The 126725-nt window shown below is 41.7% G+C and overlaps 3 protein-coding genes across 3 annotated transcripts in view; all 3 read left to right on the top strand.

Moving 5' to 3' along the window:
- The first annotated feature begins 5721 nt into the window (after positions 1–5721).
- Positions 5722–14063, top strand: ghrhr2 (growth hormone releasing hormone receptor 2). Its single transcript, XM_046368061.1, has 12 exons — positions 5722–5942; positions 6135–6242; positions 6332–6444; positions 6896–6993; positions 7560–7692; positions 12290–12443; positions 12533–12593; positions 12820–12886; positions 12986–13080; positions 13417–13546; positions 13820–13861; positions 13971–14063. The coding sequence occupies exons 1-12, from the start codon at positions 5723–5725 to the stop codon at positions 14061–14063; spliced, it is 1314 nt and encodes a 437-aa protein (XP_046224017.1). The 5' UTR covers position 5722.
- Positions 14064–25841: 11778 nt separating this feature from the next.
- scn4aa (sodium channel, voltage-gated, type IV, alpha, a) lies at positions 25842–110069 on the top strand. Its single transcript, XM_046369241.1, has 26 exons — positions 25842–26460; positions 67783–68091; positions 70307–70425; positions 70617–70706; positions 70907–71035; positions 71637–71728; positions 72502–72774; positions 72885–72948; positions 73256–73397; positions 73639–73836; positions 81703–81888; positions 82668–82776; positions 86274–86512; positions 86777–86950; positions 87136–87492; positions 99977–100408; positions 100691–100820; positions 101271–101425; positions 101618–101791; positions 102083–102205; positions 102815–103096; positions 103431–103484; positions 103826–103963; positions 106121–106222; positions 106685–106955; positions 107194–110069. The coding sequence occupies exons 2-26, from the start codon at positions 67837–67839 to the stop codon at positions 108627–108629; spliced, it is 5724 nt and encodes a 1907-aa protein (XP_046225197.1). The 5' UTR covers positions 25842–26460; positions 67783–67836; the 3' UTR covers positions 108630–110069.
- Positions 110070–125415: 15346 nt separating this feature from the next.
- Positions 125416–126725, top strand: part of cd79b (CD79b molecule, immunoglobulin-associated beta) — a 4654-nt gene continuing 3344 nt past the window's right edge. The window contains exons 1-2 of the mRNA XM_046369235.1: positions 125416–125580; positions 126341–126649. Of these exons, the coding sequence (XP_046225191.1) occupies positions 125517–125580; positions 126341–126649 (373 nt within the window). The 5' untranslated portion in view covers positions 125416–125516. The remainder of the gene's footprint in view (positions 125581–126340; positions 126650–126725) is intronic.

Raw genomic sequence — 126725 nt, 5'->3', positions numbered from 1 at the left:
TTCAGGACGCCCAAGAAAGTCCAGCAAGCGCCAGGACCGACTCCTAAAGTTGATTCAGCTGTGGGATCGGGGCACCATCAGTACAGAGCTTGCAGGCAGGTGTGAGTGCAACTGTACGCACAGTGAGGCGAAGACTTTTGGAGGATGGCCTGGTGTCAAGAAGGGCAGCAAAGCCACTTCTCTCCAGGAAAAACATCAGGGACAGACTGATATTCTGCAAAAGGTACATGGATTGGACTGCTGAGGACTGGGGTAAATTCATTTTCTCTGATCCCCTTTCCGATTGTTTGGGGCATCCGGAAAAAAGCTAGTACAAGGTGAGCGCTACCATCAGTCCTGTGTCATGCCAACAGTAAAGCATCCTGAGACCATTCATGTGTGGGGTTGCTTCTCAGCCAAGGGAGTGGGCTCACACACAATTTTGCCTAAGAACACAGCCATGAACAAAGAATGGTACCAACACATCCTCCGAGAGCAACTTCTCCCAACCATCCAGGAACAGTTTGGTAACGAACATGGCCTTTTCCAGCATAATGGCGCACATAAGGCAAAAGTGATAACTAAGTGGCTCGGGGAACAAAACATCGTTATTTTGAGTCAATTGCCAGGAAACTCCCCAGACCATAATCCCATTGACAACTTGTGGTCAAGCCTCAAGAGGCGGGTGGACAAACAAAAACCCACAAATTCTGACAAACTCCAAGCATTGATTATGCAAGAATGGGCTGCCATCAGTCAGGATGTGGCCCAGAAGTTAATTGACAGCATGCCAGGGCGGATCGCAGAGGTCTTGAAAAATAAGGGTCAACAATGCAAATATTGACTCTTTGCATCAACTTCATGTAATTGTCAATAAAAGCATTTGACACTTATGAAATGCTTCTAATCATACTTCAGTATTCCATAGTAACATCAGAAGCCTAACACTGTAAGATCGTATTTGATCATTTAGCTAGTCATGCTGACAACAGAACAAGCTTTCAAATCATGCCCGTCTGTCACGATCGTTTGAAGAATATTCGGGCTAACGTGCAGTGTGATCTGGGATCCACATCTTTATTTAGAAATAAATTAAGCACATAACAAAATAATAAAAACGAATGAAACGTGACGACAATGGAGTGCTAACATACAACTAACCATAAACAATATCCCACCAAACACAGGTGGAAAAAATGCTACTTAAATATAATCCCCAATTAGAGACAACGATAGTCAGCTGCCTCTAATTGGGAATCATACCAAACACCAACATAGAAAACAAAACTAGAACCCCACATAGAAAATATAAACTAGATTAACCCCCCCAGTCACGCCCTGACCTACTCCACCACCGAAAATAAAGGCTCTCTATGGTCAGGACGTGACACCGTCTGACCCAAATTGTGATTTATAATGGAGCTTTTTGGGATTGCATAAACAACAACTGTAATTGTGTGATGGCGGGGAGGCAGTGTTGTGTTCCAAACGAAACAACATCAAATGTGCTTGCTCTAGCTCCTCAACTGCACAGCTAGAAGAGCTCCAAATAGTACCCCGGTTGGAGGTCCTGAGTGCTCTGTGTCACAAAAATTATGTTCTCAATGTTCATAAACTGAACTTCAATTAAAGTACTCTGTCTGTTACCAAGAGTTTGTTCTTATTGAAATGAAACAGACCAGAGAGGCCAGTCTACAATAGTCAGAATGTTTATTTACGAGAGCTCTTTTATAATATTCTCTTAACCTACACACATACATACACACTAACATTAGGATTTTTTCCTGAAGTCTCACCACAGTTTATTACCATTCAACTGACAGTTCCAGTCCCCCCCAGATATGGGAAACCTGCAGGGTCTCTCTCTGTCCTATTTTATCTCCCCAGAGTTACAGCCGGGTCGGTTCAAACATAGGTTAATGCGTCCCTTTGTTTGCTTTCGACACACACATACATTCCTTTCTTCCAGGTCCATGTTACATAACCTCTTTCTTATGAACAAACATTATTTATCATTATAGAAATACAGGGTAGAATTCTGTTAGGTATAGTTCTATGTTAAATGTATACATCATTTAGTCATTATTCATAAAATTCATAACACTCTGGAGCAGGTTTTCATCAATAATCTCTCTGTACCTTTCTCCATTCATCTTTCCCTCATTCTGGACTAGTCTCCTGGTCCATGCCACTGACAAACATCCCTCCAGCATGATGCTGCCACCACCACGCTTCATCATGGGGATGGTGCCATGTTTCCTCCAAATGTGACGCTTGCCATTCAGGCCAAAGAGTTCAATCTTGGTTTCATCAGGCCAGAGAATCTGTTTTTTTAGGTGCCTTTTGGCAAACTCCAAGCGGGCTGTCATGTGCCTTTTACTGAGGAGTGGTTTCCGTCTGGCCACTCTACCATAAAGGCCTGATTGGTGGGGTGCTGCAGAGATGGTTGTCCTTCTAGAAGGTTCTCCCATCTCCACAGAGGAACCATCAAGTTCTTGGTCACCTCCCTAACCAAGGCCCTTCTCCCCCGATTGCCGGGCGGCCAGCTCTAGGAAGAGTCTTGGTGGTTCCAAACTTCTTCCATTTAAGAATGACGGAGGCCACTGTGTTCTTGGGGACCTTCAATGCTGCAGAAATGTTTTCGTACCCTTCCTCAGATATATGCCTCGACACAATCCTCCCTCAGAGCTCTACGCACAATTCTTTCGACCTCACGGCTTGATTTTTGCTCTGACATGCACTGTCATTAGCATTAGCAAGACATGTTATTTTTGTTTTTTTTATACTGACTTATGTATTTGTGTTCTGTATTGTTTGTCATGTCTACTACAAGGTAGTCCAGTGCAATACATCTGTCAAGCTTTGTTAGAAAGCCTGCCATTGTGGCCAGAAGTTGGCTCAACCATTTGTTACCGACTTTCTAGCTCGACAATTAAACTGTGCCTTGTTGAGAGGCCAACACAAATATTTAGCCTCTTTTTAACATATTGACTTCCTGTCTTTAACCAGTCTTCCGTTGAGGTTCACCGTTAGCTAGCTAGCTATCTTTTCGTACTGAATTTGATATTTGATTGGGCCCTGTTGTAATGATTCTCCCAATTTATGGAAAAGGCTGTAGACTGTAGTCAACACTGGTTAATGCTGGTCGTCTATGGGGATGGAGAGGGGGTGATTGGATGGATCGCTCTTTCATTTCCAACAACATGGATAGTATGGCTTCATTGTCTGCCCCTTTGGACTGTGAGGTGTGCCAGTTGCATTCCATAGGGTTATGTGGCACTGTTACAGTTAAGAAACACACAGTGCAGCATGTCTGGACATGGAAATTAGGGCAAACCAAACATCTATTGTTAATGTATTTTTAGTCCTGGAAATTCTTGAAAAAAGGATTAGGTGCACTCATTCTGACATGTTGTATGTGCTTAATTGATATTATGTCAAATCGTGTTCACGTTTTAGTCCATTTCACAGTATTGTGCATAATTTACAGTAATTTACAGTAATTTACAATGCCGCTCTATTCAGAACATTCCTCTTTAATCCCAATTCCTCGAAATAATTGATGAAGCCTTGATGAGCAGTGTCCTGATTCCCTCATGATGTTGTGACATTCAAAAGTGCTTGAGGTGGCACAGGAATGTAGTAATACACTAGTCTGGATGGAGTCTTCTTCAAGCATGGCACTTTAAATTATATCTACATCAGTAGGTGTCAAAATGTATCTACATTAGTAGGTGTCTAAATAGCCTATTTGTATTTGGTGGTTAGATACGAGGCCCGTATTCACAAAGCCTCTCAGAGTGGGAGTGCTGATCTAGGATCAGGTCCCCTTGTCCATGTGCAATCTTATTCATTATGATCTAAAAGGTCAAACTGATCTTGGATAAGCAATCCTACTGTCTGACGCTTTTTAAATAGAGCTGGGTCTGCAACTAGAGCTGGGTCTGCAGCTGAAGCAGAAATTGAGTCAGGGGATGTCGCAGGAGCTAGAGCAGCATCCTCTTGTTTGGGGTTTGGCTCGTTGGGTGGCATGACCAAAGACCACAAAATCAAGAATAAAAAAAATAGAGAGGGTGTGGTAGTGTAGGAGTGAGGTGGTTTCTTTGATAGACACACATGTTGGGACAAACGCCACACTCTCAATAAGCACATAACCCCCAACACACACACCCGGGGGATGTCTTTGGAAGAAACCATATACAGTATGAGCCCCTGCATGCCGTCACTATATGTTCCATCTGTGTTCCATTGACACACATGGCTAATTTTGGGCTGGGCAACCACCTTAGTGGGGGAATTATTGTTTAGAAAGGATTCCCCGTAATGTCTTACTTTCATTCAAATAGAGGGCAAAAATGCATACCCTAAACCTAAATTGGTGAAGTACAATCTTTTTAGAGGGTTGGATTATTCGAATGGTTAGTCATGACAAAAAGTCCTATAATTGTTAGACACAAGAGCAACGGTGAACCTCAGCCGTGATGTCTATCTTTCACCCCTTTTTCCCCCTTCTCTCATTTTCACTTTACCATCCTCTTGGTGCTCATTTCTTGAATATTGCATGGTTATTTGTTAAATAAGGAGGCCGCTGGACTTTTTTTTACTCACTGTCCTTTGCTTGTCATGGTGGAAGGTCCACTGGGAAAGAGACCTATTTGAATAATGGATGAGCTAAGAACCGTTGTCCATCTATGCTGCAAAATACTTCCAAGTCATTACTGTACACATATGTCAATTACAAAGGTACTTTGGGGTTGTTGTTTTTGTACTTCCAGCATGCATTATGTTTTTGCATGAAAGACACTTCCTTGCCTTTTTACCTGTGTTCGCCAAAGGTAATCTGCATACCTCCCAGGTGATGATGTCATCCTCTTATCTCGGACATGTAAGTTCAGTCATCCCTTAAATCACTTGACTTTACTGCTGCAGAAAGCCCCAATCACGCTCACACTCGGGTGGGGAAAAGGGGGACAAACAGGTAAACGAGAAAGGTAGCCAGCTCTGCAGGGAAATAAGGACACAGGACTGAAAGAGGCTGCGTTTGCATACACTACCTCCTTCACCACGACTGTTTGGTGTCTGTTTGGAGATCACCACAGACATGTCTGGAGCATTTTGAGAACTGTTAAAGCCACTGTGAGGATTTTGATTGGCTTTTAAGTAATCATTTGGTTTGACATGGCGGGTTGACGATGGACTAGGTAACCCTGAAAACTAGGCTATACCATTTGGGAGGTGGCCGTGAACTCTTAACCATCTGCCAAATAAGGAGGAAACACCACTTTGCATGGGAAGCTGAGACTGCAAGAGGGACCACGAAGACCAAATGAAACGTGACCTGCTTTGAGTATGTTTACAAGGCATATAAACACAAGGAACATGGACATCAAGTTGGTCGCCATATTTTTCATCCTTGTTTGTAGTGTAAAGGTGGTAAGTGCATTTGGGTTCAAAATGTTTGTATTTACAGCACTCGAGTTAATGACTGTAGTATTTATTATATACTTTGACGGTTATGCTTGCATGTCTTTTATCTAGAGCAGGGTCTCCTGGGCAATCATTATGAAACCCTGATCTAGAGGATACACAAACGATGCTGCATTAACAATTAACTTGAAAGAGTTCAAGCTGTTAGCTAAAAGAGTTTGAATGTGTGTGTTTATTATCCGATGTATGGTAAAAAAAAAATGAAAATAGTAATAAATACTGTATATATTAGATGGACGGGCAGACAGCTGGTGAAATGGATCAATGTATTTCTGTCTGTCGGTGTCCGTCCATCCGTCCTTCTGTCTGTCTGCCTTCTTGTATCTGTACGTCCGTCCGTCTTCCTGCCACTCAGATCAGGACCACTCATCCTGAATGCTCCATTGTCCTCCACCTCTTGGAGAAAGAGGGCGAGTGCAAACTCCAGATGAGGAACACCAAGGCACTGTCCTTGTCAACTCCTAATAACACTACAGGTAGCTCTCTCTCCAATGAGAATGGCATTCATTTGTAGAAAAAACAGAGGGGGACATATTTACATGTTTAACATCCCTTTGCTTTATTTTTAAGATACATTTATAAAAAATAACTTGTGCATTCAACCTGTTTTTTTCTTTCTTTCCGCCATCGTCTACTGCTTGTTTATAACTTTGTGTGGGAAATGACAGGTTGTCTGGTGGAGTGGGATGGTGTGAGCTGCTGGCCCGCAGCTCTAAATGGGGAGAGCCTCTCCGTATCGTGTCCTCTGATCCTCTTGAAGCCAGACTCTCCCCCAGGTACAATAAATCACCCAATTCATAATATCATCCACCATCTCATCCATTGAAACAATATATATTTGAAATCTGTGACGTTTTCTTTACAGCTCTAATCACACGCAACTGCACCCCCGAAGGATGGAGTAAGCCAAGCTTGCCATATTACAAAGCATGTTACTTTGAGGACAGCAGTGAAGAAGAGGAGGAGACTGGGGATAAGGTAGAGTAGATTTAGTAGCATGTTAAGGTGACACTTTAGTAAAAGGATCATTTCACACACAAAATCATGATTTACTATCAAGTGTACGTGTCAGCTGACATATTTTGTTTTGTCAAAGTTTGAATAATAATGATATATGATCATCACACCGGGTGCAAATGTAGATAAAGACACAACAAATTGGATACAGCTACGGTACAAAATCTGCCGTTGTCTACTCACTGAAGGTTGGTTGCATTTGGGCATAAGGTGTACAATACAGTGACATGCAAGTCTGTGATTGTTGGCATTGATGAGCACTTGTGACAAATGTTAGACTTTACTCACGAGTAGTCATTATAGCGAACGAATACAAAAATATGCAGGCATGTTTAATTTACATTTTGTCCACTTGGGACCTTTGACTGTTTTTCCGTGAGTATGACAATACATTTTTGATGATTTCTTCAAGCAAAATTACTTTGCTACGGTGAAGATCATTTATACTGTGGGCTATGGGTTGTCGCTGGCATCGCTCTTCATTGCCATTCTGGTCTTCTGTATCTTCAGGTGAGCTTTGACATTTCAGCAAATATAAATCATTCAGAACTAGAACTCAGAATAGCACATTGTGGTAACACTTAAAAAAAAATGTGTCATAACACTACAGTTCAAATAAAGTGACACTATAATACAGTAATTGCTTCTGATTCAGCTTCCTTTCCTCATCTCCTTTCCTGGTACCACTTCATTTGAAGGTCTGCTGACTATAAATAATATGGGCCGGTTTCTTGGACACAAGTTAATTAAGGCTTTGTAGACTACAAAGCAGGTTGAATGGAGATTTAGCGTTATAGGTGCCTAAAGGCTGTTCACAAATCAAAAGGTGCATGGACTGTGCTTATCCTCCTCTATATCACGGGTTGTTACTTTTGTATGACTAATTCAATAACTATCTATAAATGAATAATTAACCATCTATAAACTACTTATATACCCTTTATAAAGCCTTTATACGTCGTTTAACGCGTTATTTGAATGGTAGACTTTAAGGGTTATAAATGTGTTATGTAGTCCTTATAGGTAGGTACCTTTCAAGTAAAGTTTAACCCATTTGAGTCTGGTGTCTTCCATAGGAAGCTGCTGTGCATCAGGACCTCCATCCACCTCAACCTGTTTTCCACCTTCATCCTTCGTGGCCTGGCCGTGTTTGTGAAGGACGCCGTACTGTTTGCAGACGAGAGCATGGACCACTGCACTGTCTCAACGGTAGGACAATAATCAACTGTGGCCTCTAGATTGTGGAAGGAAGGACATCAACAACAGAAAGTAGGCTTCACAGTATCATTATTATCACTGTATCATATGGAACCAAGTTCATGTTGGAAATTCTCCTTTATCTAAAAATCCTGCAATGACCAGTGTCAGATCTCAAATTAAGGGGGTATGTAAGAATATGCATTTTTAGTCATTTAGCAAATGCTCTTATCCAGAGTGACTTACAGAGTGAGTATATATTTTTTTATACGGGTCCCCTGTGGGAATCGAACCCACAACCCTGGAGTTGCAAGCGCCATGCTCTACAAATTGAGCCACACCAGACACGCTGAGCTGTACGGAACACACAATACCCCATGTTGGCTTAAGATTTTGAATATAAATAAAACAGACACTAATAATATCAAGCCATCTAGAACAATGCTTAACTCGGCGATGCTTTAGGCCAGGGCTGCCAAACCCTCTTCCTGGTGATCTACTGTCCTGTCGGTTTTCAGTCCAACCCTAATTTAGCGTATTCAGCTAGTTAAGGGCAAGGTCTTGTTGAGCAGCTAATTAGTAGAATCAGGTGTGTTAAATTAGGGTTGGACTGAAAACGCACAGGACAGTAGATCTCCAGGAAGAGGGTTGGGCAGCCCTGCTTTAGGCAAAAAACAACATTTAAAAATGCATGAGAAAGACATGACTCTGATCAAATAAAATCAAATTTTATTGGTCACATACACATATTTAATCAATGTTATTGCGGATGTAGCGAAATGCTTGTGTTCCAAGCTCCAACAGTCCAGTAGTATCTAATAATTCACAACAATACACACAAATCTAAAAGTAATAGAATTGAATTAAGAAATGTATAAATATTAGGACAAGCAATGTCGGAGTGGCATTGACATAAATACAGTAGAATAGAATACAGTATATACATATGAAAGGAGTAAAGTGAATAGTGTTCCATTATTAAAGTGACCAGTGATTCCATGTCTATGTATGTGGGGCAGCAGCCTCTAAAGTGCAGGGTTGAGTAACCGGGTTGTAGCCATATAGTGATGGCTATCTAACAGTCTGATGGCCTTGAGAGGGAAGTTGTTTTTCAGTCTCTCGGTCCCAGCTTTGATGCACCTGAACTGACCTTGCCTTCTGGATGGGAGCGGAGTGAACAGGCCGTGGTTTGGGTGGTTGATGTCCTTGATGATCTTCACCTTCCTGTGACTTCGGATGCTGGAGGTGTTCTGGAGGGCAGGCAGTGTGCCCCAGGTGATGCGTTGGGCAGATCGCACCACACTCTGGAGCCCTGCGGTTGCAGTCTCTCAATTGTGCATCTGTAAAAGTTTGAGAGGACTTGAGGCCAAGCCAAATTTCTTTAGTATCCTGAGGTTGAAGAGGTGCTGTCTTCACCACACTGTTTGTGTGTGGGTGGACCATTTGAGATTGTCAGTGATTTGTACGCTGAGGAACTTGAAGCTTTCCATTTTCTCCACTGCGGTCCCTTTGATGTGGAAAGAGGCGTGCACCCTCTGCTGTTTCCTGAAGTCCACGATCAGCTCCTTCGTTTTGTTGCCGTTGAGGGAGAGGTTATTTTCTTGGCACCACTCCACCAGGGCTCTCACCTCCTCCCTGTAGGCTGTCTCATCATTGTTGGTAATCAGGCCTACAACTGTTGTGTTGTCTGCAAACTTGATGATTGAGTTGGAGGGGTTCGTGGCCACACAGTCATGTGTGAACAGGGAGTACAGGAGGGGGCTGAGCACACACCCTTGTGGGGCCCCTGTGTTGAGGATCAGTGAAGTGGAGGGGTTGTTTCCTACCTTCGGGGTGGCCCATCAGGAAGTCTAGAACTCAGTTGCACAGGACGACGTTCAGACCCAGGGCCCCAAGCTTAATGATGAGCTTGGAAAGCTGAGCTATAGTCAATGAGGTATTCCTCTTGTCCAGGTGGGATAGTGCAGTGTGCAGGTGTGATGGCGATTGCATTGTCAGTGGATCTATTCGGGCAGTATGTACATTGAAGTGGGTCTAGGGTGTCCGGTAAGGTAGAGGTGATATGATCCTTAACTAGCCTCCCAAAGCACTTCATGATGACAGTGAGAGCTACGGGGCGATAGTTATTTAGTTAAGTTTTTTGCTTTGCTTTCTTGGGCACAGGAACAATGGTGGACATCTTGAAGCAAGTGGGGACAGCAGACTGGGATAGGGAGAGTTGAAATATGTTCATAAACACTCCAGCCAGCTGGTCTGCGCATGCTATGAGGACGCGTCCAGGGATGCCGTCTGGGCCGGCATCCTTGCGAGGGTTAACACACATAAATGTCTTACGTCGGCCACGGAGAACGAGAGCCCACCCTTGGGAGCGGGCTGCGTCGGTGGCACTGTGTTATCCTCAAAGCAGGCGAGAAGGTGTTCAGTTTGTCTGGGAGCAAAATGTCAGTGTCTGCAACATGGCTGGTTTTCCCTTTGTCATCCATGATTGTCTGTAGACCCTGCCACATACGCCTCGTGTCTGAGCCGTTGAATTGCGACTCCACTTTGTCTCTCTACTGACATTTTGTCTGTTTGACTGCCTTATGGAGGGAATAACTACACTGTTTATATTCACCTTGCCATGGTTTAGTGCTGTGGTTCGCACTTTCAGTTTTGCGCCAATGCTGCCTTCTAACCACAGTTTCTGGTTTGGATTGTTTTAGTAGTCACAGTTGGAACTTCACCTCCTGATGACCTCAGTCACCGTGACCGTGTATACGTCAATATTATTCTCAGAGGCTACCCGGAACATATCCCAGTCCAAGTGATCAAAACAATATTGAAGCATGAATTCCGATTGGTCAGACCATCATTCAATATACCTTAGCATGGGTACTTCCTGCTTAAGTTTCTGCCTATAGGAAAGCAGGAGCAAAACGGAGTCGTAATCTGATTTACCTAAGGGAGGGTGGGGAAAGGCCTTGTAGGCATGCCAGAAGTGGGAGTAGCAGTCGTCAAGCTTTTTTCCAGCACAAGTACTACAGTCAATGTGTTGATAGAACTTCGGTAGCGTTTTCCTCAAAATTTGCTTTGTTAAGCTACAGTAAATGCGGCCTCAGGATATGTGGTTTCCAGTTTGCACAGAGCCATGATCCGTGAAACAGAGTATGTTACAGTCCCTGATGTCTTTCTGGAAGGAGATCCTCACCCTGAGCTTGTCTACTTTATTGTCCAGAGACTAAACATTAGCAAGTAATATACTCAGAAGCGGTGGATGGTTTGCACACCTCCTGAGTCGGACTAGAAGGACTCCGAATATCTCTCGTCCGCCGGTGGTGTCTTGGAGCAGCCTCTGGGATAAATGAAATTGCCCTGGGAGGTACGACCAAAGGATCCAATTTGGGAAAGTCGTATTCCTGGTCGTAATGCTGGTGAGTTGCTGCCGCTCTGATATCCAAAAGTTATTTCTGGCTGTTTGTAATAACACCAAAAACGTCCTTGTCTTATACTGTAAGAAATAACACAAAAAAAACGAAATACTGCAAAGTTGCTTAGGAGCTAGATGCAGAGCTGCCATGTCCTGACCGTGCCATCTTTATTGTTGAGCATAAGGCTGTCATTGGTTCTTCGTTATTACATTATCAGATGTAACACAACTGACAGTAAATGGAAAGTACAGTGCTCTTTTATTTATAAACAGATACAAACACACACACTTAATCCTGCATCATCACTGGCCCCTAAATTCAACTATAGCAACCAGACCCTGAACGACAAATAAACAAAAAAGCTATTTGAGGAGTATGATTGATCACTGGAACAAATATAGCTGGACAGATCTGTGGTGGATAAGGTGAATTCCCCTCATACCAATGTAAAGCAATTTGATCGTCCTGGGAAATAATTTCCAATAATCCAATCTACTATTAGTAATAGCACTATTCAAGCCAATTGATACATCATCATCAATGCCCATTACACTTTCAGTTACTCGTGTTTCCTTTTGGTCTACAACGCACCCTGATACATAAACATCTGAGAACAGCAAAAGTAGTCACCAGAATCAGCAGAACAGCAGCTTGAAGGAATGCCATGGCATCCACAGTGGTAGACGTACCAAAGCAATCTGTAGGACCCAGGTGCGCAGGTGAATAGCATCTTTTTGTCTCATGACAAACTCAATCCAGAACATGGCGAAGTCCATGGGAATCGTTGCCTGATCCCTGTGCAGCTAGGAGAGCCTCCTTATGTTCTCCCTGTAGGAGGGCTCATGCAGACCTTCCTGTACTCGGAATGCATGTTAAGGGGTAATAATGCACTCAGATTTTGAGCAAACACGCTGATTGGTTATCATACACATTTGTTTTTCCGGGGGGGGGGGGGGGCACTCGCTGTTTAGATTTGAAATGTCATTCTCCAAATTCTGTGGCTTTTGCTTGTACTACTGTGTGTTTTCAACAATGCATTACACATGATTAGATACTGTATAAAGATAAAAAGTATAAAGAACATTTGTTATTGACTTGTTGAACCGGTGGCCACAGACTGTCAAAATTACTAGATCTAAATGTCTAAGTACTGTATATGTGAGAAAAGTAGTTGCATTTGAAATTTGTTTCCCATCCATTAGGTAACGTGTAAAGCAGCAGTGACTTTCTTCCAGTACTGTGTCTTGGCCAACTTCTTCTGGCTTCTTGTAGAGGGCTTGTACCTGCAAACTCTGCTGGTATTCACCTTTGCGCAGAAGAGAAAACTCTTCTGGTTGTACACTGGCATAGGCTGGGGTAAGGTGTGTGTGTGTGTGTGTGTATTTGTGTTTGTGAGCATCTGTGCGTGTGTGTGTTTATATGACTGTACATTCCATTTCTTCCAGGCACTCCCTCAGTGACCATCATAATTTGGACCCTGCTGAAGAGTCAGTTTGACAATGAAGGGTGAGGATAGCGAATAAATAGAATAGTTATTTTGTTGTCTACAGTAGATATAATTACATGTACTACTTCTGAAAGTATTGGTATCAATATTCCTTTGTGGAAGTACGTGAAAAGGGCAAATAAAGGGGCCCAAACAAGGGCGAAAAAAGAGAAGACTGACATTGAATGTGATCGTGTAGTACTGTAATCAACAGTATTCCAGCATTATAACTTCTCTGCCCAACAGATGCTGGGACAACCTTGACAGTGCCTTGTGGTGGATCATCAAAACTCCCATCCTCTTATCTGTCTTTGTAAGACCAAGAAAACACTGTCCATTAATGAATCTTGATCCATTAATGAATCAAGAGGGTTGAGACTTGGTATCAAACCACTGTTTTTCTCAACCACAGATCAACTTCGTGGTGTTTGTGAACATCAGTAGGATCATCATTCAGAAGACCAAGTCCACAGACCAGAATGGAAGTGAGGGACTTCAGGTCTACAGGTGAGACTGACTGACCATTCATGAGCGCTGAACTGTTAGCATGCACAAAATAAAAGTGCTGGCTCATTTTACCCACTGGCTTGACTCACCCTGTTCCCCCTATATGTTGATAGAGTGACTGATTTGGGTAGGATTTCAAAACACATTTCAATACACTTCCCCAGTGTATTGTAGCATAATTCATGTGGATCCAGGAAGTTCCTCTTTATCTCTCCCTCCCTACTTTCTTCTCCCCCTTCCTGTCTCTTTCTCCTGTTTCCCTGTCTCGCTCTCACTTCTCATGTTTATCTCTCTTTCCCATCCCATTCTCTTTCTCTCCTCTGGTGCCCCCTGCAGGAGGCTGGTGAGATCCACCCTTCTTCTCATCCCTCTGTTTGGAGTGCACTATGTGGTCTTCGCCCTCTTACCTGAGCATGTGGGTGTAGGGGCCCGACTCTCCCTGGAGCTGGTCCTGGGCTCCTTCCAGGTACGAGAGCATTTTAGACTGGCGGTACTCCAACCCAGCTCTGGAACGGCTATATTTGCAGGTTTTCAATATTCAATTGATCTGATATCAATATTATTAATAATTTAACAGATTCATAACTCATACTTACCTCAATAGGGAAGGCTTAAAAGAAAACTGGCATAAAATGTCTCTGTTACTTATTTCCTTCTGATAAAACTTTTATTTTCCTCATAAAGGGCTGAAAATATTAAAATAGTGAACAACTATTCATTCGGCTTCATTTAATTACAGGGGTTTATAGTTGCATTGTTGTACTGCTTCTTGAATGGGGAGGTAAGATGTGCCATTTTGTTAACCCTGTGATGTATTTAATTAATCATAATTACATTTACCACAAATAATAGGCTACAAAATCAATACCTTTATTGTTTTGTTTTTTCAGGTACAAAATGAAATTCGAAAGGCGATGAAGGAGTGTCGTTCTCAGACAGGAAACAATGTCTTCAATCTGGCAACCCAGGACTATGTAGCCTAGACTCAGGGTGGTGATGACTATCTTAGATGGTTTATTATCATTGAATAACTTAAGTCTAAGGACAAATACAGTGCATTCGGAAAGTATTCAGACCCCCTTGACTTTTTCCACATTTTGTTACGTTACAGCCTTGTGAAAAATGTATTAAAAACATTTCTTCATTAATCAATCTACACACAATACCCCATAACGACAAAGTGAATACAGATTTGGGGGAATTTTAGAACATTTATTAAAAAACAGAAATACCTTATATAAGTATTCAGACCCTTTGCTATCAGACTTGAAATTGAGCTTAGGTGTATCCTGTTACCATTGATCATCCTTGAGATGTTTCTACAACTTGATTGGACTCCACCTCTAGTCAATTTAATTGATTGGACATGCATTGGTAAGGCACACACCTGTCTATATAAGGTTCCACAGTTGACAGTGCATTTCAGAGCAAAAACCAATCCATGAGGTCGAAGGAATTGTCCATCGAGCTCCGAGACAGGATTGTGTCAAGACACAGATCTGGGGAAGGGTACCAACCTTTTTTTGCATAATTGGCCTCCATCATTCTTAAATGGAAGAAGATTGGAACCACCAAGACTCTTCCTAGAGCTGGCCGCCTGGCAAAACTGAGCAATTGAGGAAGAATGGCATTGGTCAGGGAGGTGACCAAGAACCAGATGGTTACTCTGACAGAGCTCCAGAGTTTCTCTGTGGAGATGGGAAAACATTCCAGAAGGACAACCATCTCTGCAGCACTCCACCAATCAGGCCTTTATGGTAGAGTGGCCAGACGGAAGCCACTCCTCAGTAAAAAGGCACATGACAGCCCGCTTGGAGTTTGCCAAAAGACACTATAAGACTCTCAGACCATGAGAAACAATATTCTCTGGTCTAATGAAACCAAGATTGAACTCTTTGGCCTGAATGACTTAGCGCCACGTCTAGAGGAAACATGGTACCATACTTACGGTGGAGCATGGTGATGGCAGCATTATGCTGTGGGGATGTTTTTCAGCGGCAGGGACTGGGAGACTAGTCAGGATCGAGGGAAAGATGAACGGAGCAAAGTACTGAGAGATCCTTGATGAGAATCTGCTCCAGAGCACTCAGGTCCTAAGACTGGGATGAAGGTTCACCTTCCAACAGGACAACGAATCCAAGAACACAGCCAAGACAATGCAGGAGTGGCTTTGGGACAAGTCTCTGAATGTCCTTGAGTAGCCCAGCCAGAGCCCGGACTTGAACCCGATCGAACATCTCTGGAGACCTGAAAATAGCTGTGCTGCGACGTTCCCTATTCAACCTGACAGAGCTTGAGAGGATCTGCAGAGAATAATGGGAGAAACTCCCCAAATAGTGTCATAACCAAGACTCGAGGCTGCAATCACTGCCAAAAGTGCTTCAACAAAGTACTGAGTGAAGGGTCTGAATACTTATGTAAATATGATATTTCAATTTTTTGAATACATTTTCTAATATGAATGAAAACCTGTTTTTGGTTTGTCATTATGTGGTATTGTGTGTAGATTGATGAGGGGAAAAAACGATGTAATCCATTTTAGAATAAGGCTGTAACGTAAGAAAATGTGGAAAATGTCAAGGGGTCTGAATACTTTCCGAATGCAATGTACCTCTGTCTGTCTTGGTGATTATTGTATGAGGCTACACACATGGTAAAATGGGTAAAACAACAAAAATAATTCACCCACATTTGTGTTGATGACTGATAATTGTGGTGATGACAATTTAGCTAGCGTATCACTTTTGTTGTTATATCCTACACTTGTCCTTCAGATCATTGAGCCATGAAGTAAAAAACTGGAGATTTGCAGTTCTAGAATAACTTTCCTGTTTTTAAATGTTTAATACATTGACACAAATATTTTCTTTAACACTTATACCAATGGCATTTCACATATTTATGACCATTTATATAATACTGTGGCTTAAGCATAGACTGTATATTGTGTAGTGCTTGAAGTAGTCGACAGTTTTATCATAACTCGTCATTTTCTGTCCTTACTAGAGGATGTGAGGATGGCACAATCTGAGGGCAGATCCTTACCAATCAGTGACATTAATTCCTCAATCAAGTATAAGGGAGGAGCAAAAACCTGCAGAAAATCAGCCCTCCGTGGAATGAGTTTGACAAGTGATGTAAAGGAACAACCTCCAAATGTATTTGTATTTTGTTTTCATAAAATGCAACTAACTGGATTCATGTCAACTGTGTAAGACACTATAAAAGCCATTTTCTTTTTACAATTATTGTCCAACAAGTGTTTAAAGGCCTTAATTGACATTAGATTATTCAAATATGTAATACAAACCTCCAAAAGTATTTTTGTTTTGTTTTATAGCACTATTAAATGCTCCAGGGCTAATTTCTTTAGCATTTTGGTATGTTTTCCTAAATGTAGAACATAAAGCAACATCTTTAAAGCAAACATTATCCCTCAGGTCTAGCACAGCAAATACTTCAATTGTTTAAGCATATATTGCAGAACAGTGGTAAAAATATATTTTTCAGAATATTGACCCCCCCAAAAAAAAATCGATCATAAGGGGGTTAGCCATCAGTTGACAACAGATACTTAAAACAGACACATTGTTGCCTCTAAAAAATAAGTTCAGTACAAACACTTGTAAAATATGAAAATGATTCATTTGAAAATGCCCAATAAAAACAAACATTCTATCAGATCTTTCAGCACTCGGACAGAGTTTCTTTTTATTTAACAGGGAAGACACATTGAGACCTAGGTCTCTTTTTTTCAAATGTGCCCAGTATATGCACCATAAATATACACATTACACCCAAACTAATATATATAGAGTACCAGTGAAAATTTTGGACACACCAACTCATTCAAGGGGTTTTCTTTATTTGACTATTTTCTATATTGTAGAATAATAGTGAAGACATCAATTCATTGGTCACATACACATGATTAGCAAATGTTAATGCGAGTGTCGTGAAATGCTTGTGCTTCTAGTTCCGACTGTGCAGTAATATCTAACAAGAAATCTAACAATTTCACAACAACTACCATATACACACAAGTGTAAAGGAATGAATAAGAATATGTACATATAAATATATGGATGAGCGATGGCTGAACGGCATAGGCAAGATGCAGTAGATGGTATAGAGTACATTATATACAAATAAGATGAGTAATGCAGGGTATGTAAACATTATATAAAGTGGCATTGTTTAAAGTGACTAATGATACATTTACTAAATTCCATTTTTTATTATTAAAGTGGCTAGAGATTTGAGTCAGTATGTTGGCAGCAGCCACTCAATGTTAGTGATGGCTGTTCAACAGTCTGATGGCCTTGAGATAGAAGCTGTTTTTGTACTGACCTCGCCTTCTGGATGATAGCGGAGTGAACAGGCAGTGGCTTGAGTAGTTGTTGTCCTTGATGATCTTTTTGGCCTTCCTGTGACATCGGGTAGTGTAGGTGTCCCACCACCCGCCAACCCCTCTTTTTACGCTACTGCTACTCTCTGTTCATCATATATGCATAGTCACTTTAACCATACCTAAATGTACATATTACCTCAATAAGCCTGACTAACCGGTGTCTGCATATAGCCTTGCTACTTTTATTTTCAAATGTCTTTTTACTGTTGTTTTATTTCTTTACTTACCTACACACACACCTTTTTTTGCAATATTGGTTAGAGCCTGTAAGTAAGCATTTCACTGTAAGGTCTACCTACACCTGTTGTATTCGGCACACGTGACAAATAAACTTTGATTTGATGTAGCCTAGCCCATATGTTTTAATAAGGTTTGTATCACAACTAAAGTGGCCAAATAACTTAAAATTAAGCACATTAATCAGCTTTACAAGGGGTGTAGAGCCTAATTGGCATATATAAACAGCGCGTGAGTTTTAAGTTTGGGGAAGATCATTTTCACCATAAACAAGCACCTTTATAATAAAAGCATTACACGCATATGTCACGTGTGCTCCCTCTCCGGCCTCTAGGTCACCAGGCTGCTCATTATGGCGCACACTTGTCACCATCATGACATGCACCTGTGCGTCATCACTCACCTGGACTCCATCACTTCCTTGATTACCTGCACTATACAGTAGAAGTCGGACGTTTATATACACCCGAGCCAAATATTTTTAAAACAGTTTTTCACAATTCCTGACATATAATCCTAGTAAAAATCCCCCGTCCTTAGGTCAGTTAGGATCACCATTTTATTTTAAGAACGTGAAATGTCAGAATAATAGTAGAGAATGATTTATTTCAGCATTTATTTCTTTCATCACATTCCCAGTGGGTCAGAAGTTTACATACACTCAATTAGTATTTGGTAGCATTGCTTTTGAATTGTTTAACTTGGGTCAAACGTATTGGGTAGCCTTCCACAAGCATCCCACAAAAAGTTGTGAATTTTGGCCCATTCCTCCTGACAGAGCTGGTGTAACTGAGTCAGGTTTGTAGGCCTCCTTGCTCGCACTTGCTTTTTCAGTTCTGCCCACAATTTTCTATAGGATTGAGGTCAGGGCTTTGTGTTGGCCACTCCAATACCTTGACTTTGTTGTCCTTAAGCCATTTTGCCACAACTTTGAAAGTATGCTTGCGGTCATTGTCCATTTGGAAGACCCATTTGCAACCAAGCTTTAACTTCCTGACTGATGTCTTGAGATGTTGCTTCAATACATCCACATAGTTTTCCTTACCTCATGATGCCATCTATTTTGTGAAGTGCACCAGTCCCTCCTGCAGCAAAGTACCCCCACAACATGATCCCCGTGCTTCATGGTTGGGATGGTGTTCTTCGGCTTGCAAGCCTCCCCCCTTTTTCTCCAAACATAACGATGGTCATTATGGCCAAACAGTTCTATTTTTTTCATCATTCATCAGACCAGAGGACATCTCTCCAAAAAGTACAATCCCAATGTGCAGTTGCAAACCATAGTCTTTTTTTAATGGCGGTTTTGGAGCAGTGGCTTCTTCCTTGCTGAGCGGCCTTTCAGGTTATGTCGATATAGGACTCGTTATACTGTGGATATATAATTTTGTACCCGTTTCCTCCAACATCTTCACAAGGTCCTTTGCTATTGTTCTGGGATTGAGTTGCACTTTTTGCACCAAAGTACGTTAATCCCTAGGAGACAGAACGTGTCTCCTTCCTGAGCGGTATGACGGCTGTGTGGTCCCATGGTATTTATACTTGCGTACTATTGTTTGTACAGATGAGCGTGGTACCTTCAGGCGTTTGGAAATTGCTCCCAAGGATGAACCAGACTTGTGGAGGTCTAAAGGTCTTGGCTGATTTATTTTGATATTCCCATGAGAGTCAATGAGTTTGAAGGTAGGCCTTGAAATACATCCACAGGTACTTTATTTGTTTTGAATTTGTTTATCTTTTTTTATTTCACCTTTATTTAACCAAGTAAGCTAGTTGAGAACAAGTTCTCATTTACAACTGCGACCTGACCAAGATAAAGCAAAGCAGTGTGACACAAACAACAACAGAGTTACACATGGAATAAACAAGCGTACAGTCAATAACACAATAGAAAAAAAGAACATCTATACATCGTGTGCAAATGGCGTGAGGAGGTAAGGCAATAAATAGGCCATAGTAGCAAAGTAATTACAATTTAGCAGATTAACACTGGAGTGATAGATGAGCAGATGATGATGTACAAGTAGTGAAACTGGTGTTCAAAAGAGCAGAAAAGTAAATAAAAACAATATGGGGATGAGGTAGGTAGATTGGGTGGGCTATTTACAGGTGATGGACTATGTACAGTTGCATCGATCGGTTATGTCATGGCTGTCGTAAGAACGGGACCAAGACGCAGCGGATGTTGAGTTCCACAAATTTAATTCAAAGAGAAACTTAAACAAAACATATTAATAAACAAACAGCTAAACGTGACTACGTGGTGCACATGCACAAACACAAAACAATATCCCACAAACACAGGTGGGAAAAATAGCTACTTAAATATGATCCCCAATTAGAGACAACGATTACCAGCTGCCTCTAATTGGGAATCATACAAAACACCAACATAGAAAATATAAACTAGAACACAACATAGAAATTATAAACTAGAATACCCCCTAGACACAAGGGCTCTCTATGGTCAGGGCGTGACAGGTTAGCTGTTTAAAGTTAGTGAGGGAAATGTAAGTCTCCAGGTTCAGCAATTTTTGCAATTCGTTCCAGTCACTGGCAGCAGAGAACTGGAAGGAAAGGTGGCCAAAGGAGGTGTTGGCTTTGGTACACCTCCAATTGACTCAAATGATGTCAATTAGCCTATCAGAAGCTTCTAAAGTCATGACATAATTTTCTGGAATTTTCCAAGCTGTTTAAAGGCACAGTCAACTTAGTGTATGTAAATTTCTGATCCACTGGAATTGTGATACAGTGAATTAGTGAAATAATCTGTCTGTAAACAATTGTTGGAAAAATTACTTGTGTCATGCACAAAGTAGATGTCCTAACCAACTTTCCAAAACTATAGTTTGTTAACAAGAAATTTGTGGAGTGGTTGAAAAACGAGTTGAAGTGGAGTGACTCCAACCTAAGTGTATGTAAACTTCTGACTGCAACTGTATATGTCACTCCCTTTGGTTCCTTCCCCAGGCATCATTGTTTCTGTTTCCTGTCTGTGCGTTGTTCAGGTTTCTTGTTTTGTATTATGTTTAATTAATTAATTAAAACACTCACTCTCTCAACTTGCTTCCTGACTCTCAGAGCACAGTTACAGCATAATTGCATTTGTGGTTTTACGCTAAAGGAACATTCGCGCTTATAGCCTACTACTCTGTGCGCATTGCTACGCTTATAATGTGAGGAAATAGCCTAATAGTTTATCATCATTTAAAGCTAAACATTCTGATCTGTTGCATTGCATACAAAAGTTGTTGTTGATGCTAGTGGTTGTATTAATTTGGGATCTATTGCATCCCACAACTGGAATATTTATTTCTCGCACAGAATAGGTTGACTTTTGTGCTATGGGGGAAAGTAGATTGACATAAACTAGTGCTTTTGCTGTTTGCTGGGCCTACTCATCTTATTGGCTGAAGAAAAGTAAATGTGGACAGTTCATTCAATATCTTCAATATACACCACAGAATTGGATAAGGACGCGCGCAGTTGCGTCCCTTATGTGTCTGCCTTAACATGCTGACCAAACAGCTCGCCTGCGCATATTCATTTTGTACCCCCACACCAGACATGATTAGGACATACAGCTGAAATATCAAAACAAACTCTGAACCAATTATATTAATTTGGGGACAGGTCGAAAAGCAGTAAACATTCATGGGCAATTTAAGAGATGCTAAATGTGTGTATGGTAATTCACGGTCAATTACCCTAAAGCCATTATTTTCTTGACAATCACCAGGCTGACGAAAGTTTGTGACCACAGCCGTAGTGGAGACCCTAGGAACCTCAAGAGTTAATCCATCCTGTGAACAGGTTAGGCAACTCAGGTGTCTATACTTCAACAGCAAAGTTAGGAAAAACAGAAGTTTATGAAATAGGGCCTAATCTATGAGAGAGTAATCTACGAGTCTTTAGCGAAATCCAGCCAACCTTTTGACACAGGATGCAGTGATTATAAAAACTGTCACCTGAAACAAAGCGAAGGGCACTATGGTAGATGGCATCCAAAGGTTTAAGAGCTAGAGTAGCTGCACTTTGATAAATAGTATCACAATGATCAAGAACAGATAAAGGTTGACTGAATAATCTGCTTCCTACAGCTAAGAGATAGGCGCGATCTGTTTCTGTAGAAAAAGCTAACTTTAAATCCTAGGTCCTTATTAACCAGCTCATCTATTTGTTTTTTAAATGTCACATTCATATCAATCCAAATGCCCAAGTATTTATATGTGGGAACATGTTCGATTGGAGAACCATCAAATGAGTGAACGTGTAGTTCATCTGAAACATTCTTAAAAGAGCTTGAAAACAACATTTGTTTCATTTTGCCCATATTAAGCACAAGTAAAATTAGCAAGAGATTCCTGCATAAGTATAAAATCTGACTCTAGTTGACACAGCTTGATCAACAATCAGGCCAATAGCATACATAATAGTATCATCAGCATATAGATGAAGTTGAACATTTTTAACAGATACACCTTTATGTACTTCCAGAAATTCAGACTTAACCCCATCATTAAAGATGGCCCGATTTCTGTCACTAAGATAATCATGAAAGAAAAATCAAGTTCACCAGGCCAAACGAGGACAACTTGTTCAATAAAATAGCATTATCAACAGTATCAAAAGCAGAGCTTTTCCACCAACAAAGCAGTACATTTCATTTTAGTGTCTAAAGCATTGACAAGATCATTAGCAACTAAAGTGGTTGCTGTGATAGTGCTATGCCCAGGCCTAAACCCTGATTGGTTTACAAGCAAAATACATTTCTCAGATAAAAAAGTGCAAAGTTGTACATTTACCAAGGATTCAAGATTCTTTACCTAGACAAGGAAGCCTTGAAATGGGGCGATAATTATTAAGATCACTAATATCCCCGCCCTTATGGAGTGGCAGCACAAGAGCTGATTTCTATACTTTTGGAAAATTTCCTGATAGATGTTGAATAAAAAAATGTGGGTTATTGGTGGGCACTGCACACTTAAGCAGACCGGAATCAAATTGGTCGGCCCCTGTGGATTTCTTGTTGTCTGTTGCTAACAAAGCATAATCTCTTTCATGAATGTCTTCTGTTAATTCCAGATCGTACCAGGCATTCGATCTACCTTTGATCCTGAATTTTCTGAAGGGAGCCTGATTATCCACTATAGTATTAAAGACATGTGCAAATAGGCTCAAAGCTAAATCATGTTCAGGGATAGCTGAAATACAATCAAGTTCAATAAATGCGCTCCCGAGTGGCGCAGCGGTCGAGAGGCCTCACTACAGACCTTGCTTCGATCATGGGCTGTCTCACAACTGGCCATGATTGGGAGTCCCATAGGGCGGTGCACAATTGGCCCAGTGTCGTCCTGGTTAGGGTTTGGCCGGTGTAGGCCGTCATTGTAAATAAGAATTTGTTCTTAACTGACTTACCTAGTTAAATAAAGGTTCAATAAAAATAAAATAAACATATTTATCTGGTGAATTCATTAAAATAAGATCAATCAGAGTTTACTTTGAAGGATCTTTAGGGTTGGGCAGTGTAGGCTTAGTCACCAGCTGGTTAGGTTTAGATATCATTACACGTCTTTTAGATTGTCTGAAGATTGCATTTCTCATTCACCAGGATAATAACTTCTGATTTAATAGAATACAACATACTAGATAACTCCTGACAAATCTGACAGAGTTGATATTTTACAGAGTTGACAAACATGACATTTTTCTTCATCATTCAAGTGGTATACATACAATAATAGCACTTTTTCCGCCTCAGTTGCTTTATGACTCTAGAACATAATTAAATGTAAAATATTTTCTGGCAGATGGAGTTGACAGTTTATGGTTGCGACCATGGTAATTCCAATATTGTTTGTTTCAATCTATCAAAAGTAGAGAACTTTACAGACCATGGTTGCACTACATGTAGTGAGGACATGAATAAGGGGTCCTTATGGTTTAGATGGCCTTGCTCATTACTGATTCATTTAGGATTTTAGACAAATCTCACGAAGCTGACCAAATCTCTGGACACATCTTTTAGGAATCACAGTTTTGAGCAAAGTATTATTTAAAGTCACAGAGGGCTATTGCAATAAACAACATAATATCCCTTTTCAGTTTACTTCCATTATTGCCTGTTTTTAGAATTTTAAACACTTTTTTGGAGAGTTTGAAATTGGGATCCTTTGCTCCAGACAAGGGCATTTCCAGGCATAGAGACGACATAATGAATAATATTGAAAGTATTATTTCGAAAATTCCCCAAACAAATATTTTTGTTATAAAATTGCACTAAATGCAAATTTTAAGCTCAAATAATGCAACAAAATAAACCATTTGAACTATAAAAATAATGTGTCCCTGCCGGACAAGGATTATCCTGACTTTCAAGAATCCCTAAACTAATTTCCTGCTATTCTACATATTTTGCCAGGGGCGCAACTTTCACTGGGGACGGTGGGGACATGTCGTCGTCCCCCCACATTCTGACATTTTTATTTTTGACCCTCCCCCCACCCCAGTTTTATCATTGGAATGTGATACAAAAAGAGGCAACGGTGTGCTTTAGGACCATGCGGACGCCTCCAAGCGGTCGGGTAGGTGTTTTGGAGTGCATGTCCCCCCCACTTCTAAACCCACAGTTGAGGCCCTGCATTTTGCCACAAGGCTGAGAAGATTTTTACATTTTAAAGCTAACTTCATATAATTCGAAAAAATAAATAAATGCATGGCTCATGACATGTTCATATGCTGTCTGGGGGGGCCGACCTCCCCAGTATGTATCAGAATTCAGGGGTAGCCACATTTGCATGTGTATGCTAGTTTACTTATTCTCTGATAATTAAATCATTTCTGCATTAACAGTAATTTGTGTCTTATGTCTTAGTAGTTTTTTCTTTAGGTAACACGTTTGTTTTGGCATAGAGTAGTAGCCTTCACTGCGAAAAGTATTAAGGAAAAAGGAAACGGAAAGATGAACTTCCCAGTGGGTTAGGATGGGTAACTTGGCTACTTATTTCAATACTTTTCACAGTAATACAAAATTCAAAAGGCATTCGCACCTGCAAAAAAGATTGCTCAGATGTGCATGGCAACAGTTGAACAAGATGAAGGAAAAAGGAAACCTCACACTGCTCTTGATAGTATCACTGATACCTCACGGCCTTCGTCAGATACGTAAGCTTATTAAATATCAGTGATACTATCAAGAGCAGTGTGCGGTTTCCTTTTTCCTTCATCTTGTTCAACTGTTGCCATGCACCTGCAAAAAAGATTGCTCAGATGTGCGAGTGCCTTTTAAATTTTGTATTACTGTGAAAAGTATTGAAATCAGTAGCCAAGTTACCCATCCTAACCCGCTGGGAAGTTCATCCTTCCAAGAAGCGCCTGGTCATTCTGCGGCAGTATGGCAACATCATCAGAGTGAACGATCAAGCTCAAGATTAGGTTTCTGTTCAGCTGTTTTGTCTAGATCAACATAGGTTGGAATGAGCAAGTGTGAAGAGAAGAGAGGAAAGGGGTGGGTGGAAAGGGTGCAAAAAACGTTTTATTCAGAACTTCTGGGTCTGCAAGGTGAAATAAGAACCATATCATTGATGACATATCAAAACCGATTTGCTTCTTTTTATATTCATTTGGAAATTAAACTTGTTTTTTTCAAGAGTAGGCTATGTAGCCTACTATATATAATCGTGTGTTGAAAACAGTTGGCAGGCTTAAAACGGTTTTTACCTCTGACGTCTTATCATTAAATTGAATGGCAGTAATGTTTCTAATAATCCAATATATTGTTTACCTATAAAGTATATTATAGGTAAATATATTGTTTACCTATAAAGTAATGTTTCTAATAATCCAATGCATTGTTTACCTATAAAGACTGTGCTTTAGGCTTGAGTTTTACATCAAACATGTCCTGAAGATAGCCTCCATGGACAGGGACGTGGGAAAATCACGTTGGAGGCACTACAAGTTCCAAGAAGCAGACGACGACACTAAATTAAACGTTTGTAATCACATATCATTTTCCATGTATAACCATATTACGCACCTTAGAGCCAAATTTAGCTTTTACAAGGATAGGATTCCTCTCACTCAATCGAATTGTGGACTCACGGATGGGATATCGGAAGGCACAAGACTAATTCACTCACTGCATTTCCACCTGTCGGCACATGCGCGTAACTAACGAATCTTTAATCTACTCTGGTTTTGTGCATTTACATACACTTTTTTGTTTCTTCCAGGCCACTAATCCGGGTCGTTTATTCGACGAGGAAAATATAGCCTACCTTGTAAAAAAATATGCACTAGTCATTCATGAGAAGAAGGCAATGTAAGGAATAACAAATCCGAAAATGTAAGGTAAAACATGAGTGTAGCCTAGCCTACACATTGACATTCAATGACATATTTCAAGGAGTACCTGTCACACAGAAAACTGCATGGCATTGCTAAATAAACCTATGTCTTCCATAAATGCTGACGGGTTAAGCCGACTGAGTTCCACCGATGACCGACTGGACCGAGTGTGGGAACTTCGAAGTGTCAAAAAGTTTTGACGTGATGATCCTACCTGAAGCAACTCTCCGGTTTCATTCAAGACACTACCGCGTCAGCAACAGCTGTCTTGGAGCCTGCACTAGCCTCCAAAAGGAGAGAATTAAGTCTTCAGTAAAAGGCTTGAAGGAAGGCGAATTTCTGTGGAGTTTGAGTTCTGTGGAAATCTATTTATTTTCCTGGGCAAGGTAAAAAAAAAAATCTCCACCGCTCTCTGCTCTGTTTTGTGGCGTGCTGGTCCATGCAATTCGGGATCCTTGGGACGTCCCTACCCATTGAAGTTGAAATGTAAAATGGTTAAGGTAAGGGATAGGTAAGGGTTATGGTTAAGGTTAGGGTAGGGGTTAAGGTTCGGGTTTAGAATAAGAACGTCCCAAGGTTACCGGATAGCACTGACAATTCAGAACTATGTAAAGACCCAGGTCACACTGTTCTAGAATATCATGTAGTTAGTTTTGCCTCATTGTTTACCCTTGGTGCTATTTTTACATGTCTTACCTGTTAGATGGTCAGCAGCTTTTCTCTTTCACCTGTTCCACCAGTTGATAATTGCATATATTAATTGATTTGGTTTCAATTGGATCTGAAAAAATTATAATTTCCCAATATGCTACTCATCAAATCAAATGTATTGCCATGTGTTTTACACAAACCAAAAGAACAGCACTGCTCCTCATTGTAACATTTTCAATGTAGCTACTGTAATAGGCCATGGTTAAATTGTAATAAAGTAGTAGGATAGGCTAGCCCTATATTATGTTCTACATGAAGATACACATGTTCATTGAATGGACAATCTAAAACTCCTGCAAAGTTGTTTTGCTCATACTGTAAAGCTGCTCTTGATGCATTGGAGACATTCTATGTCAGATAATGATTCCAGGTGAGACACCTGACAAATGCAGTTAGATTATTTTTTTTGATTGCTATGAGCATATTTGGGAGTGATGTTTTGCGTGGATTTCATTGTTTTATTTGACTTAACCAGCTTTACAATGTTTCCATTTGTCTGTCTTGTCTGTGTGTGTGTGTGTGTGTGTGTGTGTGTGTGTGTGTGTGTGTGTGTGTGTGTGTGTGTGTGTGTGTGTGTGTGTGTGTGTGTGTGTGTGTGTGTGTGTGTGTGTGTGTGTGTGTGTAATTACATATGTTTAATGCGCTACTACACTGTTGAAATATAGTAGCACATTTCAGGGGATTGTTTGTAGTGTAGGTACTATATCCCATTTCTTTGTAACCTGGCAGGTGAGGGCAGCCTGACTCATCACAAGCACACTTCAGGCCAGGCACCTGGTCCTTTAGTCCAGTTTGGGCAATTTCCCTTCCTCCATCCTTCCCAGGGGGCAGATTATATTTAGCCTGTGTCTTAATGGAACACAGGCAGGGTACTGTGATGCTGTGGATGCTCAGTTGTACCCCACCATTCCTCTGCCGCTAATCCATGTTGCCCAAATCAGAGGTGTGGGGAGATGGAGATGGCCCCCAGCCCCTCCATTGCCCCCAGGCATTGCTGTTCCCTGGACAGTCGGGCAGACTTGGAGATCAGGTGGTAGCGGCCCGTTCGTATTATTACCTGTCAGCAGTACGCCACCTCTTACGCAACCTGGCTGGCTCCCCAGCCACAATGGACCCCTTTAGTGACGGTGACAAGGCTACAAGTGCAGTTTGGAGGGTTATAGGTGCAGAGTTTTGTGGTTATTAAAACGGTTATTACATTTAAAACATTTGTCCAATCATAAAGGCTGCCTCTAAACCAGACACATGGATATGTAGGCCAATATTCAATGTGGATTTGTGCCTCGTAATGAGACACTTTGCGTAAATCATCCGTTGATGTCAATTAGAGATTTTCTTGGAAAGTAGGCCATCAGTCAGGCGTCCAGCCACTTTACTGGCACGTGATTGTCTAAGAATTTTTGCAGCATCATTCTGAAGGGGTCTATTGGGACAGAATCAAAGGTGTAGCTGTTTAGATAAAAGTTATTGCTGTTTTGCAGTGTGTGTGTGTAATGGTGTTCTCAGCCGTTTGTATACCGATCTGCTCTCTCTCTCTGTGTGTGTGTGTGTGTGTGTGTGTGTGTGTGTGTGTGTGTGTGTGTGTGTGTGTGTGTGTGTGTGTGTGTGTGTGTGTGTGTGTGTGTGTGTGTGTGTGTGTGTGTGTGTGTGTGTGTGTGTGTGTGTGTGTGTTGCAGCACCGAGTATCACATGCTCTTGGACACAGAAGGTGTTGGTTTTGGGTTTCTTTCACCAAGGGAGGGCATGTGATTGCTTGGAAAGACCTCCCCTATTTTTCCGTAGTAGGCAAAGGGTGAAATGAGGTCAAAGTGAAAGAAAAAATCAAAATGTGGTATTTTCCAAACCAACTTTGTCATTGGTCATCTTCTCCTTCCACAAGTTTTCCCCAATCATCACTCAGCCCCCCCCTCCCTTCCAGCCATGATGTTGTTTGACCCAATGAGTAGATCATATCTTACATGAGTCACATCTTCATGTTGTAGTGTAATGTGAAACTGTCTCTGATAACTTAGTCTCATTTCAACATGTGTGTGTAGAGCTATCATAACTGGCTATCAGGTTCTCTATTTAGGTTAATTGAAGGTTTTTTTATCGGCCTCTTTACCGTTGCTCAGAGTCTTTCTGTTGTGGGACTACTCTATTCTCAGTAAATGTTTTAAAGACAAACCAAGGGGGTAATTGGTAAGGATCATGTCCAGTTCCATTTAGTAAAAAACAATACATTTGAGGAAGGACTTAGCATTGTTTTAGTATTATTTCTCTTGTTGCTGTGTTATGTACAAAACTACTACTATGATTGTAAAGTAAATGTACCCTGTACCTGTATTTAAGACACTTGAACTAAGGTTGTTCACCATTGTTTGTAAGAAATGTAATTCACTTTAGACAAGTTATCCCAATTGGTTAGGGTTAGTTACTGGTTTGGTTAGGTTTAGGAAAGAAATTATAAGATAAGTGTCAAGGGTTGGAGTAGGATTTTAACCAGCAAGTTTGTGTATGACAGCACAAATTCCCTCATGGCCATCACAGTTGCTGGAATTGTTTTATAGACAATACCTAGTTTATTACAGCCCTTCACAGCTCCTAGGAATGTAGTGACAGAAGCATACCACACGTCTAACGCCATCTCCACACCATGCATGGTTGCTGTTTCTAGATCATTAGAGCCTACTATACATTAGCTCCACTTACTTTTAGCAATTATCCAGTGGCAATCTGTCATTCAGAGCAGCCCCACCTGTTTTGAGCCCCACATTTTTAGCTAAAACTATAAAATGTTATTGCATGTTATTGCATTTCACATATCAGTTTGCAAGCAATGTATAAAAAAAAAGAATCATTGAGTTAATAGAGCCGCATACAAACATGGTCTCTTTTTTGCTTTCTTGAGTAAGGGAGCTCCAAAATGCAGGTTTTCCGCCAAGCGCAGTGCTTTCTGTGGTGGTGGGGCAGCCAGCTGAAAATACGGAGCGTAGGGGTTGGTAATGTTCTATAGTTGCGCCGTGATTGGCTCAGTATTCTGTCACTCATGAAAACACTAAGTCACCGCCAAGTCTTAAGGGTAGAGCAAAGAAATTCAAGCCCCTTGGATGCTGCCATGGAGTTACATTAGAAGTGCCCATCCAAGAAGGCTCAAGGTCATTGGCCACAGATAAGATGACGTCAAATCACGTTATACCTACAGTAACTTTGATTTGACTGATGTCAACATCATACTTTCAAAATCCTAGCTACTGTAGCAATCATCATCATCAATCAAGTCGACAATCTACTGTCAAATCCTTTTAAATCCTTGTCATATGAAGAGAAATAATGAAGAGAAATTATAGATAAAACGTATCGGTGCCCATGGGCCATTGGACATAAACATTACACAACAAATTGGAAATCACAAATTCAACAATGAGTGGTTTGGAAGGAATCAGTGGCTAACTGCAAAGCAATCCCGAGCCTACTATTCAGTGGAGTGTCTGTGTGGTCCCGAGTCTGGGATTAAGGGTCTCTTTTCCAAACTTAAAATGATAAACATTCAACATTGGCCATGCTGTCAATGAAGCATGATTTGTACAGCGCTCAAAACAACTTATCTCTGAACTGGGAAATCTAACTTCAGTGAGTTCAAGACAACTGGGAACTTGGGGAAAAAAGCTCCTACTGGGGAAATGCATTTTTGAACGGTCACTCACCTCGGAATTGTAGATTAGGAACTCTGGCCTCTTTCTAGAGCTATGACCTGAAGATCACTGACGTCATCATGATTCAACCTTGTTTTTTCAGAGTTCCCAGTTGTTTTGAAATCACTATAAATCCAGGGAATGACAGACTTTGATGACAAAATTTGCCAACAAATGACCGTCACGCCACCTTCCTGTTCAAGTGAGCACAGCACAACAAGGTGAGTCCAAACATGTATTGAATGCTGCTGCATATATGATGTAATATGCCTGAGAGATATGTATATGAAAGTAAAGCTAAGAAAGTAATACTAAGTTTATGTTGTGTAGTAAGCTGTTAGTAGCCCATGTGTCTCACCCTAATAATTTGGTCTATTTTCCCCTCTTAATTTCGCCTAATGTTCTGACTTGGTGGTGCACATGTAGCCCATAACCTGTTTTAGAGACATGTAATCATCAAATATTGTAAGAGATTTCATTGTCTGCTTATATGGCCCCTTTATTTATCCTATGGTTCTGACTTGGTGTACAGGGGGATCACTGTAAGAACGACCCATGTACTGAATTCTGTCGCTGTACATTTCAAACATGCTGAACAACTAGTTATATTGACCATGTCGGTCCTTGCTCACTCATGAATGTCTTAATAGAAATTACAGATGGCCTCTTATCTGTTTGTCGTCCCCTTATGCCATAGTTTGTACATCTCAATTGTCTGTAGAAACCAAGCATGTCAGCCAAATCATCTGTGTTGTTTTAAAAGGCAGTAAATGGGGCTGAATGAACTGTTTTGCAGCCAGACAAGGCCCCACTGATAGTCAGGTGTAGCAGTGGTAAGGTGTTGGGACTGCTGTTTGGACTCTTTATGTAGGCCCTAACATTTTGTGGACAACGTTTGTCATCATTGTAGTGCAATTAATGTATTGTGTTGTGTTGTGTAGTGGCTTTACTGGCATGCATCCCACTTCTTTTTTCCCCCCACCAAGATTTACATGCTAAAATCGCCACTGCAATCATCACAGCAGTTAAACCAAGAAAAGCCACCCAAGATGTGACCCTAACCAACAAATCAAATCACAGTCTATTGGTTGCGTACACAGATTTTACGGATCTTATCGATCTAGTCCCGCGAAATGCTTTTGTTTCTAGCTCCAACAGTGCAGTAATACCTCGTAACACAAAACAACACAAAAAACAATCCAGTAAAGTAAAAAACAAAGAAATTAAGAGATATCAGAACGAGCAATGTCAGAGACCAGAATATAAATATATACATATAATGTATACAAATATTTATACATATAATGGTGTGTAAAGACGGTATGGACAGTATATGAAAAGAAAAGGTGTGTGTATAGCAGTAGTTATATAGTTGAGCCATGACTAGAATACAGTATATACATATAAATTGGGTAAAACCATATGTAAACATTATTAAAGTGACCAGTGACTGTGTACATAGTGCAGCAGTCTCTAAGCTGCAAGGTAGAACAGTGAACAGTTACTAAGGTTCAGGGCAGGGTGTTGGGTGGAGGCCGGCCAGAAGTGAATGTTTAACAGTCTGATGCCCTGTAGATAGAAGCTGTTTCTCAGTCTCTCGGCCCCAGATTTGATGCGCTTGTACTGTGGCTCAGGTGGCTGAGATCCTTGATGATCTTCTTGGCCTTCCTGTGACACTGGGTGCTGTGGATGTCCTGGAGGGCAGGAAGTGTGTCCCTATTGAGACGTTGGGCTGACCGCACCTCTAGGGCTGTGGCGGTCATAAGTTTTTGTGAGTTATTGTCATGGTTATTGTCATGCAAAAGACTGCCGCTCTCACTGTAAATGGCCGTTAATGAACATAAACATGTTTAGCGCCTCCACGCATACAAGCCTCCATGCTGATGTGCGGCTTTGGAATATCTACATTTAAAAAAGTATAATAAATCAATTTAATATACACCATCACAATAAATCCATTTTTTTTGCCGGGTCTAAATGATATGCAGAAAATGTATTTAACCAGAAGGGGACTAGGGTTCCAATTTTGGACCCCCCCCCCCACACGTTCAGCTGGAAGGTGGCGCATGGAACGCAAAAATATTCCTAAAAATATTTAACCTCCACACATTAACAAGTCCAATGGCTCAAATGAAAGATAAACATCCTTGTTTATCTACCCAGCAAGTCAGATTTCTAAAATGTTTTACGGCGAAAACATAGCACATATTTATGTCAAACCACCACCGAAGACAGCTAATTTGCATAGCCAAGTTGAAAAGAATATGCAATCAACAAACGCAGGATTAAAAGAAAAATAATGCACTAACCTTTTGAAATCTTCATCAGATGACAGTAATATAACATGTTACACAGTACATTTATGTTTTTTTCAATAATATGCTATATATATCCATAAATCTCTGTTTACAATGATGCATCGTTCAAAAAATGCTACTCAAATGTCCTGAGAAATGACGATAGCTCCGGCAGATAACGTCAGCTAACAAGGAATACACATCATAAACTTTGACTAAATATGCATGTTCTACATATATATAGTTAGATACACTTCTTCTGAATGCAATCGCTGTGTTACATTTATTTTTAACGTTACAGGTTTCGTTCACTAGGCTATACTATGAGTCGGCGCTCAAAAAGTAGCATTATGGCTCCTCTATCTTGGAGTCCACAGAAACCCAAATATACCACATAAATATTCCCTTACCTTTGCTGTTCTTCCATCAGAAGACCTGGAAGGAATTATACTTACCAAAAACAGCGTTTAGTTTTGCAGTCTGTGTCTTTCGGTTCTCAAACACAACACATTTAGGTTGAAATGTAGCCAAAAGTCAAGTGGATGCGCACCAAAACGTCGAACTTACATATTATATGTCGACTAAACTTGTCAAACTAAGTTCATAATCAAGCTTTAACATGTTATAAAGGTGTACAGCAATCGTGAGGACGAACAGAAACGCATGCATTGTATAATCGATCTTGGAAAAAAGACAGGACCGGAGCAGAGCGCGCATGAGAGTGACCTGTTTTTTCGTGTGACCGAAAGGTTTCGGCCCGCCAAAACTCTCGTGAGCACGCGATTCTCACAATGAGAATCCCTATTGAAAGCTGAGATCGCGCTGAAGACAAAGAGACTGTTCCCAGACCTGTAGGTGCTTGGGAAGGGTGGGGGCGATGACGTCAAAGTTGGGCCAACTTTTCTGATGACAAGAGAGAGTTTGGGAGAATGACTGCCCTGATAGTTCTGCTTTACATACAGACATAATTTAAACGGTTTTAGAAGCTTTAGAGTGTTTTCTATTCAATAATATTTTTTATTTCCATATATTAGCAACTTTTGACAAAAAAAAAAAGTTTACTATGGGCACGCAATTACTCCAGCGGGGGCAGTAAACAGCCCTATCCCCGAAAAATAAAATATGAGTTGTATGTATGTTATCTGACGATGCTCTATGCTTCATTTTTCTGGCTATGCTCTCTGTTTCATTTAGCTGACAAGATATGCTTATATATATATATTTTTTAAAATCTAACCTTTATTTAACTAGGCAAGTCAGTTAAGAACAAATTATTTTTACAATGACGGTCTACAGGGGAACTGTCACGTTCACTGTCTTCAAACTCCCTGTCATAAATGAGCCAAGGCGCAGCGTGCATGTAATTCCACATCTTTAATGAAGCGAAACCTTCACAAAAAAACAGGTAAACAGAAACCGAACGTGATGCAAACCGTGGCGCACACAAACACTCACAGAAAATAGATAATTACCCACAAACACAGGTGGGAAAAAGGCTGGAGGCAACGTGCCCTGGATTTTCACTGCAGGCTCCGGGCCATGGATCATCACTGGAGGCTTCGTACCATGGATCATCACTACAGGCTCCGGGCCATGGATCATCACTGGAGGCTTCGTGCCATGGCTCATCACTACAGGCTCCAGGCCATGGATTATCACTGGAGGCTTCGTGCCATGGATCATCACTAGAGGCTTCGTATGTGGAGCCGGAACAGGTCTCACCGGACTGGGGAGATGCACTGGAAGCCTGGTGCGTGGAGCAGGCACCGGATACACTGGGACGTGGAGGCGCACTGGAGGTCTCGAGCGTAGAGCTTGCACAACCCGTCCTGGCTGGATGCCCACTTCCGCCCGGCAAATGCGGGGCGCTGGCACAGAGCGCACCGGCCTGTGAATGCTCATTACAGACAGTGCGCATCACCGCAATAGCACTGTGCCTGACCGCTCACATGCTCCCCACTGTAAGCATGGGGAGTTGGCTCAGGTCTAAACCCTGACTCCGCCAATCAAAATAAATTTGGAGCTGCCTCTTGGGCTTCCGTGACCGGGTCTTGTCCCCTGCCATAATCTCCTTCCCGGTCCAGCTCGTCCTCCAAGTTGGCGCACGCTGCTTGGTCTTTTTGTGGTGGGTAATTCTGTCACGTTCACTGTCTTCAAACTCCCTGTCATAAATTAGCCAAGGCACAGCGTGCATGTAATTCCACATCTTTAATGAAGTGAAACCTTCACAAAAAAACAGGTAAACAGAAACCGAACATGACGCAACCGTGACACACACAAACACTCACAGAAAATAAATAATTACCAACAAGTATGTTTCCCAATCAGAGACAACGATAGACAGCTGCCTCTGATTGGGAACCATACCCGGCCAACAAAGAAACAGAAACTAGAATGCCCACCCAAATCACACCCCGACCTAACCAAATAGAGAAATAAAAAGGCTCTCTAATGTCAGGGCGTGACAGGAACAGTGGGTTAACTGCCTTGTTCAGGGGCAGAATGACAAAATGAGTTTTACCTTGTGAGCTCGGGGATTCGAGCCAGCAACCTGGCCCAACGCTCTAGCCACGAGGCTACCTGCCACCCCAAGTCCTGTGCCATTATAAGTCCTGTAATTATTTTATATTATATGATTTTATAGTAAGAATAATATAATTGAACTTAGCTGAATGAAATAGAAAGGACATTTTCCCATTACGGAGCGAGTGCGCATATGAAGTGGCTGTGTTGAGTGTAAAAGTGATCACTTGAAACATGTCCTGTACGTAAAATGTTTAATTATTTGACAACTTTAGTTGTGAATGATACAAACCTTAAAATGTTGAGAAAGTCGCAATAAAAGCCTGTGCTTTGTTCCTTGCCTCAGGCTGCACAGCTGTTCTCCTATCAATCTTGTTTTTACTAATATGTTAAATTATTTAAATTGGCCCATTATTAAATGAGCAGGAACAGGGTCAGCGAAGAAAATACATGTAATCTGTATGCACTCGAATAGTGAATGGATGCCACACGCTTTCTGTTTTTGAACGATGCGGGGTAAGCTACTTCGGTTTTATAGAGAAGCTGTGCTTAATATGAGCAGCTGAGAAATAAATATAAGAACACTTATTTCACTTCACGCATCAACCACTGTTTGAGGAGCATGCTCTTGCTGCGTGACAGGTTATATTCCGCCCCAAACTCTGTATGCCATGGGCTCTCCAGCCCTGTTCCTGCAGCTACCCAGTGCTTAATTTGGGAAATATTATGAATAAAATCGGTTTGAGAACATCAATAGTAACATGTTTCCGCAATGAAACATATTTCACAAAACTGTTGACAGCCCCTCTACACGCTCGAGACAGGAATAAAGTAGAGAGGAGGAGATGGAAACCCATGGTGGTGAGACTCTGTAAAGCTACAGGTAATGTGTCACCCAGTTAATTTCAAAATCAAATACAAATTCACTATAATTGTAGGCTAACTGTAAGCCACTCTGCAACAGCATCGCCTAGAGCTATACGTTCTCTCTCAGACTCGTGGATAGACATTTTGGAGCGTAGCATACAGTAACTAGTCCATCCAGTATGCATAATACAGTCCATACTCAAAGGCGATTACTCAAATTGGTTTATTCTAGACCAATTATGTACCTAAGATATCACAAATCAGTTTTGTTTGATGTTTTTCTGCCATGGATAATATGCTATGTATTGTATAGTAACGGCACAAACATCATTTGAATTTGAAATTTTTGGGGGGGCTTTGAAACAACATGCAGAACAACCATGTTTTACACTTAGTTTCAACCTACTGTTGAACTTCTTTCTTCAATTTGATCATTACATTGAGGTGAGTTTTAAAAGCATGATACTGTTTTGATGATATGTGTGTGATGTGATTTTCAATTGCATTTCCATTGATCTCAGTGGTCCTGCTGTAGCTCAGTTGGTAGAGCATGGCGCTTGTAACGCCAGGGTAGTGGGTTCGATCCCCCGGGACCACCCATACGTAGAATATATGCACACATGACTGTAAGTCGCTTTGGATAAAAGCGTCTGCTAAATGGCATATATTATTATTATTATTATCTCAGAGTGGTTAGAGGGACAATAGAGTCCTGAGTACCAGGCCATTAGGACCTGATGGCTGTTAGCAAGTTGGTACTACTAAAGCATGTCCAGAGTGCCTAAGAGGAGATTACCGTGATGGTCACGTGGAATTTTACTGCAGTCATGACTCGGGACTGCCGGTGTGGCGGTAATACGGTCACCGCAACACCCCTTCGCCACACCCTGTGGAAAGCCCTGCAGTTGTGGACAGTACAATTGCCGTACCAGGCGGTGATACAGCCCGACAGGATGCTCTCAATGGTGCATCTGCCAAGCCACATTTCTTCAGTCTCCTGAGGTTGAAGAGGCGCTGTTGCACCTTCTTCACCAAGCTGTCTGTGTGAAGGGACCATTTCAGGTTGCTTTTGAACCTCTTCACTGCGGCTCCGTCGATGTGGATGGGGCGCGTTCTCTCTGCTGTCTCCTGTAGTTCACAATCAGCTCCTTAATTTTGTTGACGTTGAGGGAGAGGTTATTTTCCGAGCACCACTACGCCAGGGCTCTCACCTCTTCCATGTAGGCCAGGGTTCTCCAACTGGCATCCCAAGTTTACTGAGCAACAAATTTTTTTTTTTTTTTGTGGGAATTTAGAATTTTCATTGTTGAACATAAAAAAGACTAAAAACACTAAGAAATCATCTCCAATTGATTTTAGTTTAGAAAATCTGTTCAATCTGTTCCCACGCATAATAGAGAGACGGGATTGTATAGAAATGTAAGCAAGGTTTGAAACAGATTTCAAGCCTTGCTTATGTTTTATTATGTTTTAGTCAAATATGTATCTGTGATCAATTTGCAGTCAATTTCCAGTCTACAAATGATTTGTAATTATGAGTGTGTTCTTAAATTCCCTCTGGAGTGACAGAGTGCTCTCTGGGCGTTTGTAAATTCACAGCATTTCACTCTCCGAGCGTTCAGAGTACACACTGGGCGCTCTGGCCAAGGAGTAGGGTTGATCCAAGCATTCTGAACTCACAATGGTAGTCAATCACCCAAGCTAACTGGCTAAAGTTGGCTAGCTTGCTATCTAGAGTGTTGGTGACTGCATCTGTGCTGCTGGCAACAATTTAATTGAGTTTTTTTTTACAGATGTTTACTGACACCAGTCATACTCAACATGTGTTGTACATTCGTAAACTCAGCGGCTGAATCTAGTTGATGGTCATTGCTGTAGGTTTTCTTATTGTTGGTAATCAGGCCACTGTTGTGTCATCAGCAAACCTGATAATTGAGATGGAGACGTGCGTGGTCACGCAGTCATGGGTGAAAAGGGTGTACAGGAGGGGGCTGTGTACGCACCCCATGGGGTCCTTGTGTTGAGTATCAGCGTGGTGGAGGTGTTGTTGCCTACCTTCACCACTTGGAGTAGGCCTTCAGGAAGTCCAGGACCCAGTTGCACATTGAGGGGTTCAGGCCCCGAACTTAGTGATGATCTTGGAGGGCACGTCGAAGGCTGAGCTGTAGTCACTGAACAGTATTCTTACATTAGGTATTTCTCTTGTCCAGGTGGGATAGAGCAGTGTGCTGTGCAATGGCGATTGCGTCTTCCGTGGATCTGTTGGGGCGATATGTGAATTGTAGTGTGTCTTGGGTGTCGGGTAGGGTGGAGGTGATATGGTCCTTAAATAGCTTCTCAAAGCACTTCATGATGACAGAAGATAGTCATTTTGTTTAGTTTCTTTTCTTTTTTTCCTTATTTTTTTCCCTTTCCCTTTCTTGGGTACAGGAACAATGGTGGACATCTTGAAGCAAGTGGGGACAAAAGACTGGGATATGTAGAGCTCTATTGAATACTGTCTATGTTATCAGTCACCTTGCCATTAAATGTGGTGGTTTATGCATGACCCCATTGAACAAGTTTGATTACTTTCAGAGTTAGCTTAACATGCTACAGTAATGTGCTTGAGCTGGTGAACTGGTAGACCTCACATGAGGTGGCCACAATGAGACACAGGAGGACATTTGAACAGGCGGGGGCCACATTATAGGGGGTCATATTGACAGTCAGAGTTGGAAGTACAAGGTTAACTGGTGGGTGACAGGGTGTTGAAGATAGCAGGGAGAGAGGGAGAGCTCTACGATTTGACCCCATGAGAAAATGGAGGAACAGGGGGCGTGGCAAGTGTCAACGGGGGCCGTGTGGATAAAAGCCTTTTGTTTGTTCAGCACACCTTTCTTCTACAACTTACCACATTCCATCCATGGCATAATGTTGTAGGCCTGCTGTATTGCAAGGGGATTGAAATGTAGGCATCTATGAGTGTTGTTCTTTTAGGTATGTATTGTCTGTATCGCTCAATGGTTCCTGGTTTGTTGAATATGCGTGTAATTGAATTGAAATGTATACATAAAACAAATATTTCAATGATTAGGACTTTTTTTTTTATTGGGACTTTTTGCTAGACTGCAGATCTTTGATTGATAAATCATGAACATTTTCAAACCACAATGACAGGAGGCTGTCTTTTGAGTTCAAAATGTAATCAATATATTACTGGAAATCAATTATAATATATTTTATTTTTCTAACAGCATTTTCTATCCTTGTATGTTTATCATGTCTTAACCCCCTTGGAAACATAGATACCAATCCCCTGTTGTTCTCAAATTTCACCCAGTGAAATGTTGCAATTGCCTAACACGAGACATTGAGGAAAATTGAGAGTCCAAACTGTTGACGATTTTACGTTTCAATATATGTCATCAAGGCCTTGCACTGTATGAGCTCATATATCTGGAGCTCTGTCCTTGTGCAAAAACCCAAAGCTTTGTAAGTTAGTTTCCAGATAGATATATCGGTGCTTGCATTCCATGAACGTCTAGTGTAACGCCAAGGGCCTATATTACCCCCTCCATATCCTCAATGGGAATGTCATGTCTGGGTGGATAGGTGTCCTTCATTGATATGTACGACAGTGACATATACGGTATGAGGATGTTGGGGACGGCCATGAAAATCTCTTCTCTTCCTCTTAAAGTTTGTGCCACAATGGATTGGTGACAAAATTCTTAGTTCAATCTAAAGTTTAGATAGATGTACACTATATAATAATATTTATTGATTTATGAGTGATTTATTGACAGTGAAAGTCATGTACATTTGGATTATATCGACACATCTTTAGCCTTGTAACTGTGATTTGCTTCCAGGAAGAATCAACGTCTGGTGGACCGCAGCTTCAAAATGGCCTATGTTTATCCAATAGAAAGTTTGGGAGAAATTCCCAACGGTAATATACATTTGGTGCATAGCCATTGGCTTAATCTCCTATCAATCATCTCTGACAACACCTCCCCCCATCTTGTGTACCTCAGTTTATGCATTCAACTGTTGTAACATGGAGATTTCAGAAAATATAGCTAGCTGCTTTCCCCATAAGCGTAACACACATTGACCACAGATTTGGACAACGTATAGCCGGCAGAGCTGCCTCCTACATTAAGTTAGCTAGCTAGCTCTAGTAGCTTCTCAAATTCAGGGGAATGTTTGCTCGCACACATGTTTCTGATTCTAAGCGATGCCTTGCAGTTGTGTGATTCGCTAAGATCAAATAATCATAAACACTTTACTCAGTAAGTTAACTCCCACGAGGACAGATGAGTCATTGGTGTTCCAGGCTCAAAGCCTGGGGGCGAGGTTAGGTCTGAGGTAGAATAGTACGTAGGACAAAGTGTAACCAATACTTTGGATTTGATCAAAAGTTCACGCAAGCATCCTTTTACATTTTGTAATCCTTTTTTTCCAGAATGGGTCAATTCTTTATTCGTTTTTGATTGATCACCTGTCATTTATTTTTTTAAATGCGCCAACTTCAGACCTATGCCCTTAGCTGCAGTGCTGCTCAATGTAGCCTACAAATGCCACCAAAGCTATTATTTACTTAATTGAAACAGAATGCAGGAGACCGCCATCTCCGATCTAACTTTTCCCTACTGGAAGACGCAAGTCATCCAGTTCAAGATTGGCTAGCTCTCAAAAAAAAAAAATCTACCTGGATTTTCCAAGGGATGGCCTTTGATAGATGGGCAGACCCCACAGTGAATAATGTGACAATGTGATCAGGAAATGTCTCCAATAAGCCCCAGAGGAACAAATCTGTCCCCAGGATGTGTATTTTAAGGCCAGCCATCCTTCTCAGGGAGGGAGAGAGGGGCCCCTTGTCTCCTAGAATTGAGTCTTGAAATGGGTGAGAGGTGGGGGTGGAGGGCGACTGTGGGGGCAAGTAGAGCAAAGGGGTTATCGAGGATAATGGGAAACCAGAATGGCACAGTGAAGCCGAATAGATTTGGGGAAATGACAGTCCGAAGGCCATCTTTGGCAGGAAAGTTGAAATATGGACTAATAGTAGAAGGGGGGTGGTGACGGCTAGAGTTGGTGGGAGGTTGGAGGGGCAATGGATGTTTGAGTGGTGTGAACGGAGATTTAGCGCTTTGGGTGTCCGGTGTGTGTGTGAAGTAGAGGGAAGGGGGTGTGTGCGTAGAGGCGGAAGCCCAGTGGATTTGGGCCTCATGTAAAATAGAAGGTGGCGGAGTGGGGAGTTAGCCCGGTAAGTTAAGTTGGCATGCTGGCCTGTTTATCGGAGGGATGTGAGGGAGAGAGTGAGGGTTAAACTGGGGAGGAATGAGCAGAGTCATCAGGCTGCTGTAACATGATGCTCCACAGTGATTGCCGGTGGCAGCTGGGCAGCCACCGTATCTGTGTGTGAGCTTGCGTGTGTCATGTGTATGTGTGTGAATGTATGGTTATCTATAATTGTGTTTTTATGTGTATCAATGTATATACACTGAGTTTACAAAACATTAGGAACACCTGCTCTTTCCATGACATAGACTGACCAGGTGAATCCAGGTGAAAACTATGATCCCTTATTGATGTCACTTCAATCATTGTAGATGAAGGGGAGGAAACAGGTTAAAGAAGGATTTTTAAGCATTGAGACAATTGAGACATGGATTGTGTATGTATGCCATTCAGAGGGTGAATGGGCAAGACAAAATATTTAAGTGCCTTGAACGGAGTATGGTAGTAGGTGCCAGGCGCTCCAGTTTGAGTGTGTCAAGAACTGCAACGCTACTGTGTTTTTCACACTCAACAGTTCCCTGTGTGTATCAAGAATGGTCCATCACCCAAAGGACATCCAGCCAACTTAATTTAGGCTGTTCTGAGGGCAAAAGGGGGTGCAACTCAATATTTTGAAGGTGTTCATAATGTTTGTACACACTGTGTGTGTGTGTGTGTGTGTGTGTGTGTGTGTGTGTGTGTGTGTGTGTGTGTGTGTGTGCGTGTGTGCGTGTGTGCGTGCGCGCGTGCGTGCGTGCGTGCGTGCGTGCCGTATGACTGTTTGTGTCACTGTGTGGGCATCTTGGCACCAATTCCTCTGACCAACCTGCCTCTGTGCCTCACCTCTGAAAACACACTGAATTGACTCAGTCACATATTCTGTGTCAGTATACAGGATATCGTAGCAGCCTCTAGTCCCCCAGTTCACTGCTCAGACGCTTGCTGTTGTATCTGCCTGGCTTGGCTTGTGACACACAGTGCACTTGTCTACAGCAAATTTGTAACTTCTCCTGCTGTTAGATGAAAAGACTCAGAAGGCCCAGATGTCTACAGAGATTTAAAGGAATTCCAACTCCAGGGTGGATCACCACAGGTGATAATGTCACAAGGTAATAAACACTACCACGCACGCTATTGAATAAATTGATGAAGGGTGAGTTCCCCAAAGCTTTCATAGGACTACGGTCATCATAAGATCCCACTTAAAGAGCATTGTTAGCATCTGAGCTGACATTAACTATGAACTGTAACTTTAGCTACCTAGCTAACTAACTTGGCTAACTGAAGGGCAAAACAATTCACTTTACAGTTAGCTATCGCAGCACTCTTTGTTAGCAAACTTAACAGTTATTCCAGGTGGCTCCACTAATGACTATGCTGAACATTTTACATTTGTAAAGTAGTATTTATTAGGAACCCCAATTAGCTGCTGCCGAGGCAGAATCAAAACAACAAGTGAAATACATAATATATACCGAGCAAAAATATAAACGCAACATGTAAAGTGCTGGTCCCATGTTTCATGAGATGAAATGAAAGATCCCAGAAATGTTCATAAGCTCAAAATGCTCATTTCTCAAAAATGTTCTCAAATTTGTTTACATTCCTGTAGCGAGCATTTGTCCATCCACCTGACATGTGTGGCATATCAATAAGCTGATTAGACAGCATGATCATTATGCTTTTAGACTTCCACAAGTCTGGTTCATCCTTGGGAGCAATTTCCAAACGGTACCACTTTCATCTGAAATATCCTCTGGTCTGATGAAACAAAAATAGAATTGTTTGGCCATAATAACTATCGTTATGTTTGGAGGAAAAAGGGGGAGGCTTGCAATTTGTAAGTCGCTCTGGATAAGAGCGTCTGCTAAATGACTTAAATGTAAATGTAAATGTAACACCATCCCAACCGTAAAGCACGGGGGGTGGCAACCTTATGTTGTGGGGGTGCTTTGCTGCAGGAGGGACTGGTGCACTTCACAAAATAGATGGCATCATGAGGTAAGGAAAATTATGTGGATTAATTGAAGCAACATCTCAAGACATCAGTCAGGAAGTTAAAGCTTGGTGGCAAATGAGTCTTCCAAATGGACAATGACCCCAAGCATATCCAAAGTTGTGGTAAAATGGCTTAAGGATAACAAAGTTAAGGTATTGGAGTGGCCATCACAAGCCCTGACCTCAATCCTATAGAAAATGTGTGGGCAGAACTGAAAAAGCATGTGCTTGCAAGGAGGCCTACAAACCTGACTCAGTTACACATGCTCTGTCAGGAGGAATGGGCCAAAATTCACCCAACTTATTGTGGGAAGCTTGTGGAAGGCTACCCAAAACGTTTGACCCAAGTTAAACAATTCAAAGGCAATGTTACCAAATACTAATTGAGTGCATGTAAACTTCTGACCCACAATGAATGTGATGAAAGTAATAAATGCTGAAATAAATAATTCTCTCTACTATTATTCTGACATTTCACATTCTTAAAATAAAGTGGTGATCCTAACTGACCTAAGACAGGGAATTTTTACTGGGATTAAATGTCAGGAATTGTGAAAACCTGAGTTTAAATGTATTTGGCTAAAGTAAACTCCAGATTTGTAATTCCTGGAAGTTGAAAATGTCCCAGTTTTTCCATGACCTGCTTACTCACCATACTCACCCATTGAGAATATTTGGGATGCTCTGGATCAACATGTTAGACAGCGTAGCGTGTTCCAGTTCCCGCCAATACCCAGCAACTTCGCACAGCCATTGAGGAGGAGTGGGAAAACATTCCACAGGCCACATTCAACAGCCTGATCAACTCTATGCGAAGGACATATGTCACGCTCATGAGGCTAATGGTGGTCACACCAGATACTAACATTTTTTTTTAATCAACGCCTCTACCTACTTTTGTAGGTTTCTGTGACCAACAGACAGATATCTGTATTCCCAGTCATGTGAACTCCATAGATTAGGGCCATCGTTTACATCCAAGATGGCGTAGAAAGTCAGACGTCTTTGTCCTGTCGTGTCCCTTGTATATATAATTTTACATCTTTTTCGTCGCATATCCTTTAAAATATTTAGCTAAACCTCAACATCTAAATACTCTGTGACCTGTTATTTTTATCCCCGGATTCCTACCGCACACTGAACATTTTCATCTGGATCTTCACAACTAGCTAACCGCAATCCCGGATGACTACTCCTGGCTAGTGTTTCCATCCCAGAGCAAGCACCAATTAGCTTTGAAGCTAGCACGGCCAGCGCTCCTGTGCTACCACCGAAGTATACTCCTGGGCTACAATATCCGGACCCCTTCTACAGCCGGTACAGGGCATGGAACCCCGCAGATCCCCTACGACTGGAATACCAACATAATCTGCCCGAGGACTCCAACAGGCCCCTCAGGCGTGACGCCCGCTGAAGGACCATTATGCTAACCAGCTAGGCCTGCTAGCTACCTAGAGCTACTTCGAACCCTACTAATTCCACGACTGGTCTATCGACGTCACCGCACGAAGAGGCAAAAACAGACTTACCCCAATCACGACGTCCCCCAAAGGCTAACTTTCTAGCCCCTGCTATCTGCTTGCTTGCTAACCCGGTCTGCTAACTGCTAGCTTGCCTGCCCGGTCTGCTAACTGCTAGCCCTTGCTAACTGCTTGCTTGCTAACCCGGTCTGCTAACTGCTAGACCCTGCTAACTGCTTGCTAACTTGGCCTGCTAACTGCTAGCTTGCCCTGGCCTGCTAACTGCTAGCTTACCTGCCCGGTCTGTAACTGCTAGCTTGCCCCGGTCTACTAGCTGCTAGCTTGATTAGCCCGGCCTACTAACTGTTAGCTTGTTAGCATCGGCCTGCTAACTGTCTGAATCGCCGTGTCCCCAGCCAGCCCAACCACTCACTGGACCCATATGTTCACATTGGCTACGCATGCCTCTCTAATATCAATATGCCTTGTCCATTACTGTCCTGGTTAGTGATTACTGTCTTATTTCACTGTAGAGCCTCTAGCCCTGCTCAATATGCCTTAACTTTTTTATGGCTGCAGGGGCAGTATTGAGTAGCTTGGATGAAAGGTGCCCATATCAAACGGCCTGCTCCTCAGTCATAGTTGCTAATATTAGCATATTATTATTAGTATTGGATAGAAAATACTCTGAAGTTTCTAAAACTGTTTTTTAATTATGTCTGTGAGTATAACAGAACTCATATAGCAGGCAAAAACCTGAAATTCTACTTCCTGTTTTTTTTCTGGAGGTGGCATATTTTCAACCAAGGTCTCATTGAAATTACAGCGAAATATGGATAAGTTTTCACTCCCTACGCCTTCCACTAGATGTCAGCAGTCAATAGAACTATGTCTGATGACTCTAATGTGAAGGGGGTAAATTGACACAGGAAATAGTCACCACAGCCATGAGTGGACCATGCTTTCACCAGGCGTGTTCACAGGGGAAGGACTTGCGTTCCACCGCTCATCTGAAGTAATTCTAATTCTCCGGTTGGAACGTTATTCAAGATATATGTAAACAACATTATAAAGATTGATTCAGTACATCGTTTGACATGTTTCTACTGACTGTTACGGAACTTTTGGACATTTCGTCACGTTATAGTGGACGCGCTTTGTGACTTTGGATATGTTTACCAAACGTGCTAACCAAAGTAGCTAATTGGACATAAATAACAGACATTTTCGAACAAATTAAGCATTTATTGTGGACCTGGGATTTCTAGGACTGCATTCTGATGAAGTTCATCAAAGGTAAGGAAACATTTATCATGTATTTTCTGGTTTCTGTTGACTCCAACATGGAGGCTAATTTGGCTACTGTTCTGAGTGCCGTATCAGATTATTGCAAGGGTTGTTTTTTCTGTAAGCTTTAAAAAAATCTGACACAGTGGTTGCATTAAGGAGAGGTATATCTATAATTCCATGTGTATAACTTGTATTATCATCTACATTTAATGATGAGTATTTCTGTTAAAACGATGTGGCTATGCAAAATCACTTGATGTTTTTGGAACTAGTGAATCTAAATAGCCAACTCAGATTTTTTTATATAAATATGAACTTTATCAAACAAAACATGCATGTATTGTGTAACAGGAAGTCCTATGATTGTCATCTGATGAAGATAATTCAAGGTTAGTGATTCATTTTATCTTTATTTATGCTTTTTGTGAATGCTATATTTTGCTGGATAATGGCTGTGCTTATTGTGGTTTTGTGGAGACCTAACATAATCGTTTGTAGTGCTTTCGCTGAAAAGCCTATTTGAAATCGGACACGTTGGTGGGATTAACAACGAGAATAGCTTTAAAATGATATAAGACACATGTATGTTTTAGGAATTGTAATTATGAGATTTCTGTGGTTTGAATTTGGCGCCCTCTATTTTCACTGGTAGTTGTCATATCGACTGGTAGTTGTCATATCGATCCCGATATTGCAGCCATAACAGGTTAACCAACCGTGTTGTTCCACCTCCTACATATGCGATGACATCACCTGGTTTAAACATCTCTAGAGACTGTATCTCTCTCTTCATTACTCAATGCCTAGGTTTACCTCCAATGTACTCACATCCTACCTTACCTTTGTCTGTACACTATGCCTTGAATCTATGCTATCGTGCCCAGAAACCTGCTCCTTTTACTCTCTGTTCTGAACGTGCTAGATGGCCAGTTCGTATAGTCTTTAGCCGTACCCTTATCCTACTTCCTCTCTGTTCCTCTGGTGATGTGGAGGTTAATCCAGGTCCTGCAGTGCCTAGCTCCACTCCCACCCCCAGGTGCTCTCATTTGTTGACTTCTGTAAACGCAAAAAGCCTTGGTTTCATGCATGTTAACATTAGAAGCCTACTCCCTAAATGTGTTTTACTCACTGCTTTAGCACACTCTGCCAACCCAGATGTCTTAGCCGTGTCTGAATCCTGGCTTAGGAAAACCACCAAAAACCCTGAACTCTCCATTGCTAACTATAACGTTTTCCGCCAAGATAGAACTGCCAAAGGGGGCGGTGTTGCAATCTACTGCAAAGATAGCCTGCAGTCTGTACCCAAACAATTTGAGCTTCTACATCTAAAAATTCACCTTTGCAGAAACAAGTCTCTCACGGTTGCCGCTTGCTATAGACCTCCCTTTTCCACCAGCTGTGCCCTCGATACCATATGTGAATTGATTGCCCCCATCTATCTTCTGAGCTCGTGCTACTAGGTGACCTAAACTGGGACATGCTTAACACCCCGGCCATCCTACAAAATCAACTTGATGCCCTCTATCTCACACAAATTATCAATGAACCTACCAGGGACAACCCCAAATCAGTATACACGGGCACCCTCATAGATGTCATCCTAACTAATTCACCCTCCAAATACACCTCTGCTGTTTTCAATCAAGATCTCAGCGATCACTGCCTTATTGCCTGCATCCGTAATGGGTCTGCGACCAAACGACCACCCCTCATCACTGTCAAACGCTCCATGAAACACTTCTGCGAGCAGGCCTTTCTAATCGACCTGGCCGGGGTATCCTGGAATGACATTGACCTCATCCCGTCAGTAGATGATGCCTGGCTATTATTTGAAAGTGCCTTCCTCACCATCTTAAATAAGCATGCCCCTCTCAAAAAATTTAGAACTAGGAATAGATACAGTCCTTGATTCACTCCAGACCTGTCTGCCCTTGACCAGCACAAAAACATCCTGTGGCGTTCTGCATTAGCATCGAATAGTCCCCGTAATATGCAACTGTTCAGGGAAGTTAGGAACAAATATACACAGGCAATTAGAAAAGCTAAGGCAAGCTTTTTCAAACAGAAATTTGCATCCTGTAGTACTAACTCAAAAAAGTTCTGGGACACTGTAAAGTCCATGGAGAATAAGAGCACCTCCTCCCAGCTGCCCACTGCTCTGAGGCTAGGAAACACTGTCACCACTGATAAATCCACTATAATTGAGAATTTCAATAAGCATTTCTCTATGGCTGGCCATGCTTTCCACATGGCTTCCCCTACCCCGGTCAACTGCCCGGTACCCTCCACAGTAACCCGCCAAAGCACCCACCATTTCTCCTACCCAAATCCAGATAGCTGATGTTCTGAAAGAGCTGCAAAGTCTGGACCCCTACAAATCACCTGGGCTAGACAATCTGGACTCTCTCTTTCTAAAATGATTTGCTGAAATTGTTGCAACCCCTATTACTAGCCTGTTCAACCTCTCTTTCGTATCGTCTGAGATTCCCAAAGATTGGAAATCTACCACGGTCATCCCCCTCTTCAAAGGGGGTGACACTCTAGACCCAAACTGCTACAGACCTATATCTATCCTACCCTGTCTTTCTAAGGTCTTCGAAAGCCAAGTTAACCTGTTGACGGGTTAGGGTTCCCATTTGGGAACGACATCCTCCCACGTTCAGCTGGAAGGTGGAGCATGGAACTCAAAAATATTCTTAGAAATAATAATATAATAATATATGCCATTTAGCAGACGCTTTTATCCAAAGCGACTTACAGTCATGTGTGCATACATTCTACGTATGGGTGGTCCCGGGGATCGAACCCACTACCCTGGCGTTACAAGCGCCATGCTCTACCAACTGAGCTACAGAAGGACCACCTCCACATATTAACAAGTCCAATAGCTCAAATGAAAGATAAACACCATCATCTACCCAGCAAGTCAGATTTCTAAAATGTTTTACGGCGAAAACATAGCACATATTTATGTCAAACCACCACCGAAGACACAGCTAATTTGCATAGCCAAGTTGAACAAAATATACAATCAACAAACGCAGGATTAAAAGAAAAATAATGCACTAACCTTTTGAAAATCTTCATCAGATGACAGTAATAGAACATGTTACACAGTATATTTATGTTTTTTTCAATAATATGCTATATATATCCATAAATCTCTGTTTACAATGACGCATTGTTCAAAAAATGCTACTCAAATGTCCTGAGAAATGACGATAGCTCCGGCAGATAACGTCAGATAACAAGCAATACACATCATAAACTTTGACTAAATATACATGTTCTACATATATATAGAAAGATACACTTCTTTTAAATGCAATCGCTGTGTTACATTTATTTTTAACTTTACAGAATTCGTTCTCTAGGCTATAACATGAGACGGTGCTCAGAAATTAGCATTATGTCTCCTCTATCTTGGAGTCCACAGAAACCCAAATTTACCACATAAATATTCCCTTACCTTTGATGTTCTTCCATCAGAAGACCTGGAAGGAATTATACTTACCAAATACAGCGTTTAGTTTTGCAGTCTGTGTCTTTAGGTTATCAAACGCGACATATTTTGGTTGAAATGCAGCCAAAATTCAAGTGGATGCGCACCAAAACGTCAAAATGACATATTATATGTCGACTAAACTGATCAAACTAAGTTCAGAATCAAGCTTTAGCATGTTATAAAGGTGGACAACAATCCTAAGCACGAACAGAAACACACACATCGTTTAGTCAACCCTGGAAGAAAGAGAGCACTGGAGCCGAGGCGCGCATGAGAGTAACCTGTTTTTTCGCGTGACCGGAAGGTTTCACCCCGCCAAAAGTCTCGTGAGCGTGCGATTCTCACAATGAGAAGCCCCATTGAAAGCAGACATCGCGCTGAAGACAGAGAATCTGTTCCTGGGTCTGTAGCTGCTTGGGAAGGGTGGGAGCGATGACATCAAAGTTGGGCCAATTTTTCTGATGACAAGAGAGTTTGGGAGAATGGCTGCCCTGAGAGTTCTGCTTTACATACAGACATAATTTAAACTGTTTTAGAAGCTTTAGAGTGTTTTCTAATCAATAATAATTATTATACGCATATAATAGCAATTTTTGACAGATTTATTTTCTGTTTACTATGGGCACGCAATTCCTCCAAAGGGGGCAGTAGTCAGCCCTATCTTTAACAGGTTTTAACTTACCTAATTTGCACTCACTGTATATAGACTTTTTGTTTTCTTTTGTTCTACTGTATTATTGACTGTATGTTTTGTTTATTCCATGTGTAACTCTGTGTTGTTGTATGTGTCGAATTGCTACGCTTTATCTTGGCCAGGTCGCAGTTGCAAATGAGAACGTGTTAAATAAAGGTGAAATAAATAAAACATTTAAATCATGAATTAATTTCAATTGACTGATTTCCTTATAGGAACTGTAACTCAGTAAAATCTTTAAAATTGTTGCATGTTGTGTTTGTATAGCACTACATTTATATTACAATTTAGTCATTTAGCAGATGCTCCCATCCATAGCGACCCACATCTAGTGCATTCATCACAAGATAGCCAGGCGAGACAACCACATGTTGCATATCACTAAATAATACAATACATAATACAATGCATAATACAATATAAAATACATAAACATTTCTGTGTGTCTTTTCACAGTCCCTGTCATGCCGCAAGATGTACTTTTATCTGTTTTCTTTTATCTGTTTTTTTTGCTAGCTTGAGTTACCTGGGGTGGCAGAGAGTTCTATGTAGTCATGGCTCTATTTAATACGGTTCGTTTCCCAGCCTCTGATCTGGACCTGGGGAATGTGAAGAGACCTCTGGTTGCATGTCTGTGTGGTACCGATGAGTGTCCGAACAATGTGCCAAGTGCTTGAACAAAGTTTGGTGCCTTCAACACCTCGCAGAAAGACCAATAGCGATGCGGTCAATCTCTCCTCAACTTTGAGCCAGGAGAGATTGACATGCATGTTATTGACATTCGCTCTCCGTGTACATCTAAGTGCAATACGTGCCTGTTCTGTTCTGGACCAACTGCAATTTGCCTATGTTCTTCTTTGCCGCACCTGACCACACAACTGGGCAGTAGACTAGGTGTGACAAAACTAGGGCATGTAGGACCTGTGTGGTTGATTTAGATGTCAAGAAAGCAGAGCAATGCCTTATCATGGACATACCTCTTCCCATTTTAGCAACCATTGAGTCTATATGTTTTGGCCATGACAGCTTCCTATCTAGAGTTACACACAACAGTGTAGTCCCAATCGCCACATTATTCAATGATAGATCTAGATGAGGTTTAGGGTTGAGCAAGTGATTTGTCCCAAAAACAATGATTTTAGTTTTTGAATATTTAGCACCAGCCTATTGCTATTTACCACTCCTATAACTGACTGGAACTCTATTTTAAGGGTGTCAGTTATTTATTTTACTGTTGTAGCTGATGTGTATACTGTTGAGTCACCAGCGTACATAGATACACAGACTTTATTCAAGGTCAGTGGAGGGTCATTAGTAAAAACAGAAAACAATAATGGCCCAAGCCGGCTACCCTGCGGTACTCCACACTCAAATTAATTTTCATTAGAGAGGCTTCCAATAAAGAAAAACATCTGTGTTCTAATAGATAAGTAATTATCAATCCATGATAAGGCGGATGATGTAAATAAAGCCACTACTTACTATTTTCTACATTGTATAATAAATGTGAAGACATCAAAACTATGAAATGACATATATGGAATCATGTAGTAACCTACTTTTTTTTGTTGAACAAATCCAAATATATTTTATAGTTTAGATTCTTCAAAGTAGCCACCCTTTTCCTTGATGACAGCTTTGCACACTCTTGGCATTCTCTCAACCATCTTCATGAGAAATGCTTTTCCAACAGTCTTGCAGGAGTTCCCACATATACTAAGCAATTGTTGGCTGCCTTTCCTTCACTTTGCGGTCCAACTCATCCCAGACTATCTCAATTGGGTTGAGGTCGGGTGATTGTGGAGGCAAGGTCATCTAATGCAGCACTCCATCTCTCTCCTTGGTCAAATAGCATATACACAGCCTGGAGATGTGTTTTGGGTCATTGTCCTGTTGGGAAATAAATGATAGTCCACTAAGCGTAAACAAGGTGGGATGCTGCATCGCTGCAGAATGCTGTGGTAGCCATGCTGGTTAAGTGTGCCTTGAATTCTAAATAAATCACAACAGTGTCACCAGCAAAGCACCCCCACACCATCACACATGCGTAGAGCATCTGTTCACCTACTCTGTGTCTCACAAAGACATGGCGGTTGGAACCAAAAATCTCAAATTTGGACTCATCAGACCAAAAGACAGATTTCCACTGGTCTAATGTTCAATGCTCGTGTTTCTTGGTCCAAGAAAGTCTCTTATTCTAATTGGTGTCCTTTTAGTAGTGCTTTATTTGCAGCAATTCAACCATCAAGGCCTGATTCATGCAGTCTCTTCTGAACAGTTGATGTTGAGATGTGTCTCTTACTCGAACTCTGTGAAGCATTTATTTGGGCTGCAATCTTAGGTGTAGTTAACTCTAATGAACTTACCTCTGCACCAGATGTAACTCTGGGTCTTCCTTTCCTGTGGCGGTCCTCATGAGAGCCAGTTTCATCATAGCGATTGAAAGTTCTTGAAATGTTCTGTATTCTGTGACCTTTGTCTTAAAGTAATGATGGACTGCTATTTCTCTTTGCTTATTTGAGCTGTTCTTGCCATAATATGTGACCCGTTTCAGGAAACTAGGCGTATGTCGTGGGTCACTACTTCACAGGGGAGCCGTTTGAAAGTGAACGTTGCCTTAACAACAAACTTGTATGCCATCTGTAAATACAAAAAAAATGTTAAATTATGAGCCTAGTTGGTTTAGCCAAAGAAAAAGGGGCAACTTCCCGCTAGCCATGATTGGCTGAGAGAAGGAGTTGGCTGGACATGCTGAGAGATGAGTTTGGTTTGGTCTGCCATATAGCATGCTTCTGTCTATTTGAGCTGGTCATGATGTCTAGGTAATTCTGTCTAAAAAAATTATGTATTGTGTAATAAAATTGCATAAGTGTTGCTCTCCACTTTCTGGAGGACTGAGTTTTGAAATCAGTGGAATTAGAGTATGATGGCTAAGGAGATGGAGAAAACACCTCTCTGGATTACCTCTTCAAACCTAAGAAAAACCATGGCATCCGAAAGGAGATGCGTCCAACCATGAGTGGTGTATATGGGTAAGAAAGTCTGGCTAGCTACATTTTCAGATATTACACATTTCTAATTTTGACAGAAAGAGCCATTTGCTTGGCTAGCTATAACCTAATTTTAGCTAGCTAACATTGAACCTGGTTGGTTAGCTACCTGCAGATTCATGAAGGGTAGTAACGTCATAAGTTGTGATTATGGTTCATTGTTTACCTAGCTAGCTAACTAATGTTAGCTGGCTGACTCGCTAGCTAACGTTACATGTATGATCTTATTATTTGTATCTCAGAGCTATGTGCTTGGCTAGCTAGAGCCTAATGTTAGCTAGCTAACTTTGAACTTGGTTGGTTAGCTACCTGCAGATTCAGGCAGGGTAGTATCGTCATGAGTAGCTAGCTAGCTATATGTCTTAACAAAAGACTCCACTATGCAAGTAACCATTTCGGGGCAAGTAACCATTGCGGTCATAAATTCAGTTTGGCCATCTACTCAGATTTCAGAGCACTCTCGTCTGAGTGTGCCAGGGACCGCAGAAAAACTGCTGAATTTGCGAATGTTCAACACCCATTGAATATGGCTGGTTTCAGTAAACTCATCGGCCAGAGCGTTGGTGTGTGCTCTGAACGCGAAACGCTCTGAATTTACGAAAAGACAATCTGAGTCACCAACACTCTGGATAACATGAAAGCCTAACTAGCTCTGCTAGGGTGAGTAATGTTCAGTGTGTTGTTCTCTCTCACTTAGATGACTGGAAGTAGCTTGCAAGTTGCAACTTGCAACTTGACTGCTGTTGTTAGTACATTTGTATCAACCCTTAAAGAGATGGGTGGTGCTAAAGCTTAAGAGGGTGTGAATGATACTGAATGGGTGTAAAAAAAGAAGGGCTCAAAAGTGAGTCTGTAAGTTTATCAACTCAACTGTAGTGTATGATATACCATTTTGTAGCTCTGTCTCTACTTTTATTCAATGTAAAAAAACACAATTTCAAATTTTGAGCTTGTCGGTCACATATGGACTTGGTCTTTTACCAAATAGGGCTATCTTCTGTATGATTGGCTCAAACGCATTAAGGAGGAAATAAAATGCATTCCAGATGACTACCTCTGGTTGAGCCAATTTGAAGCTGGTTGAGAGAATGCCAAGAGTCTGCAAAGCTGTTATTTAGGCAAAGGGTGCCAACTTTGAAGAATCTCAAACATAAAATATATTTTAATTTGTTTGACACTTTTTGGGTTAGTGCATGATTCCATATGTGTTATTTCATAGTTTGTCTTCACTATTCTACTACGATGTAGAAAATAGTAAAAATAAAGAAAAACCCTTGAATGAGCAGGTGTGTCCAAACTTTTGACTGGTACTGTAAATATATATATATACAGTGCATTCGAAAAGTATTCAAGACCCATTGATTTTTTTCAACAATTTTTACATTACAACCTTATTCTAAAATTGATTAAATTGCCTTTTTCCATCATTAATCGGCACACAATACCCAATAATGACATAGCAAAAACTAGTTTTTAGAAAAAATTACAAATGTATAAAAAAAATGTAAAAAAGGAAATATCACATTTACATAAGTATTCAGACCGTACACTTAGTACTTTAAAGCACCTTTGGCAGGGATTACAGCCTTGAGTTTTCTTGGCTATGACACTACAAGCTTGGCACACAATGGGAGTTTCTCCCATTCTCCCACTCCACTCAAGCTCTGTTAGGTTGGATGGGGAACGTCGCTGTACAGCTATTTTCAGGTCTCTCTAGAGATGTTCGATCGAGTTCAAGTCCGGGCTCTAGCTTGGCCACTGAAGGACATTCAGAGACTTGTTCGAAGCCACTGCTGCATTGTCTTTGCTGTGTTCTTTGGGTCCTTGTCCTGTTTGAAGATGAACCTTCGCCCCAGTCTGTGGTCCTGAGCACTCTGGAACAGATTTTCATCAAAGATCTCTCTGTACTTTTCTCAGTTCATCTTTCTCTCAATCGTGACTAGTCTCTCAGTCCCTGCCGCTGAAAAACATCCCCACAACATGATGCTGCCACCACCATGCTTCACCGTAGGGATGGTGCCAGGTTTCCTCCAGATGTGACCCTTGGCATTCAGGCCAAAGAGTTCAATCTCGATTTCATCAGACCAGAGAATTTCTCAAGGTCAGAGTCCTTTCGGTGCCTTTTGGCAAACTCTAACACGGAACCCAAACCGACTGCATGCGTGCACCATTGTGCATACATGTATTTTGTCCCCCTACAACAAACGCAATCACGACACGCAGGTTAAAATATCAAAACAAACTCTGAACCAAACATGTATGGCAATTTAGCTAGCTAGCAGCACTGCTAGCGAATTTGTCCTATTTAGCTAGCTTGCTGTTGCTAGTTATTTTGTCCTGGGATATAAACATTGAGGTGTTATTTTACCTGAAATGCACAAGGTCTAATCTACTACTCCGACAATTAATCCACACATGAAATGGTCAACCGAATCGTTTCTAGTTCTCTCTCCTCTCTCCAGGCGGTTTCATCTTTGAACTTATATGGTGATTGGCATCTAAACTTTCATAGTAGTACCACGACGACCGGCAAAACAGTTCATCTTTCAATCACCCCCGTGGGTGTAACCAATGAGGAGATGGCACGTGGGTACCTGCAATGAGATGGCACGTGGGTACCTGCTTTTGTAAACCAATGAGGAGATGGGAGAGGCAGGACTTGCAGCGCGATCTGTGTCAGAAATAGGAATGACTTCTATTTTAGCCCTTGGCAACGCAGATGCTCGTTGGCGCGCGCAAGCAGTGTGGGTGCAATAATTGAATAACATGGATTTCTACATTTATTTTGCAATGCACACGACGTGTTCGGTCTGGTCAGCATGTTAGTGGGCTGTCATGTGCCTTTTACTGAAGAGTGCCTAATAAAGGCCTGGTTGGTGGAGTGCTGCAGAGATGGTTGTCCTTCTGGAAGGTTCTCCCTTCTCCACAGAGGAACTCTGGAGGGATACTGGGGTGCAAAGGAGCAAAAAAACAATATGGGGATGAAGTAGTTGGGTGGACTATTTACAAATGGGCAATGTACAGGTGCAATGATCTGTAAGCTGTTCTGATGCTTAAAGTTAGTGATGGAGATATGAGTCTCCAGCTTCAGTGATTTTTGCAATTCGTTCCAGTCATTGGCGGAAGAGAACTGGAAGGAAATGCGTCCAAAGGAGGAATTGGCGCGTGCTGCTATGGTAACCAGTGAGCTGAGATTAGGCGGGGCTTTACCTAGCAAAGATTTATAGATGACCTGGAGCCAACGAGAGCATACAGGTCGCAGTGGTGGGTAGTATATACAGTGCCTTGCGAAAGTATTCGGCCCCCTTAAACTTTGCGACCTTTTGCCACATTTCAGGCTTCAAACATAAAGATATAAAACTGTATTTTTTTGTGAAGAATCAACAACAAGAGACACACAATCATGAAGTGGAACAACATTTATTGGATATTTCAAACTTTTTTAACAAATCAAAAACTGAAAAATTGGGCGTGCAAAATTATTCAGCCCCCTTAAGTTAATACTTTGTAGCGCCACCTTTTGCTGCGATTACAGTTGTAAGTCGCTTGGGGTATGTCTCTATCAGTTTTGCACATCGAGAGACTGAAATTTTTTCCCATTCCTCCTTGTAAAACAGCTCGAGCTCAGTGAGGTTGGATGGAGAGCATTTGTGAACAGCAGTTTTCAGTTCTTTCCACAGATTCTCGATTGGATTCAGGTCTGGACTTTGACTTGGCCATTCTAACACCTGGATATGTTTATTTTTGAACCATTCCATTGTAGATTTTGCTTTATGTTTTGGATCATTGTCATGTTGGAAGACATATCTCCGTCCCATTCTCAGGTCTTTTGCAGACTCCATCAGGTTTTCTTCCAGAATGGTCCTGTATTTGGCTCCATCCATCTTCCCATCAATTTAAACCATCTTCCCTGTCCCTGCTGAAGAAAAGCAGGCCCAAACCATGATGCTGCCACCACCATGTTTGACAGTGGGGATGGTGTGTTCAGGGTGATGAGCTGTGTTGCTTTTATGCCAAACATAACGTTTTGCATTGTTGCCAAAAAGTTCAATTTTGGTTTCATCTGACCAGAGCACCTTCTTCCACATGTTTGGTGTGTCTCCCAGGTGGCTTGTGGCAAACTTTAAACAACACTTTTTATGGATATCTTTAAGAAATGGCTTTCTTCTTGCCACTCTTCAATAAAGGCCAGATTTGTGCAATATACGACTGATTGTTGTCCTATGGACAGAGTCTCCCACCTCAGCTGTAGATCTCTGCAGTTCATCCAGAGTGATCATGGGCCTCTTGGCTGCATCTCCGATCAGTCTTCTCCTTTGTATGAGCTGAAAGTTTAGAGGGATGGCCAGGTCTTGGTAGATTTGCAGTGGTCTGATACTCCTTCCATTTCAATATTATCGCTTGCACAGTGCTCCTTTGGATGTTTAAAGCTTGGGAAATATTTTTGTATCCAAATCCAGCTTTAAACTTCTTCACAACAGTATCTCGGACCTGCCTGGTGTGTTCCTTGTTCTTCATGATGCTCTCTGCTCTTTTAATGGACCTCTGAGACTATCACAGTGCAGGTGCATTTATACAGAGATTTGATTACACACAGGTGGATTGTATTTATCATCATTAGTCATTTAGGTCAACATTGGATCATTCAGAGATCCTCACTGAACTTCTGGAGAGAGTTTGCTGCACTGAAAGTAAAGGGGCTGAATAATTTTGCACGCCCAATTTTTCAGTTTGAAAATATCCAATAAATGTCGTTCCACTTCATGATTGTGTCCCACTTGTTGTTGATTCTTCACAAAAAAATACAATTTTATATCTTTATGTTTGAAGCCTGAAATGTGGCAAAAGGTCGCAAAGTTCAAGGGGGCCGAATACTTTCGCAAGGCACAGTAGGGCTTTGGTGTGCAAAACGGATGGCACTGTGATAGACTGCATCCGATTTGCTGAGTAGAGGGTTGGAGGCTATTTTGTAAATGACATCGCCAAAGTCAAGGATGGGTAGGATAGTAAGTTTGGCAGCATGAGTGAAGGATGCTTTGTTGCAAAACAGGAAGCCGATACTAGATTTAATTTTGGATTGGAGATGCTTAATTTAGGACTGCAATCCCGTTAACAGGATCTATATGACAACAGCCAGTGAAAGTGCAAGGCGCCAAATTCAAAACAACAGAAATCTCATAATTAAAATTCCTCAACCATACATGTATCTTATACCGTTTTAAAGGTAATCCTGTTGTTAATCCCACCACAGTGTCCGATTTCAAATACGCTTTACAGCGAAAGCACCACAAACGATTATGTTAGGTCACCATCAACTCACAGACAAATTCAGCCATTTTTCCAGCCAAAGAGAGGAGTCACAAAAAGCAGAGATAAAATGAATCCCGAACCTTTGATGATCTTCATCAGATGACACTCATAGAACTTCATGGTACACAATACATGTATGTTTTGTTTGATAAAGTTCATATTTATATTTAAAAAATCTCAGTATACATTGGCGTGTTACGTTCACTAGTTCCAAAAACATCCGGTGATATTGCAGAGAGCCACATCATTTTACAGAAATACTCATTATAAATGTCGATAAATACAATTGTTAGACATGGAAATATAGATATACCTCTCCTTAATGCAAATGCTGTGTCAGATTTTTTTAAAAACTTTACTGAAAAGCAAGCCATGCAATGATCTGAGAGAGCGCTCAGACAAAAAATGTAATTATCCACCATGTTGGAGTCAACAGAAATCAGAAATCACATTATAAATATTCCCTTACCTTTGACGATCTTCATCAGAATGCACTCACAGGAATCCTAATTCCACAATAAATGCTTGATTTGTTCGATAATGTCCATTATTTATGTCCAAGTAGCTACTTTTGTTAGCGCGTTTAGTACACAAATCCAAACGCTCGTGCAGGACCATCCGACGTCAGACGAAAACTTTGACAAGTTTCTTCGACCTGTAATATAACTTTTCAAACTAAATATAGAATCAATCTTTAGGATGTTGTTATCATAAATCTTCAATAAAGTTCCAACCGGAGAATTCCTATGTCTGTAGAGAAGCCATGGAACGCAGGTCGCTATCATGTGAAATGCGCATGACCAGGATCTGGCTCTCTGCCAGACCACTGACTCAAACAGCTCCCATCCGGCTCCACAACACAGTAGAAATCTCATTCAAGTTTCTAAAGACGGTTGACATCTACTGGAAGCCCTAGGAAGTGCAACTTTATCCATATCCCACTGTGTATTCAATAGGGGCCGGGTTAAAATTCGACCAACCTCAGATTTCCCACTTCCTGTTTGGATTTCTTCTCAGATTTTGCCTGCCAAATGAGTTATGTTATACTCACAGACCTCATTCAAATGGTTTTACAAACTTGAGTGTTCTCTATCCAATAATAATAATAATATGCATATATTAGCAATTGGGACTGAGGAGCAGGCCGTTTACTCTGGGCACCTTTCATCCAAGCTACTCAATACTGCCCCTGCAGCCATAAGTAGTTAATGTGAGTTTACACTCTAGCCAGACACCTTGGTATTTGTAGTTGCCCACATATTCTAAGTCAGAACCGTCCAGAGTATTGATGCTAGACGGGTGGGCAGGTGAAGGCAGCGATCGGTTGAAGAGCATGCATTTAGTTTTACTTTCATTTAAGAGCAGTTGGAGGCCATGGAAGGAGAGTTGCAGGGCATTGAAGCTCATCTGGAGGTTAGTTAATAGTGTCCAAAGAAGGGCTATAAGTATACAGAATGGTGTCGTCTGCGTAGAGGTGGATCAGAGAATCACCAACAGTAAGAGCGACATCATTGATGTATACAGAGAAAACAGTCGGCCCGAGAATTGAACCCTGTGGCACCCCCATAGAGACTCCGATTTGACACACTGAACTCTGTTTGCGAAGTGGTTGATGAACCAGGCGAGGCAGTCATTTGAGAAACCAAGGCTGTTGAGTCTGCCGATAAGAATTTGGTGATTGACAAAGTCGAAAGCCTTGGCCAGGTCGATGAATACAGCTGCTCAGTATTGGCTTTTATCGATGGCAGTTATGATATCGTTTAGGACCTTGAGCTTGGCTGAGGTGCACCCATGACCAGCTCGGAAACCAGATTGCATAGCGGAGAAGGTATGGTGGGATTCAAAAGACCGTGGCAGCTTTCCAATCTTTGGGGATCTCAGACGATACGAAAGAGAGGTTGAACAGGCAAGTAATAGGGGTTTCAACAATTGTGGTGGATATTTTTAGAAAGAGAGAGTCCAGATTGTCTAGCCCAGCTGATTTGTAGGGATCCAGATTTTGCAGCTCTTTCAGAACATCAGCTATCTGGATTTGGGTGAAGGAGAAATGTGGGAGGCTTGGGCAAGTTGCTGTGGGGGGTGCAGAGCTGTTGACCGGGGTAGGGGTAGCCAGGTGGAAAGCATGGCCAGCCTTGGAAAAATGCTTATTGAAATTCTCATTTATCATGGATTTATCGGTGGTGACAGTGTTTCCTAGCCTCAGTGCAGTGGGCAGCTGGGAGGAGGTGCTCTTATTCTCCATGGACTTTAGTGTCCCAGAACTTTTCGAAGTTTGTGCTACAAGATCCAAATTTCTGTTTGAAAAAGCTAGCCTTTGCTTTCCTAGCTGCCTGTGTATATTAAGATATCGACTGTGGTTCATATGCTATCCCAAAACAGCATAGTGGGCTAATCGCAAACATGTCCTAATACACGTTTTTGCAGACAAGATTAGCTAATTTAGGCATGAAATGGAAACAACAAACACTGAGCCTTCATACCCATGCACAACAGACCAAATAATTAAAGTACAACTTAAAATTGGAAAGGTGTTCCTAACATTTTGTATACTCAGTGTATATACTGTATATTGATGGGGGGGAAGTAACACCTGACTGAATAGTTTTCGGTTGGTTGAATTAGTTTAAATCCATATCATCTAATATCCTTTTTTTAACGTTCATAGACGGTTGAGAAACAAATGAACATATTACTGGTCCTATCAGGAACTTAAAGGTCAACTGCCCCTTCTGGGGTTTTAAATGACTTATCGATATGCCGCAGAACCCTCGAACTTCAGGCCCGAAGTCCAGCGCGCTATCGACTGTGCCCCAATTATCGACTGTGCCCCAAAAGCTGTGCCCCTCCGCGTTTATAAACCCAGGGTCGTTACAATATTATAGTGTCAAAATGTATTACAAAGTGCAAATAGGATAATTATGGTCATAAAGTCAGTCTCGTCCAAAACATAGTTTTGTAATTGAATTCATCACGATTTACTGGATGGTTGGGTATGGATTATGATCATGCCCACTTTTGCCAATTATGCCAAATTGCAGAGAAAACACGTTGTAGTCCGCATCCAGCTGCCATGTGGACATGTGTTGTCAAGGCTGCATATGGGTGGAACGCACATTTCGCTCTGCAATTATGAGTGAAAATGGGCTTCCATAAAGTTGGTGCAAACTTCAAATACATTTCAACAATATTGCCAGGAGTGGATTACATTCGACACGGTCACTTCTGCTGCCTGTCTACCGTCAAACCACTGCACTGGTGTTGGTGAGTACGTTAGCTAAGTTAGATAATTGGTGCTAGTTAGCTAGTAGCTACTTTTGGTTATTCAACATTATTTGATGATGCTAGCGAACCAGGCTAGCTAAATGCCACAGATGAAAGGGGAATGCTACTGTAGCTAGCTAAATACATGAAGCTAATGCGATGTAGCATGTCAGAGGAAAATTGTGCATAGCTCACATTAGCTAGCTACCTTGCTAACAAAAGCTAACTGTAGCCCATTGACATTTAGGGTCAATACAGGGCAGGCACTTGGATACTAGCTTGCTAGCTAATCATATGATGTAGACAGCTTACTTTCGATAATGTTTCAAATCTAGCTAACACTAGCCAAGTAATTTCAACTCAGACAAAGATATGATAACTAACCCGGATTTGCAAGTTTAGGTAGCTAACTAGCTAGCATTCGGGGGCTTCGTCTGCTTAACCAAAAACAACAGGCATGTTCTCGAAAAGTTTGTATTTTCTTTGGCAAAAATAAATGAATTATGTTACTTGTCTACTACAAATATGGCTCTGTCAGCGAATACAAAACGTATCAGCAAGCATTCAGCATCGTACACAGCTGATTGCATAGTAACACTCAGATTCACCTGCCTGAATCTCTTCTGTAGTTGCAGTCCTTCTATTAGCATATAAATTACTTCCAAACGATAACTTTTTATTCTCTCACTATATGTTTATTGAGTGATGATATTTGATTTCATCCACAGGCTACGTACAAGACCTGGTTGATTTGTAGTTCAGCAATGTTGTTGGAACCCCCCTGCCATATCAGGAGCTGTTACAGAAGGCTGAGGCAGTGGCCATACACCAGTCCTGCTTGAGAGTAATGGAGGACACTTGAATCAGGTTGGTCACATTTGATCTGGTCAATGGTCAAAATACTATCTGTCCTGGAATTCACCTAACCACCATTGATAATGTAATCAGTGCTCTGTGTATATGTGTGTCTTGTACTGTACGTCGTAAGAAAGCTGCCCCCTTCCAATGGACTATTAGGCCCAGAGTGAGTAATGCCAACAAGTCAGTGCCATGCTGGCACGTGTCCCTTGTGAATCAGGATCTCTGATTGGCTATTTCAACTGTGTATTTACTGTTGGCTTCCATGACTGTATGGTGACAGTATTTCTCTCCCTCCCTCTGCGATATAGGAGCTGGGTCGGATATAGGAGCCGTAGTCGGGCTTCTGCATGACCAGTATCTGTGATGAGAGGGACCTGGAGCTGATCTACGCTGCCATGCCAATCAGGGACAAACAAAAGGGACAAACAAACAGTGATTACTAATAAGACAGTACATCACATCACCCTTTCAATGTGTCACTCATCAACTCTTCCTTGGTTTTCTACAGATGGGAAGAAGAGTTGCTTTTCAGATGGAGTCCTCTGACCTTGCAACTCAGCATAAATTTTTTACAAGACATCATTACTTTTTATTGTCTTTTGTTATTAGATAATCTATTGGTACTAGCAGAACACTGCTTCTACAGTATTATGTAAAGTAAGGTTTATTCTACATGGAACTGTTACACTTGAATGTTATCAAAATACTTTGTTTAGAATATCTACAAAAGTTCAGCAATTGAACTCTTCTCATATTACTCTGTAGGATACTGCCTGATGAATTGTCAGTTACCTACTGAGTAGTATGAGTGCGCCATCCTCCTGCATCTCACATCTGCCTGTACTGTAGTTATTGAATTGCTAGACCCATTGGTTGAGGCAAAATCTGTCATATCCAGGTTGGAGTATCATGTACTCCACCCCTCCTGCCACCTGGCTTTACCTATCCATAACCTGTAATACATTACATAGATGGAAGGGACTTCATCACCCAGTGAGCTGTGCATGTCAGTGTGTGGTTAGATAGCCAAATCCTTAGATATGGCTAAATAGAATACTGTTCTGGTTAGACAGCTGAAAATGTACTCTACACACAACTTTTTTTATTTGCTAGGTAAGTGTAGGCACACTATCTTTATATGCACATCAATATGATATTTACAGCATAACATCTTTTGCTTTTGTAACATGAACACCCATTGGTTTTTGTTGATTAATGCATGTACAGTACACTCAAGCTGGGCAATGTTTGTGCAATATTCACATGTAGCCTACACCTGTTGTAGGGATATTAGTAGTTCTGGGATTTGTCCCCTGGGAAAGATCTAACAGCGGACATAAGGAGAGACGAGACAACTAGTCAGTTAGAATATTGTGTTGTAGGACAGCTGAGCTGACTCAAGAACGGGCCTTCAACACGCTGTTAATATAGTTTACATGGTAACATGTATTTACATGACGGGATGAAACTGCTTTGCAAGCTACTTTCGTAGCAAGGTGTTATAGGATTGTCTCATGAAACACATTCCGGACACTGGCTCTTGCTATCTTGCCATAACTGATTTGACAGAAATATCAACTAGATAGGATGGCCAGCTGCGGCTATGCTAGCTAGCTGCTGTCAGCTTGGCTAAACACAGGGTCAGCGCTAACTCTTGAGATGGCGAGTCAATCAGGAGGGGAGAAGTCCTCAACTTCAAAACGTTCTCTCCATGGCAAAGCTATCTTAGCTAAACTTTCTCTACTCACTACTGCCCTTGTTTTTTTGTGCTTGAACGGCAAAAAACAAGCACGTCAAACCACACCCCTAGACAACTCTCATTTACCCTCAGCCATGGCCGCTTGCATTTCCTAATGACCATTGATGGAAAACAAGGCCAAATCAGGAAGTGCAGTAGCTCTTTAACCTTAGCTTCTCCAGAGAAAAGCAGACTGGCCGCTGAACACGATGTTGTGCTAGCATGTAAGCAATGCCAATTGGCCTGGATACTGGCCGTCTGCTAAGTTAATAAGTAATATGAGGGGGTGGGGGTTACATTGAGACTGGATCTAGATCAAGGCAATGAAGCCTGGGATCGTTACCAACTCGCAGACACACACACAATTAGAAAAAAGGTGCTATATAGAGCCTGAAAGGGTTCTTTGGCTGTCTGCACAGGAGAACCATTTGAAGAACCCTTTTTGGTTCCAGGTAGAACTCTCTGGGTTCCATGTAAAATCCTTACCACAGAGGGTTCTACATGGAACCCAACATACTTCTACCTGGAACCAAAAAAGGTTATCCTATGGGGACAGCCAAAGAACCCTTTTGGAACCCATGTTTCTAAGAGTGTACCACATACTGTACATACAATCAGTGCTTAACGGCAGGAGCCGAGTACCAGCACCTCACATTTTTTACTGCTTAAATTCCTTCACCTCTTATAGAATATTAGCTCAAAAGTATTGTGGAGTTCCTGCACCTAAATAGAATACTCTTTCCCACACGGGCTCACGCTTATACACACATACCTCCCTGCACATATACACACAATCATGATACTTACAAGTGTGTAAGTATGTAACTAATCTTTGTATTTGGTTTCTCAACTACAAAGAGTATCGACGCCAATGGTAAAGGACTTGGCACCATGGATCCCAAGCAATGATTTAATCCCAAATGTGGATGGGCTTACCCATTAGGCAACATTTCAGATTTGACGTTCTGGTTGTGTGCTGTTAATGAAAGGTATACTGAAAAGAATTGCTACTGTGAGAGTATGCATAAGATATATGTCCAGACTGTGGGACATCTACATAAGTACAGCAATGGCCTCAGTGTCATGTTTTAAGGTACCAAAGAGAAGTTAATGTGTTGAATAAAACTGTAACAGAGGTGGTTCAGTGAAACATGCTCATGTGATCAGTAAACCATTTTTATGGGGACTGGATCTAGATCAAGGCATTCAAGCCTGGGATCGTTACCAAGTCGCAGACAAATATACCACATATGCTCAGTGCTCGATTTGGGCAGGAGCTCACCGGAGCTGAGTACCGGCAGCTCACATTTTTTTTTACTGCTTGAGTTCCTGCACCTCTTATAGAATATTAGCTCAAAAGTATTGTGGGGTTCCTGCACCTAAATATAAACAGTATCGGCACACAAAATGAGTACCAGCACCTATTTCAGTCCAAGTCAAGCACTGCATGCACTCTTTCACACACAGGCACACACTTATACACACATATGTCCCTGCACATATACACAGATAAGCATGATACTTACAAGTAAGTGCGTAATTAATCTTGTTTCTCAACTGCAAAAAGTATCGATGCCAATGGTAAAGGACTTGGCACCATGTATCCCAAGCAACGATATCATCCCAAATGTGGATGGGCCTACCCATTAGGTAACATTTCAGATTTGATGTTCTGGTTGTGTGCTGTTAATCAAAGGTATAATGGAAATAATTGCTACTGTGAGAGTATGCATAAGATATATGTCCAGACTGTGTGACATCTACACAAATATAGCAATGGCATCAATGGCATGTTTTAAGGCAGCAAAGAGAAGTTAATGTGTTCGATACTAGTGTAACGGAAGTGGTTCAGTGAAACATGCTCATGTTATGAGTAAATTTGCCTAAGATCTAAAAGTCTTGCATTAACTCCCTGAGCTTATGCCTATAGGCTTAAGCCCTGCAGCTAATACAGTCATGTGTCACACAGACGACCCAGGTTCAATAGCTGATCAGTGGCATTGGTGGGGTGACTGGGATTTGGTCAGCTAATGGGGTTGTTACGGAGAGAAGTAGGAGGTCAAAGGGGGGGGTGAAGTGTAACAAAGACAGAAGTGGGTTTTCTCACAGAAGGCTGGCATGCTGATACACACACTGTGTGTCTACCCTAGCATAATCTAATGAGATGGTATGTCCTTGCCTGAAGTCTACCGTTTACTCCCCAAGCTAATTCCTAGGCTTTAGCTCAATCGGCTAATGCAGTGGTGTGGCACGCAGACACAGGTTCAATAACTGGTCAGTGGCATTGTTGGGATGACCTGGATTTGGTCACTTAATACCTGTCAGCTGCTGGGGTTGTTCTGTAGAGGAGGAGGTCAAAGGTGGTGAAGTGTAACATAGGAGGGTTGGTGAACCACGATCGTGTGATGAGGAATCGTGCCTGATACTTTACAATTTGTGTTACATTTTTGAGCTAATACCTAGGATTTAGCTCAGCAGCCTTTGTCGTTTTATGGCATGCAGACAACCAATGTTCGATACACCACACTTTGCTAGTGTGAATGACTGGGTATCTAGTGTGCACTAGAAACTGAACTAGGTTCAGAATACTACTTGAAATCATTTCAAATACTTTCACTGTGCTCGATTGAGCGTGCCTGTTGGAATGGAACTAATAGAGCCGGTGGAAAAGTTCCAACCCCTTCCCTGCCCCCCTGGCACTCCTGGCTGGCTGAAGCAAACACTCAAAACATTGAAATGATTTCAAATAGTGTATGAACCCAGGTTTGACTAGAAACACCAGAGTGTTGCAATCTTGTCTCTCCCTCTTATCCTGGCTCACTATATAGAGACCCTTGTGTGAAAGTATCTCTTTTCACTGTCTCTCCTTCTCTAAAAATACCCTTATTGCATGGTTTCCTCCTGTAAAAGTCCTCCCTCTGTTTCTCTTCTCACTCCAGGACAGTGTTGTTCATCTCCTGGCGACCCACAGTGTTTTGTTCCAGCCCAGTAATTACACACCTGATTCAACTAATCACCTAATTTAGTTCAAATCAGGTGTGTTAGCACTGGGCAGGAACAAAAGCATACATACCTTGTGGGTCCTCGGGATCATGATTGAAGAACACTGCTCTAGAGAGGACCAGCTATGGCTATGACTCCATAGAGATGTGTCCTATTTAATTCTGTGGATGACTCTCACCCTCGCTCTTTCTCTTTCTATAGCTCACTCTTGACTAGAGAGATTCTGGTGTGGTGGTATCTCTTCGCAATGCGAAGATGGCACCCCTGCTCCCTCCCACAGGCGCTGATGCGTTCCGCCGCTTCACCCCGGAATCCCTGGCAGAGATCGAGAGGCTCATGGAGGAAAAGAGAATAGCCGCGGAAGTAGAGGGGTACGTAGGTGATGGGCCGTCGGAGCCCAGCAAAGACCTGGAAGCCGGCAAGAGTCTGCCCATGATCTTTGGAGACGCCCCAACGGAGATGCTTAACACACCACTGGAGGACATAGACCCCTTCTACAAAGCACAGAAGGTCAGTCCAGGACACCTCAAGCTCACCTAGCAATTTCACTGGACTGTAATAAAAAAAAAAATTGTTTTAGTACTTTTTTTTTTTTTACACAGTCATGACTCAAGCAAAGCAGACTTATCCCGAAGATACTATATTTAGACATGTCATGACAGCTGACTTAACATAGTCGTGGCCAAAAATTTAGAGAATGACACAAATATTAATTTCCACACAGTTTGCTGCTTCAGTGTATTTAGATATTTGTGTCAGATGTTACCATGGAATATTGAAGTATAATTACAAGCATTTCATAAGTGTCCGAGGCTTTTATTGACAATTACATGAAGTTGATGCAAAGAGTCAATTTTTGCAGTGTTGACCCTTCTTTTTCAAGACCTCTGCAATCCGCCCTGGCATGCTGTCAATTAACTTCTGGGCCATATCCTGACTGATGGTAGCCCATTCTTGCATAATCAATACTTGGAGTTTAACAGAATTTGTGGGTTTTTGTTTGTCCACCCGCCTCTTGAGGATTGACCACAAATTCTCAATGGGATTAAGGTCTGGGGAGTTTCCTGGCCATGGACCCAAAATATCGAAGTTTTGTTCCCCGAGCCACTTAGTTATCACTTTTGCCTTATGGCAACGTGCTTCATCATGCTGGAAAAGGCATTGTTTGTCACCAAACTGTTCTTGGATGTTTGGGAGAAGTTGCTCTTGGAGGATGTGCTGGTACCATTCTTTGTTCATCGTTGTGTTCTTAGGTAAAATTGTGAGTGAGCCCACTACCTTGGCTGAGAAGCAACCCCACACATGAATGGTCTCAGGATGCTTTACTGTTGGCATAACACAGGACTGATGGTAGCACTCACCTTGTCTTCTCCGGACAAGCTTTTTTCCAGATGCCCCAAACAATCGGAAAGGGGATTCATCAGAGAAAATGACTTTACCCCAGTCCTCAGCAGTCCATTCCCTGTACCTTTTGCAGAATATCAGTCTGTCCCTGATTTTTTGCCTGGAGAGAAGTGGATTCTTTGCTGCCCTTCTTGACACCAGTCCATCGTCCAAAAGTCTTCATCTCATTGTGCGTGCAGATGCACTCACACCTGCCTGCTGCTATTCCTAAGCAAGCTCTGTACTGGTGGTGCCCCGATCCCGCAGCTGAATCAATTTTAGGAGACGGTCCTGGCACTTGCTGGACTTTCTTGGGCGCCCTGAAGCCTTCTTCACAACAATTGAACCGCTCTCCTTGAAGTTCTTGACGATACAATAAATGGTTGATTTAGGTGCAATCTTACTGGCAGAAATATCCTTGCCTGTGAAGCCCTTTTTGTGCAAAGCAATGATGACGGTGTGTGTTTCCTTGTAGGTAACCATGATTGACAGAGGAAGAACAATGATTCCAAGCACCACCCTCCTTTTGAAGCTTCCAGTCTGTTATTCATACTCAATCAGCATGACAGAGTGATCTCCAGCCTTGTCCTCGTCAACACTCACACCTGTGTTAACGAGAGAATCACTGACATGATGTCAGCTGGTCCTTTTGTGGCAGGGCTGAAATGCAGTGGAAATGTTCTTTTGGGAATTCAGTTCCTTTGCATGACGAATTAATTGCAATTCATCTGATCACTCTTCATAACATTCTGGAGTAAATTGCCATCATACAAACTGAGGCAGCAGACTTTGTGAAAATTAATAGTTGTGTCATTCTCAAAACCTTTGGCCACGACTGTACATGTGTTGCACACTGAGACCCCAATTTGATCACTTGCCAATAAAGGAAAACCACACTATGGGTTCACGAGATTCACAAGGTTCTCAATCGTTAATGCTGCTTCTGAGGTGTTAACTTCATGCGTTCAAAGAGACACACCCCACACACACTGTTCTTTCAGGGACATTGTCATTGGATATTTCCACTAAACCAAGCCTGTCCTTTAAAATTCTGGGTGAAACCTACAGTGTGGTTTTCCTTTATCTGTGATAGAATGAATTGGGGGCTAAAAGGGATTAGCGAACTAGGATGCTAGCCTGGATTAGCTTGCTGGAGTGTCACTGCAATATGACAGGGTGGATGACTTGACAAATATGATTCCATAAGTTGTCCGGAGTGCATGTAATATCCTTTACCACCATGTAAGCTTTGTGCAGAGTTTAATCGTTATTATTTACAATTTGTTACTTTAGTCCTTCACTTAGCAGTGCGGTAATGTCTTTTCATGTTGTGTTTTTCCAGACCTTTATCGTGATCACCAAAGGAAACACAATCTTCAGGTTCAATGCTGAATCAGCTTGCTACATTCTAAGCCCCTTCAATCATCTTAGAAGAGGAGCCATTAAAATTCTCATACATTCATATCCTTTTTAATGTAGGGACTCTAGCTGCCCTGTGTAGGGAAGGGGTGATTGTAAGAAGGATGGTCTTATATTGTTGTGTACTGTGTATATAAAGCTGTACCCCATCAGGGTTTAGCGACCTTTGATGTTACTATTGTCTTTTGCAGTACAATCAGTGTGCCTGCCGGTTTGCCTTGACTCTATATTAAGTTATTTAGCATGTTCATCATGATTACCATTCTGTCGAACTGCTTTTTTATGACGATGAGCGACCCACCGTCATGGAGTAAAACTGTTGAGTAAGTATACCAACCTGTGCTGAATTTCAGAATTGATTCCTGAAAGGGCTATTGCACGCGCCACTGTTTTACCACGATATCTAATGGTTCAAAGTGTCTTAAGTCATGTAAACAATGAATTATCTCTGAAGTACAATGTAGCTCACAGAGAGAGAATTGCAGAAGTAGTGCATTGGGAAGATACTGTTTTCTCATTGCAGGTATGTTTTTACTGGTATTTATACCTTTGAGGCCTCATGCAAAGTGTTGTCAAGAGGCTTTGTTGTCGGCCCTTTCACATTCCTTCGAGATCCATGGAATTGGCTGGATTTCATGGTGATCAGCATGGCGTGAGTACCTACACACCCGACTGGCTCTCAACCCTCTTTCACAAATGATATAATTGTTAGCCAACTGGAATGGTTAGTAAATGTTTTATAACACATTTTATACATCCAGCCTTTATTTATCCAAGTAAGTAAATTGATACATTTTTCTTTTTGCAATGACCCCCTGGCCACATTATATTTAAGAAATACATTCTGTGCATTTTTGCCAAAAACATTTAAATACATTTGATTAAATCTTAGAAAAACAAATGTAAAACATTTGAAAACATACCCAATAATAATGCTAAAAAAATAAATAAAAATAATCTAATAGTTTGTGATATACAACACGTCTTGTTGCGAGATGGATAAATGGTTTTGGCCACCCTCTCAAGCAGTGCGTCTATTTGGCCCAAGAAGTGGACCAATATAAAAATAGACTCTATAAAAAAAAAGATATCATATACCACAGCGAACACCATGTCTGATTTTTTTGTGTACTATTTTGTAACGTTTTTTAACACACAACTTTCTTCAGTGACAGGTCCACTGTTGTCCACTGTCAGTCAGTCCACAATTAAATAATGTTAATATATTGCTTGTACTGTGTGTCTCTCCACAGGTACGTCACTGAGTTTGTTGATCTAGGCAACGTGTCAGCCCTTAGGACGTTCCGTGTACTCCGAGCCCTTAAAACCATCACTGTGATTCCTGGTATGTTTTCATCCAGCCTGGTCTCATTGTCCCAGATTTACATGTACCATCTTAATTAGTATGATATGTTGCTTTCGGAATGGTTACATAAAAACAGAAGGTCACTGAAGGAAATAACTAAAGTAGGGTGGTTGGTCGAGGTGGATGAGTAGGCGTATAACGCGAACTTCTAGCAACCCCAAAGGTTGCGTGTTCGAATCTCATCACGTTTCAAATTGAGCATTTTAGCTAAGTAGTAACTTGGAACTACACAAATGTTTTGCTACTTTGCAACTACTTAGCACGTTAGCTAATCCTAACCTTAACCCTTTAACCTAACTCTCAACCGTTTCCCACCTAACTAACATTAGCCACACACAGCAAATTGGAATTCGTAATATATCATACGTTTAGCAGATTTGTATTTACCATGTTACCTCTACCCGAGTCCAGGTTGTTTCATCAGCAGCTCTTGTTGAGACTCGCCAAACTGATGTCAATATCAAAATGTTTTCTTGATATGTCTTCAATTAATTGACCTGGTTTGTATGCACACGTTCAGACTTATTGACCTATTGACACTGTGATGTCGGATAATAATAGTAATAGTATCCAAAGCGACTTACTGTTTACACAGTCAAATATATAGTATGTGTGGCCCAATTCAGGAAACAAACCCATAACCTTGGTGTTGACAGCACCATGCTGGAAGCAGTAAGCCATCAGAGCCACTATGCACGATCTGGTTTATCTCGGCCTGCAGATGTGTCACTGACATGAATCCATTTGACCAGGATTAAAAACCATCGTGGGCGCCCTGGTCCAGTCAGTAAAGAAAATGGTAGACGTGATGATCCTCACTGTGTTCGCCCTGGCCGTGTTTGCGCTCATCGGCCTGCAACTCTTCATGGGGAACTTGCGCAACAAGTGTGTCCGGTGGCCCATCCTCAACTCAACGGTGTTCGACGATTACAACTTCACCTCGTCGCTTGACGGCACCATGGGTTTCGGCGAAACGTCAAATTCCACTGTTCCCGTCGATTTCAAGGAGTACATCAGCAATATAGGTGCGTTTGAACCACTGAGACAAGTCCTCTGTTCCTCTACTTCAGGCTGATGTGACGTTATGAACAGTACTTTTAGTTTGCGTTTGATTTGCTCTGTCTTTCGGCTATAGAGAACCACTACTATTTGGAAGGTAGTCTGGATGCTCTTCTCTGCGGAAACAGCTCTGATGCTGGGTATGTTACTTTGTGATAACACAAATGGCACAATGATACAAAGATGAGTTATGAATATATTTCTTACATTTAGTAAAGCAATATCAGGGTTTTGATGGAAGGATGCACACCACTGTGGGCAAACAGAACACTATTGGAAAAGTAGCCAAATGTTATGTAAGCTATACACACAATACAACTATCAGATATAAGTTATGCTCTTGTCTTTGACAAGCAGCATTCTAGATGTTGAGGATTGTGGGGTCAGGGAGGGGTGGCCGGCTGTGTGCAAACTGATTCTTCACCCGCTACCCACCACTGTTGATAGGAAGTGCCCAGAAGGATTCACGTGCATAAAGGCTGGGAGAAACCCCAACTACGGCTACACCAGCTACGACTCCTTCGGCTGGGCCTTCTTGTCCCTCTTCAGACTCATGACGCAGGACTACTGGGAGAACCTGTTCCAACTGGTTGGTACTTACAATTATATAATATAGTATAGAATGATAAATTGTTTCATAGGTACAAATTTAAGCCTTAGGTTTTACTTTTCCTGGACTTTGTCCTGTAAAAATGTGAGCGCTCTCCATTCCTCGAAAGGGACTGCAGGGAGTGTGCCTAAAAGGAATTTCATGAGGTTTACTACAAACTGCATGTTGACCATTTTGTGTCATCCTCCAAACTTGTCTTTGCATGCCTCTTCGTATGCAGACACTTCGAGCAGCGGGGAAGACGTACATGATCTTCTTTGTGCTGGTCATCTTCCTGGGTTCCTTCTACCTCATCAACCTCATCCTGGCCGTGGTTGCCATGGCCTACGACGAGCAGAACGAGGCCACTCTGAAAGAGGCGCAGGATAAGGAGGAGGAGTTTCAGAGGCTTCTGGAGCAATACAGGATCCAAGCTCAGGTCAGGTGACAGCTACTGCATATCCTCATGACAAAACAGGCCAAATCACACTACTATCTTAGAGCTATGGCAGACTCTGTTAGTGATCCCTCTAAATTCTGGAAAAGAAAGTAGTTTTAGACTCCTGCGTCTTTACTGAAAAAGTTCAGATGTGTGATGCTTTTAATCAACATCTTATCTCAGCTGGTTTCTTATTTGAAAGAAATGGCGGCCATAATGGTCTTGGTGAGTTAGTTGACTGTCCTTCCCACATAGAGCCTCCAGTTGCCTCGATTGATGATCAGTCAACCTCACATGACTTGGGAAATGATAGTCAGAGTTTTCCTTTTTGGCAATTCACAGAAACAAAAGTTATTGCTGAATTATTAGGTATGGACACTAAGGGTGGTGTCATGTTCTGACCTTTATTTTCCTTTGTTTTGTCTTTATTTAGTAGTTGGGGTGGGCAGTCTACGTTTTGTGTTTCTATGTTTAGGTTTCTGTTTCGGCCTAGTATGGTTCTCAATCAGAGGCAGGTGTCGTTAGTCTCTCTCAATCTCTGATTGAGAATCATACTTAGGTAGCTTGTGTTTCACTGTTGGTTTGTGGCTGTTTGTTTCTGTGTTTGTCACCACACGGGACTGTTTCGGTTTGGTTTCGTTCATGTTCACATTTATTGTTTTGTAGTTCTTAGTGTTCAGTTTATGTTTTATAATAAACGATATGGACACTTACCACGCTGCGTTTTGGTCCGATCCCTGCTACATCTCCTCTTCAGAAGAAGAGGAGGAAATCTGCCGTTACGGGTGGTGGTAGTAGTGATCTTGATCATTATCAATCCATTTTCCAGGCTCCCTTGGATCTAAAGTTAGTGCAAACAAAAATAAATGCATGCTTTTTTTCTAGCCCCCATACCCCAGATTTAAATGAAATTGTAATGACTAGTTTGAACGGTACGCAAATCGAGCAAATTCATTCCTACAAATATCTTGGTATCTGGCTTGATGAAAAACTAATTTAAAAAAAAACATGTCACTGAGCTGGTGAAGAAGTTAAAGCTCAAGGCTCGTTTCTTTTACAGAAAGAAAGCATGCCTGACTTTTTTTAATAGGAAGGAAATCGTCCAGGCCACTTTTGTCTGTTTTAGATTATAGGGACATTATCTATTTGCATGCAGCAGCATCTACACTTAAACCACTAAATGCTGTTTTTCACTGGTGATGGTTATAGAACTCACCACTGTGTTTTGTATCAAAAAGTGTGTTGGGCCTCTTTCTATGTAAGGAGAGAGCAGAATTCTCTTCTGTTTATTTACAAAACACTCATACAGAAACATCCTATGTATCTATCATTATTAATTAAATGTGGACTTACAAATGAACAAACCCGGTCACAGGCTTAGATAACACTGGAGGTCCTTTCAGTCTCCACAGAGTTGGGTAAAGATGCTTTTAGTTGTTTTTGCGCCCTTTATGGGGAACAACTCACAGAGATCTCTGAAATGAGATGTTCTGGTTCCCCTTGGTCAGTTCAGAGAAATGATCAGAGACCTCTATGTTGATAAATGTCAAAGTAAAAGTTTAATAATAACTTTAAAAGATATGAGAAATTATGACATCAAACTGAACACTATGTAAATACAATTTTTGAAGCCTCTCAGTATATATGGAATAATGTACATATCATTAGGTTGGGGCAATCGACTGGTGGTATATTGAATGGCTACCAAATAGGATAGCTTGGACTTACTTTCTCTTTCTCTTTGTGTCAGGGATGCTGGCCCACTAAACCCAAAGTATTATCCTTTACATCACTTTGGTTGCACATTTAATCAAATTCACATCAAAATCGCAATATTGACATGTGCAATTGTATAAATCAATTTGAATTCAATACCTTTTTGACAGAGTACCTTTTGATTTAAACAACACTTTCCATACGTGTTTACCCAGGGAAGAAGTAGACAGCAAGTCTTTTCGACCTGAATGCCAAAACATTTAGGAGATAGAGGTGCTCAAAGTTGACCCATTTTGCATACACCACCATACCATGAGACCTCCATGTATTTAGCATTGGAAAAGATCAGTGGTGGAAAAAGTACCCGACTGTCATACTTGAGTAAAAGTAAAGATACCTTAATAGAAAATGACTAAAGTAAAAGTCACCCAGTAAATTTCTACTTGAGTAAAAGTCTAAAAGTATTAGGTTTAAAATATAGTGGGGCAAAAAAAGTATTTAGTCAGCCACCAATTGTGCAAGTTCTCCCACTTAAAAAGATGAGAGAGGCCTGTAATTTTCATCATAGGTACACTTCAACTATGACAGACAAAATTAGAAAAAAAACTGAAAATCACATTGTAGGATTTTTAATGAATTTATTTGCAAATTATGGTGGAAAATAAGTATTTGGTCAATAACAAAAGTTTATCTCAATACTTGTTATATACCCTTTGTTGGCAATGACAGAGGTCAAACGTTTCTGTAAGTCTTCACAAGGTTTTCACACACTGTTGCTGGTATTTTGGCCCATTCCTCCATGCAGATCTCCTCCAGAGCAGTGATGTTTTGGGGCTGTTGCTGGGCAACACGGACTTTCAACTCCCTCCAAAGATTTTCTATGGGGTTGAGATCTGGAGACTGGCTAGGCCACTCCAGGACCTTGAAATGCTTCTTACGAAGCCACTCCTTCGTTGCCTGAGGTGTGTGTTTGGGATCATTGTCAAAGACCCAGCCACGTTTCATCTTCAATGCCCTTGCTGATGAAGGAGGTTTTCACTCAAAATCTAACGATACATGGCCCCATTCATTCTTTCCTTTACACGGATCAGTCGTCCTGGTCCCTTTGCAGAAAAACAGCCCCAAAGCATGATGTTTCCACCCCATACTTCACAGTAGGTATGATGTTCTTTGGATGCAACTCAGCATTCTTTGTCCTCAAAACACAACGAGTTGAGTTTTTCCAAAAAGTTATATTTTGGTTTCATCTGACCATATGACATTCTCCCAATCTTCTTCTGGATCATCCAAATGCTCTCTAGCAAACTTCAGACGGGCCTGGACATGTACTGGCTTAAGCATGGGGACACGTCTGGCACTGCAGGATTTGAGTCCCTGGCAGCGTAGTGTGTTACTGATGGTAGGCTTTGTTACTTTGGTCCCAGCTCTCTGCAGGTCATTCACTAGTTCCCCCCGTGTGGTTCTGGGATTTTTGCTCACCGTTCTTGTGATCATTTTGACCCCACGGGGTGAGATCTTGCGTGGAGCCCCAGATCGAGGGAGATTATCAGTGGTCGTGTATGTCTTCCATTTCCTAGTAATTGCTCCCACAGTTGATTTCTTCAAACCAAGCTGCTTACCTATTGCAGATTCAGTCTTCCCAGCCTGGTGCAGGTCTACAATTTTGTTTCTGGTGTCCTTTGACAGCTCTTTGGTCTTGGCCATAGTGGCGTTGGAGTGTGACTGTTTGAGGTTGTGGACAGGTGTCTTTTATACTGATAACAAGTTCAAACATGTGCCATTAATACAGGTAACGAGTGGAGGACAGAGGAGCCTCTTAAAACCTCTTTGGGATAGGGGACAGCATTTTCACTTTTGGATAAATAGCGTGCACAATTTCAACTTCCTGCTGCCAGGAATATATTATATGTTGGTGTCGATAGAAAACACTCTGAAGTTTCTATAACTGTTTCAATCATGTCTTTTATTTTACCTTTATTTAACCAGGCAAGTTAGTTAAGAACAAATTCTTATTTTCAATGACTGCCTAGGAACAGTGGGTTAACTGCCTGTTCAGGGGCAGAATGACAGATTTGTACCTTCTCAGCTCGGGGGTTTGAACTTACAACCTTCTGGTTACTAGTACAACGCTCTAACTACTAGACTACCCTGCCACCCCAGTAGGCTGTGACTATAACAGAACTTATGTAGCAGGCAAAACCCTGAGGAATAACTGTTCAGATTTATTTATTTTTTTGCCTCTGACCGTTCCCTCAGTTGTCTTTGCCAAGATACAGTTCCTACGACTTCCACGGGATGTCACCAGTCTTTGGAATTTGGTTGAAGTTAATCATTGGTGCAAAGAACATCCTGGAACAACGTTACACTGAGAGTTATGCAAGACGAAAAAAGGTGCATAGTTTGTTTACTTGCTCTATTGAATACAGATTGCCCCGTCTACAATTTGATCAATTATTAACGTTTAAAAATACCTAAAGTTGTATTACAAAAGTAGTTTGAAATATTTTGGCAAAGTTTATAGGTAACTTTTTGTCGTTGTGTTTTGGCAAGCTGTTTTTCCGGATCAAACGTGCTTTATAAATGGACATTTTGGGTATACATGGATGGAATTAATCGGAAAAAAAGGACCAATTGTGATGTTTATGGGACATATTGGAGTGCCAACAAAGAAGCTTGTCAAAGGTAATGCATGTTTTATATTTTATTTCAGTGTTTTGTGTAGCGCCTGCTACGCTAGTTATTTTGTTTACTACTGGTTCAGATGGGTGCATGCTATCAGATAATAGCTTCTCATGCTTTCGCCAAAAATCATTTTTTTAAATCTGACATGTTGGCTGGATTCACGAGTGTAGCTTTAATTTAGTATCTTACATGTGTGATTTAATGAGTTTGAATTTTATTTGAATCTGGCGCTCTGCATTTCCCCAGGCAATTAGCCAGTTGAGACGCTAGCGTCTCCATATCCTCGTAAAGAAGAAGTTACAGGTCTGTGAGAGCCGGAAATCTTGCTTGTTTGTAGGTGACCAAATACTTATTTTCCACCATAATTTGCAAATAAATTCATTAAAAATCCTACAGTGTGATTTTCTGGATTTCTTTTCTCATTTTGTCTGTCATAGTTGAAGTGTACCTATGATGAAAATTACAGGCCTCTCTCATATTTTTAAGTGGGAGAACTTGCACAATTGGTGGCTGACTAAATACTTTTTTGCCCCACTGTACTTAAGTATCAAAAGTAAAAGTATATTCCATTTCAAATTCCTTATATTAAGCAAACCAGATGAAACATTTTTTACTTATTTTTATTTACGGAAAGCCATGAGGACACCCCAACATTCAGACATAATTTACAAACGAAGCATGTGTGTTTAGTGAGTCTGCCAGGTCAGAGGCAATAGGGATGACCAGGGACGTTCGGTTTATTACTTGCGTGAATTGGACTAATTTCCTGTCATGCTAAGCATTCAAAATATAACGAGTACTTTTGGGTGTCAAGGAAAAGGAATGGAGTAAAAAGTACAATATTTTCTTAAGGAATGTAGTGAAGTAAAAGTAGTCAAAAATATAAATAGTAAAGTACAGATACCCCCAAAACCTACTTAAGTAGTTTGATATCATTTAAAAGCTTACAGAGTTGTTTATTTTTTTTAATTAAAGTGTTTTAATAAAAAATATTACAGATTTGAACTTTTAACGTCAATTATCAAAAAACATGTTAACTCACGCTGGGGTTTCTGTGTTGTGCTGTGCCCACCATTGGTTGAAACACAACACTGTGTCATTTCAGTCATAGAACTAGAATTCATAGAAATTGACCTATCCCGTCAGACCACTGCAATTTAGCTGGTACACCATTGAATTTAAATTGGATCTTTATTTACTACCACAAAGATGGCCGCCGGTCCACCCACCGTTGAATGTCAACTTAAATAGTCACGTCTATTCTATCATTTCAATAGTTCAACAGTATAGTTTTAAACATATATTCCCATTCAAGTCAACGTTTTCTGCGTGAACCTCCAACCATCTCTGTGTTAAATTTTGAAAGTTGAAATGTCAATTTTATTCCAATTTTAGTCAGCCAAAACATGACACCCAATCTGTAATGAAGAGCATGTTGTGTATCAAACGATGGCAGGCACAACACAAAAACCTCAGATGAGGTAAAATAGGGTCTAAGCTACAACATACTGTATGTGAATATGAAAAAAAGGCGTTTGTTTTTTCTGGTAAAATGACAATTTGTACAAAAAAAACTTTTTTTCAAGAAATTAAATAGTTTAACAAACCTGTTTGTAAGCTTTTATATGGTATCAATCTCAATCTTTTCCAGTGTTAAAGACATGGATGTTTTATGGTATGGTGGGGCATGCAAAATAGGTCAACTTTGAGCACTTTTATCTCTTGAGCACTTCTACAATAGGCAAATACAGTATGTATGGAAGTTTTCGTTCCAATCAAAAGGGGTGCTGTCGAAGTGACTGAATTAAAATCGGTTTACCCAATATAATATAATAATAATCTAATATAATAATATAATAATAATAATATAATATAATATATGCCATTTAGCAGACGCTTTTATCCAAAGCGACTTACAGTCATGTGTGCATACATTCTACATATGGGTGGTCCCGGGGATCAAACCCACTACCCTGGCGTTACAAGCGCCATGCTCTACCAACTGAGCTACAGAAGGACCACAATATCAATATCCATATCGCCAGAGCTGTCCATCTCGGAATGTTTTGAAACACCACTCAGCAGCGTGTAAAAAAATAAATAAAAAAAGTTAACTTTTTTCGTCTCTCTTCCTCTCTCCTCTTGTGGCTTGTTCCCACACACACCAAGCCACGCCCCCTGTCACTTAAGCAGCACAATTCCTCCTCCTCGCTGTTAGATTCACTTATATTCACTATACGTTTGCATGCTTTTCTGTTAGGTCAAATGCAGTCAAGAGATTGTTCCAAACAAGAGCAATACTGCTTTCCACTTTGCGTTTTAACATAAATCATGATATTTCTATGTTCTGAGTATACAAAACATTTAGAACACCTGCTCTTTCCATGACAGGTAAATCCAGCTGAAAGCTAGGATCCCTTATTGATGTCACTTATTGAATCCACTTCAACCAGTGTAGATGAAGGGGAGAAGACAGGTTAAATAAGGATTTTTAAGCATCGAGACAATTGAGACATGGATTGTGTATGTGTGCCATTCAGAGGGTAAATGGGCAAGACAACAGATTTAAGTCGCTTTAAACAGGGTATGGTAGTAGGTGCCAGGCGCATCGGTTTGAATGTGTCACGAACTGCAACGCTGGTGGGTTTTTCATGGTCAACAGTTTCCTGTGTGTATTAAGAATGGTTCACCACCCAAAGGACATCCAGCCAACTGTGGGAAGCATTGGAGTCAACATGGGCCAGCATCCCTGCAGAACACTTGACACCTTGTAGAGCCCATGCCCCAACGAATTGAGGCTTTTCTGAGGGCGAAAGGGGGTGCAACTTAATATTTGGAAGGTGTTTCGAATGTTTTGTACACTCAATGTATAGTTTACTTATCCAAGTAAAATCGCAATATTTGGTAGCAATTTGAAAAAAGTATAGCAATTCAAATTTTTGCCCATATCATGCAGCCCTCACTGGTGTAACAAGATTTCTATGGATCCTGCAAGGTCAAAGTTCACCCCTAATCAACTACCAATAGATTTTGTTGAATATACAACTGTCCTACCTGAACCTGCATGACATGAGCCCACCTCACTCTACCAGCTTGGACAGAAATACAGTCCACCCTCAAAACACTAGCTTACTAGGGATTGTTTCATCATGCAGTCTAGCCTCCTATCTTTAACTATATACCATTTAGCTACTACAAAGGTTTTATAAAAATTACACTTAAAATAGCCTAACAATTAGGAAATGTTTTTTTTGCTTGAGGATAAATTCAGCTACTATGTATTGTTTTGTCTGGCTAATAGGCTACACAAATGGGCTGCAATATCCAAGGTAAATGAAATCATATTCAGTTCAACTTTTTGACTGCACTTTATTTGTGCAAATGTTTCCACCACGGCCTGTCCGGTAGGCCAGTGGCTGCCCTACTTTACACAATTAACTGATCCATTTTATCATTGGTGTTTCACAGGAGCAAGCTGATGCTGCTGATGGAAGTCAGGCGACCCTGACAAGTCGGAAAGAGCTTAGTCAGCACTCTGGGTCATACGGGGGCTCTGCGGATGACGAGCAGAGCCTCGGAGATGATGTTATCAAGGACTGTAATGGGAGAATCGTGCCCCGTCTGGCCATCGCTCCAGTGTCCTCTGAGTCGGAGGTCAGTGTGACGTCTCCTTGCTAATGTTTATCTTATCAGGTCAACGTTTATAGGTCAGAATGGGTCCACAGTGGTGGGAGTGCAGTTTGTTTTGTCTCATTCTTTTACAAATTCACATCAAACGCAGGTTGTTTTGGCTATTGGTCTTTGTTGTCTTGTATACACAACCCTTCTATCGTAAGAGTTCAGTGACACCTAACATGCTTACTAGATCGTATGTATACGTGTGGTCATGTGGTCTGGTAAAACGAATTATATTTTTAAATATCAAAACAAACTCTGAACCAATTATATTAATTTGGGGCCAGATCGAAAACCGTTAAACATTTATGGCGAATTTAGCTAGCTTGCTTGCTGTTGCTAACTAATTTGTCCTGGGATATAAACATTGGGTTGTTATTTTACCTGAAATGCACAAGGTCCTCTACTTCGACAATTAATCCACAGATAAAACGGTCAACGGAATTCCTTTCTCGTCAACTCTCCTCCTTCCTGGCAACCAAATTTAAGGTGCATTGCTACAACCGGCTGGTGTGTGGACCTCCGTTCATCTTTTAATCACCCACATGGGTATATACCCCTAAAAACCAATGAGGAGATTTGGGAGGCAGGACTTGCAGCGCTTTGAGCGTCACAAATAGAACCAAGTTCTATTTGTGGGTGCAATGATTAAATAACATGTATGTGTACATTTATTTTGTAATGCTTGCGCACGCGGTGTAGACAGCATGTAAGATGTTTAGTGGCCAGTGATGATGAGACTTCACCCCCCCCTCCAGTCGGTTCCAGAGGACGAGCTCAAAGAGGACAGCATGTTCCATCTGGAGCAGCCAGGCCTGAAGAACAGATCGGCGAGTGCTGTTAGTGTTCTCACCACCGTCATGGAGGGTAAGAGAGCAACACATAGTGATGGTCATGATTATGACGACAACAATGGTGAAAATGCTGATAATGATGACGATGATTCTTGAATGATAGTATTACCATTGTGATATCATCAACAATGACAATGATGTCATTTTAATTCAGGGTTTCTTTGGGAAGAGAGTAAAATGCAGCCCTGCATTGATAACTGTATTCTGAACAAAAATATAAACGCAACAATACAACAATTTAAAATATTTTGCTGAGTTACAGTTCATAAAAGGAAATGAGTCAGTTGAAATAAATTCATTAGGCCCTAATCTATGGATTTCACATGACTAGGCAGGGGCGCCGCCATGGATGGGCCTGGGAGAGAAGCCAATCAAAGAGTTTTTCCCCATTAAAGGGGATGCCGCAGGTGAAGATGTGGAGGTCCTGTGCTAGCATGGTTACATGTGGTCTCCGGTTGTGAGGCCGGTTGGATGTCCTGCCAAATTCTCTAAAACGAAGTTGGAGGTGGTCGCTTATGGATGACACATTAAAATTGAATTCTCTAGCAACAGCTCTGGTGAACATTCTGCAGTCATCATGACAATTGCACATTCCCTCAACTTGAGACATCTGTGGCATTGTGATGTGTGACAAAACTGCACATATTAGTGTAGCCTTTTATTGTCCCCAGGTGCTATTTACTCAGCTTCTTGAAATGCCACACCTGTCAGGTGGATTAATTATCTTGACAAAGGATCGAATGCTCACAAACAGGAATGTGAACAAATTTGTGCACAAAATTTCAGAAATAATCATTTTGTGTGTATGGTGAATTTCTGGGATCTTCTTTCAGCTCATGGAACATGGGATCAACACTTTACATGTTGCGTTTATATTTTTGTTCAGTGTATTTTCAGAAAAATTTTTCCCTATAGATCCATTCATAATGCATACAAATATTTGTTTTTTGTCAACTTCAACTACTATCATATATATACACTGCTCAAAAAAATAAAGGGAACACTTAAACAACACAACGTAACTCCAAGTCAATCACACTTCTGTGAAATCAAACTGTCCACTTAGGAAGCAACACTGATCGACAATAAATTTCACATGCTGTTGTGCAAATGGAATAGACAACAGGTGAAAATTATAGGCATTTAGCAAGACACCCCCAATAAAGGAGTGGTTCTGCAGGTGGCAGCCACAGACCACTTCTCAGTTCCTATGCTTCCTGGCTGATGTTTTGGTCACTTTTGAATGCTGGCGGTGCTTTCACTCTAGTGGTAGCATAAGACGGAGTCTACAACCCACACATGTGGCTCAAGTAGTGCAGCTCATCCAGGAAGGCACATCAATGTGAGCTGTGGCAAGAAGGTTTGCTGTGTCTGTCAGCGTAGTGTCCAGAGCATGGAGGCGCTACCAGGAGTCAGGCCAGTACATCAGGAGACGTGGAGGAGGCCGTAGGAGGGCAACAACCCAGCAGCAGGACCGCTACCTTCGCCTTTGTGCGAGGAGGAGCACTGTCAGAGCCCTGCAAAATGACCTCCAGCAGGCCACAAATGTGCATGTGTCTGTTCAACCGGTCAGAAACAGACTCCATGAGGGTGGTATGAGGGCCCGACGTCCACAGGTGGACACCGTGCAGGACGTTTGGCATTTGCCAGAGAACACCAAGATTGGCAAATTCGCCACTGGCGCCCTGTGCTCTTCACAGATGAAAGCAGGTTCACACTGAGCATGTGACAGAGTCTGGAGACGCTGTGGATAACGTTCTGCTGCCTGCAACATCCTCCAGCATGGTGTTGGTGGATGGAGCGAGACATGATGTCCCAGATGTGCTCTATTGGATTCAGGTCTGGGGAACGGGCGGGCCAGTCCATAGCACATCTTGCAGGAACTGCTGACAAACTCCAGTCACATGAGGTCTAGCATAGTCTTGCATTAGGAGTAACCCAGGGCCAACCGCACCAGCATATGGTCTCACAAGGGGTCTGAGGATCTCATCCCGGTACCTAATGGCAGTCAGGCTACGTCTGGCGAGCACATGGAGGGCTGTGCGGCCCCCAAAAGAAATGCCACCCCACACCATGACTGACCCACCGCCAAACCGGTCACATTGCACCACAGACTGTCCAGGAGTTGGTGGATGCTTTAGTCCAGGTCTGGGAGGAGATCCCTCAGGAGACCATCCGCCACCTCATCAGGAGCATGCCCAGGCGTTGTAGGGAGGTCATACAGGCACGTGGAGTCCACACATACTACTGAGCCTCATTTTGACTTGTTTTAAGGACATTACATCAAAGTTGGATCAGCCTGTAGTGTGGTTTTCCACTGTAATTATAAGTGTCACTCCAAATCCAGACCTCCATGGGTTGATAAATTTGATTTGATTTCCATTGATAATTTTTGTGTGATGTTGTTGTCAGCACATTCAACTATATAAAGAAAAAAAGTATTTAATAAGAATATTTCATTCATTCAGATCTAGGATGTGTTATTTTAGTGTTCCCTTTATTTTTTTGAGCAGTGTGTATATACATATATATATATATATGCATATATATACATGCCATGAAATGTACTGTGTGTCATTGGTCTGTTTCTTGCCTGTGAGACAAACATAACCATCCACAGTAGGAGACATGTCAAGTCCCTCAGGCAAGTTTAGAAATACACTAGGCTTAGTTGGGAGTGGATGCAGTCTTCGCTCTAATGTGAAGTGTAATTGCCTAGCTTATCATGGTGGTTGTAGACATGGCCTTCTGACCCCCCCCCCCACCTCTCATTACAGTAGCATTGTCTGAAGTCTGTTACACACAGAGCAGCCAATCACATTGTGTGTGTGTGTGTGTGTGTGTGTGTGTGTGTGTGTGTGTGTGTGTGTGTGTGTGTGTGTGTGTGTGTGTGTGTGTGTGTGTGTGTGTGTGTGTGTGTGTGTGTGTGTGTGTGTGTGTGTGTGTGTGTGTGTGTGTGTGTGTGTGTGTGTGTGAGGAGAGAACCCTGTTAATGTACAGTTGCATGCCCTCTTGGTGCTAAGCTTGAGCTATTTCAGCCTTCCAGGGCGGGCTGGCACCACGGGCATGAATTCTGGTGTTACCCACCGTTGCATTTAATTTACTTGTTGTTTTTGTTTAGAACAGACAGATTGCCCATATTTGTACACATTTAACGACACATGAATGTCACCAATGCATGTTCTTAAAGTCAAAGAGCGTTGAACTAGGGCAATGAATGACAAATGTCCCTAATTCTGTCAATCATATCCACTCATCCCCCTCCTGTCACTTTTTAGAGCGGGACATTTTGCTCGAATGCCAGATCAATATTCTAAGGGTGTCTTAGTAGTCTTGGGTAACTTTGTTTCGTTGTCTTTTTTTAAAACTTCATAACAACGGCAAGAGGGATGAATTGTAGAGTTTTCAGCCATAATTCCAAATCATTTAAAAAATGTTTGTTTGTTATTATGTTTCTATTAAACATTATTATTGAACTGGTCATCTAAACCTTCCCTCTCTTTCTAATAGAGCTGGAAGATGCCCAGAAGCCTTGTCCACCCGGCTGGTACAAGTTTGCCGACATCTTCCTGAAGTGGGACTGTTGCGTGCCCTGGGTATGGTTGAAGAAGTGGTTGCTCTTTATTGTGATGGACCCCTTCGTGGACCTAGGCATCACCATCTGCATCGTGCTCAACACCCTCTTCATGGCCATGGAGCACTACCCCATGAGCCCAGAGTTTGACCACATGCTCTCCGTGGGGAACCTGGTAACAACTTTTAAATGGCTAGTTTAGAGGTAGATGTTAGGTGTGTAAAGCTAGCTGTATTGCTAGCTCAAACTTGCATTGCTACTCTTGCTTCCTTATTATAACTGCGTGACATATAATTTTAGGTGTCATGTTGTTCGCTTGAATCGGATATTACTTAGTCTTATGTTGATGAGAACATTTCTTAACATCCGAGTTATGGTATTTGACATGATGTATCCAAATGACATCTTGTCTATATTTCTGATATGAATCCCCCTCTAGGTTTTCACTGGGATCTTCACAGCAGAGATGGTCTTCAAGCTTTGCGCCATGGATCCGTATTACTACTTCCAGGTCGGCTGGAACATTTTTGACAGTATCATTGTCACGTTCAGTCTGGTGGAGTTAGGTCTAGCCAATGTCCAAGGCCTGTCCGTTCTCAGGTCTTTCCGTTTGGTAAGACACACTGATTTCCAGTCAATTCATGTCTGTGAAATAGTATTCGTAGATTAACTTTATTGTACTCATTTAGTTTACAGGGCCAATGTACAACAATGGAACTTGCATCAAGAGCACATCAAGCCATGAAAAATGCAATTTGTGTGTTGTCTGTCTGTTAATGTACTATGTGTTGGAGGCAGCTGCGTGTCTTCAAACTAGCCAAGTCGTGGCCCACGCTCAACATGCTGATCAAGATTATTGGCAACTCTGTGGGCGCTCTGGGCAACCTGACCTTGGTGCTGGCCATCATCGTCTTCATCTTCGCCGTGGTGGGCATGCAGCTCTTTGGCAAGAGCTACAAGGAATGCGTGTGTAAGATTGCCACCGACTGCGAGTTGCCACGTTGGCACATGCACGACTTCTTCCACTCATTCCTCATCGTGTTTCGCATCCTGTGCGGGGAGTGGATCGAGACCATGTGGGACTGTATGGAGGTGGCCGGAGCCGGGATGTGCCTGGTGGTCTTCATGATGGTCATGGTCATCGGAAACCTGGTGGTGAGTGCAGCAGACACCCAACTGTAACCCTAATCCCTAAACCTAACCCTCATCCTTAAAGCTGCGGTAGTGGGAAATAGCACCACGGACGTCCCGCCAACATTCTTATTGTTTTTGTTACCGAGCTCAGGAGGGTCGCGGAACATGGTCCAAAAAATTTGCAGTGCATATTGTGCTCTTCTATTGCATGTGCAATATCAGAGGGGGAAAAAGTTAATTGTTTTCATGAACTTCTTTGTAATATCACAAACGGGCGTAGCTGTTTCACCATAGAGTCGATGCCCACTCCTGTGTGGGAATCTAATTTGCGTAATGAATGAAATCCCCTTCAAAATCAGTCTGTTTATGCTAGAGATACCAGTGTCTCAACCCACCATATCCGCCGATGTCGGCCTCCCGCACCTGCGGTGGAAGGTGGCAGAGCTACAGTGGTGTTTGTCAGACCAGGAAACGTTCCCGAAAAAAATGGTTTTCATGGAAACGTCCACAGAGTACAAATGGTTTGGGAAAGAAACTATGTTAGGACTCACTATTGAAAGGTGAGATGCTCTCAAATAATACATATCAGTTGTTTTTGCTCTACGACGCTCAAGCCTCACAAGACTCGTCTGAAGGTAACCTAGTACCAGACTGAAAAATGTATGGAAGTGAAAAGGGAATTTACACATGTATACGGGTAATACATGCTTACTTATATCTCTCAAATATAGGACAGACACTCTTATCTGGTTACGTAAAGACTATCCCTTTAATTAGGGTTGTATGGAAGTATAAATAGATATTCAATGTGAGGGCACAATAAATCTTTTAAGTATAGTGAACATTCTAGAGATCCTAGATAATGCCTCTCAACAACACACGCGGTCCCCGACTGTGAACATCTGTCACTACTGTCAACTTGTAAATCTCCGTAACAGTTATTCGAAATCTCTGCAGACCTAACGATTATAGTATTGTAATGCTCAGTCAATCCAGGAGATATTGTGCACACAGCTGATGGAGAGTCTATTTTTGGCCCCCTAGAGACACCAAGAACAGACACACTACATGGCCAAAAGTATGTGGGCACCCCTTCAAATTAGTGGATTCGGCTATATTCAGCCACACCCGTTGCTGACAGGTGTATGAAATAGAGCACACAGCCATGCAATCTCCATAGACAACCAGTAGAATGGACTTACTGAAAAGCTGTGACTTTCAACGTGGCACCGTCATAGGATGCCTCCTTTCCAACAAGTCAGTTTGTCAAATTTCTGCCCTGCCTAGAGCTGCCCTGGTCAACTCTTAGTGCTGTTATTGTGAAGTGGAAGCGTCTAGGAGCAACAAAGGCTCAGCCGTGAACTGGTAGGCCGCGCAAGCTCACAGAACGGGACCACCACGTAACGAGTAAAAATACATTTGACCTTTTGGAATTACTAATGAGGAGTTGATCAACAAACCATATGAGAGTAGGGAATATACAGTGGTTCTTCCTTTAAAAGTTTTGCGCTTATGCCGTGACCGTTTGTGGTAAATTGCGTCATTCTGGCAACAATGGCTGACAGTTAAATAACCTGCCATAGAAGTCTGCGGCGCCCTGCATGCTGTGCTGCAGTACGCTGCAACTTTTAAAGGAAGAACCACTGTACAATAAGAGGAGGAACTCCCATTTACAGTACATTATTTGGAATGGTGTTTTCAACCTTTTCTGGGTTAGTTCTCCAGTCTTTGGCGAGGTGTGGCACAACTCTTGATTATGTGATGTTACAACATACCTTGTCATGTTTCAGAACACCTCAGGATGAATGTTTCAGTACACCTTAAATCTGTCCCAATACCTTCACAACCAAGTGTTTCAATACTTCAGTTAAAGTTAAGGTCTCGTCTCCTTTAAGGTGGTGGTAGCTCAGTTGCCACTAGAATTAGTGTTCACTATTCATTTTCACTTCATTTTAACAGTGTAGTGTCTAAGTTACAGTATATGCTGTTGGTCTGGAAGACACAGCAGCCATAGGCAGCAGGGGACTTGGATGGGGGTTGAGGGGGTGTGAGACACAAAAAAAGCCATATTAGTGTTGGCGCGAGTACCCAGTGCTTTTGTTAGCTCGTCGGGATGAGAATAGCCATTTCCGCTTGATTCTATTAATAACCACCAGAGAGAGGAAATGCATTTGGCCTCACGCCGCAAATATTGTGCTTGTGTGATCAGCTGCTAACAGCTCATCTGCGTGTCCTTGTTCTGGAAGATGAGTAAAGACCGGGACAGGGCCTCCCATCCTGCACCCCATCATAGGTGGAGTGGATTGCCTTAGCCACCACTTGTGGTTCCATGCAATACCAAGGCATCTTAGCCAACCACTATCAGTAGTGTCCCTTTACGAATCCCGTAATCATATTACAATATACCAGATCATTTCTATTAGGGCTGTCAAAAAATCCAGAATTTGCTCAAAGTGAACTGTATAATGCTCAAAGCGCGGCCCTCCAGAGTGGCTCACCTGGTCTAAGCCACTGCATCACAGTACTAGCTGTGCCACTAGAGATCTTGGTTCAAGGCCAGGCTCTGTCGCAGCCGGCCGCGACCGGGAGACCCAAGGGGCGGTGCACAATTGGCCCAGCGTATTCCGGGTTAGGGGAGGGTTTGGCCGGCAGGGATGTTCTTGTCCCATCGCGCACTAGCCACTCCTGTGGTGGGCCGGGCGCAATGCACGCTGACATGGTCGTCAGGTGTACGGTGTTTCCTCAGAGACATTGGTGCAGCTGGCTTCCGGGTTAAGCGGGCTTCTCGAGTCCGTACGGGAGTTGCAGCGATGGAACAAGACTACCAATTGGATACCATGAAAAAGGGGTAAAACAATATATAAAAAAATCTCAAAGCGCAATAAAAGCAAAACAAATTTACAATATTTTTTTCTAAAGTAACGGGAAGCATAATTAGGTAAATTCATAAAGAACACATTTTTTTACCTCAATGTAGGGTGTCCATTTAAAAGCTCATCTTTTGACCAATGGTCAAATAATATGTTAATTGTGTATGTAATTCTCTAAGAAAACCAATGGTCCAAAACTAATGTCTCGATCATAATCAAATAGATTTTTAAAGCCCTTTTTACATCAGCCGATGTCAAAGTGCTGTACAGAAACCCAGCCTAAAACCCGAAACAGCAAGCAATGCAGATGTAGAAGCACGGTGGCTAGGAAAAACTCCATAGAAAGGCCGGAACCTAAAAAGAAACCTAGAGAGGAACCAGGCTCTGAGGGGTGGCCAGTCCTCTTCTGGCTGTTCTGGTTGGAGATATAACAGTACATGGCCAAGATGTTCAAATGTTCATAGATGACCAGCAAGGTCAGATAATAATAATCACAGTGGTTGTAGAGGGTGCAACAGGTCAGCACCTGTGGACAGCAAAGAGTCATCAGGCCAGGTAGTCCTGAGGCATGGTCCTAGGGCTTAGGTCCTCCGAGAGAGGGAAGGAGAAAGAGAGAATTAGAGGGAGCATACTTAAATTCACACAGGACACCAGATAAGACACAAGAAATACTCCAGATACAACAGACTGACCCTATCCCCTCGACACATAAACTATTGCAGCATAAATACTGGGGACTGAGACTGGAGGGGTCGGGAGACACTGTGGCCCCGTCCGACGATACCTCCGGACAGGGTGAAACAGGCAGGATATAACCTCACCCACTTTGCCAAAGCACAGCCCCCACACCACTAGAGGGATATCTTCAACCACCAACTTACTACCCTGAGACAAGGCCGAGTATAGCCCACGAAGATCTCCCCCACGGCACAAACCCGAGGGGGGCGCCAACCCGGACAGGAAGATCACGTCAGTGACTCAACCCACTCAAGTGACACACCCATCCTAGGGACAGCATGGAAGAGCACCAGTAAGCCAGTGACTCAACCCCCGTAATAGGGTTAGAGGCAGAGAATCCCAGTGGAGAGAGGGAATCTGTTCAAAAAAGTTATTGGAGTGTTAACCCTTGTGGGACAGTCAGAATTATGGTGATTAAATCAATGGAGGCCAGAGGAAAAAAAGTGGTCAAAAAATGGAAAATGGAATAATGTCAGCTAGGCTGGATTCTGAAAGAATTAAGGCTACTGGCTACCTGACATACTCACTTTCCCGATGAACTCATCTTTCCTGTTGAATTCACAGGACATAAAACAATATATAGAGAGGTAAGACAGATATCGATTTTGAGACATGACATGTAGAATTTTAGTATACGTTTCTCATATTAATTAGAAAGTCCTGTTCTCTTTTGAAGATTTCTTACAAAAACAAGTACCTCTGTGAAATGGCAATGGAGCACTAAGTGTAAGACAAGCTTTTTATTGTCAAAGCCTCTTACATTTATTTCAACTCGTATCATGGTAATTTAGCTTTTTGTTAACCAGGTAAACAACTTTGAAGACGACCACCACAAAATGTAAAATCCTCAAAAGTTGTTGCTAGTAACCTGCACCTCCATGTCAACAGTGCTTGGTGCTTATTATGGGATAGACTACATAAGTTACGAAATCTGACTTTTTGGATATAATGTTAGAGAAAGACCGCACTGAATTATTGAGGACATGAATAATCACATTTGCCTTGTTAAAATGTATTTTATAACATAAGAAAATTAAATTTAATCACAAGTTCGTTTTCACTACCTCTGGGTGGAGTTGGTAGACACCCTACTCGTTGTCAACTTGTTTTTGCATTACATTGTAGATTTTATCTGTACAGATGATGTATTTGGGTTGTTTTCAGACAATGCGATTAATCATAATTAAAATAATATTTATGCACTTAAATTACAAAAAGTTTAGTTAAAATCCTTAAGAATCTAAGTAACATAAAAAAAATCCCCATCAAAAATCCGTCAGTTTAAGGTAGAGAGATCTTCTCTTTTTTTTTTGCATCTCAATCCACCGCGTCGGCCTTCCGCATCTGTGGTGGAAGGTTGCCGAGCTACAGCTGTGTCTGTCAGACCATGAGACCACGGCCTTCTCACAAAAACATCTCTAGCGTCCGAACGGTTTGGCCTAGAGAAACTGTTATGCCCACTATGGAAAGGGGAGACTCATGAACACAATGGTGTTCTCCGCTTTTGTTAATTTGTTAACCATTCAAATTAATGGAAGCATGAAGGTAGTTTGGTGCCAACAAAAATAAGGGGTTAAATATGTGTCCGAATACAGGGGAGGTGCCCGAAAACTTGCCTGTTTTATAGAGTTTGCTAGAGGGCACACCTTCCACGAGTGCCCTCTCTCCACCTCCATACCTCAGAATGGGAGAATTCTGAACAGTACTCTCACATGAAAACCAGTGATGAAGGCCCACTTCACACATTACCTCTATTATAACTTACATAAGCTTTGTATGAGAGACACAGTCTGCCAAAACAATATGTTTATGTTTTGATGCTGCATTGTACATGCACTAAAACCCCCCCAAAAAATGTTTTCACAACCCTCTCTTAAAAACACAATTATTCAGATTGCAGAACCACTTTGGATGTTTCCACTTTGGATGTATCATAATACACATTGAGTTTACATTCAAACAACCACCAAACACCAGATCTCAGTTCAGTTTCATTACATTTCGTGGTTTTACTGCACAATAATGGTGTTTTGAGTCATTCTATTTTAACAGTCTATTTATTAATCGGCGGAGGGAGGGGGGGGGGGGCTTCTATCTATTTAAGTCAAATGACTTGAGCCAGCAAACAGTGGTTCTGACCTTGGGTATCTGTTAAGACCCAGCTTAAGTGAGCCCCCTGGCACGGACGGAACAAACGCGGACAGCTGAGCGGCGCACGGCGAGAGGGCCTCGGGGATCAGATCCAAGAGAGAGAGACGTCTGCAGAATGCATCACTAATTGATAGGGAAGGTAGTAATCAAATGTCCCATCACACGCTGTATGGAATATGGGGGAGGTTCCTTTTGAGTACAGTTGCGACTTACGAGCACAATAACGGTAGGCCGCTCTGAGTGGCAGCCAACAATGTATATTATGGTTGGTCATCATCTCGATTTGAACTTTTTATTGTCTGCTCCCCTCCAGCCTGTTTCTCCCCCGATCTCTCTCCTACAAGCCCTGTATTTGCTCCAAGAGACTACTACTACCATTCTCAGTCCAGTTTGCCCCCCCCAGTCCTTTTTTTTCCTTTGTGGTGTTATGTTAGCGACAAGTTAGCCCGTTGTCAGCCCTATGTCCCAACACACTTTGTGATTCCCTCCACAGCCCTATCCACCGCTACCGTAGCCATTCATTTCTAGCCCTTTCGAGCCCCCTGTGCTGCTAACCCCCTTAAGCCTTGTGTTTCTGCCCCTCTCAGCCCTTTCCCAGGGCCTCTGGCGGATTCACAGCTCCTTACAGAGGAATGAGAGAGATCAGCCTTGCACAGTCCACCATGTAACCATGATCTACATCTTAATCTGAGAAATAAGAACCCAGATATGGTCTAACAGGGTTTAGACACTAAAGATAGCCACCTCCAGATGAATCGCAGGCAACATTATATTGTCACCACTGAACGACATCAACTTTATATGCGTTATGTATACGAGACGCCCAGGTTTATGATTAAACGGATTCACTTTATTTTACAGCACGAGGCTTGGTGACACACGTGGCTCACAAACGTTCCTGTTTAGGAGGCACTTGAAAATAGTGTAAGTTTGCTTTATTATCTCGCCATTCTCATTAACATTTGAGTCATTTAGCAGATGCTCTTATCCAGAGAGACTTGCAGTTAATGCATTCATCTTAAGATGGCTAGGTGGGACAACCACTTATCACAGTCCTTGTAAGCACATTTTCCTTAATAAAGTAGCTATTAAGTGCGAGTGTTAGTACATGAAAGGCAATCTTTTAAGAGGTAGGGTTTCAGATGTTTTTGGAAGATGGGCAGGGACTCTGCTGTTCTAGCTTCAGGGGGAAGCTGGTTCCACCATTGGGGTGCCAGGACAGAGAAGAGCTTGAACTGGACAGAGCGGGCAGCAAACCCCTGCATCTTATCCAGAACGATGCAGCCCACCTGGTCTTCAAACTTCCGAAGTTCTATCATATCCCCCCCGCTACTTCTCACACTCCACTGGCTTCCAGTCGAAGCTCACATCCACGACAAGACCGTGGTAGTTGCCTATTCAAAAGAATACAAAAACATAACCATGAGGCTAAGCATTTCCTAATCGAAATGTACAACTATGACTTCCCATTGCAAAAGCATTTCATGTTTAGCACACAAAGTATCCGCTGACCTAAAGTTTAAATGCAACAAGTTATTTTCAAAGAGATGGATAACAGCAAGCGCCCTGCAATGAAAAACACACTTCCACTCACCAGATGATGATAATTTGAAACTCAGCTTGTCGTTGAAAGTTATTCTTGAAAAGGGAGAAGCTAACAAATTAGCAACAACTTCCTCTTCAATAACACCTGCTGCAGCCACTGCAAACCTAGCCTACTAGACCGTGGATAAACTGGAAAACTACTGCTCGCTGTTGCGCAAGGACCTGTTGGCCTTTGAGAAGGCAAAAGTTTCCATACATTTTTTGGTAGCCAATGGCTGACTTAGCTAGACAGATTTATCTCCCCAGAGACCACTAAAGAAAAATCCTGATTGGATCTCTTTTTCTCTTCAGTGTTAACCCTTTTCAACAAAAACTGAATAGATTAAATCAGAACATCATTGAAAATAATAATGTAATTAGAGGTATTATTATAGGAGGCACTCAATGTTCCCCACTGTGTTTGGGTTAGAAATTATTTGTAGAGTGGCTCTATTTTCCCCCAGCATTCAGCATTTCACCATTCTTAATGTCTAAAGAATCCATATGTTGTTCTGAAATATGAATACAGAAATACTGGACATTTCAAACTCTTACTATGGTGATGATTTGACAAAATTACAATCATGGTCTTGAATTGGACTCACATTTTCCTGGTCTCAGCCTTGGCTTAGTCTCGGACCCTGTGTCTCCCTCCTGGTCTTGGTCTTGACTCGTTCTCACCCCCTCCGGTCTTGGTCTTGACTCGGACTCTATTTGCTCCGGTCTTTGTCTTGAACCAGTCCCACTTTAGGTGGTCTCGAACACAACACTGGCGGAGAGCCTACATGACACAGAGAAGAGCAGTCTCGGTTGAGTGACCCGTCTCGAAGCCTGACTGGTTATGGTTAAGAAGATCGTTCTGAGAGAAATAGCGAGAGAGTTAGTCAGCGACAGCACGCTCAAGTGTTTTGGAAAGAAAAGAAAGAAGGGAGTCGAATGTTGATTTCTTGAGAAGGGGATCGACTCGGGCAATTTTGAAGTCCGAGGGGAAGCAGTCAATGGTCAGGGATGAGTTGATGAGGGATGTGAGAAGGTATCCATAGATGGGAATGAGGTTGAGTGGGCAGGTTGTCGTGTGGTCAGACCTCACTAATCAAATCAAATTTGTTTATATAGCCCTTCGTACATCAGCAGATATCTCAAAGTGCTGTACAGAAACCCAGCCTAAAACCCCAAATAGCAAGCAATGCAGGTGGAGAAGCACGGTGGCTAGGAACAACTCAATAGAAAGGCCAAAACCTAGGAAGAAACCTAGAGAGGAACCAGGCTATGTGGGGTGGCCAGTCCTCTTCTGGCTGTGCCGGGTGGAGATTATAACAGAACATGGCCAAGATGTTCAAATGTTCATAAATGACCAGCATGGTCAAATAATAATAATCACAGGCAGAACTGTTGAAACTGGAGCAGCAGCACGGCCAGGTGGACTGGGGACAGCAAGGAGTATTCATGCCAGGTAGTCCTGAGGCATGGTCCTAGGGCTCAGGTCCTCCAAGAGAGAGAAAGAAAGAGAGGATTAGAGAGAGCATACTTAAATTCACACAGGACACCGGATAGGACAGGAGAATTACTCCAGATATAACAAACTGACCCTAGCCCCCCAACACACACTACTGCAGCATAAATACTGGAGGCTGAGACAGGAGGGGTCAGGAGACACTGTGGCCCCATCCGATGACACCCCCAGACAGGGCCAAACAGGAAGGATATAACCCCACCCACTTTGCCAAAGCACAGCCCCCACACCACTAGAGGGATATCGCCAACCACCAACTTACCATCCTGAAACAAGGCCGAGTATAGCCCACAAAGATCTCTGCCACGGCACAACCCAAGGGGGGCGCCAACCCAACCCAGACAAGATCACATCAGTGACTCAACCCACTCAGGTGACACACCCCTCCTAGGGATAGCATGAAAGAGTACCAGTAAGCCAATGACTCAGCCCCTGTAATAAGGTTAGAGGCAGAGAATTCCAGTGGAAAGAGGGGAACCGGCCAGGCAGAGACAGCAAGGGCGGTTCGTTGCTCCAGAGCCTTTCCGTTCACCTTCACACTCCTGGGCCAGACTACACTCAATCTTATGACCCACTGAAGAGATGAGACTTCAGTGGGTTGAGACCGAGTTTGCGTCTCTCACATGGGTAGGCAGACCATTCCATAAAAATGAAGCTCTATAGGAGAAAGACCTGCCTCCAGCTGTTTTGCTTAGAAATTCTAGGGACAATTAGGAGGCATGCGTCTTGTGACCGTAGCGTACGTGTAGGTATGTACGGCAGGACCAAATCAGAGAGATAGGTAGGAGCAAGCCAATATACTGCTTTGTAGGTTAGCAGTAAAACCTTAATCAGCCCTTGCCTTGACAGGAAGCCAGTGTAGGGGGGCTCGTACTGGAGTAATATGATCAAAATGTTTGGTTCTAGTCAGGATTCTAGCAGCTGTATTTAGCACTAACTGAAGTTTATTTAGTGCTTTATCCGGGTAGCCGGAAAGTAGAGCATTGCAGTAGTCTAACCTAGAAGTAACAAAAGCATGGATACATTTTTCTGCATAATTTTTGGACAAAGTTTCTGATTTTTGCAATGTTACGTAGATGGAAAAAAGCTGTCCTTGAAACAGTCTTGATATGTTCTTCAAAAGAGAGATCAGGGTCCAGAGTAACGCCGAGGTCCTTCACAGTTTTATTTGAGACGAATGTACAACCATTAAGATTAATTGTCAGATTCAACAGAAGATATCTTTGTTTCTTGGGACCTAGAACAAGCATCTCTGTTTTGTCCCGAGTTTAAAAGTAGAAAGTTTGCAGCCATCCACTTCCGTATGTCTGAAACACAGACTTCTAGCGAGGGCAATGTTGTGTCTTCACCATGTTTCATTGAAATGTACAGCTGTGTATCTTCCACATAGCAGTGAAAGTTAACATTATGTTTTCGAATGACATCCCCAAGAGGTAAAATATATAGTGAAAACAATAGTGGTCCTAAAACGGAACCTTGAGGAACACCGAAATGTACAGTTTATTTGTCAGAGGACAAACCATTCACAGAGACAAACTGATATCTTTCCGACAGATAAGATCTAAACCAGGCCAGAACTTGTCCATGTAGACCAATTTGGGTTTCCAATCTCTCCAAAAGAAAGTGGTGATCGATGGTATCAAAAGCAGCACTAAGGTCTAGGAGCACAAGGACTGATGCAGAGCCTCGATCTGATGCCATTAAAAGGTCATTCACCACCTTCACAAGTGCAGTCTCAATGCTATGATGGGGTCTGAAACCAGACTGAAGCATTTCGTATACATTGTGTTTGTCTTCAGGAAGGCAGGCTGCGCAACAGCCTTTTTTCTGAAAATTTTGAGAGGAATGGAAGATTCAATATAGGCCGATAGTTTTTAAAATATTTTCTGGGTTAAGGTTTGGCTTTTTCAAGAGAGGATTTAATACTGCCACTTTTAGTGAGTTTGGTACACATCCGGTGAATAGAGAGCCATTTATTATGTTCAACATAGGAGGGCCAAGCACAGGAATCAGCTCTTTCAGTAGTTTAGTTGGAATAGGGTCCAGTATGCAGCTTGAAGGTTTAGAGGCCATGATTATTTTCATCTTTGTGTCAAGAGAAAGAGTACTAAAACACTTGAGTGTCTCTCTTGATCCTAGGTCCTGGCAGTTGTGCAGACTCAGGACAACTGAGCTTTGAAGGAATATGCAGATTTAAAGAGGAGTCCGTAATTTGCTTTCTAATAATCATGATCTTTTCCTCGAAGACGTTCATGAATTTATTACTGCTGAAGTGAAATCCATCCTCTCTTGGGGAATGCTGCTTTTTAGTTAACTTTGCGACAGTATCAAAAAGGAATTTCGGATTGTTCTTATTTTCCTCAATTAAGTTGGAAAAATAGGATGATCGAGCAGCATTAAGGGCTCTTCGATACTGCACGGTACTGTCTTTCCAAGCTAGTCGGAAGACTTCCAGTTTGGTGTGACGCCATTTCCGTTCCAATTTTCTGGAAGCTTGCTTCAGAACTCGGGTATTTTCTGTATACCAGGGAGCTAGTTTCTTATGACAAATGTTTTTAGTTTTTAGGGGTGCAACTGCATCTAGGGTATTGCGCAAGGTTAAATTGAGTTCCTCAGTTGGGTGGTTAACTGAGTTTTGTCCTCTGACATCCTTGGGTAGACAGAGGGAGTCTGGGAGGACATCAAGGAATCTTTGTGTTGTCTGTGAATTTATAGCACGACTTTTGATGTTCCTTGGTTGGGGTCTGAGCAGATTATTTGTTGCAATTGCAAACGTAATAAAATGGTGGTCCGATAGTCCAGGATTATGAGGAAAAACACACACAGATCCACAACATTTATTCCATGGGAAAAAACTAGGCAGAGTGTGACAGTGAGTTGGTCCAGAGACAAAACCCACTGAGTCGATGATGGCTCCGAAAGCCTTTTGGAGTGGGCCTGTGGACTTTTCCATGTGAATATTAAAGTCACCAAAGATTAAAATATTATCTGCTATGACTACAAGGTCCGATAGGAATTCAGAGAACTCCATGAGGAACGCTGTATATGGCCCAGGAGGCCTGTAAACAGTAGCTATAAAAAGTTATTTTATTAGTTGCAGGATTTTATCTGAAGAGAAAGAGGTCAAGGCATTGGGTAGTTCTATGTGAGTGGGACCAGTGGACTCCGTAGGCTGATTTAATGAGTAGACGTTGTCAACCTTCTTTTCAAAGTGGTTGACAAAGTCATCCGCAGAGAGGGAGCAGGGAGGGGGATGGAAGATTAAGGAGGGAGGAGAAGGTAGAAAATAGTTTCTTAGGGTTAGAGGTAGAAGCCTGACATTTAGAGTGATAGAAAGTGCCTTTAGCAGTGCATACAGAAGAAGAGAAGGTAGAGAGGAGTGATTGGAAGGATGATAGGTCCCATGGAAGTTTATTTTTCCTCCATTCTTTGCTCAGCTGCCTGTAAGCTCGCAGTAATTCACTAAGCCATGAAGCAGAATAGAATAGATGTGTCTTTTGGCTGTCTTTTAATTCTCCCAGGACACCTCCCTTAAATGCACAAGGCTTGGAGTAGCTGGGAGTAAAGTAGGATCAGATTCCCCACACTGCCCTGTCAGACACCTTCTCTCTAACTTTCAAAGATAACTGCCACCACTACCTCCCTGTAGGTGCTGAACCTCTTCCTGGCCTTGCTGCTCAGCTCATTCAGTGGAGACAACCTGTCCAGTGATGACGACGGTGAGATGAACAACCTCCAGATCGCCATCGGCAGGATCACCTGGGGCATCGACTGGGTGAAAGCCTCTGTCCGCCACATGGTCCTGCAGCTACTGGGCAAAAAGGCCACCGGGGACAAGGAAGGGGGTGAGGGGATGGAAGGAAACCCCGAAAAGGAGACCTTTGCACTAAACCACTTAGACACGTGCCAGGATTCCAAGATGGCTGACGGGATGACCAACTGTGTGGACGGAATTCAGGCAGATGGCGAGATGAGCCTCAATGTGCCCATTGCCCAGGGGGAGACTGATTTTGAGAACGATGATGACTACAGTGGGTCTTTTACATCAGATGAAGAAAATGGACAAGGTGATCACTTGAAGGTACAGTATGATGGAAAACTGAAGACTATAATTATACTGTGCTTTATCTATGAACTAATAATTATCAGTTAATAAACTACTTATAAACCCTTCATAAATCTTTCAAGTATACCATGTAAAGTGTTACCTGGATATTTAAGCAAACAAGTATAAGAATCAGGACAAATCTCACTTGGTGGTTCTCTTCAATTCTACATGAGTTAGATTTCCCCTCTCTCCTATCCTGAAGTTGTGGCTGACATTTTGTCTCAACCACTCAGTCTCTCTCCTCCCCATCCATAGTTGTTGGGTGCAGTGGGTGACGAGTCCTCGGTGTGCAGCACGGTGGACTATGTACCTGAACCAGAGCCTGTGGAAGAGGAGGAAGAGGAGGAGCCAGAGCCAGAGGAACCAGAAGCTTGCTTCACTGATGGTACACAGGAAATACTGTCCCCTGCTTAAATATATCTGGCATGGGTTTCCTGATTTTCATGGTCTTTACAATGTATTGTTACTAAATTACAAAAATGCAACACTAATATCAAGTGTTTGATGTCTAATATACTTGTGGAAATATCTGTAAACTTTGTCCCATATCACACAAATTGGCACATCAGCATTCACAGAGAAAGAGTTACTATATTCTATTTCATGTAAGGTGGGACCATAGAGTTTGGAGTCACATCTTAATAATGTCGGTAAAGTGATTGCCATGATTCGTCACAGCTTTTATTTGCGCAATTGTCCAACTCACTCAGGACCTGGCTAGACTTTAGGTAATGCTACACAGACAGCACCTCGGGAGGCAAGTGAAACAGTCCAACTGAAGTGTACAAAAACACCATGTTGGCATTTCTCTCTCTCTCTCGCCCTCTCGCTCCAGGCTGTATCGCTCGATGGCCGTGTCTGACATTTGACGTCTCTCAGGGCAGAGGCAAGAAGTGGTGGAACCTCCGCAGGACCTGTTTCACCATTGTGGAACACGACTACTTTGAGACCTTCATAGTCTTCATGATCCTCCTAAGCAGTGGAGCTCTGGTGAGTGAGTCCCTGGTCGTTGACCTATTTACAGTTGATACTCCATTACCGAGCTATTCGACTTTTGTCCTAATGACCTTGGCTCACCTGATGAATAAATGTGTTCAGAAAGTGTTACTTTATATAACATTCTCTGGGAAGGCCACTGGTTATATATATTGAGATCCATTTTCTTTGGCTCACTTCTGATAGGCTTTTGAGGATATTTACATTGAGAGGAGAAGAACTATCAAAATCATCCTGGAGTATGCAGACAAAGTCTTCACCTATGTCTTTATCATTGAGATGCTCTTAAAATGGGTGGCGTACGGCTTCAAGACCTACTTCACCAACGCTTGGTGTTGGCTGGACTTCCTAATTGTGGATGTGAGTTTCCATTGAATTGTTTTTGGAGTGATATTTACACAGAATGAAACGTGGGTTAAGCAATGTTACAACTATTATCACTGTAGTGGGCCGAGCTCCATAATACATGTACGTGAAAATCAAGGAAGACATTGAAATTTGTGTTACCTTGTATTCTCTGCAAGTAATTGATTTTTGTGTTATCCTGCTTGGCACAAAATACAAGACCTTAAATTTGTACAATTTTGGTCATTCGTACAAGCATATAATGAGATGTTGGGTGACTACAATGACGTTACAATCCTGCCTCAGGTTTCCTTAGTCACTTTAGGAGCTAACTGGATGGGCTACTCTGAACTTGGACCAATCAAGTCTCTTAGAACACTCAGGGCTCTAAGGCCACTTCGAGCCCTGTCAAGATTTGAGGGAATGAGGGTGAGTAACTGTTTCAAACTTATTAGTACAACACTTAAATATCCACGCAGAGAAAGACACACCGACAGAAATGCTGATACAGACAATCCTAAACGCATACACACACTGACAGTGACACCTCTCTGACAGTGACGTCTTGTGACAGAGTTGACTGTGGTTAGCTATGACTATTGCGATGGAGGTGATGTAAATGGTCATGACTGACTGTTAGGATGTAGGTGGTGTTAGGGGTCATCACTGAACATTGTGACGGAGGTGACGACTTGTGACAAGTGTATTATTCTCATGACTTACTACTGTGAGAGAGCTGGCGTTAGTGGTCGTGACTGACTATTTTGACTGCAGGGAGCATGTCTTACTATTGGGACCAAGGTGACTGCAGTGGTCATAAATTACTATTGTGACCGAGGTGATGTTAGTGGTCATCATGACTGACTATTGTGACGAAGGTGGTGTGAGCTGTCTTGACTGACTATTTTGACTTACTGCTGTCTTGACTGAGAATGACTTACTGTTGGGCGGCGGTGACTGCAGTGGTCATGGCTTACTATTGTAACGGAGGTGACTTTAATGGTTTTGACTGCACTGTGTCCTGTCTATGGGAGGAAGGTGGTGGTAAACGCTCTTGTCGGCGCCATCCCCTCCATCTTCAACGTGCTGCTGGTGTGCCTCATCTTCTGGCTCATCTTCAGCATCATGGGGGTCAACCTGTTTGCCGGAAAGTTCTACCGCTGCATCAACACCACCACGGAGGAGCTGTTCCCCATCACCGAGGTCAACAACAGGAGCGACTGCCTTGCCCTGCAGCACGCCACCCAGGAAGCCCGCTGGGTCAACGTCAAAGTCAACTACGACAACGTGGGCTTGGGCTACCTCTCTCTGCTGCAAGTGGTGAGGGCCAGGGTTTCTGCGATGCATGGGTGCTGTGCGCTGGCTCTCAAGCTGTGGCCCAATCCTCCTCCCGGAGAGCTACCCTTCCTCCTGGCTTTTGCTCCAACCCTACTCTAGCACACCTGATTCAACTAATTAGCTGCTCACCAGGAACTCAATTAACTCAATCAAGTGTGTAACAACAGGTTTGGAGCAAATGCCTGCATACCCAGTAGCTCTGAAGGAAGAGACTTGGTCACCCCCTGGTCTACTAAAGTATTTAATATTGTTGCCTTCTCTGAGGGTGTTGGTGTACTCAAAAGTATCTGAAAAAAAGTGTCCTATCTCTCTACAGGCCACATTTAAAGGCTGGATGGACATCATGTATGCTGCTGTGGACTCTCGAGAAGTAGGTACTTATAGAAATATAAGATACAGTAAAATAAACATTTGGTTTGGGGAGCAATTACCACAGAATACAAAAGTCATAGCATTAATGAGTAAGCCATTGAAAAATGTGCATACATGCTTTATAAATGATCATAAATGTGATTAATGCTTGTGAATTGTAACGCTTCAAAATGCTTTTATTAAAAAGTGTATAGTTATACACAGTTAGTCAGATATTATTCATGCTTATTCAGGAAAGTCATTTCAAAGTGTTACCGGACACATTGGTGGCAGTTGAATTGTTGTAAGTAAATCGTTTTTTTGTTTGTTTGACGAGCGAAACTATTTATGGTCCCCTAGGTGGAGGAGCAGCCCTCGTATGAGATCAACCTCTACATGTACATCTACTTTGTCATCTTCATCATCTTCGGCTCCTTCTTCACCCTCAATCTTTTCATTGGTGTCATTATTGACAATTTCAACCAGCAAAAGAAAAAGATAAGCCCCATCTCTTTTTTTTTTACTAGTAAATAAAGTGATTAATAGATGATAGATATATAGTTGGATATAGAAATCCCCAACAACTGGATGAGTCGCCATTTTGTAAAGGTTCGGAAATGACCCAACCATTATCTAGAAATGATGTTGAATATAATAGTAAACTACGTTCATATTATGTGAATAAAGGCAACAGGCCGTGTACGTCTCTGGAGGAATCTAGTCAAGGTAGCGAGCCTTACATCACCTCTCAGTAGGACAATAATGAACATGTCTAACTTGCGCCGTTATGCAATTATTAAGAGACTAGATACAAATGGCTTGTTCTAGCATTCATTTATTGAGGCAAGCACATCAGAGATGTAAATGTGGTACCCAAGCATATGCTATGTGTATAGTGTAAATAACAACTACCAATAGACCTACTAAATTATAAGTGTGTAGTTAATCAAATAATTGCTCTGTAAAACGAGGAATGCATTTACTCAATTCAACTAATATAATTTATAAGTCCCAAAATAATTCACACTCAAACAATTAGTGTACATTAATAAAACATGATTTTTTTGCAAATGTATTAAAAATAAGTATTCAGATCCTTTACTCACTACTTTGTTGTAGCACCTTTGGCAGTGATTGCAGCCTCAAGTCTTCTTGGGTATGATGCTACAAGCTTGACACATCTGTATTTGAGGAGTTTCTCCCATTCTTCTCTGCAGATTTTCTCAAGCTCTGTCAGGTTGGATGGGGAGCGTCGCTGCACGGCTATTTTCTCTCCAGAGATGTTTGATCTTGTTCAAGTCCGGGCTCTTGCTGGGCCACTCATGGACATTTAGACACGTGTCCCGAAACCACTCCTGCGTTGCCTTGGCTGTGTGCTTAGAGTCATTGTCCTGTTGGAAGGTGAACCTTCACCCCAGTCGGAGGTCCTGAGCACTCTGGAGTAGGTGTTCATCAAGGATCTCTCTGTACTTTGCTCCATTCATCTTTCCCTCAATCCTGACTAGTCTCCCAGTCCCTGCCGCTGAAAAACATTGGCACAGCATGATGCTGCCACCACCATGCTTCACCGTAGGGATGATGCCAGCTTTCCTCCAGACGTGACCCTTGGCATTCAAGCCAAGGAGTTCAATATTGGTTTCATCAGACAGGGGAATCTTGTTTCTCATGGTCTTGAGAGTCTGTAGGTGCCTTTTGCCAAGCTCCAAGCGGGCTGTCATGTGCCTTTTACTGAGGAGTGGCTTTCATCTGTCCACTCTACCATAAAGGCCTGATTGGTGGAGTACTGCAGAGATGGTTGTCCATCTGGAAGGTTCTCCAATCTCCACAGAGGAATTCTGGAGCTCTGTCAGAGTGACCATCGGGTTCTTGGTCACCTCCCTGACCACGGCTCTTCTCCCCCGATTGCTCAGTTTGGCAGGGCAGCCAGCTCTAGGAAGAGTCTTGATGGTTCCAAACTTCTTCCATTTAAGAATGATGGGGGCCACTGTGTTCTTGGTGACCTTCAAATGCTGCAGAAATGTTTTGGTACCTTTCCCCAGATCTGTGCCTTGACACAATCCCGTCTTGGAGCTTTACAGACAATTCTTTCGACGTCATGGCTTGGTTTTTGCTCTGATGTGCACTGTCAACTGTGGGACCTTATATAGACAGATGTGTGCCTTTCCAAATCATGTCCAATCAATTGAATTTACCACAGGTGGACTCCAATCAAGTTGTAGAAACATCTCAAGGATGATCAATGGAAACAGGATGCACCTGAGCTCAATTTCAAGTATCATTGCAAAGGGTCTGAATACTTATGTAAAAAAGGTATTTCTGTTTTTAATTTTTAATAAATGTGCTAAAATGTCAAACTGTTTTCGCTTTGTCATTATGGGGTATTATTTGATGAGGATTTTAGATTAAGGCTGTAACGTAACAAAATGTGGAAAAGTCAAGGGGTCTGAATACTTTCTGAATGCACTGTATACTGTACAGATACTCTTCAAGAATCAAACTATATTTATAACTATTTTAAAAGTCCAAAAATTGATGTACCAATCGCAGATTGACTACAATCTAGATTGAATATATACAGTTTTAATTCATTTTGATATATACCTGTATACATGTAAATGCCCAGAATAATTGTTGATTTGATTTTGGATCCTGCACTTTGGTGACGACATCTTTATGACAGAGGAGCAGAAGAAATATCATGAAGCCATGAAGAAACTTGGCTCGAAGAAGCCAGTGAAGCCTATCCCAAGGCCTACGGTATGCAACACATAAATGGTATTCGGTTATAGCCACACTCTTATGCTACTCTCTAGTATTAAGATTCATTACATCTTTCTAATCCAAGACTAAATTTACTCTACATAAGCACCTTCAATAAATAAATTGCTGATTATAGGGATTACATCATTTGATCAATGATCTTTTGTGTTGAAAGTGCATTTTTTATGTGTAGAATTTCAATGTTAATCTTTTGACCAGTAATTGTGTGATACATTTCATGTACAAGTAATAATTCAATTATGTTATGGGGCTAGAGTCTGCAAGTCCTGCTCTGAGTATACCACATACACAGTGACATTAAAATGCGTGACTTTGCCACGACATCATCATTGACCCATCTTAACCTGTTCTACACAACATTGGCTTTAACACACCTAATGAAATTTGTGTTTGTGTCTCCCTCACTCTCGCTTTCATGTGACCCTCGGGCCCCTACAGAACATGATTCAAGGCGCTGTGTTTGACTTCATCACTCAGCAGTTCTTTGACATCTTCATCATGGTCCTCATCTGCCTCAACATGGTCACCATGATGGTGGAGACGGACGACCAAAGCGCAGAGAAGGAAAATGTCCTTTACAAGATCAACCTGGCCTTCATCGTCGTTTTCACCGGCGAGTGTCTGCTCAAGATGTTTGCCCTTCGCCATTACTTCTTCACCATCGGATGGAATATTTTTGATTTTGTCGTGGTCATCCTGTCCGTCGCGGGTATGTACCTCAATATTCTTTACACTGTATACCTTATTATATACTGTACATAGGATAAGTCATAGACAAGTTACTACAGGGTTGGGGTCAATTCCATTTAAAATCAAGTTGATTCAGAAAGTAAACCAAATTCCAATTGAAAAATGCCACACTGAAAAGCATTGAAGATGAGTTATTTCGACAGTAGATGGAGAGGTGTGATTGGTCATTAACCATTGTTTATCTAATTTCCCTTCAGGTATAATGCTGTCGGACATCATAGAGAAGTACTTTGTGTCACCCACCTTGTTTAGGGTCATCAGGCTGGCTAGGATAGGCAGGGTCCTGCGTCTCATCAAAGGTGCCAAGGGCATAAGGACGCTGTTATTTGCGTTGATGATGTCACTCCCTGCCCTGTTCAACATCGGCCTCCTGCTCTTCCTCATCATGTTCATCTTCTCCATATTCGGCATGTCCAACTTTGCCTACGTCAAAAAACAGGCGGGCATCGACGACATCTTCAATTTCCAGACGTTCGGCAGCAGTATTATCTGCCTGTTTGAGATCACCACCTCTGCGGGTTGGGATGGTCTTCTGCTGCCAATTCTAAACAGCGGTCCTCCAGACTGCGACCCAGACATTGAGAACCCAGGCTCGGATGTTCGGGGCAACTGCGGCAACCCAGGCATGGGTATCATGTTCTTTTGCAGTTACATCATCATGTCCTTCCTGGTGGTGGTCAACATGTACATCGCCATCATCCTGGAGAACTTCAACACGGCCCAAGAGGAGAGCGGGGACCTGCTGTGCGAGGATGACTTTGTGATGTTCGACGAGACCTGGGAGAAGTTCGACCTTGAGGGCACGCAGTTCATCGAATACGCCAAGCTGTCAGAGTTTTGTGACACCCTGCAGGAACCCCTGCGTATCGCCAAGCCCAACCGGATCAAGCTGATCTCGATGGACCTGCCCCTGGTCACGGGCGATAAGATTCACTGCCTGGACATCCTGCTGGCTGTCACCCAGGAGGTGCTGGGCGAAGGGGTGGAGATGACGGCCATGAAGGTGAGCATCGAGGCCAAGTTCAACATGAACAACCCCACGACTGACTCCTACGAGCCCATCACCACCACGCTGCGGCGCAAGGAGGAGGAGGCAGCAGCCGTGATCATCCAGCGGGCTTACCGCAAGCACCTTCTCAAGCGCTCCATCCTGCATGCCTCCTTCATGCGCCGCTCCAAGAGGCAGAAAAGGCGGGAGGAGAACGAGGAGCCCCCGGAGACGGAGGGACTTCTGGTGCGAAAGATGAACGTGCTCTATGGGAGCGACCTGGACCTTGCCGCAGAGATGGAATTGGCTGGGTTGCATGCGCAACCCATATCGGTCCCTCTGGTGTCCAATCGGCCATCGGACCTCCCCAAGCAAACCCAGACCACCAGGCTGGAGCCTGGCAGACCACTCCTCTTGGTGGTCCCCGTTGAGGTCACCAGTGAGGTGGTGTTACACTCAGCCCCTGTGGCGTCTGACCCATTGGACCTCCCCGAGCAAACACAACCATCGGGGTCGGAGCCCACAGGGCTGGAACCTACCTGGCCGGAGCCTGCTGGGCCAAACCTCTTGGTGGTCCCCGTAGAGGTCACCCCCTATTTGTGTAGCCGTGAGTCAATAGACAGCCTGCGAGAGTCGATTGTATAACAAAAAGCACTTGAGGGAATTCACCATGGTCTTCCTATTGTATTTTTCACCGATTTGGCGAGTAATTTTATGTGTTGGGAGTGTCGCCAATTTAGTTGACGCTTCCACATAGCACTACTATGAAGTGATTACAAGTAGCTGATGGTTTAGGTATAATAATTAAAGTCAAGTTTATTGATCGTAATAGGGGGTCTCGTTTTCTATTTTTGTAAGGCCATTTCTAGAATTGATCTATATTTGACCACTGGACAGTATTCTATTTTATACCTACAAACAATTCACAATCTCACAAAATATAAAATGTTTGATAATTAGTATCCATACATATCCCATAGGAATTGGGCATGTTTTTGACAGTGAACATTACCCACATCTAATTGTTTTGAAGGAATGCCTAAATGCCTTTATTGCCACAAAAACATTTCATACTCGGATCATGCCTTATTTTGACATTTTGGAATCACCTTATTTTGGGGGGGAAAATCACCCAGATTCACCTGTGCCTACTACTCCAGTATGCCAAAGTGGAATTATGTTTTTCAATTTATTTATTTTTACAAATGAATTAAAAATGAAAAGCTGAAATGTCTTCAGTCAATAAGTAACTTCTTCATTATGGCAAGCCTAAATACGTTCAGGAGTAAAAATGTGTCAAAAGTCATCAAATATGTTGCATGGACTGTGTAATAATAGTTTAACAGGATTTTTTGGGATGACTACCCCATCTCTGTACCCCACACATACAATTATCTGTAAGGTCCCTCAGTCGAGCAGTGAATTTCAAACACAGATTCAACCACGAAGACCAGGGAGTTTTTCCAATACCTTGCAAAGAAGGGCACCTATTGGTAGATGGGTAATAAAATGTAAAGCGGACATTGAATATCCTTTTGTGCATGATGAAGATTTTAATTCCACTTTGGATGGTGCATCAATACCCCCAGTCACTACAAAGATACAGGTGTCCTTCCTAACCACTCTGGGATTTCACCATAAGGCCAATGGTGACTTTAAAACAGTTAGAGTTTAATGGCTGTGATAGGACAAAACTGAGGATGGATCAACAACATTGTTACTCCACAATACTAACTTAATTGACAGAGTGAAGAGAAGAAAGCCTTTACAGAATACAAGTATTCCAAGACATGCATCCTTTTTGCAACAAGGCACAAAAGTAATACTGAAAACATTGTGGCAAAGCAATTCACTTGTTGTCATGAATACAAAGTGTTATGTTTGGGGCAAATCCAATACAACACATTACTGAGTACCACTCCAAATGTTCAAACATAGTGGTGGCTGCATCATGTTATGGGTATCCTTGTAATCATTAAGGACTGGAGAGTTTTTCAGGATGAAAAAGAAACTGAATGAAGCTATGCACCAGCCTAATCCTAGAGGAAAACCTAGTTCAGTCTGCTTTCCACCAGGCACTGGGGGATTAATTCACCTTTCAGCAGGACAATAACCAAATCTACACTGGAGTTGCTTACCAAGAAGGCACTGAATGTTTCTGAGTGGCCGGATTACAGTTTTGACTTAAATCTGCTTTAAAGTCTATGGCAAGACCTGAAAATTGTTTTCCAGCAGTCATCAACAACCAATTTGACAGAACTTGAAGATTTTTGTGAAGAATAATGGGAAAATGTTGCACAATTCATGTGTGCAAAGCTCTTAGAGCCTTACCCAGGAAGACTCACAGCTGTAATCGCTGCCAAAGGTGATTCTAACATGCATTGACTCAGGGGGTTGAATACTTACCAAGAAGTTCTATTTCTTATATATATTTTTTACAAATGTTAGCGTTTTTCTTTCACTTTGACATTAGAGTGTTTTGTGTAGATCATTGACAAAAAATGACAAATCCATTTGAATCCCCCCTTTGTAACATAACAAAATGTGGAAAAAGTCAAGGGGTGTGAATACATTCTGAAGACACTGGTATATCCCTCCAGTTCATGTTCTAGCAGTTTACCGTGTAACTGCCAGAGGCACCCCCGTCTCAAGGCCCCTCGGAGCTGGCTGCATCACTGTGTCTAACAGGTCTACTAGTAATAATTTATTTTACAGTCCGGTATTGACCAAGAAATGTCTTAATTAAAGTAAGTATAAATGAATTGACATGGTAAGTACCCGTTTCAACCGGGATGTCACACAAACGATCCAAAATATTATATTTCTGGATTTTGTCTCTTCAGCTGTTAGTGTCATCTCCAAGATATATTTACGTACTGGGATGGGTATCGGTTGGTTTACAAGGGAATAATTGTCAACTGACTGTTTACATGAGCCTTACGTGACACAACAGTGTACTGTTATTGGATGTCTGTCTGAAATGTCTCTGATGAGTGAGCCAATATAATTCTGTGTTGCAGTGGTATGGATGTAGTTCATAATACGAGTGTGAGATCATGTGCAGTTTGTTTTATTGAGTTAATCAAAAATTTCATTTTTTTTTATTGACTAGGACCAGCCATGTAATCTTACCGGCACAATCGAGTCGTAGAACTATTCACTTAGCGCCTGATTCCAAGTTGGCTCCATTGAGCACCTGCGTAAGTCCCTCGTCTATTACTCTGCCTGCCCGGTGACTGTATATTCTTTGTTTTATTATTACGGCCAAGGGACTATTGAATGGTATAATTGTTTTGCTCTTCGGTCCCACTTTATTTATTTAGTTAGTTAGTCCTCTATAGATGGTCTACATGTTCCAACTTTCAGCAAAAGTTTCAACTTCAAGTCTGTTGACATGCAACAATTCGCTGAGATTTGGTTTAGGGCTAGGCTTAGGGTTGAAGTTAGGGTCATGTTTAGGTATAGGGTTAAGTTTAGGTTAAGGGCTAGGTTAGGGTTAGTGGATATTGTTTGAACAATTTGTTGATAGTTCACAGCAGGCAAAATTGGTTGAAATGACATCATTTCGACAAATTCTGTCCACTGGCTTAGTTGAACGTCCATTTGCCATCAGTATGGGATTATCCAAATAAACTGTTACCGGCTCCTCTCCACATGCTGCTAGATGCCACAAGACTTATCACACATTTTCTCATGAGCAACACTGCAACACTGCGTATGAAACACCTACCTACCTATACAGTGTCTTCAGAATGGTCCTTCTGTAGCTCAGTTGGTAGAGCATGGCGCTTGTAACGCCAGGGTAGTGGGTTCGATTCCCGGGAATACCCATACGTAGAATGTATGCACACATGACTGTAAGTCGCTTTGGATAAAAGCGTCTGCTAAATGGCATTTATTATTATTATTATAATGTATTCACATCCCTTTGACTTTTTCCACATTTTGTTATGTTACAAAGGGGGGATTCAAATGGATTTGTCATTTTTTGTCAATGATCTACACAAAACACTCTAATGTCAAAGTGAAAGAAAAACGCTAACATTTGTAAAAAATATATATAAGAAATAGAACTTCTTGGTAAGTATTCAACCCCCTGAGTCGATTCATGTGAGAATCACCTTTGGCAGCGATTACAGCTGTGAGTCTTCCTGGGTAAGGCTCTAAGAGCTTTGCACACATGAGAGGGTAGCAAGTTTTAAGTTCCTCGGCATACACATCACAGACAAACTGAATTGGTCCACTCACACAGACAGCATCGTGAAGAAGGCGCAGCAGCGCCTCTTCAACCTCAGGAGGCTGAAGAAATTTGGCTTGTCACCAAAAGCACTCACAAACTTCTACAGATGCACAATCGAGAGCATCCTGGCGGGCTGTATCGCCGCCTGGTACGGCAACTGCTCCGCCCTCAACCGTAAAGGCTCTCCAGAGGGTAGTGAGGTCTGCACAACGCATGACCGGGGGCAAACTACCTGCCCTCCAGGACACCTACACCACCCGATGTTACAGGAAGGCCATAAAGATCATCAAGGACATCAACCACCCGAGCCACTGCCTGTTCACCCCGCTATCATCCAGAAGGCGAGGTCAGTACAGGTGCATCAAAGCTGGGACCGAGAGACTGAAAAACAGCTTCTATCTCAAGGCCATCAGACTGTTAAACAGCCACCACTAACATTGAGTGGCTGCTGCCAACACACTGACACTGACACTGACTCAACTCCAGCCACTTTAATAATGGGAATTGATGGGAAATTATGTAAATATATCACTAGCCACTTTAAACAATGCTACCTTGAATAATGTAGGGTAAGTAACATTATATATCTCATATGCATACGTATATACTGTACTCTATATCATCGACTGCATCCTTATGTAATACATGTATCACTAGCCACTTTAACTATGCCACTTTGTTTACATACTCATCTCATATGTATATACTGTACTCGATACCATCTACTGTATCTTGCCTATGCTGCTCTGTACCATCACTCATTCATATATCCTTATGTACATATTCTTTATCCCCTTACACTGTGTATAAGACAGTAGTTTTGGAATTGTTAGTTAGATTACTTGTTGGTTATTACTGCATTGTCGGAAATAGAAGCACAAGCATTTCGCTACACTCGCATTAACATCTGCTAACCATGTGTATGTGACAAATAAAATTTGATTTGATTTGAATTAGTCTGAATACCAACACCCTGGTGATGTTTGGCATTTTGTACTTCCAATTCCATTTTGCACAAGTTTATATCAAAGCTGACTCGCCCCCTTAGTGGGAAAACATGTTTGTAGAATATTAACAAATGTATTGAAAATGAAATACAGAAATATATAATTTACATAAGTATTCACACCCCTAAGTCAGTATTTGTAGAAGCACCTTTGGCAGCGATTACAGCTGTGAGTCTTTCTGGGTAAGCCTCTAAGAACTTCCCACACCTGGGCGTAAAGAATTTTCAAAATTCTTCAAGCTCTATCAAATTGATTGTTGATCATTGCTAAACAACCAGTTTCAGGTCTTGCCATAGAATTTCCAGTAAATTTAAGTCAAAACTGTAACTTAGCCACTCAGGAACATTCACTGTCTTCTTGGTAAGCAACTCCACAGTGGATTTGGCCTTGTGTTTTAGGTTATTGTCCTTCTGAAAGGTGAATTCATCTCCCAGTGTCTGGTGGAAAGCAGATTGAACCATGTTTTCCTCTAGGATTTGGCCTATGCTTAGCTCCGTTTCGTTTATATCCTGAAACACTGCCCGGTCCCTAACGGTTACAAGGATACCCATAACATGATGCAGCCACCACTATGCTTGAAATTATGGAGAGTAGTACACAGTAATGTGTTGTATGTTCTGGACAAATCCAATAACACTTTGTATTCAGGACAAAAAGAGAATTACTTTGCTACGTGTTTTGCAGTATTACTTCAGTGCCTTGTTGCGAACAGGATTCATGTTTTGCAATATTTGTATTCTGTACCGGCTTCCTTCTCTTCACTCTGTCAATCAGGTTAGTATTGTGGAGTAACTACGGTGTTGTTGATCCACCCTCAGTTTTCTCTTATCACAGCCATTAAACTCTAACTGTTTTAAAGTCACCATTGTCCTTATGGTGAAATCCCTGAGTGCTGTCCTTCCTCACGGGTATCTGAGTTAGGAACGATGCCTAGGGTTGCCAACTTTCTCACTACCAAATAAGGGACAAAAGGTTGCGTGCCAGTGCACGGTGCCACGGTGTTGTGTGAATGAATGTACAGTGTATATTCTTATTCAAATGGAAAGGCAAAACATTTGTATATTCTATAGCTTTACTAAAACTGTATCGTTATGTAAACTTATGTGAATAAACCTCAAAATAAATAATAAAATAAATCACAATTTGGACCTTTTACAGCAAAAAAAATCACCTTTTCAAATGCAAAAATGGAAAAGAGGGGCATGAGTCACTCACCAAGTCTACATATTTGTTGCTGCTCTTGACTGATTTCAAGCAGTCCTTGACTCTTGCATAGCCAGAGAGAAGTCATTATATGACAAGTCACAGTTCCCAGATATTTTAATAGATTTTTTTCTTCAGCTCTGTGCTACAGTGGTTTCTCGAGTCTGACCATTTAATGGTCATCGGACAGAAAATCTTCTCTACAAAGGCATTTGAGTCTGGCACACTGAGGACCAATGAGACAATCCTGAACATGTTGATCAAGTTGGCTTTCCCTAGGTTTTGGAAAACTGCCACCTACTCCTCACTACTACTTCTCACTGGTGGATTTTGTGGTATCCTGTCTGGCTTTCTGCATTTCCTCCCGCTAGCACAAAACTCTTCATAGAGTTGGTCCATACTGACTGTCTGTCATTTTGAGGGCCACCACCGCCTGCTCCAGGTCAGTGAAGGAGAGCTCATGAAGAATGCACCGATATTGCTAGCACCTTTAGCTAGCGTGGCCTTGTGCTTTTCTGTGGATGCATGCTGAGTTAGGTCATTCTCCCCTTCATGGCCAATTGAGAATTCCCGACACAAAGTACAGAAACCTTTCGTTGAGTCACCACTGACGGGCTTAACCCACGTCCTTTTTTACTTCACATTGTGCAGCTACAATAAACAGTCTTTTTTTTTTGTATGTTTATCCATATTTCCTTGATATGCCAAACCGACCGAACAATAACAGAAATGACTTTGCAGAAATTGGCGCATTTACACTATACTGTGATTGGATGAATATACGGGACAAGGGAGGTCCTGTATGGAACAAACCAATTTAGCCCAATATAAGGGACATCCCGGCTAATACGGGACAGTTGGCAACCCTACTGGTGCCTGTATCTTTGTAGTGACTGGGTGTATTGATACACCACCCAAAGGGTTCATTAATAACTTCACCATGCTCAAAAGGATATTCAATGTCTGATTTTTAATTTGTATTACCCGTCTACCAATAGGTGCAATAATTTGCGACGCATTGGAAAAACTCCTTGTGGTTGAATCTGCGTTTGAAATTCACTGCTCGACTGAGGGACCTTAAAATGATCTGTATGTGTTGTGTACAGAGATGAGGTAGTCAATAAAAAAAAGCATAAACACTACAGGATTATTGCTCACAGAGTGGCTTGTTAAGCACATTTATTTAGGCTTGCCATAACACATGGGATGAATATTTATTGACTGAATACATTTCAGCTTTCAATTTGTTTCATCATTTATTTAAAAAAATAGTATAAAAATATAATACAAAAAAAAACATAATTCCACTTTCACATTATGGTATATTGTTTGTAGGCCAGTGACAAATCTCTATTTAATCCAATCTAAATTCAGGGTGTAACACAACAAAATGTGGAAAAAGTCAGCTGTAAAATAACCTAAAACACGAGGCCAAATATACACTGGAGTTGCTTACCAAGACAACGTTGAGTGTTCACTTAAATTGACTTGAAAATCTCTGCCAAGACTGGAAAATGGCTGTCTAGCAATGATCAACAACCACCTTGACAGAGCTTGAAGAATTTTAAAAGGAATAATGGGCAACTATTGTACAATCCATATGTGCAAAACTGTTACAGGCATACCCAGAAATACACACAGCTGTAATCACTGCCAAAGGCGAGTCTAACATGTATTTACTCAGGGGTGTGAATACATATCTAAATGAGATATTTCTGTATTTAATTTTCAATACATTTGCTAAAATTTCTAAAAACATGTTTTCACTTTATCATTATAGGTACTTTGTGTAGAAAAAATAAATAAATTCAATCCATTTTGAATTCAGGCTGTAGCACAACAAAATGTGGAATAAGTCAAGGGGTATGAATCATTTCTGAAGGCACGGGATGTGGACTTAACGCAACATTAGTCTGGAAGTCTGAACACAGACTTTGATTTTGGAGTGAACTGTCCCTTTAAGTCTTTACTCATGTTGTTATGATAGCTGCACTTACTGTTGTGCACGTCGAAATTGAATGAAACACATATCTTACCTGGAAAATGTATAAATGAATGAAATAAGCACTTTTGAAGTGTTAAGGTTTTCTGTGCTAGAGTGTAGGAAGTTGTTGACCGTGTCTCTCGTTCTAAACTACTTGGAATGGAAGTAGAGCACCTTTTAGTGTGTGTTCAACTGCTTTAAACGTCGTCCCTGAAATGAATGTAACAGCTGCCAGACCTTAACATATTTCTTAAATACTTCTTGTGAGGGGTCTCTTTTTCTTATGAAGAAACTGCAGTTGTGGCAGTAATTCCTATTACAAATACTAGAGATCTGCAGTGATGGTATCTGAGATGATATGTCATCGCTGCAATACTTACATTGTTTGACAGCTTGCTCCTTAAATGGCAAAATCTAAATGAAATACATACTATATACCAATGTTTACATTTTCAATGTAGGGGGAGTCATATGCAAAACGTTAGTAGTAAGCTTATAATCAGTGTTGCCTGTATATACTTTTGGCTCAGTATTGGAGGTTCTCTTTTTTTTTCTTATAACTTTTTTCCCCCCCTTTGTATTATCTATTTAAAGCCATTTAATTAATGTACAATTTAACCATGTTACTTGAATAAAATATTTTAAAATGGGGGAAAAGGAAACGGGCTGCTTTCATATGTTTCAAACTGTCCTGAAGTATTTGGAATGGAATGTCAGGTTTAGGGATAAGGGTTACATAATTGTAACTGTAATTGTGACTGTGTGAATAATACTGTATGTTGCAATGCGGGCTTTCCCACAGTAATAAATGCACGCCCTCTATTGGTTGTCCTTCCATAAGCACAGATCACAGGCAATATGCAATTATTTGTTGTTTCACACCAGCTATTTTTAAGGTTACAAGATGTATTGGCCACAGGTTTTAAAAAAAGCAAGATCTTCAGAATTGAAAAGCTGTTACTGAAATGTAGTTTGTGCCAAAACAATTCCCCCAAATGACAATGATTTCCATAATACATATTTACATTTCAATTTCTCTTCACCAATGTCGAATAAGTAAATAATGAATTAATTCAGCGACTTCCAAGTGCTTATTCAGGGGAGAGTGAGTAAAAAAATGTAAAGACAGCGGTTGAGATTGGAAATGGAAAACTGTGAATACCGGAAGACCAATTGTCACAGACTGTCAGGCTAGTTTCACCTTTCTGTTGGGATTAGATGCGTATTGAATGTCTTGTACTTACATACAACGTACCATGCTGAGGTTGCTGAAATTCCAGAGAACTTTTGTCATATAGCATTTATAGCCATGTAACTAAATACTGTTGGTGAGTAGCCTTTAAGGGAAATAACACATTCAAATCAAAGTCTGTCAGATATTTTTAAACCTCTATAGTAGTCTAATGTCAAGATGAAACCACATCCCATGACATCGGTTGTGTAGATCCAGCTATATGCCTCCAATGCACTTGAATGCTATAGATAAGTGCCAAATAGAAGCAGGAAATTAGACATTTATTTATATTTTCTATTCATTTGTGATTGATGCAAACAGCTGGATCTGCTCAACCGATGTCGTGAGACATGGCTTCATCTTGACATTGCTCTACATTGAAAAAAATCGGACAAACTTCAATTGAAACAGTTGAATAGGTTTTGTGTACTGTTATCCCCTCATAAAACCGAAACGCAACCACTTATATTTGTAGTCGCAACAGGGAATTGAGTATCCAACATCTTTAAAGAGGCTATAATGAACTTTTGCCTCTTGATAGTGCTCTTGAGCCAAAAGGGATTCCCTAAATTGGCTGAAATATTGCCCAGAATTAACCATATTGGACAGAAAGGGGCACACCTACCCAGGCCCATGAGCAAAATATTATATTATTAGCCTTAAGGATTGTTTGGTTTTATATATGTGTGTATATATATATATGTGTATATATATATATATATATATATATATATGTGTATATATATATATATGTATGTGTATGTATGTATGTATGTATGTATGTATATGTATGTATGTATGTATGTATGTATGTATGTATGTATGTATGTATGTATGTATGTATGTATGTATGTATGTATGTATGTATGTATGTATGTATGTATGTATGTATGTATGTATGTATGTATGTATGTATGTATGTATGTATGTATGTATGTATGTATGTATGTATGTATGTATGTATGTATGTATGTATGTATGTATGTATGTATGTATGTATGTATGTATGTATGTATGTATGTATGTATGTATGTATGTCTATTTGAACCATACAGGTAATACTCAAGCGGAAATATGAAGTAAACATTTAGCCACAGCAATTCTGTACAGCCTCTTTATTGACAGCTTAATACTGTACATAGGCCCCCTCTTCCTTAACAGTTACGTGGGTAAAAGGGGGAACGTTCATCTGGATATGTACTTAGGAATTGAGTGCCCAGACAAAATGTCAGGGGCGGCCAGTGACCTTCAGCCTTCATGCCAGTTGGTGCTAATGTCTCTCCCAGGCTTTGCTCAGCGTGGTCACACTGGGCAATGCCTGCCACGCTTGTATACTGTTTAACACTCTTCTGAAGCAAGGGACAGACTATAGAAGATATTCTGTTGGAGCTGGTTTCCTGGAGTCAGATTGAGCCTAGTGATGGGCTAAAAAAATATATTTCAAAGGAGGATGTCTGCTTTTTAGCACAGACCTAGGCTTAATCTGGGTCTGGGAAACTGACCTTATGTTGTTCTCTCATTTAGTTTTCTTTCTGGAAAGGAAGATGGCTTAGTAAGGGGGTGGAAGATCATTAGATGTAGTAGGTTGTTGTTTTACTATGTGTCTATAGTGGATGGATGGATGGATGGATGGATGGATGGATACATACATACATACATACATACATACATACATACATACATACATACATACATACATACATACATACATACATACATACATACATACATACATACATACATACATACATACACACACACACACACACACACACACACACACACACACACACACACACACACACACACACACACACACACACACACACACACACACACACACACACACACACACACACACACACACACACACACACACACACACACACACACACACACATACAAAAAAGTATTCAGACCCCTTGACTTTTTGCTAGGTTACAGCCTTGTTCTAAAATGTATTTAAACATACATATATAATCAATCTACACACAATATCCCATAATGACAAAGCAAAACTGTTTAAAAAAAAAGTTTGCTAGTTTATTAAAAAGATAAATATCACATTTACATAAGTATTCAGACACTTTACTCGGTACTTTGTTGAATCATCTTTGACAGCGATTACAGCCTCAAGTGTTCTTGGGTATGAAGCTACAGGCTTAGCACACCTGTATTTGGGGAGTTTCTCCCATTCTTCTCTGCAGATCCTCTCAAGCTCTGTCAGGTTGGATGGAGAGTGTTGCTGCACAGCTATTTTCAGGTCTCTCTCGATCGGGTTCAAGTCCAGGCTCTGGCTGGGCCACTCAAGGACATTTAGAGACTCCTGCGTTGTCTTGGCTGCGTGCTTAGGGTCGTTGTCTGGTTGGAAGATTAACATTTGCCCTAGTCTAAGGTCTGGAGCAGGTTTTCATCTCTGAACTTTGCTCCGTTCATATTTGCCTCGATCCTGACTAGTCTCTCAGTCCCTGCCACTGAAAAACATCCACACAGCATGTTTCTGCCACCACCATGCTTCACCAGGTTTCCTCTAGACATGACGCTTGGTATATTCAGGCCAAAGAGTTCAATCTTGGTTTCAGCCCAGAAAATCTTGTTTCTCAGTATCTGAGAGTCTTTATGTGCCTTTTGGCAAAATCCAAGCGGGCTGTCCAGTGCCTTTTACTGAGAAGTGGCTTCTGTCTGGCCACTCTACCATAAAGGCCTAATTGGTGGAGTGCCGCAGAGATCGTTGTCCTTCTGGAAGGTTCTCCCATCTCCACATAGGGACTCTGACCTCATGGCTATGTTTTTGCTCTGACTTGCGCTGTCTACTGTGGGACCTTATATAGACAGATGTGTGCCTTTTCATATCATGTCCAATCAATTGAATTTACCAAACATGGACTCCAATCAAGATGTAGAAACATCTCAAGGATGATCAATGGAAACAGGATGCACCTGAGCTCAATGTCTAGTCTCATAGCAAAGGGTCTGAATATTTATGTGTATATGGTATTTCTGTTTTAGTTTTTAATAAATTTGCAAACATTTCTAAAAACCTGTTTTCACTTTGTCATTATCATGAAATGCTTGTAATTATACTTCAGTATTCCATAGTAACATCTGAAAAAAAATATCTAAAGACACTGAAGCAGCAAACTTTGTGAAATTTAATATTTGTGTCATTCTCAAAACCTTTCGCCACGACTGTGTGTGTGTGTGTATATATATATATGTATATATATATATATATACACACACAGTGCATTAGGAAAGTAGTCAGACCCCTTGACTTTTTCCACATTTTGTTACATTACAGCCTTATTCTAAAATGTATTGAATAAATGGATATGGAGATATATATATATATATATTAGTACCAGTCAAAAGTTTGGACACAACTACTTATTTAAGGGTTTTGTGATTGCCAAGAAACTGAAGATCTCGTACAATGCTGTGTACTACTCCCTTCACAGAACAGCGCAAACTGGCCCTAACCAGAATAGAAAGAGGAGTGGGAGTTCCCAGTGCACAACTGAGCAAGAGGACAAGTACATTAGAGTGTCTAGTTTGAGAAACAGACGCCTCACAAGTCCTCAACTGGCAGCTTCATTAAATACTGTGGTACCTTCAAAACACCAGTCTCAACATCAACAGTGAAGAGACGACTCGGTTATCCTGGCCTTCAGGGCAGAGTTCCTCTGTCAAGTGTCTGTGTTCTTTTGCCCATCTTAATCTTTTATTTTTATTGGCCAGTCTGAGATATGGCGTTTTCTTTTCAACTCTGCCTAGAAGGCCAGCATCCCGGAGTTGCCTCTTCACTGTTGACGTTGAGACTGGTGTTTTGCGGGAATTCCACAAATAACTTTTTAACAAGGCACACCTGTTAATTGAAATTCATTCCAGAGGAATACCTCATGAAACTGGCTGAGAGAATGCCAAGAGTGTGCAATGCTGTCATCAAGGCAAAGGGTGGTTACTTTGAAGAATCTCAAATATTAAATATATTTTGATTTGTTTAGCCTTTTTTTGTTACTACATGATTCCATATGTGTTATTTCATACTTATTCTACAATGTAGAAAATAGTAAAAATAAAGAAAAACCCTTGAATGAGTAGGTGTGTCCAAACTTTTCACTGCTACTGTATATATACACAGTGCATTCAGAAAGTTTCCAGACCCCTTTTTCCAATTTTTTTTACAGCCTTATCCTAAAATTGATTAACTTGTTTTTTCCACACATATCCACACTACATGACCAAAAGTGTGTGGACACCTGCTCGTCGAACATTTCATGCGAAAATCATGGGCATTAATATGGAGTTGGTCCCCCCCTTTGCTGCTACAACATCCTCCTCTCTTCTTGGAAGGATTTCGACCAGACGCTGGAACATTCCTGCGGGGACTTGATTCCATTCAGCTAGAAGAGTATTAGTGAGGTCGGGCACTGATGTTGGGTGATTAGGCCTGGCTCGCAGTCTGCATTCAAATTCATACCAAAGGTGTTCGATGGGGTTGAGGTTAGGGCTCTTTGCAGGCCAGTCAAGTTCTTCCACACCGATCTCGACAAACCATTTCTGTATGGGCCGCACTTTGTGCATTGTCATGCTGAAACAGAAAAGTGCCTTCCCCAAACTGTTGCCACAAAGTTGGAAGCACAGAATCATCTAGAATGTAGCAATAAGATTTCCCTTCACTGGAACTAAGGGGCACAGCCCAAACCATGAAAAACATCCCCAGACAATTATTCCTCCTCCACCAAACTTTACAGTTGGTGGCACTATGCATTTCGGGCAGGTAGCATTCTCCTGGCATCCGCCAAACCCAGATTTGTCCGTCAGACTGCCAGATGGCGAAGTGTGATTCATTACTCCAGAAAACGCATTTCCAATGCTCCAGAGTCCAATGGAGGCGAGTTTTACACCGCCCCAGCCGATGCTTGGCATTGCGCATGGTGATCTTAGGCTTGTGTGTGGCTGCCCAGCCATGGAAACCCATTTCATGAAGCTTCCAACGAACAGTTTTTGTGTTGATGTTGCTTCCAGAGGCTGTTTGGAACTAGGTAGTGAGTGTTGCAACCGAGGACAGTTGATTTTTACTCACTACTCGATTCAGCCCTCGGCGGTCCAATTCTGTACGCTTGTGTGGCATACCACTTCCCAGCTGAGCCGTTGTTGCTCCTAAAAGTTTCCACTTCATATTAACAGCACTGACAGTTAACCGGGGAAGCTCAAGCAGGGCAGACATTTTACAAACTGACTTGTTTGAAAGGTAGCATCCTATGACCGTGCCACATTGAAAGTCACTGATCTCTTCAGTAAGGTCATTCTTCTGGTAATGTGTGTCTATGAAGATTTCATGACTGTGTGCTCGATTTTATACACCTGTTAGCAATGGGTGTGGCTGAAATAGCCAATCCACATACTTTTGTAGATAGAAAAGTGTGCTGAAATAGAAGTGGGCTGTATTCAAACCCATGATGCAGCAGTATTTGTGTTTCGGAGGCATAGACCTAGGCCACGACACATTTACTTACTTAAAAAAAAATCTGCGTCTGAGACACATGGTTATGTTTCTGGTGCTTTGTGCATTCTTACTGTGCATAGATCTGGTACATACCATGGAGCATAATTCATTGATGTAGCATTTTGCAGGCATCAGCCTGGTTCTTATCTGAGCACTGACATACATTTTTTAAAGTAAAAAACAAGGAACCATGTAAGACACTTCAGCGACTGCATCACCCCCGCCCCAAAGGACTAGTGGTGCATCAAAGCACTTTTTCAAAGTGGATTTCATAAAAGCCTCAATACACTTTCCCCCCAAAAAGCAAAAATGATCCTGAATTTCCCCTGAGAATTGTGGTAGTGACTAACACGAGCAAAGGAATCATTATGGAGATATTGTATTGTAGATAAATGAGTAATGATTCACAAACAAATGATGTGCTGTGAAAATATTTAAATGCAACTTTCAAATATAAATCACGGCATGGATGATTACTCATTCATTTACAACACATTTTACAGCAATCTATCTCCAGCATCACTCAGCTTGGTCTACATCAGTGGTTCATGCATGTGCGCACAATCGGTGCACAAATGTAGCCTGTCATTACAGCCATAAACAGTGACATATTTTCAAAATGAAAGATACAGAAATACACTGAGTTGTACACCTGCATTTTGGCCTGGAAGTCATTCATATTAGCAGCCAATATCAACTAGGGATATCATGTCACTTCTCTGGAGACCAGAGCAAGCAGGACCATACTGCCTACCTGTAGGCTCAGCCGTAAAGGCTCTGCATGGTCAATCCATCCTCTGAAGTGGCCATACAGCATTTACTAAGATGCAGACTCTGCAGACATCAGGGCTTTCATACTTATTGCGCTTAGCGTAGCAGAGTGGAACTATTGTGAAGGAGGTTGTCAAGGAAGTACGTTTGTGTTTCTACAGGACCTTCTGCCTCCACCTACCGTCAACCAATCATGTCAATGCACAATATCTTGTGTTTACCTACAGAATAATACAAAATGCTCTGAGACCAGGTTTAAAACCAGCCCAACCCGCCTAGCCAGTAGCCACCCAAACTAAGCACGAAAATGTGAAATATGAAAATGATTGATGAAATCGCCAGGTTGTTCTGGCAAAGATGCGCTGTAACAGATTGCTAAACTGTATTTTATGTGGATAATATTAATATACTCTGCTTTTTCCAGGCAAAACTAGACAAAATGTATTAGACATTCATCCATGTTTCTCAAACATCAAATTTCGAAGTTGCCTGGAAGAATCAAATAATAAATAAGAATCAAAAGTTTGAATCCAGCAATAGAAAGTGTTTTTTTTTTAGATTTTTGTTTTAAGCCTATCCCAAACTTGCAACCTTTGGAATCAGAGGCACAAACAAACAAAAACAATTGTTAAAAACAACTTTCCATCGCTGGATTCAAACTTTCATCCTTTGTCATCTGAGGCACAAACAAACATACAAAACTTATTGTCAAAAAATACCTTTATCGCTGGATTCAAACTTGCTACCTTTGGCCCTTTGGAATCAGAGGCAGATGTTTCACACTCTCGATCCCCCATAACCTTTTTGTGACCACTGGCTCAGGGGGTCGGGTCTTCCAGTTTGAGAACCACTGGCCTACATGTTACCAGCCCAACATGTTGCAGCAGATCATTCTAAACACACAGCACCACATTGATTTATCATAAGGTATGTCACATGAGGTATGGAAGGGAGGGGTATCCATTTGAAAATAGGGGGCCCTGATAAGCATGTTTGAGCGGATTATGTAAAATATCATACAAGTACACTTTATTTGAATAGACCCTATGTGGACACAAGTTGCAGAGGAAAGATGTTTGTTGGAAAATGTTAACTGTTTGTCGACTAATTGTTTTCTAAAGGCAGTTTAATGAACTTGGGTCATACCTGTTAGTGTGTGACTTCAGTTTTGTGTTTGGTAGTTTGCAACTTAAAGGGATAGCTCAACCAAATGACAAATTCACATTTTGTTTCCTTACCTTGTAAGCAGTCTGTAGACAAAGACAATTCGGTGCAATTCACTTCATGAATACAATTCACTCTTTGGGGTTGTTTATGTCGCCACTGCTACCATCCGCTATCTTTGGCATTTTCAAAACTAACATGAAAGTCAAGCAAGATTGCAATTTTGAAATGTGGGTGAACTATCCCTTTAATCATATCCTGTCTCTTATTTGTTTGATTATCTTGAATGGGGCATGCGCAACCAAACAGTGGTCACACCCACTGATGCTGGTGTGTCTCTCCACGCTACAGTCAAGGTGCTATTCTGCATAGATTATTTTGGGGCTAGTACAACTTGTGCTTTTGCAATCTACAGTAGTAATGTTGACCGCCATGTGCTGGCTACTGGTTGGATGTTGTGGGCTCGCCTTTGTGAACCTCTCAGGTAAGAGATTGGTACACTGACTTGTTTTAAGAGTGATTCCTAGCATGTGTGCTGACAAAATGAGACATAAAACACTAGAGTCATCACTTTACCCCCCAGCATTACATTTAAGCTGCTCTTGAAGTTATCTTTGTATCGATATTTACAAATATTTGACATGTTGGATATTTATAAACGTTTGTTTTGCAAGTATTTTGTGTTGTTGTTGCATTGGACCACGTCTCCAGCATTGTTTCCTGCCCATCTGTGTAAAAGAGGAAGTCAAACTAACCTCACAATATATCTGTAATAGACATTTAGTTGTGATCCATGTACAATTTGTTACATCCAAGATTGTTTAATCCATTGTAATATTGGTATTAGCCATTCATTTATGTTTTTTTTTTTACACTTACTTCCTCGTTTTGTGTCATTGTAAAAGAAGCAGAATATTTATTAGGCTGTTACTGTAAAACAGGCATACGGTCATTTGAAATAGCTTGGGTAGGTTTATACATGATTTCATATACTGATGTCTAACACGCTTACACATTTATATATTATATAATTAATCAGATACGAAAGATTACAGGAATCATGTGAAAGATTAGTGTTTGATTATCTATGTGATAATTGCCATTTCCTCATAACAAATATCTGACAACATTTGCTAATGAATCATGTTAATTTAACAGTAGTAGGTTTTATAAAATAGTTCAACGCTTCCATCACCTGTTTCACTGACCAAACCTTGTGTCTCTCATCCCATACGTCTCTCCAGTGGCTTTAAACAGCCCCCTACAGGTCACCCAGAAGCCTCGTTTCTATGGGGTGAAGACCAATCGCACTGTGGCCATATTCTGTGTGGTGTCGGACCGAAACCAGCCTGCCACGGCGGAATGGTACAAGGCCTCAGAATACAACACCACTGGGAAGAAGATAGAGGGGGACCGGGTCACTGTGAGGCAGAAGAGCATGTTACAAAACGCCTCGATCGAACTCAGACATGTAGAGACGGAGGACACCGGATTTTACTTTTGTCTGATTAACAACATCACCTGGGGGCCAGGGACAGAGCTACAAGTGCTCAGTAAGTAGACTACAGTATAGCCCAATGCAATCTCGGATGGTGACATAAAATGTTAAGAATGATTGGTTGAAAACTA

The sequence above is a fragment of the Oncorhynchus gorbuscha genome, linkage group LG11 (assembly GCF_021184085.1).
Source record: "Oncorhynchus gorbuscha isolate QuinsamMale2020 ecotype Even-year linkage group LG11, OgorEven_v1.0, whole genome shotgun sequence".
NCBI classification, from domain to species: domain Eukaryota; kingdom Metazoa; phylum Chordata; class Actinopteri; order Salmoniformes; family Salmonidae; genus Oncorhynchus; species Oncorhynchus gorbuscha.
Note: the sequence above shows the minus strand (reverse complement) of the source record. Positions and strands in the feature narration are given on the sequence as shown.

Excerpts from the sequence above, each read along its gene's own strand:
- ghrhr2 (XM_046368061.1), top strand. The coding sequence starts at position 5,723 with ATGGATCAATGTATTTCTGTCTGTCGGTGTCCGTCCATCCGTCCTTCT. Across the intron at positions 5,943-6,134 it reads AACTCCTAATAACACTACAG|GTTGTCTGGTGGAGTGGGAT; the intron begins GTAGCTCTCTCT and ends GGGAAATGACAG. Across the intron at positions 13,081-13,416 it reads GAGGGACTTCAGGTCTACAG|GAGGCTGGTGAGATCCACCC; the intron begins GTGAGACTGACT and ends TGCCCCCTGCAG.
- scn4aa (XM_046369241.1), top strand. The coding sequence starts at position 67,837 with ATGGCACCCCTGCTCCCTCCCACAGGCGCTGATGCGTTCCGCCGCTTC. Across the intron at positions 73,398-73,638 it reads GGGAGAACCTGTTCCAACTG|ACACTTCGAGCAGCGGGGAA; the intron begins GTTGGTACTTAC and ends CTTCGTATGCAG. Across the intron at positions 102,206-102,814 it reads CAAGATTTGAGGGAATGAGG|GTGGTGGTAAACGCTCTTGT; the intron begins GTGAGTAACTGT and ends TATGGGAGGAAG.